We start from the raw sequence: 139,690 nt of genomic DNA, 5'->3' as shown, positions 1-139,690 counted from the left end.
CATTTCTAACCCAGTTGGAAGAAGGGGAGGAGACGAAACCTGAGGGACCACAGGCACCTGACACATAAACGAGGAAAAGACTGAGTGGCATTTAATAATATATGTTGTTCAAATTACGTATCCAAGCCATGATCTAAAACCCTTGGTGTGTACTTGCATTTCATAACACTTGCAGTTGAAAAAGATATAGGAGCATGCAAAAGTTGTCTCAAACACACACATAGTTTTCCTGCTAATGCAATTATCTAAAGTTTAAAATTCATTAAACCAATCAGCTTTTTCAAAATCATTGTGTCCTTGCTATTTTCACCAGTGACATACAAAAGTTGCCACTGCTCCAAATTCACCAACACTTGGCATTACTAAATTGTATGTATAAAAGCAAATATTCTGTTTCCCCAATTGTTGGCAATAAACAGTCCTTTCTGAAATATCCAGGAAAGTCGTGGCTAGGAATAATAGTTTAATGATGTAGTGTTTTATTATAAAAGGTCAAATTAACATGTAAGCTGCAGGCATGAAAGTTAACACTAGAGGCAGATGCTTAGCTTAACAGCTGAGGCACCAGAGTCCCATATTGTAGTGTCTGGGTTTGGTATCCAGCTCCGGCTCCTAACTCCAGTTTCCAGCTATTACACACCTTGGGAGACCCCAGGTGATGACATAAGTAATGGGCTTCTGCCACCCACATGAGAGACCTGGATGGAACATTGGCCTCTTGGATTCAGCCTTAGCCCAACTCTACCTGTTATAAAAATAATGAATACCCAAATGATTCCAATTCTTTCATTATTTTCAATATTTATTTATGTATTTGAAAGGCAGAGTTAGAGAGAGAGACAGAGAGACAGAGAAAGATGTCTTCCATGCAATGGTTCGCTCTCTAGCTGTCCGCAACAGCTGGAGCTGGGATGGCTCAAAGCGAGGAGTCAGGAGCCTCCTCCAGCTTTCCCATGTGAGTGCTGGAGCAAAAGCACTAGGGCTATCATCCATTGACTTCCCAGGCACTCTAACAGGACGTCGGATCAGAAGCGGAGCAGCTGGGGCACAGACTGATGCCTATATGGAGTGCCAGTGCTGCCAGCAATGGCTTTACCTGCTACATTCAGTGCTGGCCATTCATTCCTAAGGTTTAGATGGCCTCCGTTTTTCGCTACAGACTTCAGTAATATGAGTTATACCTTATAAACTACACAGACTCTTGTACCTAATGTGGATCTCAGGAGTAGGTGCCCCATTTCTGTCTTGGGCTTTGTATCACAATATGAGATTCACATGCATTAACTTGGGTAAAAGGAGTACTACTGCCCCACTACATGGTTCTTCTTACATGTATACCTGGTTCTTTGACATACTGCTTGGGTGGAAATCTTACTTTTTAAAAAACTATTTTTTTATTTTTATTGAAAAGGCGGATATACAGAGAGAAGGTGAGACAGAGAGGAAGATCTTCCGTCTGATGATTCACTGGAGCTGAGCCGATCCGAAGCCAGGAGCCTCTTCCAGGTCTCCCACGTGGGTGCAGGGTTCCAAAGTTTTGAGTCATCCTCAGTTGCTTTCCTAGGCCACAGGCAGGAAGCTGGATGGGAAGTGGAGCAGCCGGGATTAGAACCGGTACCCATATGGGATCCCGGCGCATTCAAGGTAAATACTTTAACCACTATGCTATCATGCCAGACCCAATCATACTTTACTTTTAAGTCTTTGACCACTTTGTGGGAAAAGCACTTAGTTGAGGAATTAAGCCGCCACTTGGAATGCCCAAATCACATATCAAAGTGCCTGGATTCAAGTCCTGATTCTAGCTCCTGCTAGTTTAACCATCTTCTGCTGCTCTCCCAGATGCATTAGCAGGGAGGTAGATTGGAAGTGGAGCTGCCAGTACTCAAACTGCTCCCCATAAGGTTGCCAGTGTTGCAAGTGGCAGTTTAATCCACCATACCACCGCAACAATACAAGTTCCAGTTGCTCCACTTCTGATCCAAATCCCTGCCAATGTGCTTGAGAAGGCAGAGGATGATGGTCCAAGTGCTTGGACCGCCACCGCCTTCATGAGAGATTCAGCAAATCTCTACCACCTCCCATCCCTCTCACTAATGCTCTGCTTTTCAAATAAATAAATCCTGTGAAGAACAAAAAGATCATGCATTTTCATGTTCCAATATTTTTAGCACAGTATTTTCTATTTGAATTGTATTCATCAAGAATCAACAAAGACAATGCTACAGTTAATGGTCCCTCTCACAATTCTTTATTCAGGAACCATTTGTGCCTAGACTATCATTTCCTGTAATTTGCTGCTGAGATCCCAACCTACAAGGCCCAAGTCTTCCTAAATAAATTGTAAGCAATGGTCTCCAGCTTGACACCCTGGCAACTTTGCATTTGTCCCCCTTGGCCCTGTAACTCGAGCACAGTCACCAGAGTCCTGGCAGCGTGCCCTGTCATCTGTCCCTGAAAGGCATCAGGCTTGTGAAGAGCTATCACGAGCCCATTTCTCATCAGCCTCCCTTAATCTGATGATGCTCTGACCGCTCCTTCCCCTTAGGGTACGGCTGCAGGCCTCAGCTGAGGCTATTAAAAGGCTTGGTTGTTGTTTAGAAGATCCCCCAGAGCAATCTCCGTGGCCACAAGGCCAGTCGTCATGTTTGAAGCATGTAAGAAGGAATGCGGTACCACTCTTACAGACTGTGTACATAGCAAACGCTTGGAAGTTCATTGTCTCGCTTTGCGGCAAGTGTCTGGCTCTGTTGTTGCACTAACATGGACTTGGTCAGTCTATAGACTTGGAAAGATTTGTCAACTCTGATGCAGTGAATCTGACGACATCTCAGAACTATCAAAATCACTCAAGTAACACCCTTGGAACACTCTTTCCCACATTGGGGTCTCTAAGATGTCATCAAATGACCATCCCCATCCCTGGGTGCTGTTCCACCCTCCTTCCTCAATGCCTCAGTCTTACCCTAGTTGGAGGCCACGTGGACATGCATCACAATTAACTTGTGAACAGTATCAAAACTAAAATTAAAACTTTTAGAAATCATAAGAATTAAAATTTTAAAAATTCAGGGCCCGGTGGCGTGGTCTAGCGGCTAAAGTCCTCAGCTTAAATGTGGCAGGATCCCATATGGGCACTGGTTTGAGTCCCGGCAGCTCCACTTCCCATCCAGCTCCCTGCTTGTGGCCTGGAAAAGCAGTCGAGGACGGCCCAATGCTTTGGGATCCTGCACCCATGTGGGAGACCTGGAGGAAGTTCCTGGCTCCTGGCTCCAGATGGGCACAGCACTGGCCGTTGCGGTCACTTGGAGAGTGAATCATTGGATGGAGGATCTTCCTCTCTGTGTCTCCTCCTCTCTGTATATCTGACTTTGTAATAAAAATAAATAAATCTTTAGATTTTTTTTAATTCATTGTTCTCACTCACTGAATCCAGTAACATGTGATCCTCCAACTTAACTATGCTGCTGTTTGGGGGCTACCTGACAGTGTGACAAATTGACACCCAATGTGGGGTCATGCAAGGTCTCAATGCTTTGGGGAGTGACTGTTCCTACCAAGGTAGGGGCTGCTAAGAAGACCTTCTATTTTCAAATAACTGCCATATGTAAAAAGCACTCACCGGGCAAACACTACTGCCATCCCTCACTAACAGGTGAGTTAATATTCGGTCAACAGATCATAACTTATTGGTTGGCAAATCAGAAGCCTTGGCCTTGGTTGCTGCGACAATGTTACGGCCAGCTGATCGACCCCAACAAAATGCAAAACCCTGCTTGGCAAGTAAAGTTTCTTATTACCTATGTGGGTTTGTTCACAGCATTCAGTCCCTTTGGAAAACAAGAAAAAGAAAGTACTGTTTTGTAAAAAGTAGAAGGCTGTAGTTTTGGTACAGAACCCAGTATTGCAATTCCTACTAAAAGTTGATTCGTGGGTCTTGTGGTCAAACAGTCCCCATCACAATGGGCATTAGCCCTACCTGCTCCTAAGAGATCAACTCCACTAGACCTATGGTACCCTTTCAGGTTATCCGTGGCGTCTCACCATGTTTAACACTTGTTAAAACTAAGGTGTGTTTTACTTGCTGGGCATATATCCAAGTGATCTGAACTGATGCTGCTAAAAATACTGTTCTAATAGATGTTTTTGCAATGTGTGACACTTCTCTTATATTGGCTGTCCCCAATGGACAAATGGCACAATTAAAATACTGGCAGTGCGGGACAAAGCATTTGGCCTAACAATGAGGACGCCAGCTGGGGATTCCCAAATCTCAAAGCAGAGTGCATGGGCTCAGGTCCTGGTTCTTTCAACCCCAGGTTCCTGCTCACGTGCACCCTGGGAGGGAGCAGGTGATGACTCAAAAACTTGGGTTCTGGTCACCCACATGGGAGGACTGGCTTGTATTCCTGGCTCCTGGCAACTGGGGAGTAGATCAATGGCTGGGTGTCCTTTCTGTGTATTATCTCCCCATCCCCCTCTCTATACAAATAAATACATAGTATCAGAGAGGTGAGGCACAATTGTGAATCCCCTGGCTTACTCAGCCCAGCCATGCAGTATCAGCAAAACAGGTGGAGGAGAAATAAGGGTCTTGCATTCAACAAAAACACAGGGCAGCTGAAAGGTAGAGATGGCAGCAGGCGCAGCTCAGGAGGCTGTAGTCGCAAGTCCTGCCTGCGGGAATGGCTGGTACTGCTCCTGGCTGCTTTGCTGGCCTCAGACTAATTCATCAGCACTAATGGGCGTGCTGAGGAGCGCTTCTTCAAGCATCGCGAGCACCAAGATGGGGCTCATCTTTGAGGTGGCCGAGAACAGCTTCCTAAACATCAAAGTGGAGATTATAGGAGCTGAGGTTAGAGGGATTTATAAAGGAAACCAAAGAATCCATTGTGGTGGGAGGGGAGGCAATGTGATGGCTCAATTGGGTAATCCTCCACATGCAAGTGCCAGCATCCCATGTGGGCTTTGGCTCATGCCGGGAAATTGGCATGAACTGATATATTTTTTTTGTTTGTTTTTTTTAATTGCAAAGTCAGATATACAGAGAGGAGAGACAGAGAGAAAGATCTTCCATCTGATGATTCACTCCCCAAGTGAGCGCAACGGCAGATGCTATGCAGATCTGAAGCCAGGAGCCTCTTCCGGGTCTCTCACGCAGGGTCCCAAAGCTTTGGGCCGTCCTTGACTGCTTTCCTGGGCCACAGGCAGGGAGCTGGAAGGGAGGCGGGGCTGCCGGGATTAGAACCGGCGCCCATATGGGATCCCGACTGACCTGAAGTACTTAGCCTTCAGGGGCAGTCATATCTCCAATGACCTCCTTGGTAGCTGGGACTTGTGCCACTCCCTCCGGTGAGTTCCAGGTCTGGGTTCTTATGTTAGATTTCCACTATGGTCTCTGTAGCCCCACTCCTTGCTCGCTAGTCTCCACCTCCTGTGATCCCATGCTGAGGCTGCACCGCTGTCTGGATAATTTCTCCCACTTCTGGTTCAAGTAGCTCCCAGGATTAGGGAGAGACCAAGTGTCTTACATAATTAGGTTGTTATTGGTACTGATCTTGCAGTATGTATTCTTATAATTGGAAAAATATGGATTTCTTTTTTCTTTTCCTTTAAAGATTTACCTATTTTTATTGGAAAGGCAGATTTAGAGAGGAGGAAAGACAGAGAGAAAGATCTTCCCTCTGATGGGTCACTCACCAAATGACCATAGCTGTTGGAAGTGATCCAATCCAAAGCCAAAAGTCGGGAGCTTCTTCTGGGTCTCTCACATGGGTGCAGGGTTCCAAGGTCTTGGGCTGTCCTCTACTGCCTTCCCAGGTCACAAGCAGAGAGCTGGATGGCCAGTGGAGCAGCCAGGACTCAGACCAGCACCCATATGGGATCCCAGCACATGCATGGTGAGGATCCAGCCATTAGGCCATCACACCAGGCCCCAAATTGAGATTTCTGACCCCAAAAGGTTAAAGCCTATTGGATTTCATTGCAGAGACTTACAATGCCTACTTTAACTAGGGCACCAGACATTGGGTTCAACACTAGGGATTTGTGTTCATTTGCTTCTCCTAGAGCTTTTTTTTTTTTTTTTTGGCACATGTGAGGTTTGCTTTATATAAAACAGAATGACTTTCTCTTGGTCTCAGATGATGGCTTTAAGATTAAAGGAACATCTGTTGGTGTTGTGAGAATGATCCAGGATTATATTGGGATTGATACATATTAGTTACTTGTACATTTCCCACGGACCTCCCCACACACACTTTCCCAAGTCTGAAAACTATAATAAGTTTTGAATAATCCATTTAAACTTGTTGCAGATTTTCACACGTTAGCACAGATACTTTTGTAATACTTGGATGGGAATAACTTGGAATAGTTCATTGCTAAAGTAGCTGTGTTTCATGATAGGACAACTATTGCATGCCAATTTGTGTCTTTATGTGAGAGAAAGATTTCAAAGTTGAATTAAAATGCATAAATTTAAAATTGGTTGTATATGAAACAATCTGCAGGTTTAGTAAATGAACACTTCTTTAAAAAATTACAAAGGGGTGAGCGATGTGGCCTAGTAAGTTAAGCTACCACTTGCAACACCAATATCTTATCTGGGTACCAGTTTGTGTCCAGCTGTCTGATTATGGCCTGGGAAAGCAGTGAAGGATGGCCCAAAGCCTTGGGACACTGCATCCATGTGGGAGACCTGGAAGAAGCTCCTGGCTTCAGATCAGCTCCAACTATTGCCAGTCAAATTTCAAAATTTGAACCAGTATGCAGAAAATCTCTCTCACTTTCCCCAACCCTTGTAACTCTATCTTTCAAATAAATTCTAAAAATTAACACAAGACCTGGCGTGGTGGCCTAGTGGCTAGAGTCCTCTCCTTGAACACACCGGGATCCCATATGGGCACTGGTTCTAATCCTGTATGGGAGTTCCGGAAGAGGATCTGGGCTCCTGGCTTTGGATCAGCACAGCTCCAGCTATTGTGACCACTTGGGGAGTGAATTATTGGATGGAAGATCTTCCTCTCCGTCTCTCCTCCTCTGTATATCTGCTTTTCCAATAAAAATAAATAAATCTTTTTAAAAAATTAACACAGAGCACAATCCATAATAGGGATGGAGATGCTTTATGAAAAACCACACTCACAGCCGGCTGTAGAGCGTGCCATTCCCCTCATACCACCCAGGCTAATGAGCCTTTTCTGTTGCAAATGTCAGTGGTTGCCAATTAAACACTTGGAACCCTGTGGGAAGAAAACATTACCACCAGGCCATGCTCCCCTGGGGTTTGGCACCCGGCACTTGCCTTGAGTCATGGAGATTCATACAGAGAATAGGGCCTCCCTGATGGGTCAGCCAAGTTAAAGTCTGACAGCATGTCCCAGGTCACGTGCAGCAGTCAGCCATTCATACCACAAACCCAATTGCCAACTCTGTACTGTGGGGCATTTGGGCCCAGGTTTACATGCCTAAGGATAGCACCAGCATAGATGGAGCAGCTGGTCCACCAGTACCAGGAAGCTAACAAAAGTACTCCTGCCTCCCAAGCCCCCAACACCCACTCCCTACTCCCACAACAGCAGCCATGATTGCTAATACCTACCCTGTCACCAACAAAGACTGGGACAGGCAAATGCAACAGACCAGAAGAACATCGCAAGGTCTCTGGAACCAGAATTGTCATTGGAGTCACAGTTCCAAAAATCAATACCCATGTATTCAACCTAAACAGGATGACTGCTGGCTAAAATGGAAGAGATAAATAGGATCCTGAATGTCCTAACATAATAAATAAAATGCCCAGCTCCAGTTCTAATCTCGGCAGCTCCACTTCCCATCCAGCTCCCTGCTACTCGCCTGGAAAAGCAGTCAAGGGTAGCCCAAGGTTTTGGGATGCTGCACCCACGTGGGAGACCCAGAAAGAAGTTCCTGGTTCCTGGCTTCGGATTGGTGCAGCACTGGCCATTACAGCCACTTGGGGAGTGAATCATTGGATGGAAGATCTTCCTCTCTATCTCTCCTCCTCTCTGTATTTTCTGCCTTTACAATGAAAATAAATAAATCTTTAGAAAGAAAGAAAGACAGAAAGAAACAAAGAAAAAAAGAAACAATTTTTTAAAATAAATAAATAAAATGTCCAGGTTACAATAAGCCAACCAGATGTCATACTAAGTTCAGGTAACGTCATACCAACAATTCAATAAGGAATTGTAAATAAACTTGAAAACAAATGAAGAAATGGAAAAGATCTCACTATATAGAAGATATTAAAAGGAGCCAAGGACAGACATTTGGCCTAGAAGTTGAAGCCAAGATGCATGCATTCCATATGGAAATATGTGGGTTCAAATTCCTAGATCTGATTCCCAATTCTAGCTTTCGGCCCGTGTAGACCTTCAGAGGAAGGCAATGATGACTCAGGTAAGTGGGTTGCTAAGACCCACAGGGGAGACCTGGACTGAGTTCCCAGCTCCTGGCTTCAGCCTGGCCCAGTCCTACATGGGTGAGGGAATTTGAGGAGTGAATTAGTATATATAAGATTGCTCTAACTACATGTGTGTGTGTGGGGGGGGGGGGTCTCTATCAAGTATATACTTTTCCTTAGAGCCAATGAGAGAAAATGATGAACACATTAACAGTAGAAAATGCCCAATCTGAGCAACAGAGAATACACTGGGAAAAAAAAAGCTTAAGAGAGCCTTAGGAAGGTATGGGAGAATGGCAAAGATTTAATATATCATTAGAGTACCAGAAATAGAGAATGAAGAAGAGTACTAAGAAAGAAGTTAAAGAAATGTTTATTGGGCCTGGCACGGTGGGATCCCATATGGGCACCGGTTCTATCCCAGCAGCCCCACTTCCCATCCAGCTCCCTGCCTGTGGCCCGGGAAAGCAGTCGAGGACGGCCCAAAGCTTTGGGACCCTGCACCCGCATGGGAGACCCGGAAGAGGCTCCTGGCTTCGGATCGGCATAGCATCGGCCGTTGTGCTCACTTAGGGAGTGAATCATCGGACGGAAGATTTTCCTCTCTGTCTCTCCTCTCTGTATATCCGCCTTTCCAATAAAAAAAATAATAAAAATAAATCTTTAAAAAAATAATTATTTAAAGCTTCCAAAATTTTTTTAAAGATTCATTTATTTTTATTTGAAAAGCAGATTTTTACAGAGAGAGAAGGAGAGATACAGAGAGGTCTTCTATCTGCTGGTTCACTCTACAAACGGCTAGGAACCAGGAGTCTATCACGTGAATGCAGGGGCCAAAGGACCTGAGCCATCCTATGCTGCTTTCGCCGGCCATAAGCAGGGAGCAGGGTTGGAAATGGAGCAGCCAGGACACAAACTAGCACCCATATGGGATGCTGGCACTTACAGGAAATGACTGAGGTTCCTGCCTCCTGGCTTCAACTTGACCATTGTGGCCATGTGGGGAGTGAACCAGTGGATGGAAGATCTCTCCCTTCCTCTCTGTCCCTCTCTGTAACTCTAACTTTCAAATGGAATAAATAAAATTTAAACAGCATGTAAGTCTGTTGTGGTGCAAAAATCTATAAACCTGCATGTAGTTTTCTTCATGGCATGAATTTTCCCCAAATCAAGGGGGGGAAAAGTGTCAAAACCATCTGTATCTTCCATTTCATTTTCCCATCAAGTTTTGACATACCCTCACCCTAATAATCAACATTTGAAACCCCAAACCAAAACAATTGTTCCAAAGAAGATGAGATACTTAAGTATATAGCTGACAAAATGTGTGTGTGTGGGGGGGGGTGAAGGCAGCACCTTGGTGCAGCGAGCTAATCCTCTGCCCTGTGGCATCAGCATCCCACACAGTCACACGTTCTTGTTCTGGCTGCTCCACTTCCCTTCCATCTTCCTGCTTGTGGTCTGGGAAAACATTAGCAGACGACCCAAAGCCTTGGGACCCTGCACCCGCGTGGGAGACCTGGAAGATGCTCCTGGCTCCTGGCTTCAGATTGGCTCAGCTCCAGCTGTTGCAGCCATTTGGGGAGTGAACCATCGGATGGAAGATCTTCCTCTCTTTCTTTCCTTTCTCTCTGAGTAAAATCTGACTTTCTAATAAAAATGAATCTTTTTTTTCTAAAAAAATGTGTATAGGATCTATACACTAAAATTTATAAAATACTGATGAAAGACATCAGAGATTAATAAAAGAAGAACATTGGGTAGAATCCCATTCGCACCATGGAGTCTTCTTAGTGTGTTCGGTAGTGGGGAGAGAGACCCCATCAACACACCCACCTCCCCTTGGTTCTTGAGTGAGATTTGGGACTGAACCTAGGAAACCAATTGATGTAAGGCCAATTAATAAGTAAAACCATCAAGGTTTTATTGCATTTGCAAGTACATGAGGATCTTTACAAGAATGTGAAGTTGAAAGGAATGACCTTCTAGCCCCCCTTAGAAAACATTGGCCGAACAAGTGAGTGTGTGAATAGAGATAGTGAATTCTAGACATGCCTCCAAGAGGTAGATGGGGGATGAAAAGGAGGCAGAGTAGAAACCCGTGGAAGATAAGGGTTGGTCCAATGAGCTGGTGCATGCTAGGGCTCTGCAGCATTGGCTACAAGTCTCTGGTGATCAAGGCTAGTTTCTAACTGTGACATGTGGACCCTCCCCAAAGAGCCTTTCTGGCATGTGGCCTGGAGGAAAACAGGCCAAAGGTCCTTCTTTCAAGCTACAGTTCCTCTAGTTTCCAGCTTTCAGTTGAAAATAATCAATATAATCAATATACCAACTGGGGTGGATGAAGAGATTTTGTGCATGATAGCAAAAAACGCTCAAAATTTTTTTGATTAGTTCACCAATATCACATTGTTCTGCCCTAAAAAAGACTCTTTGTTTTGTTTTGTTTGTTTGTTATTAAACAATAAAAACTTCCAATGTTTATTGGAAAGTCAGATATACAGAGAGGAGGAGAGACAGAGAGGAAGATCTTCCGTCTGCTGAATCACTCCCCAAGTGACTGTGACGGCTGGAGCTGAGCCAATCCAAAGCCAGGAGTCGGGAGCCTCTTCCAGGTCTCCCACGTGGGTGCAGGGTCCCAAGGCTTTGGGCCGTCCTCTACTGCTTTCCCAGACCACAAGCAGGGAGCTGGATGGGAAGTGGAGCCACCAGGACCAGAACCAGTGCCCATATGAGATCATGCCACTTTCAAGGGGAGTACTTTAGCCACTAGGCTACCGTGCCAGGTCCAAAAGAGAAACTCTTTGAAGATAATGAAATCCCATGTTGGGCCGACACTGTGGCACAGTGGTCTAAGCCACTGTCTGCCTCACCAGTAGCCCATACTACAGTGCTCATTCAAGTACTAGCAACTCCCCTCCCAGCTCCCTGCTAATGCCCCAGGGAAAGCAGTGTAGGATGGTCCAGGTGGTTGGGCCACTGCCACCTCCATGGAAATTCCAGGATGGAGTTTCTGGCTCATGGCTTCGGCTTGGCTCAGCCCTGGCCGTTGCAGGCATTTTGGGGAGTGAACCAGGGAATGAAAGATCTCACTGGCTCCATCATGCACTTAACTCTGCTTCCCAAATAAACAAACAAGTAACTCTTTTTTCTAATTTCAAAAAAAAAAAAAAGTAAGCTACAGATTGGGTGGAAATATTTTGGCAGTTTCTTATAAAACTAAGCATGCAACTACCATATGATCCAGCAGTACACCCCTCAGGCATTTATCCCAGAGAAGCGAAAACATGTGTTCACAAAGAAACCTATACACAAATGGTTTTAGCAGCTCTACTCATGCTAGCCGCAAGCTGGAATTAACAAGTCATCATTCAGTGAGCAAAGGGTTAAACAAACAGTGGTACTTCCTGTTGGAGGAGATTGTCAGCAATACGCACTCAGTTGGATCGCCAAGACTTTGGCTGAGTGGAAAAAGCCAACCTCGAAGATTTCCTACCGAGTGATTCCATTTCTGTGACTCTGGAAATAATACAATTACAGAGTCGGAGAAGCGAACAGTGGTTGCCAAGGGGACAGGGATGGAGGCTGGGGCAGTGCAAGAGGTTAGCCTGAAGTTCTTTGTACTGAAGGAGTTGTTCTGAATGTTGATTGTAGTGGTTGTTTACATGACCTATGCATGCAATAAAGTTCATAAACATGCTTACACACACACACAAATGTTAGACTCGGGGAGAGTCCAACTCCGTGGAGGGGAGCCGCACCGTCATTGGCAAAACAAGTCAAACGCAGAGGCTGCAATAAGCATGAGGATTTTATTGAGCATTCGCGAATGGGCAACAGAGTAATCTGGAAGCACCCAGGACTCTGCGCGCATCAGAAACATTTTGGAACAGTTTTTATAGGGCAAAATCATAAACTCTGCATAACAGTCAGCATTTCTCACTTTCAGATTAGATAGCCTGGGAGTCCCTTAACTTTGTATATTTTCTCAATTGTTGACAGTCTGTATTCCTTGTCACTTTCTTATCCATTACATTCTTGCGTTGGCCTTGCTTCTTTATCTTCTTTATTCCTGTAATTGACTCATTTCTGGGAAACTAAAACTTTACTTGTTTCATGAAATGACTTCTTTACAGTTATTCTAATATGGCTCTACTCTTGCTCAGCAGAAAGCAATATACAGAAGCAGAATCAAGCCGTTATTCTAAACTCTTACACCCACACACACACACAGATGAGTGCATGTAAAACTGGGGATGGCTGAACGAAACCGGTGGCCTATGCCAGTGTTAATTTCCTCCGTTCAACATTGTGCTATAGTCATGCAGACTAGTTGTCAATCTACCTGGAACCCCGTGTACTAGTCTTTGCTTTTGTTTTTGCAACTTCATATGAATTCATTATGATTTCAAAATTAAAGGTTAAAGTGACAACAAAAATTTAGTGAGTCCAGTGAGTACAACCACTAACTGCAGGGCCAGCATTCTGTATGGGAAGAAACTCCATCCCTGTGTGCCATGGAGGTGGCAGTGACCCAACCACCTGGGCCATCCCACACTGCTTTCCCTGATGCTTCAGCAGGGAGCTGGGAGGGCAGCTGCTAGTACTTTAATGGGCACTGTGGTATGGGCTGCTGGTGAGGCGGGCAGTGGCTTAGACCACTGTGCCACAAAGTCAGGATGAAGTTTCCTGTTCAAGCCCCAGCTGCACAATTTTCCATCCATCTCCCTGCTAATGTGCCTGGGAAAGCAGTGAAGGATGGCCCAAGATCTTGGGACCCTGCATCCATATGGGAGACCCAGAAGAGGCTCCTGGCTTCAGACGGGCTCAGTACTGGTCACTGAGGCTGTTTAAGGAGTGAACCAGCTCTCTCTCTTTCCCCTCTGTAAATCTGCCTTTCAAATAAATAAATCTTAAAACATGCACAGATCACAACACTTTACGTGGAAAAGGCACCTTTATGGGCACAGCTGCAGGGCTTATGCTGGCCCCGTGGGCAGTAGCCTAGTCACAAAACAAGTAAGCGATGGAGCCTCAGTCTCCAGGAAGAGACACAATCTGCACAAACCCCAAAGCACAGGATCCTCTGCAGAAAGGCCTGAGCAAGCTGCACCGCCTGGACACAGCCTTACGCACGGTATAGTCACCCACCGATCACAAGGCCCTGAGACAAAGTCCAAGGATTCCAGCCTAGAAAGTCAAGGGCACTGACAACTACGCTAGGACTGCCCACTCCATAACCCAGTGGCAAAGAGAACTTCAGGGAGACATTGTGTCTACCCCCTTAACTGCAGGGAGCTGGATGGGAAGCAGGGCCGCTGGGATTAGAACCAGCACCCATATGGGATCCAGGCACGTTCAAGGTGAGGACTTTTAGCCACTATGCTATCGCATCGGGCCCTCATCCTCTTTTTGTCATTCTTTCTCTGTAAAAATCTGCCTTTCAAAAAAAACTCAAAAAATTATTTTAACAAGGAAAGGAAATTGCTTTGGACAGTGGTGACACTGATTATACTGGTCAGCGAATTGTGAAAGGAAAATACTACTTTGGCCTTCTTGGTGAGGACCACCTTGGACTTGTAGAAGTTGGTGCAGGGGGAGGCCCCATGACTCTCTCTTGGCTCTGGCCTGCAGGCCACCTGGCCTCGCTTGTCATCTCAGAAAGCTTAGGTTGCCTTGTCCTAGAGCCCAAGCCGACCAAATGCTGTTGTTGAGGTGGCTGCACACCTGTCAGCCATCAATTCTCCCGGCGTAAGCCATAGCAGAGGGAGGCTCCCTCGAGGGTCTTGGTCCATTTGGGTTGCTCTAACAACTTGCCACAACCCGAGCAGCTCCTGAACAACAGACTCTTATTTCGCACAGCTCGGGAACCTGAAAAATGCAAGATCAGGGCTGCAGTAGATTCAACTGCTGACAAGAGCTGTCTCCCTGGTTCATACATGGTGCCTTCTCACAGTATCCACTATCGTAGAAAAGGCCAAAGAATTCCACTGGGGCTGTTCTAGAAGGACCCAGATCCCTAATCAGCTAATCATCTCTTGAAGGGCTAGACCTCCTAATTCCATCACCTTGCTGGCTAGAATTGCAGTACATGGATATTTTTAAGGGATGCAAAGATTCAGATTGCAGCAAAAATCTGTTCTCTTTAGAAGCACTTCAGCGTACCTCACAGGAGCTGTTACCTCTGGTCAAATAATTAGTCTACCACAAGGGACACAGAATTGGTTTATTCGTGTTGTAGCCAATGGTACACTCAGGACATGAGCATGAGGCTTATACTTACCAGCGTCACACAAAACAGTCTAAGCTCCCCAATGTGAATGGTGCTGGGTAATCTCAATGCTCAGATTTATAGCTGCCTGACCAGAGCAGGCTGGGTGTGCCAGCCAGCACGTCTTACTGTCCCCCCGGAATCCATGACATCTTCAGCTGCTTTGGCTCTAGACTGGGAGCATAACTGTGATGCGTGCTCCAAGAGGTTCTGATGCTGGCCTCAGACAGATGGGATTTCATCCAAGCGCTGTTCAGCACAATTCACTAAGACATCTGATAGGGTGGGGGAGGGGCTGTGCTTCGGAAAAGAATTCACAGCTGAAGACATGAAAGCCTGGGCGGCACAGCTGCAGGGGCACAGCTCTGCATGACGCCGGCGTGACCTGGCACATCACCACGTAGGCCACAGGGCCAGGGCTGGACACTTGGCAGAACATCCTGAGATTTCTCTGATCCACAGCAAGACAGGCAGGCACAAGCCACCTTTGCTTCAGCCTCCCTGCCTCTGGGGTGACACAGAGATTTCCATCTCAGTCATATGCATGGACCAGAAATGTAAATATATCAGAAAACTCCTTGGCTGTCATGTGGGACTGGCTCTTCAATGCCAGAGTGACCTCCTGCCTGTCCTGCCTATCATGAAGTACCTTGCCCAGTTCAGTGCAGCACTGGGGAGATGGCAGCTAGCAAATACCAGGTTGCTCTGAGTTTTTGCTCTCTCTCTCTCTCTCTCTCTCTCTCTTTCCGTCTCTTTAACGAAGAATCTGGTAGCGTTTGGGCTCACTGACTCTTGAGGGCATAGTGACAAGGCAGCCTAGCAACCACCTCCACACTGTTGCTTAGGAACCACTTGACCACTTGACATCAATGTGCGCAAATGCAAGGGAGGAGGAAAGTTTTCCCTGTGGCATCGCCATGTCATCTTATCTTAGCATCTCACGCGTCAGTCAGCCTGCCATATCACTCTGCTTAAAGCATCCTCACCTCTGAGGACTGTGGGACCGTCCCTGCTGTGAGCCTCAGAACTCTAAAGGAGGCTCCAAGCAAAGTGCCTTCTGATGATCCTCAAGGGAAGACAAAAAACTGGAGCTAAATTTCCTGGACAAGATTCCCAGGAGAAGGAATGAGTGTACCTGCACAATCTGCGAATGCAGGTCACAGACCTTTTACAGCTGAAAAGGGTTTTAGGAAATCAGCTAGGCCAATCATGATCTAAGTCAAAAGGAAACATACAGCCTTGTCCTGTTCCCCCAGGGTAGAACATGGAGACCACAAATTGCAAGGTGGCATGTTCAATATCCCAGTCACTGGCTTGGGACTGACAATTTCCCCTTGCATCCCCCAAGCCTGGAATTCATTACCCAAGCCGTGGTAGGAGCAGCGAACAGCCATACCCCAACTCTTCTCATTCTTGGCTGGGCACTCATTTTTTCCTCTCAAAAGCTAAAACACGCCGTGGGATAGGCATGTGCCTGTGCCTTGTCGCGTGGAACACCCACACCCCACAGTGGAGTGCCTGATTCGAGTCTCAGCTACTCCATTTCTGATCCTGCGCCCTGCTCACTTGCCTCTGGGGAGAGAGCAGGTGATGGCCCAAATATCAGGGCCTCTGGCACCCACATGGGAGATGTGGCTGGAGCGCCTGACTGCCAGCCTCTGCTCAGCCCTGCCCCAGCTGTTGCGCGCATTTAGGGAGTGGAACAGTGAGCAGATGATCTCTCTTTTTTCTCTCTGAATTTCAAACAAAAAGAAAATTAGGTTTTTTTTTTTTAATGTTAAAGCATATGCTTTCACTAAGAAAATCTTGAAAGCTCCACTCTTATGGAAAATATCTGCCCTAAAACTGTATGTGGAACGCTCCCATGGTGTTACCCATATTATTTTTTTTTCTAGACTCTATTCCATTTATTTTTATTTGAAAGGCAGAATAACAGAGAGAGGGAGAGGTGGAGAGGGAGCTCTCCCATCTGCTGATTCACTCACCAGTGGACCACCATGGCCACAGCTGAGACAATCTAAAGCCAGGAGCCAGGAGCTTCCTCCAGGTCTCCCATGTGGACATAGCGGCCCAAGGATTTGGGCCAACTCTCACTGTTTTCCTAGGTCATAAGCAAGAAGCTGGATCAGAAGTGGAACAGCTAGAATTGAAATCGGCATTCATATTGGAAGGTACTGACAGAGGATTAGCTTCCTGCACCACCACACTAGCCCCTACCCACACTATTCCATAGCACAAGTATTTGTGGAGGCTCAGTGAGTGGGGTGCCCTTACCCACGTGTGAAAAGCAACCTTGCACACCACTGTGCCAGTGTTTGCAATGACTCTTTTTATGACGGGCTACCCTCTGACTCCCAATCTGTGACCCAATACCCTGAGGCCACCACCCCTCCCTTGCCCACTGCTTGGGTGTGTGGAGGCAGAATAGTAACAGAATCAAAACTTATTGTAGCTGTAAATTTTTTAAACAGAAATTTATTTTTATTGGAAAATCAAATATACAGAGAGGAGAGACACAGAGGAAGATCTCTGTCCACGGATTTACTTCCCAAATAGGCACAATAGTCAGAGCTAAGCCGATCTGAAGCCAGGAGCTTCTTCCAGGTCTCCCAAGTGGGTGCAGGGTCCCAAGGCTTTGGGCTGTCCTCTACTGCTTCCCCAGGCCATAAGCAGAGAGCTGGATAGGAAGCGGAGCAGCTGGGACATGAACTGGTGCCCATATGGGATTTCGGCACGTGCAAAGTGAGGACTCTAGCTGTTAGTCTACCGCGCCAGGCCCTGAGTTGCAGGGTTTGATTATGGGTGTTGATCATACTTATAATTGCTCCACTGTTATATAGTGACTTATGATTGTTCTATAACAAACAGTCTCAGTATTAGAGTAAGAAGTAAAATGTTAGAAACACCAGGTATCCCTATTTCTTTGCTGAGTTCTGTGTGGCTACTGGGGGAAAACAATCCCTACGGTAGCTGTGACTTGCAAGGATGGATTTAAAATACAAGGGCACTTCAACAAGTTCCTGGAGGGGCTGATGTGGAACAGCCACTGCCTGAGTCATTGCCATGTCCTACTAAGCAGTGGTTCAAGTCCCCACTTCCCCGATTTTGATGCAGCTCCCTGCTAATGCGCCTCGGAAAGCAGCAGAAGATGGCCCAAGTGCTTGGGCTCTAACACTGATGTGGAAGACCCAAATGGAGTTCCTGGCTCCTTGCTTCAACCAGCTGCTGCCGTCTTTTTGGAAGTGAGTCAGCAGAAGAAAGATTCTCTCGTTCTTGCTTTCACTCTATCTGCCTTTCGAATAAATAATTTTTAAAAAATGAAAATACTAAAGCAGCCAGAAAACAGGCAATCACCACATTCTCAGAACCCTTCTCCTGGAAAACTACTCCAAGTCCCCACCCCTGAGCTTCCAGAACACAGGAAGGGACACTTGTGAACCTTAGGGGTTGTAGTTCATCCATGGTCACGCCCTCATTCCCTCCAAAGCGTGTGTGGACTTTGTTTCTGCCAAAAAGTCTTCCTCCACATCCAATCATGAGGAATTCACGTGCCAGAGACGAAAATCTGCATCTCTCAGCCCTCCAATATCTCTCCCTTTCAAATCAAATTTTCAAATACATACATTTTTTTTTTTTTTAATTACAAGCTTAGAGGGAGGCAGTGTGACACATCGGGTTGCCAGCCTCCCATGTCAGAGCACCAGTTTGAGTCCTGGCTGGTCCACTTCCTACCCAGCTTCTTGCAAATGCAAACTGGGACGCAGTAAGAGATGGCTCAAGTGCTTGGGTTCCAATCACCCATGTGGGAGACTTGGACAGAGTGCAGGGATCCCAGCGTCAGCCTGGACCAGCCCAGCTTGTTAAGGTTACAGAGATTTCAGGAGTGGAAGCTATCTGTCTTTCACTCTCTCTCTCTCCTACCTCTCTCTCCTATTTCTCTGTCTCTCCTTCTCCTCCCCCTCCTCAGAGGGGGAGGAGAACATTTTAAATAAATAAATAAACATTTTAAAAATGGCAAACATAGGTTTCTCATAATACACATGCTCCATGAACCTTTTGAAAACTCCTTGCATATATTAGTTCAAAACTTTCTGCACCAACATGTTTTAGTTGCATTTCCAAGAGCTTTTGAAATACTCTCAGAAAACCTGAGATACAAAAATATTTTAAGATGTATACTTATGTTAAAACTTTATTACAAAGAAAATATTATAATCTCTATATTCCTTTCCTTTTTTTTTTTTCCCTTCCTAGGATGGCAGCTACACCTATAACCCTGGTGACCACACACCAACTGCAGAGGATGGACCTACACAGCACTTTGCTTGCCCCTGCGTTTCGAGTAGCATGAGGTTAGCAAGCCGGGACTCCAGCCAGTTCCTCAACTACAGTGCTAGAGTGGTTCACACTCAGCTAACTGGAAGAAATGATGAGAAGAACATATGGTGATGGCAACAGAAACGCATTCATTCCCTGGTGTTTGTACAATATAAAAGTGTCAGAGGAAGGACTCATTCTGAACACGTGTCTGTTGGCACTTAATACTGCAACCTTAATTTAGTGCTTGCACAGTCACAGGCAAGTAAATAGCAAGGCCATCAAGGAACAGTTCAATTTAAAATACTGCACTGTAGTGTCAGAAATGGGGTGGGAGGAAACACCTACTTCCTAGAATTTAAAAATGAATCAGATCATTTAAGTAGATTACTCAATGAAATCACAGTGTGCAAAAAGAAAAAAAAAGCAACTTGAACATTTACAAGAATGTTGAACGGGCCAGTATGGTGGCATATCATATTCAGTTGCTGCCTACAATACTGGCATTCCATATGGATGCTGGTTTATCCTGTATGGGCACAAGTTTAAGTCTTGGCTGCTCCCCCTTGCGATCCAACTCTGTTTACGGCCTGGGAAAGCAGCAGATGATGGCCCAAGCCCAAGGCCCCTGCACCCATGTGAGACACCAGGAGAAGTTCCTGACCCCTGACATCAATGTGGCTCAGCTCTGGCCATTGCAGCAATTAGCAGAGTAAACCAGAAGATCGAAGATCTCTCACTCGCTCACTCTCTGTCGTTTTTCTCTCTATAAAATCTACCTTTCAGGGATTGGCACGGTAGTCTAGTGGCTGAAGTACTCACCTTGCATATGCCAGGATCCCATATGGGTACTGGTTCTAATCCCGGCAGCCCTGCTTCCCATCCAGCTCCCTGCTTGTGGCCTGGGAAAGCAGTCAAGGACAGCCCAAAACCTTGGGACCCTGTACTCACATGGGAGACCTGGAGGAGGCTCCTGGCTCCTGGCTTCAGATCGACTCAGCTCCGGCTGTTGCAGCCACTTGTGGAGTGAATCAATGGACAGAAGATCTTCCTCTCTGTTTCTCCTCCTCTCTGTTTATCTGACTTTCCAATAAAAAAAGAAAATAAATCTTTTAAAAAAAAATCTACCTTTCAAATAAAACCATGTAGTTTAAAAAAAGAAAGCAAATTCACATATTTTAATTACTTTTGTCCCAAGGTTGTTTTACTTCTTCATTGTATTATTTTCACTCTACATACTTATGAAGTACTGGGTGACAGTTTGATATACATAATACCTATTTAATCAAATGAGGTTGGCATTTTCATCTCTTTTTTAAAGGTTTGTTTGTTTTTACTTGACAGAGTTACAGAGAAGGCGAGATAAGAAAAGAAGATCTTCCACCCACATTCACTCCCCAAATAGCTACAATGGCCAGAGCCATCAGTGCCTGGTATCCAGCTCCCCCGCAGAACTTTCCTCATCTTTCTCAACAGTCACCAGTATGCCACACATTTAGCAACATCATCATGTTGGTCAGAAGAAAGGCCTGTGTTAGTGTAGCCCCACTCAACAGGAAGCTCTTTAACCTGGTAAAGTAAGGAACATGGGGATTGGGTTAACCAGTCATCTTTATAAAATGGTGCCACTCATCCTGTGTTTGGATGATGAGGTTTTTTTTTTTTCAAATGTTTTGAAAGCAAGAAGTCCCTGAACTCTAGAACTGAATACAAGGTCGTGTAAACTTCACTTCACCATGGAAGTGAGTCAGAATCCTGTGCTGTTTCAGGTGTCTGCATTCCAGCAAGTTACTCATAAACGAAGATATCTTTGCAGTATTACAAACTGTTCTCTGGCCATCTCACCATCTCGTTGCATTATGAGAGCTTTGTGGGCAGCACAAAGAGGTTTTATTATTATTTTGGCCTTTAAAAGATTAGATTTAGCCTAATGGCTAAAGCCCTAGCCTTGCATGCGCCGGAACCCCAGCGGCCCTGCTTCCCATCCAGTTCCTTCCCTGCCTGTGACCTGGGAAAGCAGTGAAGGATGGCCGAAGGCCCTGGAACCCTGCACCTGCGTGCGAGACTAGGACAACTCTCCTGGCTTCAGATTGACTCAGCGCCAGTGGTTGCAGCCACTTGGAGAGTGAACCAGGGAACAGAAGATTTTCCCGTCTGTCTCTCCTCCTCTCTGTATATCTGCCTTTCCAATAAAAATAAATATTTTTTAAAAAGATCACTCTGCTTTATAAATAATAAATCTTTAAAAAATTGTTTTTGTCGTTCTTCAAAAAAATGCTAGGAATAAAAGAGCTGATTGTAAAAGATGAAGGGATGGAGGTGACCTTCTTGTCTCACACAAAAGAATTTTCATGTGGACAGATCTGTGAGCAAAAAGCAGGATTTATTAAGTCAGAAAAAGCTCTCACTACAGTGGTCAAGAAGTGGGTTGTCAAGAGAAAAAAAAAAACTTGAAAATTTGGTTGAACTAGAATGTTTTAAGCATATTTTTTGAGTGGAGAAAAACTTAGACCAGAAGCTAATTATCAGAAAGTTGGGACAAAACTTATCAGAGGGCAAAAATGACAATCTTGTGCAACTTGCTTTAAAAATTAGAAAGTTGTCAGGCGGGTGTGATTTGTAACTTCCTTCCAAACTCAAGATAAACTCACAAACTGTCTGCATATTTTCTCACGATAAAATCAGAACTCCAAAGGAATGGAAATTGACTCTGATCTGGCCCAATGCAGTTTTCAAGGAGAAAAGCAATTTGCTCTCCGTGAGACTTTCTTGATCCCTTGCTACAAAAGTGGAATTCACATTCCCAAAACTGCCTTTCATCTGTCGTTCTCACAGTAAAACTAGAGACTCAGACTAACCTCTGTTTTGATATTTCTAATTACAGCTTTGGCGAGAGACAAGCATCTTGTACACTTTGGACCTGGCCTTATCTCCTTGTTAGTCTAATCCTTACACAAGGGCTAAGGAAAGGGTCTGTGTGCTACAGGCCACAAGTTGATCTGTGAGAGTTGCGGTTCATTGGGTTAAGCCACCACTGATTTGAGAGAAAAATGCTGACTTGGGGACCCAGAATACCCTAGCTGCCTACAACCCAGTCTAATTGCTCTCTCAGCACCAGTTCCAGTCTTGATTGTTCTTCTTCCACTGCAACATCCTGCTGGGAAAGCAGAAGCAACTGAGCCCCTGCTCCCACTTGGGAGAACCTGATGGAGTTCTGGACTCCAGCTATGGGTTTGTTCAGCCCCAGTTGTTATAGCCATTTGAGGAACGAACCAGTGGATGGAAGATATATTTCCCTCTCATTGTGTGTGCATCCCTCTCTCTGTCACTCTGCCTTTCAAATAAATTGCTGGCATGATGGTGCAACAGGCTAATCCTCCACCCTACAGTATTGGCATCCCATATGCGTGCAGGTTCATGTCCTGGCTGCTCTACTTCCGATCCAGCTCCTTGCTTATGGCTTGGGAAAGCAACAGAGGACGGCTCAAATCCTTGGGCCCCTGCACCCACATCACAGAAACGAAAGAAACTCCTGGCTCCTAGCTTTGGACCAGCCCAGCGCCACCTGAATAGTGAACCAGTGGATGGAAAACGTTCCTTTCTATCTCTCTTCTCTCTGTAACATCTGACTAAAGTCCTTGCCCTGCACGCACCAGGATCCCATATGGGCACCGGTTCGTGTTCCAGCAGCCCTGCTTCCCATCCAGCTCCTTGCTTGTGGCCTGGGAATACAGTGGAGGACAGCCAAAGCCTTGGGACCCTGCACTCACATGGCAGACCTGGAAGAGGCTCCTGGCTCCTGGCTTCGGATTGGCTCAGCTCTGGCTGTTGCAGCCACTTGGGAAGTGAATCAACAGACAGAAGATCTTCCTCTTTGTCTCTCCTCCTCTCTGTATATCTGACTTTCCAATAAAAATAAATGAATCTTAAAAAAAAAAAAAGAATTATAGAGAAAGGGAGGGGACGAAAGAGACAGAAATTCTCCAGTTGCTAGTGTGCTCCACAGATAGTCTCATGGCTGAGGGTTGGGCCGAGCAGGAGCCAGCAGCAACATCTGGATCTCCCCTAGGGTTGGGCTCGGCAGAAGTCAGCAGCCAGGAATTTTATCCCACAAGGGTGGCAGGAGCTGAGGCTCTTGGGCCATCTTCCACTGCTTTCTCAGGTTCATTAGTAAGAAGCTGATTCAAAAGCGGAGCTGCCGGGACATGAACTGGCACCCATATGGGATGCCAGCGCCATAGGTGGTGACTTTATGTTCACAACCAGCCCCTAGAAAACAGTAAAATGAATCTCTCTCATGTGTCTCTTCCACAGTTTTTATGGTTAGAGAGCAGAAACAATAGCAGCGGCAGCACTCTGATCACAGATAACTGCTGGGCACAAATGCATGATAATGAACATAGACTCCCTTGCCGTTTAAAATACGGTTTACTAAAATGAGTAAAATACACTCACACAGAATCAAGACAGGTTGCTATAGAGACAGTCAGGCATACTGTGCCTCACTTTCCTGTTTATCATTGCTGGGGAACACATTCATTAAAATTATATTCTTCCTGGAATGCTTAGACACACACACATACTCAGGCTGCACACAGTCCAATGACACACTCCTAGGAAGTCTGGGTTCCGCTGTTCATGAATGTGATGATGCATAAACCTGCAGCTCCAAGAAGCTCAAAGAACCCCAGGCACAAGAAACACCAAGACAAGTACACCAAACCTTAGCAGAATCAAATTGCTCAAAAGCAGTGCTGACGGGAGCCAGGGCAGAAAGGGACATGTAACAAACACAGAAAACAGATAAGGATGGCATCATATTTCTCACTGGGAACAGTGCAATAAGAACACAAGAGACCACATCAATGCTATATCAATTAATAGCTTAAAAAAAAAAAAAAACAGGGCCCAGCATGATAGCGTAGTGGTTAAAGTCCTCGCCTTGCATGCTCCGGGATCCCATACAGGTGCCGGTTCTAGTCCCGGCGGCCCCACTTCCCATCCTGCTCCCTGCTTGTGACCTGAGAAAGCAGTCGAGGATGGCCCAAAGCCTCGGGACCCTGAATTCGCTTATGAGACCAGGAAGAGCTCCTGGCTCCTGGCTTCAGATTGGCTCAGCTCCAGCCACTGCAGCCGCTTGGGAAGTGAACCATCGGACGGAAGATCTTCCTCTCTGTCTCTCCTCCTCTCTGTATATCTGCCTTTCCAATAAAAACAAATATTTATTTAAAAAAAAATAGCAGTGATAGGCACAATGGCGTAGTGTGCTCAGACTGTTCCAGTCTGTTCTATACTCTTTTCACAGTGTATTTAGGCTGTATGTGCTAATCATCTTTGTCACCAGACTGTTCTCTGTGGATAGACTCGGTGCATGGAGCCAATAATTACACATGGACTACTGACTGGTGGTCAATAGCCAAAGTTTATTAGTGGCATCAGGCTTTTATAGACTGAGGGTCACATAGGATAAGGGAGGAGGTATTGAGGAGCTTACATAGTTCCCATAAGCCTTAGAACCCATCAATTGTTTCCACACCCTTGTCTGAAAGTATCTCTTTTTGTTTTGTATACCCAAATGTCCTCATTCAAATGATACCCAGTTGTTCTCAAATGATATCTAAATTGTTCTCATACAAATGATATCCAATCAATTGTCCTACACCAGACCAACTGTTGCAGTATTGCAGTGCCTGTGTTTAAGTAACCCTTCTTTCACTTACAACAATAGTTGCTCATCTGTTATTGAGCCTAATTTACCAATTAAATGTTATCTTAGGTGTGTACATATAGAGTAAACATAGGGTTCCACCCTAATGCAGTTTCGGGCATCCACTGAGAATCTTGTATCATCCATGGATAAGCTGAAGGGTGGAGCATGATGGGATACTATTTATAATCATCTCCAAAGCAATCAGAAAATAAAATCAAAGAATTGTACCTAATAAGCGAAGTAAGAAATAAGTAAAGTGGAACTATCTTTAAAAAAATAACTTAATTCATCTAAAAGCCAAAAAAAAGGGGGGGGAAAGGCAAGAGAATGGGACACAGAAAACAAGTAGGTTCTGGCATTGCGGCATTAGTGGGGATACCATATGGACACCGGTTCAAATCCTAGCTGCTCTGCTTCCAGCCTCTAGTTAATGGCCTGGGAAAATCAGTGGAAAATGGCCCAAGTACCTGGGACCCTGCTATTCATTTGGGAGATCTAGAGGAAGCTCCTGGTTCCAGGCTTTGGCCTGGCTCTGCACTGACCTTCCGGAGAATGAACCAGCAGGTGGAAGATATCTCTCTCTCTCGCTCTCTGTGTGTCTCGTTCCTCTTCTCTATAACATTTTCAAATAATTATTTGAAAAATATTTTTAAAAAAATAGCTGAATGAATGCCTGAAAGCAAGTATTTCCTTTAAAAAAAAAAGATTTATTTTTATTATTTTTTTATTGGAAAGGCGGATATACAGAAAGGAGAGACAGAGAGGAAGATCTTCCGTCCGATAATTCACTCCCCAAGTGAGCGCAACAGCCGATACTATGCCAATCAGAAGCCAGGAGCCTCTTCCGGGTCTCCCACGTGGGTGCAGGGTCCCAAAGCTTTGGGCTTTGGGCCGTCCTCGACTGCTTTTCCCGGGCCACAGGCAGGGAGCTGGAAGGGAAGCGGGGCTGCTGGGCTAGAACCAGCACCCATATGGGATCCAAGGCGTGCAAGGCAAGGACCCTAACCACTTGCGCCACCGCGCCGGGCCCCTGAAAGCAAGTATTTCAATAATCATATTAAAGGTAATGAGCTAAGCACCTCTTTTTTTTTTTTTTAATTTTCGATGGTGTTTACATAGTTGATCAAGGTGAGAAGGATTGAGGGTTAGGGCAAAGTAGATGAGACCATTGTTTCCAAATTTTCTTTTTCTTCCTCCTATATCTGGGGGAACAAGTGGAGAAGCCGCGCACGCAGCCTCCCAACTGCCCCAGCACCCAGAGATGGGTAAGGGCTACCAGACATCAACCCAGGGTTTCCAGTGTGGAGCTCATTCCAAGGGGTCTGCTTCAGTAGTTTTGATGGTTCTGAAATGCTGTCGATCTCAATGATCCAAGGATGAGGAAATCTTTCCAAGGCCTACTGGCTGACTTAATCCACCCTAGAGTCTCCATTCGCCCAGATATTTGCTGTCATTAGTTGGTTGGGGTAGTTGTCCAGTTTGTTCTGTCCTCCTTCCTCTGCTTTGGTACCAGATGTCTTCTGCAGGTCCCAATGCTTTGCCATCTCCTCCATGTGCATCTGGGCATGCCATCCACTGCTTTGTCTTTTCCACTGAGGAGGCCCAGTTCTGACACATGTACTCCACAGTCAGTCCACTGATCCTGCAGTTCTCCCCATGGTTGGAGTTCTGAAAAAACCCTCATCTGAGGTAATCCTAGACCTGAATCTTGTGTGTGCTCACCAGTATGGGGTCTGGCTCAGTCCGTCACCCACATCAGCCTACACACATATTGGTAGTTGGAATTGCTGGGTCAGTTCTGCCTCCAGCCCCGTCTCTTACAAAAAAGTGGACACCGCCACCCAGCCCAACCCAGCTCACTACACCCTGAGCCCTCATGTACACCAGTGGGAACTGCAGCCTAGTCAGAATGACCCCCCAACAACTCCCACCAGGCCCACTCCCAGCCCTGGTTCCTGTGCTTGCCAATATGTGCAACAGACTGGACCAGTCTGTCCCATATCCCATTCAGCTCTTAAACACATCAATGGGTGTTGGAGCCTAATTCAACCCAACTGACCCCACTATTCAGCTCACACTCATGTTGGCAGGTAAGCACTTCATCTTACAAGATATTGTCAGAGTACATAAAGTACATCATATTACTACATGAAACACACTTATCACTACAAGTTACATTATGGTAAAGAAAACACAGGTGCTACTGCTTTACACTTGAGAAATTTCACAGCAATTTTTTTTTTTAAATTCAGGTAATAAAAGTGTCAATGGGGACTTAGTCCACACGGGACTTCTGCTTTGGCTTCTGAATTTTGCAAACTGACATCAAGTCAGCTTGAGAGAACACACACGGCTTACTCCAAGTGTTCAAATTGATTCCCTTTCAAGATAAATGGCATCAGCAAAATGGCCAGAGCATCGAAAAAAGCAAGGAGAACTGTTAGAGTCAAGGCACCAGAGCTCTGGAACCAACGGCCCAAGAACCCGCGGGCGCGCTGTCAAGCAGCAGCCACCTTCACGGCGCGCTAAGTGTCCCAGGCATTTTCACCCTTCTCTCCTGCCGGGGTGTGGTCCTGGCACAGCTGTCCAATTCCCAGTCCCCTCCCTCAAACCAGACGGGGAAGGCTTTTTTACAAGTGAGTGTAGGATTTCTAGGCCCATTCGGCCACCTGTTCTGTTTCCTTTTCCTTTTCTTCTTCTATATTGGTCACTCATCATTCTACTTCCCTGGGCTTACTTGAAATTCACGGCTTTTCTCTTTAGTTTGATAGGTATGCTTTACCAAAATCAGTCTAGTGTAAAAATCTCTTAAGATGCATACATTAATGTACTGCAACCCTTATTTCCTAGTCACACAGATTCCGTCTTGAGCCATGTGTTGTTAAAGACATTCACTGACTTAGTAACTTTTATCCACTCAGTCACTCCTGCTTGGCTTTTTCAACTACATTTTTGTGAAGATGTAACTCCATATTCACGTTGATTCATTTTTGTCTCCTTGGCCAAAGTTGGCGCAAGCATCTCATACTGGTGTCTGGTTACTCTAATGTCAGGAGTCTGTGTGACTACCATCCTTTTCTGTCTCCCTGGATTTGGTTAGAGCTGCAGGGTTCTCTTGAGTGGGCTCACTTTAGGGGTGGGAACTGGGCACAGCACCTTTAAGATACTGCACGGGATGCTCACATCCCACACTGGAATGCTGAGGTTCGGGTCTCGGTCCAGCTTCCTCCTAACGCACATCCTGGGAGGTAGCAGGTGACGATGGTCAGGACTCGGCTTCCTGCTGTCCACGTGGGAAATCCGCTCTCTGCCTTCTGCCTAACTCGGATTATTGGAGGCATCTCGGGCGCAAACGAGCAGAAAGCAGCTCAGTGTGTCCCTGTCTTTCTGCCTTTCAAATAAAGTCAAAGTTCACAGAAACAGACTTGGTTTTTGCTAGACTTTGTCTGGGACTGATTACTCATTATTATCAGGGCTGCCGGTATTTAACGGCTCCATTCTGAAACAGTTCTTCACAGCTGTTTCCTCACCTGCAAGATGGGCGTAAAAAAAAAAAAGGACCTAAGCCATATGCTCTTGGTAAGAGCTCGGTGATAGCCTGTGGTCTTCCCAGAGCCAATCACAAAAAATCAGCATTGCTGTTTCTTTTTGCTGAACCCAGTTTGAGCCTCAACGACCACTTGTGTCAATGAAATGACTGTGCGCTTGTGGGGGGCAGGCGATGTTGGGAGCAGAGACCTACCCACCTCGTGCAGAAGTGGCAGGCTTCGGGAAATCCTGAGGCCCTGGCGGTGGGTGATGGTGGCAGCGGATGCTCAGGAGGCCGTCCCTGTGTGTGAAGGGCTAGATGATCTCCTCGGGTTCAGAGGCCACACATTTGTCTGCTCCACTCGGCCCTACAGCTGTTCCCTGTCTCTCTGAGGTGCCAGCCGGGGAGGAGGGGTCCAGTGGGAGACATTCAGTGCTGAGACACTGTACATGTGTGCTCAGTAGCAGTGGTGGAGCAGGTGCTCCTTCTTGCTCTTTTTCTTTTTTTGCAGGGGAAGGGGAGGTGCAGGAGAGGGGAGCTGAGGTCACAGTGGGAGAAGAGTCAGGGGTAACACAGGCTGGCCAGGTCTACGATGCTTCTGTGCAGGAGTTGCTGTGAGGAGGCCAGGAGGTTGTCTGGTATAGAATCCTGACTGCTGGCCAGCACTGGCACACAGGGATACCCTCTGCACACATCAGCTGTGCCATACAGCTCATGTTCACACCAAGATCTGCAGTCCCAGATCTAGACAGGCCAAGGGCCCCATCCATCTGAGAACTGCCATTATTGTGTTTGATGAAATAATACTGATCTCACAAAATCAGCAATTCCTGGCCTTCTGTACATCAGTTTCCCCATCTGAAACTGGGACAATAACTCCCAGACAAGACTCTGTGAAAGGACTGTGAGTCAGTATTTGTAAAATGCTTTTGGAAGAAATTGTGCCTGCAGCTGGTTCTTTAAAAGTACTCAGAACAGGGCCCAGTGCAGCAGTCTAGTGGCTAAAGTCCTCGCCTTGCACTTGCCAGGATCCCATATGGGTGCTAGTTCCTGTCCCAGCTGCTCCGCTTCCCATCCAGCTCCCTGCTTGTGGCCTAGGAAAGCAGTCCAGGACGGCCCAAAGCCTTGGGACCCTGCACCTGCATGGGAGACCTGGAAGAGGTTCCTGGCTCCTGGCTTTCAGTTGGCACAGCACCAGCCATTGTGGCCACTTGGGGAGTGTTTCAGTGGATCTTCCTCTCTGTCTCTCATTTCTGTATTATCTGTCTTTCCAATAAATAAATAAATCTTAAAAAAAAAAAAAAAAGCACGCAGAACAGAGGATGGTGTTGGGGCACAGTGAGTTAAGTTGCTGCTTAGGGGCCCAGAGGTGTGGCCTAGTGGCTAAAGTCCTCACCTTGATCCCATACGGGCGCCGATTCTAATCCCAGCAGCTCCACTTCCCATCCAGCTCCTCTGCTTGTAGCCTGGGAAAGCAGTTGAGGAGAGTCCAAAGCATTGGGACTCTGCACCCGAGTGGGAGACCCAGAAGAAGTTCCTGGTTCCTGGCTTTGGATTGGAGCAGCACCGGACGCTATGCTCACTTGGGGAGTGAATCATTGGATGGAAGATCTTCCTTTCTGTCTTTCCTCCTCTCTGCATATCTGACTTTCCAGTAAAAATAAATCTTTAAAAAAAAAAAAAAAAGCTGCTGCTCCAGCTGCCTGCACCCCATATTGCAGTGCCAGTTCAAATCCCAGCTGCTCTGTTTCCATTCCAGCTTCCTGCCAATATGCCTGATAGGGCAGCAGCTAACAACCCAGCTACTTTGGCCACTACCATCCACGTGGGAGACGGATTGAGTTCTGGACTCCTGGCTTCAGCTTGGCCCAAGTCTAGCTGTTACAGGCATTTAAGGAGTAAACAAGTGGATAGAAGAGCTACCCCACTCTTGCTCACTCATTTGGAGGGGCAAGAGGGATAAAAGGAGTCTTATTTAAAAACAAACAAAAAAAAATAGGCAAAGCTAGGTATGATTTGCTAATTATGACCAAGATATGGATAGGAGATGTTAACAGGGGAAAAGGGCTAAGGGGTATATGGCAATTATTTATGTTATAATTTTTGCTTTGTAAATCTAAACTTGCTCTGAAATAAAACATTAAAAAAAAGATCTGTCACTCTGCCTTTCAAGCAGAAGGAAAAAAAAATCCCATAAAAATAAAATAAAGCACTCCAAACAGTAGCATGTGGCACACGCACAGTACGCAATGACCACTTGGAAGAGCACACATCACACGCACCCAGCAGTCAGGTGGAACCCAGCACTTCTCCGAAACGCTTTGGGGAGGGGAAAAAAACACACCACAGAACAAGGAACACAATGCGCTTTATATATAACACACCAGCAGAGGATACATGTTTCAATAAGAAAATACACTCTGTGTTCAAGTGAACCCCCACAGCAGCCATTCAAGAACACTCTGGGGTGAGAAAGAAGGAAGGGGACAACCATAAATAAAGACTGGGAGAGGAGGGTGCTGCTCTAAGGGGGGACACACAGGTAGGGAGCGCACTGCAGGGTGGGGTGGGATGGGGTGGGGGCATGATCTCCTCCTCCCAGGAGACAGCAATGGAGCGGCACAGGAAACAGTAGCCACGATTAAGCCGTTAACACTGGTGGGGGCACGGAACACAGAGAAGAGAGCGGGGGTGGACACAAAAAGCAAGGTGGCAGGAGGACTTCCTTCCCTGTGGCAGGCCCCAGGGCCGCTCAGTTCACATCCATAAATTCAGAGCTGGCAGAGGCCTGGGGATGGGATGCGCCACGCTGGGACTGCAGGCGTTGAGACTGCAGGCGGCGACGCACCACATCCTGGCGCTGGTAGAAGAGGACGTAGGCCGCCTTGGACTGCCGGGAGAGGACAGGACTCAGCACCACCTTCAGGGGGCGGGGGCAGGTGGGAGGAGGGAGAAAGGAGGGCTGACGTCGTACCTCAATCTGGTTCTCATTCACAGGGGAGACGCTGTTATCATCAAAGTAGTGCCACTGGCCGCTGTCCTTGTTGCAGGCAAATGTAGTGTCTGGAAGGAGCAGGAGCTATCCTCATCTGCCCGCCCTCCTGCCCCAAGAGCTGTTGGCATCCACGCCCATACCCATCCCAGCAACCTTGCCTCACCCACCATCTAGTCATCCACTGGGAGTATCCTTATATTTCCCCCCCCTCCGAGTCCAGAACCCTCCCAGGGTACACCCCTGCCCATGGCCTGGCACATACAGTGTCCATCGCGCAGGCCCCCATAGTGGTTGGAAACCGCGATCAGATCATATTTGTACAGCTCTGGAGCCGACTCGTTCTGTGGCTTGATGACAAATTCAGAGAAATCCAGGTCCCTGCAGATCAAGACAAGGCCATGAACACTGCCTGCCAGCACCCTCTCCCCCTCGCCCCTGCCTCACCCCAAGCCTGTCCTCGCCCTGCTGCCTCACCGGATAGGAAACTGCACCAGGGTGTCGAGCTTCTCACGGGAGAACTTGGAGTAGGAGAAGCGCTTCAGGTGAATGATGAGAATCTCGGGCAGCAGCCACAGGTCCAGCTTCTTGGTGGCCAGCTGGTGCTGCTTGCAGGAGGGGCAGTACCTACACACACCCAGCCCGTGTCAGGGACGAGACCCAGTCTGAGTACACACTGCCTGCTGGGGCCATGGGCCACACAGAGACTCCCAGAGATGTGCTTCCAGTCTGAACCTGCCTGGGGCTGCAGTCTGCTGACCCCTGGCTAAGAGCCTCTCAGACGCTCAGTGAGCCATCCCCTGACTGCCTCCTGCACGTGCTCCTCCTCAATAATGTGGTAGAATGTGGTATTTCAGTGTGACTTTTGCTCCAGGAAATGCTAGTCTTAATGAAGAATCTGTCTGTATCCCTCACATTTTCCTCCATATTTCAAACAGCCCTCACCTGGTACGTGCTGATTGCCTACTGACCCAGCCTTGGGAACTACTTCATGTCTCAGTTCTACTTCACCTCTGTTTGGGTGCCAGCCTTGTTTGCCTGCTGGTTCTCTATGCTTACCCTACCCAAACACCCGCCCCAACTACTCTAAGGCCAAGCCAGCAGTCTTTCCCCTCCTTATCTGATGGAGAAGGCAAAGATTGCCTGAAGAGATCCAGGACAAATGGCGTTAGTGAGCTAGAAAGCAAGGCAAACTAGGCTGGGGGAGGGGTGGGGCCAAACAGGGTAGTAAGAGGTCTTCCCAGGGCATCATAACTGTTCAAAGACCCCAGCCCGGAGCTAACATCCACGGGTGAAGAAACAGCCCAGCTCAAGATTTGGGGGTGAGGATGCACTTGAGGTGTTAGTGCCTGTGTGGCAAGCAGGGCCCAAGTGAGGGGGCAGGTAGAAGGAGACATATTTCCGGAGGCAGCAGGCTTGGGCAGGTAACACCCCCCACACACCCTCCCCCAGGGCCTCACCAGGGGTTCTCTTTCTCTAGGGTCTCCACCGTGGTGAAGAGCTCGATGCATTCCTGCAGCTGCACAGGCGCTTTTTTCAGCATGTAGCTGACACAGTCATGTTTTACGTAGCCCTAGAGTGGAGCAAACAGGCGGTTGCAAGGCTGGGTATGAGGGCAGAGGCAGTGGTGGAAGGGAGACACCTAAGGGGGCCAGAGCACAGGACTGGTGTTAGCAACCTATGGCCCCTGGAATGCTCAATGCACGTTCAGGTTCCAAGGTCAGGCGAGACCTGGACTGGGCCTTGCTGGCCTTGCTTCCAGCTGGTGAAGTCCGGGGGCAGGAATGGGGGGTATAAGGACATGTAAAGAGTTGAGGGGTATGAGCTCAGAATGTCACCCCCCTTCATTCCTGGGATCCCATTTACCTCAGCCTCTACTTCATCATAGTAACGACGCTTCATCTCTGGCTCCCAGTCAATGGCAATGTATGGCTGGGCTGTGGGGCAACAGGGAGGTGTCATGGGCCCTACTGCTAGGAAGTCCCAACCCCCTCCTATTCCAAGTCCAGCTCCCTGCCACAGGAAATACCTTGGACATCCTCAGAGGAGTTTGTGCGGTCGCTGGTCCCATTGGAGTTCACAGTCTGAAGAGTGAACAGTTGCTTGCGTCGTCGCCGCGGGGGCCACTGGGATGAGCGAAGGCAGTTATCCAAGAGTAAGGGGCACCTCCTTGCGATCCCAGAGCTGGGCCCAGCCTGCTCTAGCTCAGGTTCTCGGAGGCTGCTCCGAGTGGAGGGCCCAGGCATAGCATCTTTGTCCTCGTCATCGGTGTCCTCGTCCTCATCGTCGTCTTCATCTCCTAGGACGGGGTGGGGGGGGGTGGTGGTGTCGGAAGAGGGGAAGGTGAGAGTCCTGGGGATAACGTGCAATCCACATCTACAGTCCTGCCCCAGAGCCCCCACCCACTGACCACTGGCTCCTCACCCCCAACTCAGGTCACAGGACCTCTCGTACAGATACTCATCCTTGTGGACCCGCTTTCCCACTTCTCCCTCACCTTTCTCATCCCCTTCGTCTTCATCATCTGAGCTCGGTTTGGTCACGTAGCGCCTGCAACGGAGCAGAGGAAATTCCCAAGGGAGGGCACAAGGAGGGCAGGGGAGGGGCAAAGCCTGGGACTTGACTGATGATCATGGGAAGTCACTCCTGCACCTAGCAGGTCTGATGAGGTGACATGTGACACATGAAGAGGCTTGCGTGTGAGCAGGGGTCGGAGGGCATAGTGTGCTGTGGGGCCACAGTCAGGAGCCTCTCAAGAGGGAACGTCTATGTGTAAAATGAAGATGACGCATGGCCTTGGTGCAGGTAGTACTCTGGGATTTAGGTACAGTGACAACCTTTCAGTAAAGAGACAAGGTCCTTCCATGGAGGAGACAATGCCATGTCAGGTGAGGTTTTATTTCTGCACTCTGCCTGGCCTGTTCACCTCTCTGTCTCTAGAACCTAAGACAGGCTAGCATTGAAGCCAGAGGTCTCAAGAAGGCAAAAGCCCTCCAAATTCTGTGGCTGAGAGATAATAAGAAGTGCTTGTGGGAGGTATTGGGAAGCAGCTAAGTGCCCAGGTTCAGGTCCCACCCTACCCCCCATCCCCCCCGGAAGGGGACACTTACGAGAGCCGGTACATCAGGATGTTATACAGGCCTTCCCAGGAGAACCGGTCCCGGGGCACTGACACCAGGAGTGGGTGGCCAAAAAGCATCAGACCATAGTAGGAGTTGTTGTAGTCTCGGGCCGGGGTGCGCTCCCGCATATAGACAGGAACCACAATGTCCTCTCTTGAGCCCTCGGCTGCCTCAATCCGACCTGTCACCTCGTATCTGTGGAGGGTCATGCCCAATCACAGCAGCCCAAAGAGCCCCGATTCTGTTGAGGTTGCTCTACCCACCTCCCCTATCACAGTCTGAAAAAAAACAAATCCCTGTTTTGTGCTTCACCAACTATAAAGACAACTTAACCATAACACATGATTTATATGCTGTTTTACAATGTATTCTGGTATAGCACTGTAAGGGGTTAACAAACATTTTTCTGTGACAAAAGGTTTGTGGTGTACCCAGTTAAGCAAGTGTAACATTGCTAATTTGAAATGTTAACATCTTGTATTGGGGTGCTGGTCTGAGTTGCAGCTGCTCTACTTGGGAAACAGCTCCCTACTACTGTGCCTAGCAGAGCACCAGAACAAGCTCAGGCCCCTACCGCCCATGTGAGAAGACCTGGATGGAGCCTCAGGCTCCTGGCCATCGTGACCATTTCCGGACTGGACCAACAGATGGAAACTTCTCCTTCTCTCTGCTGCTTACCTTTCAAATCTTAAATGTGCATACACACACACACACACACACACACACTTTTCTGCTCATATTTTCCTATGTTTTTAGTTACCCAAAGACTTGCAAATTGTTCTGAATGTTCCCATGTTCAGAAAGCATCTTAGTGTTCTATATTTCAAACCCCCCTGTTGTGAAGCCTTTGACAGATTAAGGAGTTTAGCTCAGGGTCTGGAACACAGAAGGGGCCTACTGGGTGCTGAGTGACTAAAGAACAAAATAGCAGCTTCTCTCCTGTAATGAGGAAGAACTCCCAGGGACAGCTCATATTAAGGTATTCAGCACTCAAGTTGCTGATAGCCCAAGACCCCTGGCCCAGCCAAAAACCTGTGCATGGGGCCAGGTGAACGAGGCAGAAGAAAGAAGAAGGCCGTTTAGCTAGTGTGCACCGTTAAAAATGAAGTAGATCTAGTCCGAGAAAGCACCATCTCCCTGGGGCCCCTTGACTCACACGAAGATATCATCACGGTCCAAGATGGTACTTAGAGGGTCCTCCAGCTGGTACAGCTTATAGAAGCGGTGGCTGAAGACATCAGCCACCATCATCTGGGAATGGGATGAGAGGATACTGGTCAGCCTGCAAGGTGTTCCCCGGACCCTTGTGCCTCCTTGCCCCTGAATCTCACCCCCCTCAGGGCTTCCTGTTAAGAGTCTCACCCTGTCTGGTGCAATACCGGTGTGTTTAGATAAAGCCACACACAGATCCGAGATATTGCCTTTTTTGGGGACCACAATGCGGTGCTGAAGGGAGAAAGAGTATCATGAAAGATCAGAAGGGTTTGAGATAAACGGATCCAGGGAGCCCGAGGCTGGGCAGAGTACCAAAGTCCAACTCACTGTCCTTTATCACACCACCCATACCTGTTCAGGCTTGCGGCGGGGATCCATGGGGATAAAGAAGACCTCCATGACCCTCTTGTGGCTGACAGGAAGTGGGACGCTGAGGTAGCAGAACGGGTCAAAGGTCACAGACACGTGGCCACAATCAGGGCACACCAGCGTGGACTTGAAGAGTCCGTGGAAAGTATCCACAATCACAGAATCATTCCGACGTTTGTGGTTGTACCAGGCCTCCTGAGCGACCTCCTGTTGGAAGTGTCATGATGGGTTGGGGGAGGGGAGTTGCCCAGGACAGGTGGAAACTACAGTTTGGGATTCGCCCAAGATGAAAGAGGAGGCCACTGCCAAAGTACAGAAGAAGCATCCCAACCAGAGGCTATATGAACACTTGGTTTGCTCTAAGAGCTGGGGTTTGGTTTATCTAGGGTAAGACCTTGGGTTAGGGTTGACTGTGGGTGGGTAAAAGGGCTGAGACTGAGGCAGGAGGAGTCACAGGAATCGGTTGGGCACTAGAAATCCCAGGGGAGGCCACCAAACGAGGCAGAAGCCACGCTGACTGCAAGGGACCTTTCCAGAGCACCCCACCTGATCTGGCCGCCCAGCAGCATCGCGCAGCTCCACATACTCCTTCTTCTTGACCCGGTTCAGGTCCTCGTGCAGCCCATCCAAGAGGAATGACAGCAGCTCCTGGGAGTCGTGCTGTTGGTAGCCCAGAAACTGGGAGGCAAAGTGACCCACTTTGTTCTATGGTAGGCAGAGCAGAAGAGGGTGAGAAGAGAGGCCGTTAGTTGGCAGAGGCAAGAGAAGTACAGGGTGGGGGTGAGGGCACCCTGGGGTGACATCACACCTTGAACACGTGGGGCACAATGGAGCGGTGGTGGCCGGACCATGCCTGCTTCACCAGGTCTGCGTAGGCCTCTGCGAGTTCACCCTTCATGCCTAGCGGGTTGCGGAAGTTGAGCTCGTGTACATAGCGGTTGTTGAGGAAGTACTCCGTGAGCTGTGGCACGTTGCTGAGGCACTGTAGGGAGCAGGGCCAGGGCAAAGGGGCAGTGGAGAGAGAGAAGGCAGCCACAGAGAGGACAGAGGAAAGGAAGAGGGGAGGGAAAGGGAAATCAGGGTAAAGAAGATGTTAGCATTTGCCGAGAAGAGAGAGGGGCAGCAAAGAGGAGCCCAGGGAAGGGGTGGAGGGAAAGCAGAGGGAGTTCCTATCTCAGGAATACATATGAGCATGCTGCCCTGTGAGGCCCTGGCTTCCAAACCAATCCCGTGTCCTGTGTTCCCCCAGTCTCTTCTCTGTCCCCAGCTCCTGGAGCCCACCCCTGTGGCTGTGACAGATCCTGCTCTCATGGTCCAACCTGCAGGGCTGAGTTCATGAAGCATGTGTTGCCCAGATTGGTGAGACCACAGATTCCCGGTTGGCCCTGGAAGTCCTCATCTTCTTCCGACATGTTCCTGAGTTGAAGGAGAAACTTGTTTTCTGAAGGCCTACCGCATGAGGGCACAATCATTTGGCTTACCACAGGGTACCCCTACTCTGGACCATACTCCCCCTGCCAGGAGGCTTACATGACATGCAGCTGTGCGCTGGGCCAAGTGCCATCTTTGTTTCGGGTCTCCATGATGATTAACTGGATGAGAAAAGCAGCAAGGAGGGGGAAAAAAAAGCATTGATGGAGGGCCTGAGGGGCACCTTGCTCTCACTTCCCGCAACTGGACACCACCAGCCTTCCTGAGCAGCAAAGTCCTCCCGACTCTCACCTGCCCAGACTCGAGGGCAGCGTCAAACACTGTGATGTGTGGGTCGCACAGGCGATCAAGAGTGCCATCCGAGTTCTTGGCCCACAGCCGTGTGTCTCTCTGCGGTTCCACCAGGAATTGTTCCCGAGCCGTGAGCAGGACATGGTCTGGGCAGGCAGAGGGAACACATTCAAGATCTTCTCTGGACTCAGAGTGATTGACCCATTTTAGCATCCCTGACCCATCCTTACAAACCTTGTACCTGTGTCCCCATCAATCTTCCAGTGACTGAGCCACAGCCAGCACTCACAATGTACCCCGAGCAGAACTTCTCCCCCAACACCAAATCACTCTACCTGACCTAGCCAATGCTTCTCAGTCCTCTGAAATCTGATCAGTGTATGTTCCAGTGTGCCATGGTCTCCTTCCACGCACACTCATGCCACTGAGCTGCAATTCTCAGGAACACCAACTCATTCCATGACCCCTGGACTCACCGACAGAGTCCATGTGGCTGAATTTAACAGTGCGAGTTGTGCTCATATCATTGTGTCGGACGAGCAGCAGCTCTACCGGGTACACCTCCACCTTCCTCATGTTGGATAGCTCTACAACCTGTGAAGGCAGCGGTCCACACACGGGCATGTTCACACAGGATGCACACAGACACGGGCGCAAGGATGTGGGATTGAAGGAGCAAACTCGCTGGTTTTCAACAGTACCATACCAAGACACATGCTATCTGTGAAAGGATCTCAACCAGCTCACACACACAGACACCTGTGCCGTGAGTTGTGAGCATACACTGGTAGAACTACACAGAAAATACGGACATGCATACACACAGGTCTGGAGCCATCCTATATCTGGCAAGTCCATCCTTGCACCCAACCTCCCAGGGACTCTACCCCTCAGCAGTATCCGCCCCCCTCCAACCACTATACCTTTCGCTCAATGGGTGGCTGGCCATGCTCTAGGCCATACCAGCTGACCATGTTATTCCAAGCAGCTGCTGGCAGCAGCACATAATCCTTGCCTTCTACCAAGCCTTTCTTCAGACGCCAGCTTATCTGATCTGATGAAGAAGAAGCAGAAAGAGAACCAAGAAAAGAAACCAATGAATCTCTTTTGGTCATTTGATTCATAACCTAGCTTGCAGAATGAGCTTCTCTGGTCATTTGTAGGGACAGAGGGGACAAGAACTCCTGGGCTAAGTTGGTGAGGGCACGGGGGAGAGACCTCATACCTTCAAAGAGAATGGCATTGTTGATACTGCCAGGAAAGGTACACGAGTTCTGATCGCCTCCCTGCACATACAGCTCCCACTGTTTATACCAGCGCTGCTCCACAAGGAACCTGGGCCAGACAGGGAACAGGGTGTTACACGATTAGCAAGGACAGGAGGGAGGATTCCTTATACCACTCACAGCCATCACACTACAAATAGTAGCATGGGCCAGCACAGTAGCCTAGCGGCTAAAGTCCTTGCCTTGAATACACCAGGATCCCATATGGGTGCCTGTTCTAATCCCAGCAGCCCCACTTCCCATCCAGCTCCCTGCTTGTGGCCTGGGAAAGCAGTCAAGGACAGTCCAAAGCCTTGGGACCCTGCACTCACATAGGAGACCTGGAGGAAACTCCTGGCTTCAAATCAGCTGTTTTGGCTGTTACAGCCATTTGGGCAGTGCACCAGTGGTCAGAGGATCAATCCTTCTGTCTCTCCTCCTCTCCATAAATCTGACCTTTCCAATAAAAATAAATAAATCTTATGCTCACATGTGGAAAACAACCCTGGCTCAACCTGCCATCAACCCTATCCTTCACACAATTTCACCCTCTCCCTTATCATTGGTTTTGCCTCCACAATAATTCATTCCATAATGCTAATCTATGGTTTATATTACCTTCAAAGCACAGGGAGGCACTGCTTTATTTGTTTTTTAGCCTTTTAGCAAGAATTAACATCAATGCAAAGACACTTAAAAACTGAACAAATCACAAACCTGGAGACACAGTAGCTTTGAGATCAGGATGTCTCACAGTCAGGCCAGGTGGCAATCCTGACAAAGGTGCTACTGTTGGTTTCAGGATCATTCACAGGGCATGAGCCAGCAGATAAAAGATCTCTCTTGCCTTGCCGCGCCCCCCACCAAATACCCACACTATTACATACACTCCTAAAACTGTGCCTTTACCCATGAAAGAAAGGCAGTAAAAATGATCACATTTCTTTGACAGGTTCTAAGCTTCAATCAGTTCAAAATGTATATAAAAGCTTTCATTTCTCAAACTTAAAAAAAAAAAAAAGAAGAAGCCTATCTTGCTAGGCCAATTACAATGAGATCCGCTAACATAAATATCTGACAACATTTCCAGGGTTCACTTCCTAAACCACAATGTTGCTTTCCCTTCCACCACCACTACCCATTCATCCATTGCTGCAAGGCTCTGAACCCAACCACGCTGCCTGCCTTTACCTGCTCAAGGGCCCCAGGACCGCTTACCTCTGCTGGCCAAGTCTGCACCCACCCTGCAAAGACCTGCTAGACACTCCCTAGCTCCTCCTGACTGCACAGTGTTCACCCTCAGATAGACTCAAAACTCAGAATAACTTCTCAGGTTATTCTGTTACAGATTTGAGCTGATTCTTAAAATGTAACTCTTCCTAGAAACTGAATCAATTCAAACAAGCAAATTTAATTCACCATCCTCACCCAGCCCTGCCAGCTGACAAGATGGAGAATGCAACTATCACTACTCATACAAGGTCCCATTACTTGGGGGTTGTCTGTGACTCCAAAATGCTTTTTAAACACGAAGTTCCTGAGCACTGTAGCAAATGCCTGTAAAATGTGCAGCAAATTAGCCTCAAGATACTTCACTCTCATCTAAGCAGATCAGCCTTTAACCAATTAAAGAGTGTTTAGCAACAACAACAAAAAAGTCATGATGCCCACAAGAGCTGAACTAGCATTGGGGTGATGACTTTCTTTAATGAGGTGAGATTTACATAACATAAATTTAGCCAGTTGGAGCTGAACAATTTAGGGGCATTTAGAACACTCACAATTTTGCTTCTCGGTGTTTTCGGTAAAATCAAGTTGTAGAACATTCACAATGGTGTGTGACCACAACCTCTACCTAGCTCCAAAACACTGTCATCACTACAAAAGGAAATCTGGTACTGGTGGGGTAACTCTACAGGCTGCTGCCAAGAATGGCAGGATCGCATGTCTTATCTGCCAGTGACACAGTCCTGACAAGGCTCTGATGACAGGAAGGGTACAAGAAACAAAGCCCCGAGGCCCTTGTAAACTTTTCCAGGTGGCCTACACACATCCTGCTTATCACTTGTTTTCAGAATGGACTGAGGCTTTTCCTTGCTGGACAGTGATGACGTAATGGTGGAGAAACATTGAGCTTGGTTTTAAATTCCTGACTGGGGAATTTCAATTTATCTCCCCAGCAACAGGAATGCACACTTCACTGCTTCCGTAACTAAAGAACAGAAAAAGCAGGGCAGAGCAGAGCAGGAAAAGGGCATTAGGAAAGCATCTAAGGTTTCAAGTGGTGAAGGAACAGCAGGGGTCCAATATGGCCGACCCTGATGGAGAAAGAGGAAAGGAGTGCGTCACCGGAGAGATGGCAGAGGCGACAGAAGGCAAGCAGTGTCCCAGCCTCTTAAAGCTCTGGAAGTGATTATAAGCATTTAGTATTTACACTGGGCAGGTGGCAGAACACTGTAAGAAATGAACATGCTACACATCTCAAAACGACTTAAGACCCATGGTAAAGAGACAGATATAGTCAGCCACCACCCTGAAAAAGCAGCCACGGCAAACACCCTGAGTGCTGCACATGCTTGACACAAGGGCTCACGGCCATGTCATATGTGTTACATACAAAGTATAACTTCATACACATGCACATTCCATAGGTGTAAAGGAAAAGCTTGAACAATAACCATTATTTAGGAATGCACACACAGGTGGTAAAAGACTGGAGCAAAAGATGCAGCTGACCCGGAGCACTTTCCAGGGATGGGGAGAGGAGTGTTCCTCCCTCTGGGCGGTGGCCAGGAGGATTTCTTAAGGTACGGTTTGGAATCTTAGTTAGCCTGGTGGTGAAGTTATTTATTTATATATTTTTAAACTTTGTAATACTCACAAAATGGAATATATATACACAAAGAATTCCTTGTAAGCCCTGCATCCAGATTTTCCAAATCTAACGTTTTACCCATTTTATCAAGTATTGCTTCTTTATATGCCCTTGGGGATAATTTATTTTTTTTTAAAGTGGTCTCCTGCTCTCTTTGCCAACAAAACGGATTTTGGTTTTAAAATACGAAAACATCCTGCATATTTGTGATATACAAGGTGTTTTGACACCTGTGGGATGACTAAAGCCAGTTAACATATCCATTGCATGATATACTAATTAATACCCTCTCCCCTGGGGTGAGGACATTTAAAATGGGCCAGCAGTTTTGAAAAACACAATACATCATTATTAACATGAATCACCGCATTTTACAACAGGTCTCCTGAACCTGATTCTTATTTGATTTTATATGCTTCATCAAAGTCTTTGATAACCCTTTCATGTGCATTTTTGCATATTCCATGGAAATAAGCTGCTTGCACGAGGCTTGTTGTTTACCTGTACATTTTTTCAGTATGCATTTGCTAAAAACAAGGAACTTCAATGAGAAACACAATTACCACAAAGTAACAACACTAAAGTGTAACCCATGAACTTCAGCTACATTTCATCTTGTTGCTTTTCTTCTTTTATAGTAAAACATGAAAAATCATTTTATAAGGGAATAAATACTCAAGGAGCCAACTGAGGAGCACATGTTGCATTTAATTATACTGGAACTTGTTAAACAAAAGCAATTCTTTCAATCTGTAACTTTCCTTGCATCTTCTTTACAATCATATTTCTGAAGAATACAGGTAGTTTATTTTGGTAGGATCCTGGACAAGTAATATGTCCTAAATACTTTATGCTATAATCTTTTACGTTTTACAGATTTCAAAATTTGAAAGGCGAGACGCAATTCAGTTGGAAAAAAAAAAACCCAAACCAGTAAATTTCAGAAAGGAACTGATTAACAAAGTAATCGATAAAACCGGATTTACCAAGATATGCAGTGATTTCAATAACTATCCTGGGTGTAAAAGCACTAAAATAGAAAACTTAACTGCATATCAAGGCCCCTCCCAGGCTAATCACCTGCACCTCCTCCCTTCCTAGGAGAAAGAGCTCCTCCTCCTGAGTCAAAAAGCTCGACGCGTCACAAACTTTACTCATTTGCAGTCGCCATTTTCTGCCTGATTGGCACCCCCTCCTCTCCAGTCTGTCCCAGGACTCAGGCCACGCCCCCCGAACCCTCCGTCACGAGCTCCGGTTCGTTCCCAACGGTCGGCAGCCGTTCCCAACGGTCGGCAGCCGTGGGCACCGATCCTGCTGACGTCCCCAAAACTTCCCGCCCCCATAGACAGGGCAGACCACGCCCCCAGCATGATGTTGCCAGGTCCACCTTCTTCCCAAGCTCCTAACGGGACACGCTGGTGCGGTCCCACCTCCCAGGACTGCTCCTTTCAGGTCCCGCCCCCACAAGCAGTCCTATTTTGTTCTCAGTCGTTAGGCTAAGTCGTTAGGCCCCTCCCCTTTCCCAGCCAGAGCCATTCACCTCCAGTACGGCCCCGCCCCTCTCTCCAGCGGGCCCAGCAGCCCTTCCCCCGCCCCCTCCAGCACTTCTCCGCGGACCTGGGCTTAGCAAATCCTCCGCGGTCCTTAACGCCCCCGCCGTCCCCCTCTAACACGGGCTCCGCGGCCGCCAATCTCACCAGCTTTCGCCAGTTCGCAGAGGACGCCGTCGCCCATTCTCGCCGTTTTCTATCTGCTGTCGTTGGCTGTCGAGGCCTGGCAGTGCCTCGGACTGAGGCTGTCTGTCCTCGGCCGCCTTTGCGGCCGCAGCTCGGCCCGCTGCGACCGCCGCCATCGCCGTTCGTCCTCTCACTGCCGACGCAACTGAAGATAGGAAGACCCTCGATTGCCACTTCCGGATTCGGAGACCGGAAACGGAAGCAGAGCCCCCCTAGTAACCAGGGGGCTACTGCCATCTTGGAAGTGGACCCCCACTCTCGGACGAGCTGGGGGGCTGGGCGGGCATTAGGCAGAGGACGACCAATAGGCAGGGTAAAGCATCGAGTTGGGAACCAAGACAACTAATGGGTCGTGGGACTCTAACGCCATGTTGAGTTAGGGTAAAAGGTTGTTTGGAAGACCGAAGTCAAGGTTCCAGGGGTAGGTGAGGACAAGGTGGGGTGCTGCAAACAAAGGTCCCCAGTCTTCCCAGCTGTGTACTTTGCTGAAGACTACGGACCTTTGCCCTCGGAGCAATGTTTCTGTTATCTCTACACTACAATGCCCTTCCTTCATTAAACTGCTGTTCTCATCTGTGAAAACTTTGTGCTAGAGTTCTGCATGTCCAAACAGCAGCTCAAGCCTGTGGGTCATTGCATCTCTTCCTGAAAGAAACGTATGCACTAGACTAACAGACTGTAGCATGTTCCAGACACATTAGCCCCAGGCCCTGACTGTTCCATTGGAGTCACAGCAATGATCAGTAATAATCTAACCAGTTGAAGTGCTTTATTGCACTTAAATAGTAACCTCGGGGAGTACATAGTATCCTTGTTGCCCAGGGCCAACTATGCGGGAAGCTGAGGACCAGAAATGCTACCTCACTGCTTCCAGGATAGTAAGTGGTAGTGCAGTGCGCGGTGGATAGTAAGTGGTAGTGTTGTGTGCTGTTCCAGCAGTTGAACCCTGCTTCCAGTGACTTTAAACACCAGGCCAGGGATTCTCTGTGGTGCCAGGTTGTCTATTGGTCCAGGAAACATTCACTGGGGATTCAAAAAGTCCAAACTATTTTCACAATACTTTGTTAATTTCATTCTCTGGTGTGTTTATTGTAGAATTATCTAGAGGCTACCTGATACAGGTAGAAGAAAATTCTTTGGGCCTCTTCCACTTTTTAGAGTGTAAGAGGATCATGACAGCAAAAGTTTGAGAATTGACAAGTTTTTAACCTCCACACTGTTATTTATTTGTTGTGGGGGAACTGAGATGTTTAGTCTTACCCCTGAATTCTACCACCAGTTGTCTCCCAGGGGAGAGAGTGCAGGTGTGGGGGAGAACTGTCCCCAATTGAGAACCATTGTTTGGGTTGCAGTACCTTTGATATCTTCCTCGGTAGCTCCTAGCACCTCCGTGCCTATTGGCTGTCTCCATCTAGATGTGCTGTAATCTCCCCAAGGCAGCCTCATGATTGTGGGGCTGTTTATGACTTCCCTCACTGTCACCACTCATTCCCCACAAGCAGAAACAAACCTTGCCTATCCCCTAGGCCCATGCACACTCACACCTCTCAGCATGACCCACCTCCACTTCCCCACAGGATCTTATTTACCCCTTATTTTCAGCTAGCCTTTGTGACACAGTATGTCTACTGCTGTGATTCCAGCCCCTAGCCAGATCTGACCCAGATGGAGGAAGGGGGTATCACAACTCAGGTGTGTAAGCTTTAAGGAAGAGCTTTCACTTGGGTGTCACCAAAGTGGCATGACTTGGGTCTGGCACATAATAGCTGCTTTTTTGAAATTTAAACGAGCCTCATTAATTTATTATGACAAGTTTGTTTGCTTTCGCCCTATAATAGCTGCTCTTGAAGCCCTGCTGAATCTTGTCAATCTGAATTGATGCTTCTCATTGCCCTTCAGCAGGCTCCCCAGTCTTCATTTACCTGGGCAGCCAGGTAAATCCAATAAATAGTTTTTTGCCCTAGACTTGACTTGTTTCATCTCACAGATGATAGCTTCTTTCAACTTAGAGCAATTGGATGATTTCCAGTCAGTTTTTCAAAAAGATCTAGTTTTATTGGAAAGACAGACTTACACAGAGGGAGAGACAGAAAAATCTTCTGTCCACTGGTTCACTCCCCAAGTAGCCACAATGGCCAGAGCTGAGTCAATCCGAAGCCAGGAGCCAGGAGCTTCTTCAGGGTCTCCCACATGGGTGCAGGGTCCCAAGGCTTTGGGCCGTCCTCCACTGCTTTCCCAGGCCACAAGCAGGGAGCAGGATGGGAAGCGGAGCAGTTGGGACATGAACCAGCTCCCATATGGGATCTCAGCATGTGCAAGATGAGGATTTAGCCACTGAGTCCTTTTAAGGGCAACCTCGTGATGTCCCCTTTTGCAAGGTCTTTGTTTTTCCTAGCTACCCTTCCTGCCAGATATGGCTGTGCTGATTCTACCCAAGGGAAGTCGGCCAAGGAGCTTGTGGAAGTTCAGGCCCATTACAAGAAAATAAGTGGGAAGGATGTCCTGTTTCCCCAGTTTGCTTTCACATTTCTTGGGACATGGAAGCCATAGCACTTTGGAGTCAGAAGCTATCATGAAACTGCTTACAAGAACATAACAGAGGGACCAGTGTTGAGGTATAGCAAATTAAGCCTCCTCCTGTGAAGGTGGCATCCCATATGGCCACCAGTTTAAGTCCAAGCTGCTCCACTTCTGAGCTAGCTTCCAGCTAAAATGCCTGGGAAAGCACTGGAAGATGGCCTAAGAACCTGTGTCCCTGCACCCATTGTGGGAGACCAAAGAGCAGCTTCAAATTCCTGGTTTCAGCCTTGCCCACTGTGACCATCTGGGAAGTGAACCAGTAGATGGAAGAATCTGTAAGTCTGCCCTTCAAATAAACAAAAATATATTAAAACAGAACAAAAACAGGGCAGAGTAATATAAGCACAAACCACCACTGCTGGATTTCAGTACACAATCACTTAGGCTTGCCTCTGTGAATTTGCCTGGTACCACCCAGCACACCTTTAGTCTATCCTCGGCTTTGCTCAATTCAGAAGACAAAGAAAATCAAAGCCTCAACTGTCCCCACTGCCTTTCAAACCACCACATCCTTCCCAGGGTCACCTCATCCTTGCCTTTCACAAAAAAACCTTCCAGCTCTATCAATCTAGTCCTATGTATTAAAGGACTGACCGCTCAATCGACTCAGGTATCCAGAACCTACTCTCATATATTCCCTCTCCAGTGCCCAGTTGGACATGTGACCACAGTGGACCTCTTGATCACATCCCCCAACCCCTGCTTCCATCAGCCTTCCAATGTCTCCCAAGCTGCCCCATGTTTCTGGGTTCACCTCCCGTTCTGCCTGTCAGCTCCTCTAGCATGCCCTGTCTGCCTCGGCTCTGTGTGCCAATACATGTGCAGTCATCAGATGCCTTTTTCAGCCATGTCATATCCCCGGCCCAATTCCAGTGCACTCCTATCCACTGAGTGCCAATGTGAAGTCCTCCAAGGTCTCCTCAATCACTTCAGCTTTGCCCCCACCCCCACAAGACTTGCAGTCAGGCTTTACACTTTAGACTTTTTAATAGTTCATACAGCGATTATGGTGCATTCAGGAACCCAACCCCCCAAACCCCATGAGGAGGGCTCCCACCCCCGACCCCCCACCCCATTTGAGGGCCCCAGGGCTTAGGGTGGAACAAAGGGAGGTAACCACCCAAGGGGACTGACCCCAAAGACTGTCCCTGCCCTGCCTCACCCCCAATCAGGAGTTATGGGGCACCAAGTGGGCACACACTTCTACATGCCCCCTCTGTCCCTGCTTGTGCACATACATACATTATGGCTCCTTGCTGAGTTGGTCAGTTCCTGGCAGGGCCCCTACTCAACAGCACCAAGTGGGAAGGGGGAAGAAGGGCTGGGTGGGGGAGACCCTGAGAAGGAAGGAGGCCCCAGCTACAGGACTGGAGAAGAGTGGGTCCCTCCACCTTGTCCATCTTGCAGAGTCTCCAGTACTCCCCATCCCCCTGCAGCTGGGGATGGCAGGCAGGGGTAGGAAGGCGTTTTGCCGAGGCATGCTTTCCTATAGCCAATCCCAGGGTCTGATGAAGGTCAGGGTTGTGAATAGGGGCTATGTCCCTGCCTGAGAGGCTGGGAGCGGGGCTTCATTGCACAAAATACTGTGGGAGGGCCACACACAGGGGGTGGGGCCCAGCCAGTCTGTATACAGAGATATTGCATTTAAAAAAATGAAAACCTCATTTAAAATAATAAAAAAAAAAATAACAATGAATGAAACAAACCAAAAAAAGGCCCACATAACATGAGGCAGGTGTGGTAGCAGGAAAGCAGGCAGGGGACACTCAGACCCAAGGCATTGCCACCATCTTGTCTGAATCGAGATCCCCAGCCTGGGCTAGTTCCGGACCCCTGGCTGGCCGTGGGGTAGTGGTCCTGGGGGAGGGTACGACGAGGAGAGAGAGGCCTGGCCTCAGTGTGGGAGGCTGGCACGGCCATGCTGTCCGCCGGTAACTACCAAGACAAAGAAAAAGACAGACAGACAGACCAGGCATAGGAGTGATGAGAGCTTTGTTAGCACCCAGGAGACAGGCCAATGGGTGGATTGACAGGCCAATGGTCGGATGTTCGCACAGGCAGCAAGGGACAAGTGGGCAGGTAGGCATGGCTCAGGCAGGTAGGGCAGGCAGCAAGCAGGGAGGATGCGGTTGGGGGCTGCCCTGTGAGGGGTGTGGCATCCCTCCAGCTGCTGCCTGCTGGGGCCTCAGTCTGTGGCTTAGAATCGGCTTAGAACTCGGTGTCCACCACGTGGAAAGCTGGCCTGCCTGCAGGGGGAAGCAGAGCGGATGGCTGTTGGTAGGCAAGCAGGTAGATAGGTAAGACAGGGAAGAGAGGGCATCATACCTACCCGAGTCAGGCATTGACGAAGACCGAAGATTGGCTTCTTTTTGTAGCTGGATCTCCTTTAGTGCAAATATGGAAGTAGCTATGGGTGAAGGAGACACAGAAATGGTGGATGAGCCAAGCACCATCTAGAACCAGCACCCCTGCAGCCTCACTTATGGCAAACTTTGTTTCTTTTTTTCCATTATGGATTGAGTAGGATTTAGCTCCCCAAACTCATGCCTGTGCTTCAACTGCAAAGTGTCTTTTGCTGAGGGTTGATGGATTAAAGGTAGAGACTTGATCTTACTATGGTGTCTGAGAGGTGGGCATGCTGGGAAGTATTTAGGTTACTGGAGGCCTGCCTAATGTGAGATGGTGGGTTATTTAAGCTGAGTTCATCCAGTTTTCTGTTTCTTGATTATCCTGTGACCGTGTACTCACACTCCCTTAATTAGGCCAGATTATTGGAGGTGCCAGATTTTGAGCCGTGAAATCTCGAAAATGTAAGCTAAAATAAACCTCTGCCTTCTCACGAAACTCCTCTTAGGTATTTCAGTTAAGGTAACAACAAGCTCATACATGAGCTTTCTGAAGGAGCCTCAAGTCTACTTCACAAAGGACATGTCTGCTTCAGGATGTTCAATCTATCTGCATGTATCATTTGAAAACTTTCATGAGAGGAAAAAAACTGAAAATCAAGGAATGGTATGCTCATCATAAACACAACCTGTCACCCAGAGTGAGTCTGCCCTTCCCATAGAAGTGGCAGACAGAACCCTACACAGTGCACCTAACTGTCCCTAGCAGCCCTATACCCCATGGTCCCTGCACCAGCTAGTCCATCCCGATGCTACTCACTGTCAGGAAGTTTGTGGATCCGCTCCCCTAGACTGAGGAATAATGGATGTTTCATGGCATCATCTGCGGAGATCCGATTTCGACCCTCAAACTGAATTGCAGAGGGGAAATATTAGCATTTTCAACCAGCAGGCCCCTCTTCCTGCTGGCCTCAGATCCTGACCTTGGGAGTCCAATTTCTCACCTCAGGAATCTCCTACCCACCATGTCTGGCCCAGGAAGGTTGTCTCACCTGCAGCAGCTTGTTGAGGAGGTCAGCCCCATCACTGTCAAGTCTGCAACAAGGACAAGGGGACCTGCTTTATACTGACTGAGTATTCTGGCCCCAGCACCCACCCAGCCAGCCACCAGCCTCACCGGGGTGCATGGCTCAAAAGGGCCTCAGCACGGTACTTGGGGTAGTTGTATGTCTTGAATTCCTCATTGGACAGGATGCCTGGCCATGTCTCCTCAGTTGGGGTTCCTGGCAGGGAAAAAGTGTCACCCAAAACATCTTGCAGGTCCTTCCTGAATGCCCTCACAACTCCTAGGGTTCATGTCTCCTCACCCAAGATGCGAAAGATGAAGTGCAGCTGTTCCTCTACTGTGGAGCCCGGAAAGAGGGGCCGGCCTGTGGCCATTTCATAGAAGATGCAGCCCACACCCCTGAGCGTGGAAGACAGTGAATGGGAGAGGTAATAAGCTGGGTGGCTGTTGTGACCAAGACAACTCCTCCAATGCATGGCCCCAGCCACACTTCCACCTGTCCTCACCACATGTCAATCTGAGTAGAGTAGTCTGTAGACCCGAGCAGGATGTCAGGGGGCCGGTACCACAGTGTGACAACTTCATTTGAGTAGGTCTTTGTGGGAATTGACTTGGCTCGGGCCAGGCCTAGGAGGCAGAGAGAAGCGGCATCCGAAATGAGAAGGTTGCTGGCAAACTCTGGGGAAGAGTATAGTTGGGAACAAGGGCAGCTTAGGCAAAGTATGGTGAGGCTCAAGAGAAATGAGACTAGGCAGTCATGGGGAATGAAGAGGCTAACAGAGTAAGGCTAGGAATCAAAGGGAAGAAGCAAGAGGCTGGCAGTACCGAAGTCAGCTAGCTTGAGCTCTCCCCTCTCATTGATGAGCAGATTCTGAGGCTTGAGGTCTCGGTGTAGCACCTTCTGCCGGTGGCAGTAGGCCAGGCCACGGAGCAGCTGGAACAGGAACAGCTGAGGACCCAGCAATAGCAGGCAAAGGTCAAAGAGTTATCTACCAGCCTGACCCCCAGCAAGCATCGCTCCCATCCCAGAACTTTGTCACACAAAAAGGGATAGGGTCCCAAGTACCCTCCAAGGGCTCCCAATAACAACAATTAAAAAAAGCCAAATGGGGAAAGTCCATTTCTTGAAGATTTGTGGGGTGCAATGGGGGGGCCCTGGTGCCCCTGCTTCTAGCCCCACACCCACTTTCACGTTGTGCATGTTGATGATGTTCCCACAGTCATCCAGGTACTGCTTCAGGTCCTTGTCCTGAGGACATAAAAGGTAGGACAGGAACAAGGGTCACATTCTGTCACTCTTAGCTGTCTCTCTACTCCCCTGCAAGTCCCACTGCCACCCAACCTTACCAGATACTCAAAGACAAGCGTGAGGGACTTATCCGTGTGGATGATGTCATGAAGTGTGACGATATTGGCATGTTTGAGATCCTTGAGCAGGGACACTGCAGAGAGCAGAGGAGTGGGATGGAGGAGTCAGGGGCCCACCCCCAGGAGAGGTGAGGACAAGGACTGGACACAGAGGATGAGCCCAGGCTTTCCTTCTTTTCCTGAGCACTCCAGGGTAATGGCTCTCAGCCATCAATTGACCCACCCTAAGGCAGAAACATGTGTCTTCACGTTCCAGATGGGAAATAAGGTTCAGGGATTTTCACAACCAATTTTTGGTTTCTGGGAAGGGGTCCTGCTCTAGTGTTCAGTACATAGGCCTGCAGCACTGTGTGAAACTGAGTTTGCATACTCAATTTGCAATGCAAATTCATTTCATGTGACACTGTGACTATCAACTTTTGGAGCAAGTGAATTGGTGAGGAGTATCGAGGGTGCTGTTAGAACCAAAGCCAGCACCCTGGTTTGCAATTCATTCACCTTTCCTGCAAGCACAAATGGATTCCTGGGGACCCTGATTATTACTCAGCTATATGGTTGATGGGCATTCTCATAAAGGCCTGTGTGTTGGAAGGGGAAGTCCCAGAACTCCATCTCTGTTTACGTCATGGAATAAGGAAGATGTATCATGAGAGCCTGGGAAGCCTGGGGCAGGTGGCCCAGAACTCCAAACCTTCCCGGATGGCCGTGCAGGGTGCTCCCTCTTCATGTTCCAGCCTGATCTCCTTCAGTGCCACAAGGTTGTCCGTGAGTTTGCTTTTGCCTTTGTAGACGGTGGCATAGGTACCCTGGGGTACGAACAAGTGTACCAGGAAAAGCGTGGTGAGGATATTGGGAGCTCCTGCTGACCCTCATCCTCTCCAAGGATCTCCTGGCTGTCTCTCACCTCACCCAGCTTGTCCAGCTTGATGTAGGTCTCCAATTTCCCAAAGCCAATCTCGGACTGTGGGATAAAGTAGGCAGACTAAAGCAGGCTCAGGGGAGGGGACAGGAAGAACAGAAGGGAAGAGATCAGGAACAGAAGGCGCTCACCAGACTGACACGGCGGAGACGGCGGCTGAGGGGCTTGTCAAAGATGGGGCTATTGAGGGTCAGTTTCTCAAGGTAGCCCTCAGGCAGCCGGATATCGGCTGGTAGCGATAGGCGCTTGTTGATATCCTGAAAGCAAGATGGGAGAGAAAGGGACCATGGTCTCCACTTTCCTACTTCCATTCCTCTTTTCCAGTTCCCCCATCACCTGGACAGTGAGCTAAGCACCTCTGTGGAGATCTTGCGTGGAGGGTGGTTGCGCAAGCGCACACGCACTGGAGACTGCACCTCATCCGAGGACGTGGCTGAAGCCTGGTCACTTTCCCCATCAGACCCCATCTTCAAGTCCTCATGCACGATCTCTGGTGGATTGGAAGGGGGGGGTACACCAGAGAGGGTGAGGAATCAGGATGTCCAGGAATGCCCTCTCCCATGCAATACTTTCTCTCATCATATGTGAGCACACATGGTCCCTGGTGCAGCCTGCAGTCCCTCAGGAAGAAAGTGGCAGGGCCAAAGGGATCTTCAGTAGGTCCAGGACACACTGAATGGGGAATGGCACAGGCAGAGGGACAAGAGTCACACAGTGCAATGCCCCATTCTAGGGTGAGTTGAAAATGCAGCCAGCCCAGGGCTAGTGGGCAGGTAGTAGCAGAGGTGGTCAAACTCTCTGGAAGGCAAGTGCCCTGCATAGGGAGGTGCTAGGAGGCCTGAGGAGGCCGCTCAGGGTGCAGAATAACAGACTAAGCCCCTAGCGCAGCTGCAACAGGCCACAGACTTCCTCCCTTGGGGCCTGGCACAAAGCCAAGGACAGGAACATAGATGGACAGACAGAATGCTGAGAGAGAATGGGAAGAGAAATAGAAAGGACAGCTCAAGGGGAGGTCAGGGAAAGGGAAGAAAGCAGGAATGATACAAGATTAAGAGGAACTGGGCTGGAAGGCAGCTGCTGGTAACCAGCCTGGGGTGCAGGAGACAAGGGCTAGTTTGCAGACACACCTGGTGCAGAGCTGAGTGGGCCCCGTCCAGAGCGAGGTTCTCCAGGGGCAGTACGTGTGGGGGCCTCCCCAAGGTCACTGCCACCACCACCACCACTTTCATCTAGGCCTATCTGTTCTGGGGCACCATTGGTCTTGTCTATGCCTCGGCCCCCTCGGAGTGTCATTGACAGCTGCCGTTTGATCTTCTTCATCCGATCCATGGCGACCTGAGCAGGGTGCAAGGCTTCTCCATTAGTATTTGCTTGCCCACTGGGAGGCCCCTGAACCCACAAAAACCTATTGGGGAACACCAACATGAACTTAAGTCAGTGACCACCCAACCACCAAAGACCCATGGCACCACTCAGCAGTCCTGGGAAACCGGTATGGCCAGGGACCCTTGTCAGTGCCCATCATCCCACAGGCAAGTCCTGGTCCCTGCTCCTGAAGGGCTCACCTGAGTACTTAGACTTGGGTGGCTAGCTGAAGGCAGGGGCCCACCAGATTGACTGATGTTATCTGGGGTGGCAGCCTCATTGTCAGAGCAGGGGGCTCCACAGTTGGTATTGTCGGGTGCAGCGGCAGTAGTGGACTCAGGTCTGGCTGGTAAATGGGGCTGGCCAAGAACCATGGACCCATGGCCCTGGGCAGGCCCATAAAGCACCATATTCCGCTGGCACCAGCCCCACATCACCCCAGCTGCCAAGGCAGACTGCTCTCTTGTGGCCAGAAGGACCTCCTGGCTCCCCCAGCAACCACTGTCAATGAAGCCTAATGGGCCCAACCACTGTCTGCCCATGTAGGGGGAGCAGGGAGGCATTTACTCAGATCCAACCACTGGACTTAGACTACCCACTTCCATTTCAATGTAGCCCAGCTGTCCTCAGGGCCGTTAGAAATGTTTGGCCTAGTAGGCACCTGTAGACCCAATCCAGATTTTCATAAACCATATAAACTGTACTAGAGTCCCCTTATCACTCAAAGCAAATGGCTCAGTCCTCAATGTGACCACTTGTCCTGCTACCTCACTACTCCCTGACCATTTCTGATTGTTCTGTAACCAAACCCAGTAGTCTCATTTCAGGGCCACTGCACTGGCTGTTCCTGGTACCTGGAAAACTTTCCCTCAGATTTTAAAATAATTCACTCCTGAACCTTTCAGATGTATTGATCTAATCACAAGTTTCTTACACAGTTTCCATGAATAACTATGTACAATCTCCACCATCTTGGGGCCAGCACCATGACAAAGTAGGTTGTACCTTTGTTTGTGGTGCTGGCATTCCATGTGGGCGCCGGTTCGAGTCCCAGCTGCTCCACTTCCAATCCCCTTCCTTACCAACGTGCCTGTGGAAGTAGCAAAAGATGGTCTAAGCCCTTGGGCTCCTAAACCCACATGGGAGATTGAGAGAATGCTCTCGGTTCCTGACTTCGGACTGGCCCAGCTCCAACTGTTGCAGCCATTTGGGGATTTAGCCAGCAAATGGAGGATCTCTCTTTTCTCTCTCTCTTCCTCCTTTTCTGTAAATCTGCCTTTCAAATAAAAATGAAATAAATCTTTAAAAAAGTGTTTTTATTTGAAAGGCAGATTTAAAAGGAGAGAAAGAGATAAATTCTATCTACTGATTAACTTCCCAAATGGCCACCACAGCTGAAGTTGAGCCAATCCAAAGCCAGGAGCCAGGAGCTTCTTCGGGGTCTCCCACACCGGTGCAGGGTCCCAAGACTTTGGGCCTTCCTCTACTGTTTTTCCAGGTCACAAGCAGGGAGCTGGATGGAAAGTGGAATGGCCAAGACTGGAACCAGCGCCCTTATGGGATGCCAGTGCTAGCAGGCAGAGGATTAACCTGTTGAGCCACTACAGTGGTACAAAATAAATATTAAAAAAAAAATTCTCAACCACCTTGAGTTTGCTTATCCTACCAAGTATCTCCTCAGAACTGACTTTCTCCTTAGAAGCAGTACATTTCCTGGTGGGTTTCTTTATTCTTAACTGCTTGTCTCTTCACTGGTACGACTAGATGGCCAGCTCTGCCAGGATCGAGATGTCTTTGTGTTTAGGTCACAGTTATGTCCTGAGGACCTAGAATAGTGACTGACGCAGCAGAGGCTCCAAAGCGTGCCTGGCAGAAATGGTTCAAGCAGGCAGCTGAGGGCCCAGGGGCCATCTCTGCTGAGGTCATGTCTACTACTCCTGAACAAGGCCAAACAAGGGTGGTACAAAACCTCAGCCATCCATGGGAAGATGACCTAAATGGGTTGCGAAAGGACTTAGGGCCACCCCCAGGGCTTGGGCTGGCTCTCTGCTACTTCCTCTGAGGCACTGGGCCAGCAAGGAGGGGGAAAGACCTGGCCCAGGAACCATCTGCACTCACAGTAGGACTTAAGATGGCCCTGGTCCAAGGGAAGTAGAGCTAGATAGGAGGTAGCTGGGACTGGATTTGAGCAGAGAAACGGGTCAGCTGTTACCCTGAAACCAGGTGCTTAGCTAAACAGTTCCCACCACTTCTCCAGCCTGGTTGAATTCAACACCCTCCCTTCTGCCTCAAGGCACAGAAGGACTTACCCGGAGGGTGAGGAGGGGGCCCATCTACACAGAGTCCAAGATAACAAACCAATTCTGGGCCTAAGGCAGAGGAGCACCCAGCAACCCTGCTGCTTTTCCCTGTGTGGTAGGGACTGGAAGAAGGGCTGGGGAAACTGAGTAGGGCTGAGAGGACCACGGGGAGAGAGCTAGGACCAAGGATTCCAAGCAGAAACGCCAAGGTTTGCTAAACGTGTTGCAAAGTTCAGTTGGGGGGGGGTGGATTTTAGGATGACTGGGATACACAATATCTACCAAGCAACACTCCCAATAAGGGGCGTGCACCCTGGACAGCTTCGAGGCACAGAGATAACCTAAACAAAAGCTTTCAGATATTTTCTTTTCAGTTGTCTGAGTTTTTTGTATTTCAGAATAAGAAGGGAGAAAGAAAGCAGACATACAATTTCAACCCCCCCAAAAAGGCTACATGTCTTTCTTGGTCCCTTCTCACCACCTCTCACCGCACAGACCATTGAGAACACACTCCACCACCTGCACTTCTCACTGCACACTTCTCTCCTTCTGTCCTGACCTCGTCGGCACACAGCAGACCCTCCAAAAGGCCTCGCCATACCCTAACTGCTTGTAGCATCCATGAGCTTCCAGCTTACTTCCTGTTCCCGTAGGCATGCAAAGCTCTACGGTAGCATACTCTAAGCCCCTTCCAAGAACTGCTTGCCACAGCATGGTTGGGTACTTTTCTGGCCTGCCCGCTGATGCCCCCCAATGAACAAAGCGCTCCTCCCACATGATTCTGCTCCTTAATATCATCACACCTGGGGTGCTCCACAACTGACCTGCAGGAGTACTCACTGCGCCTTCAGACTGCTCTGCATCCCATTAGCACGAAATGAGCTGGTTGTGTCCGGTTAGCCCTAGTCACTGCCACACATTCCGTTCCTCCCAGGACCCTATCACAGGCAGAACCTTTACCTTGACCCCTATTATCACATGCTGGGCCTCACACAGTGCTGCTCTGTAGTTACTCAGCCCTATTCCTCAGGGACGCACAAACATACCATTCTGTAACAGCTTGACCCTGATTAGTGCACAAAGTTCTTCTTTCAACCTTGACCTTCATTAGCACATTCTTTAGCTCTCCCGGGCTCTAATCTGCTTTAGCACATCCAGACCACCACACAGTCCCATCCTCTATTTTTGCCTCTGCTCATTCATACTCATTAACCCCTGTTGGTTCACACTTGGGTCCCTTCATAACCCTGCTCCTCATTTTTACACACTAGGGGCCCCTCCAAAGCTCTATCTCGTATCAGCAATCCCTTGAGCCTCCACACATTATAGTTCTCCACGGACACAAATACAGTCTTCAAGATGTTATGATGCTTACAACACATTCCAGAACTCATACTGTTCTGGCTCTCCCTCTGCTGACATAACATATTAAGTGCCTCTAAGAAGGGCCAGAGCTGTGACACAGCAGGGTGAAGCGGCCACCTGGGACACCCATATCCCACATGGGTACTGGTTCAATTTCTGGCTGCTCCGTTTCTCACCCAGCTCCCTGTGACTGTGCCTGGGAGAGGTGCAGAGGGTGTTCCACATGACACCCCTGGGAGAAGTTCTTGACTTCAGCCTGACCTGGCCAGGCCGCTGCAGCCATTTGGAGAATGAACCAGCAGATGGAAGATCTCTCCATCTCTCCCTCTGTAAATGCCTTTCAAGTAAGTCTTTTTTTTTAAGAGCCTCTAAGCTCTAAACTGACACTAGCAGTCACTAGAACTTCATTAATTCCTTGCATCTTTTTAGCTAAATCCTGCATTCTCTACTCTTCACAGACACTCTCAAGGACCCTGATCCGCAGTGCACTAAGCCCCTCACAGTGCTAACACAGTTCCTTCTCCACTGCTCCCACCCCCACATCTACCTGGGCCTGCAAAAGTTCATGAAAAGATAAGCCTTCCATGAACTTCTGGAAACACACACAATTCTGATATCTGATGGTACAGGGTCAGGTCTTCATGACCCACTCAGTAGATCCATCTGCCACTCTGCCCCCATTAGCACAGATTGTACCTTATGCTATCCACACCTTTCAATACCACAGGTACGCACCCTCCGCAGCTGTGACCACCCAGTCCCCCATCAGCTACTCTGCACTTGGGTCTCTCCAAGGCCTGTCCTTTATGAGTACACCCCAGGGAGAAGCAAACATTACCACATACTGACAGAAGACTGGCGGAAGGGGGGCATCAGTGCCCGAGTTCCACTAGCACACTTTTGGGGACTTCCACCATTCCTACTCATCATGACACACTGCAGCTTTCTACGAATGTGGCCTCCACTAGCAAGTCTCACAACTGTCCCCTGATACCCTAGCCCTGTTATCAGAGACCCCGTGGGCGCTTGCCATCCTGCATCCCTCTTCCAGGAACACACAGCAGGCTTCAGACCTTACCCAGCCCTAAGGCATTTTTAGCACATGCTTGCACCCCTGCAGAGGTCAAGTCCCCATTAGCAAAGCTCCAGCCTTTCACCACTCTGCCACCATTTCCAAACTCTCTGGTCCTTAGACCACCCCTATAGTTCTCACAGCACTCCACATCCCTAGCTGCCAGGGCGGCCCCAGGGCGGGGCCAAGGTCAGGGAGGCCCCAGATGACCCCCTGTCTTAGTGCATTCTGGGAAATTCGTTGAGGGGAGGGAACCCCTGCCAACGCTACAGGCCAAACCCTTGGGCACAGCCCGGGGTCGCATTGGTTCCATGAGGCGCAGCCCCCACCCCACGTCTCGTTTCGGGGACGCGCTCACCGGCGGGGGCGCGCGAGAAACCTCAGAGCCGCGGGGCCGGCGCGGCGGCGCCTGGGGCGGCGGCCTGGCCACAGGCCGCACGACCTCCTTCTCCTCCTGTTCGCCGCAGGCGCCCGTCCCAGTAGTCTTCGGCCATGGCTGCTGGGCCCGGGCCGCCGCCGGCTGAGGAGGAGGAGGCGGCGGCGGCGGCGGCGGTGGCTGAGGCGGAGGCGGCGTCCCGCTCAGCCGGCCATGAGCTTGGCCGCTGTGGGCAATGCCCCCGGGCTCCTCGGCACCGACTCGAATCCGAGTGCTCACGGCGACTCCCGGGTCAGAGCCGACTGCTCACAGAGACGCGGATCCCAGGGCCGAACAGGCAACGGCCCAACCGCCGCGCGCGCCGCGCTCCACGCATGCGCACGCACGCGCTGCACAGGGCGAAGCGGAGAGGAGGGGACTCACCTCGGACTGCATGTACCAAAAGGCTCGTCTGTAGCGGGAGGAGGTGCGGCCATCGCGCACCCACAGAGGAATGTGGCGTGAGCCCGGGAACGGCGCCAGCGCCAGAGGGACAAGTGTAGAGATTGCTTAGTACTAGGTTCGGATCTTGCCAGAAGTCGGCTCGCGCCGAGGTCAGCAACAGCCAGTAACCAGGCGTGCCAGTCACCACTCGTTCCCCCTATTCGGTCTCATTTGGTACACCCCATGGTGGTAAACGGGGAGTTTTGCTAGATGAAAGACAAATGAGGTTGTCAGTTTTGGTCCCTTGAGGTGCTCCGGGAGGCTAGAATTTTAAAGGTTCCTGAGAAGATGACTTTTCTAGGACAGGCGGCCTGGATAATGATTGCCTAGCACCTTAGGCAGGACAGGCTAGCCCCGCCCTGCTGCTGCCTCCACCGCTAGCTCCCTCTCCACTGTGAACGCTGGCAGCCCCGCCCTTTGAGGCTGTCCCTCACCCAATGGCGTTGACTGCCTGTAGTGAGGCAGAGCAAGAATGAAGGGCGTGACTGAGCTTTTTGGCCCCAGTGCCCACTGCCTGCAAGTTTCTGATTGGTTTTCACCCTCAGGGCAGGGCAGGGGGCGTCCTTTTTGTTCTACGCCCTTCTCTCACTACCGATCACAGAGTCCCCCAGATGATTAGTCAAAAGCGTTCAGTGGACTTTGTTCCGCCTCTATTCGCTCCCTCAGCTCTTTAACAGGTCTCTCAGAGCAAAGTCCAAGTTCAAATGACAGGAAAGAGGCAGCCCCCTTACAGAGGTGGGCTCCGTTACTGCGCAGGCTTGAAACTTTGAATGGGGCGGGGCCTCTCCTTCGCCCCTCCCCTCAGTATTTGCATTGACGCTGATGACTTTTCTGGCGCGGCTCTTCTACCCCTTCTGGTCCGCAACAGCCCTGCCCCCACGGTTCTCCTCTGCGGTTTTTTATTTGTTGGGCGCCGGCTGTGTGCCAGGCACTTCCAGACGCACCTAGTCCATCTCTCCTCTCCTCGCTAGGAAACTCCCACCACGTGCCCAACTTCAGCTGACACGGTGGCAGCCTTCTGAGACAATCCTTAGGCTCCAGAATAGTCATCTCCCTGCCTCTTCTGGGCTTCCCTTTCTGACAGCCTTGCTCTAACCACTAAGACTTTTCAGTAAGCTGCATAGTATGGAAACATTTGACGAAGTCCTTCCCACGGGTTGTGCTATCAGGTGCATGTATGACTTGCCTCCTACCTTTCTTTCACTCCAGCCATCCTAACTTCCTCCTAACTCTTCCTAAGTCAAACAGAATCCAGACGCGGAGACCTCAGCACTTGCCTGGAATGCCCCTGCCCTATACCCACATGCCATGTTTCCTCACCTCTTTCAGTTCCCCCACATCAATGCCACCTGCTGCTTCAGGAAGTCTTCCCTAAACACCCCATGTAAAGTTCCTACCTGTGGGCCCAGCGGCTGAAGTCCTCACCTTGAATGCGCCAGGATCCCATGTGGGCACCGGTTCTTGTCCTGGCAGCTCCACTTCCCTTCCAGCTCCCTGCCTGTGGCCTGGGAAAGCAGTCGAGGACGGCTCAAAGCCTTGGGAGCCTGCACCCGCGTGGGAGACCCGGAAGAGGTTCCTGGCTCCTGGCTTTGGATCGGCACGGCACTGGCCGTTGCGGTCACTTAGGGAGTGAATCATCAGACAGATCTTTGTCTCTTCTCCTCTCTGTATATCTGACTTTACAATAAAAATAAAAAATAAATCTTAAAAAAAAGTTCCTACCTGTATGGCCATTAGATAGACCAGGTCCCTTAGACCTGGTTCTCTTCTTCGCCCTCTGAACTGATGCACTCCTAATGCACAATTTACCATGTTGATTGCCTACTCTGGATCTTAGCCTACATAAACAGATAGGACAAGATTTTTTTCTCCCCATGCTGTGTCTCAGGTGTCTCTAACAATGCCTAGTATCTAACTCTCGCTGAATGTTGGTTGGAATACACAGTTCAAGAGACAAGAGACCTCATGCCACCTTGTGCTCTGCACCTGCTGGATGCAGAGGGCTCAGTCTTGTAACCAGCCACTGCCTGCTGAGCCCTGGGCTATTTGGCCAGTGCTGCAATTGTAGACAAACACAGAACACTGTCCCTGGGAAAGGTTATGAGGAGGCAGATACTGAGACACAACCAGGACATGGATGACTCAGAAGCTGGCTTTCATGGAAGTGGCTATCAGGCTACAAATACAGTGAAATGGAGGAGTGTGGGGGGAAGAGAAGGGCAGCATGGTGGTGTAGCAGAAAAATCCTCTGATGGTACATGTATCCCACATGGGAACTGGTTCTGGCCTTAGTCGCCCAACTTCTTGGTCCAGCTCCCTGCTGCTGGCCTTGAAAGGGAGCAACAGGTGGGGGGTCAAAGCATCAGGACCCTGCACTCACATGGGAGACCCATAGGAAGTTCCTGGCTGTTGGGTTCGGACTGGCCGAGCTCTGGTCATAGTGGCCATATGGGGAGTGAACCAGCTATATAGATCTCTCTCATCTGTAGCTCCTTCAAGTTAGGTAAGTAAATCTCTACAATTTATTCTTTTATTGGAAAGGCAAATTTATACAGAGAGACAAAGATCTTCCATCCGCTGGTTCACTCCCCAAATGACAGCAATGGTTGGAACGAAGCTGATCCGAACCCAGGAGCTTCTTCCACGTCTCCCACATGGGTGCAGGGTCCCAAGGCTTTGGGCTGTCCTCTACTGCTTTTCCAGGCCACAAGCAGGGAGCTGGATGGGAAGTGGAGCAGCCAGGACAAGAACAGGGGATGCTGGCACTTGCAGGAGGACTGACCAATTGAGTCATTGCAGTAGGCCCCATTAAATCTTTTTGTTTTTTTGTTTTAAGTGAAAGGTGCCGTCTGAGTGCTGTGGTGGTGAAACAAAAAGAGAACACAGTGAGGAAAAAGAGGACCCAGTGAGGAAGTTATCTAGAGTATCTGTGAGTGTTGGAATAGAGGAGAAAGGGGGCACAGAAAAGTCTGGGCAAGCCTCGGTGGCTGTAATGGTGGAGTCAGTGGGCAGAGCTATGGAACAACAATAATGGAAAAGTGCTGTGGAGGTACAATGTCTACACCTAAGACAGCTGGTATCATTACTAAACAGGAACCAGAGGGGGCTTTCGTCCTCCATGTCCTGGTATGGAATATGTTGGAACTATGGTAGGATGACGTTACCCAAGCAGAACAGGCCAAGGAAGTAATAAATCCTGAATAATCCTGAATCTCAGGAGTGAGTGGAGTAAGGGGCACTGAGGGGTAGGACCAGAAACTGCTGTCTTGCTAGGTTAAGAAGCAGAGGTACACCTAACATCCTTGGGTGCTAGAAGCCAGGGAGGAAGGAAAAGATATCGAAGTGGCCAGCCAGATCGGTACTGTGAACTGCCTCGGGTGCTGAGCCTAAGCCAAGGCTGGGCAAGGGCAGCTCTCCAGTTCTCATGGGTGATGGGGTATGTCTCCCACTATAGCTGATGCACATCCCCACAACCCCCTTAACCAGCTCTCTTATTCATGGCAAAAAGCCTGAGGATCCAGTCGCAAATGCAGTAAGTACACACAGTCCAGGAGCCAAGAGGCCCAATTGAGGCAGCAAAGGGCCTTTCCTCTAACAATGTGCTCAGCTGAATACTGTTAAGAAAAACTGCCGGGGATGCCTCAAGGCACTGGGAGTTAGCAGAAGCCTCCCCTCCACCTCACCCCCACCAAGAAGGGACACTAAACAGCATCACAGGCATATCCAATGCCGGCAACCAGGACCTGCTACGAATGGATATCCACAAGGACATAAGGTCTCAGTCCACCTGGCAGCCTTGTCCCCACAGCTCTCCTCCCTGAGGAGGAAGTCAGAGTATAGAGGAGGCAGGACAGGTGCCCAACTGAAGAATCAGCGTCATGTGGGCCCAGGGACCTGCTCACTCCAGCCTCCCCAGTGCCTTCACCTCCTCCTAAGCAGAAAGGGCTGGCAGAAGTAGCAATCCCCAGGAAATTGGCACCGGGAGAAGGAGAGCTCAGTGTTTTGGATGACCCTCTGAATCACTCAGCGCCATGAAACCTCTGTCCTCCCTGGAACCAGCAGGGCAGGCCACGTATGGGTTAATTTTTTTTTTTATTAGGATTCAGGTTCCAAACAAGGTAAAAAGCAGTGGCAAGAAGGGTTCGGGATAGGTAGGGGATGACAAAGGAACACCAGGCCTGGCTAGGTGGGCCACTGCCGGAGGCCAACTGGGAACCCGGGGTTGAAAGGGATCGGGAACAGGTTGTCGGGCCGGCCTAAAAGAGCAGACGAAGGTTAGCGGATGGTGTATCGGACATAGGGGACTTCGACGTCCTCGCCGCTCTCGTCGTTACAGCACAGCTCAAGCACCAGCGCTCTCACATGGCGGCCCAGCTTTCGCTTTGACACGCGGCTTACAATCTCTGTCATCCTGAGGAGGGGTAGGGAGTGGGGTCAGAGAGGCAGATGGCAGGACAGGAAGCAGGGGTGGGTGGGTGGGTGGGCAGGCAGTGAGGGGCACAGGAGGTGAGAGACAAAACACAGATAGCCGCAAGTTGAAATGTCCCAACCCACACACACAAAGCCTCCCTAGCATTCCCTGCAACCAACTCACGGCTGGTCCAACCGTTCCTTGAGCTTCGCCGCTGGCATGAAGAAGGAATAGAGCATGGATACACCCTGCGACAGCATGGTGATCTCCAATTTGTGCTCTGTCTGGAAGAGTTATAAGACAGGTGACAGCAGGGTTATGGGAATGAAGAGGCCAGCCAGTCACCTGCAGACCTAGCTCACCAGATGCGGATGAGTGAGGAAGGGGGCCTTACCTTAAAATAGTCAAGGAATTGTTTGAGAGTCATCTCCTCACCATTGGGTTGCAGTCCCTGAACCTCGAAGCGATCCCACAGTGTCCATTCTTGGTTATAGTACTGTGGGACAAGGTTACAGTAGGAATGGGGCTGAGATGGCCCAGCCGCCTGTGTGGCTCCCACTCCCCACTTCGGCATGCATGTTACAGCAGATCCCAACTCTTGTTCTAATCCTCCTGGTCTCCTTCACACTCTGAGCACCGAAGCCCTTAGGTCTAAGAGGCTCTCAAGCCACTGCGATCTTGTTTTCTTCTCATCTCCCACCTGCCTGATGCTCTCACTCACTCACTCTGCTCTATCAACTTTTTATTACCCATCTGCACAGAGAAGGTGCGGCACAAATATTTGATAGAATAAAGGAAGCAAGCCAAGTGAACAACATACAAAGCATCCAATAGATATTGACTACTATTACTGTACAGTTATAAATATTCTCCCAGGGCACATTCAAGCATCTCATTTTTAATGAGTTCCTTACGGGCAGAATCACACTGGTGCTTAGTACAGGTCAAATACTCAAACAACCTGATCAGTAAATGAATGACAAGGCACATACAAAAGGAGTACGTATGCATCAACAGAAACTGTCACCTGGTGACAGCATATGATGTGAACCAGAGCCAGCCCTACAGACACACCCCACCCAGAAACTCGGCTGCTGCCGTAAGCCCATACCTGGTGACGTGGTGCAGCCAGCGGTTCAGAAAAACCGAAAAAGGGCAGGGCCAAGTTAAGGAAACCATTCTTGTAGGATTCGAGGTGTCGGTGCCCCTGTACTACCTTGTACAGCTCCAGACACACAAGGCCAACGACAGCTGCTGTGGTCGTGGCAATGGCTGGGATGATCTTCCCTGCAATCAGTTTGCTCTGTGGGATGGGAGGGGACCAGGAAAGTGGGAGGTAATGTAGCTGCAGGAGGCTCAGGGTCAACACGAGGCCCTGAATGAGGGCATGTCAAGCCTGAGCAGGGCGTGGGGGACACCAGATCTAGATTCCCCTCACCTTGTGCCTGTCTGCAGGGGGAATATCATAGTTTTCGGCTCGGAGGTTGGAAGCAGCCACAATGAAATCCATATGAAAGTTTCTATCATCATCCTGGTGTGAATGGGAAGACAGAAAATGAGAAAAAGGTTTCCTAGTTTCCCCCTGGGAACATGGGTATTTTCTAGCACAATATCCTGCTTAGATTCCCCTAGCTTACAAAGTCATAGCTCGGAACACCTACTCATTGAGAGCCATGAGGCAGGTCCTGTGGCCTGATCTCCACCAAGGCTTGGGGGCTGGCTCCAGACCCTCAGACACTTGTTTTCTCCCACCTGTCCGTGCTCAGCTCACCCATTTGCCCTTCCCAGGGTCCCCCACCCAGCACCTTCTCAAAATCAATGGGGTACATCTTGAATCCACGGAGCTTGTCGGGACTGGGCAACGTTGCCTTAAGTTCCTCTAGACGACTATCATCTGCATGAAGAGAGGGGACACCATCAGCCTGTCGGCTCCGGGACAGGGTCTCAGGTGGAAACTGGAGCCCAGGGTGGGGCACAAGGCAAAAAGGCAATACAGGATTTGCAAAGGAGTGACAGGGTGTCGATGGGGCAAAGGGGAAAAGTGGAGCGGGAAAAAGAGTGCAAATTAGGGCAAGTCAGAAAGAAGCAGAGGGCATTAAGAGGAATCTCTAAAGACAATGAAGAGGGAAATGTAAACATCAGGGGGCACAGAGATCTGGGAAGACACGGCAGACTAACCATAGGAAAGCAGGGGATGGAAAAGATCCATGGAAAGTAAGTTGTAAGAAAACATAGATGTGCACACACAGGAGGGATACAGAGAGGGAGGCAGAGAAGGTACAAAAAGGGGAAGGGGATGAGAGTATACATGAGCATGAGAGGTGAGAGAAAATACACAAAGAGAAAAACCAGAAGACACACACAGAGGAACATGAAGGACTCGCCATTTCCATAGGAAGATGGGAGCATGGAAATGGATGGGGGACGAAAAGGGCAAGGTAGGGGAGTTAAAGGGCTACAGGTGTGAAAACGCTTAATGTGAAAAAGTAGGATTTCACAACTTTTTACACCAAAATATGCTTCTCTTTTCATTTTACTTTCCAGGGTACTTTTGAAGGTACCCTTGTGTGTAGATCAGCAACCAGTAAACTACCATAACAGGCTGAAGGCACACACCGGGAAACCCAAGGACAGGAGGAGTGGGAAACCCAAGGGCAGGAGGCGTGGAAAGGGAGGTAAGGCAGATAAGGAGGGAGGAGAGGACCTGAGGGTGGATCACACCCCCTAGATGAAAAGATCAGGAAAGAAAAGCAGAACTAAACCAAGGCTGGTCCACCCAGAGTAAACAAACAGCTCTTTCTCCTGAGGGCAGCCAGGGTAGGAGAAGGTGGGAGGTTCATTTGCACTCAATTGACCTTCTTCCTGTAAAACAGGAGGGCAGGCTGGAAGGAAGCAAGGTGTGGGTCAGCCGGCAGGTGGAGGGGTGGTCACAGAGCCAGGAGCAGAGGACTGGTGGGGGAAGATGGGCTAGGACGGAACACACATGGGCGGCGACTCCTGGCCAAGTAGCCAGGCACCCTCACCAACAGAGGCATTGGCACTCTGCAGCTCTTGGTCAGAAACGTGGATCTTGACTCCAGACTTGGGAGTAAATTCGGGGACCTGTACAGACTGCAGCAGTACGGCCACGGCAGCTCGGTCCTGAGAGCCTGCCAGCCCATAGGTTTGGGCAAACAGGTTGGCAGCAGCCATCACATAATCCAGGTGCAGGGGCTGGGAAGGAGGAGGACAGGGGAGTGGGGGAGGGACTGTGAGTGGTGCAGATCCACAGTGTGCAACCACCTCCACCTTCCCAGACATCCACCCTCCACCTGAACCCAGGGGACCCCCAGGGAGTAGACTTACGTTGCTAACATCGAAGGTGAGTGGGTGAGGACAACGTTTAGGCCCAGACCAGAAGGGCGCTCCCGAACTTGTGAGCTAAGCAACAGAGACACTTTTGAGGAACAAGACCAGAGAGTGGAGGCCTCTCTATCAAACCAGACTCCTTGCCTTGGCCCTGGATGTGCCCCACCACACTATCCCTGGCAGGGCACTAGAAAGAGGCATCAGTCACCAAAGCCCTAAATTGCAGGGATCCATCGATGAAGTTCCCAAGCTAGGCAAAACCAGGGACCACTATCAGGTCCTGGCCCCTCCCCCCACTTTATCACAGTCAATTTAATGGACTCTTGAGATTGACCAGGCATTGTACTAACCCAACAGCTAATCATTACAGCCAACCCCTATTCTTTCTACTTCAGAGATGAGCAAGCAGAAGTGTAGGCATAAGTTGTGCAACTTGTCCAAGCTCAGGTGAAGCTAGGATTCGAACCCACAATGATTTCTGTGCTCTTGACTCTATTAATTCTTACCCATAAACCCTACAGGGCTGACTGGGAGTTGGACACATATGACCCAAACCATTCCATAGGGAAGGGAAACAGACATGGAGTCTCTGGCTCCAAGGAGCAGGAATGAGAAAAAAATAGGCCAGGTTTAAAGGCTCTTCTGAGATTCCCACGCCTCAGGCAGACCCATGAGTCTGCAGGGGGGATACAGTCTGCTAAAGGGAGCCAGCAAGCAGGCAATACCTGGTCGGGAGGGAAGTTGTGCAACAGCTGCCGGATATTGTTAGAGTACTGGGTGTGCCAATGGTGGCAGGCCCAGGTCACACAGTCTGCCCAGTTCTGTGGTCGTTGCAGCACCAGGCTCCGCTGCACAGCCTCCAGCACCTCCAATGGCTGAGTACCCGCCAGCCGCAATGTCCGATCCACAAACTTGGGGTCTCTATCAGGAAGCAAAGGGAGGGCAAAAGGTGTGAGGGGGGGAATGAAGTACACTCTGGGACAAACCCAACCTTCCCCATAGAAAGCTAGCTGTGACCACTGAACAGCAGGAAGCCCAAGCATTTGCTGCCTTGATGGAAAAGCATGGTTGGTACTGAAGGCAGAGGTGGCAGGCCCCGGAAGACAGCGAGAACGCATCTGATTGACTCACGTGAGGTACTGGTTGACATTTTCTGCTGGCTGCTTGAAGAGGCCTTCAAATTCATCCCGAGCCCACTGCAGACAGAGCATAGATTAAAATGGGATGAAAAAAAAAAAAAAAAGGAAAAAGAAAGCTAACAAGTAACAACCTGGGGTTTCAGACGCAATCAGTGCAGTAACAAAGTAACCAACTGCACAAGAGCCCCTAAACCACTGCTCCAAAAATGTTGAACCCTTTTAAAGATGTATTTATTTGGGGGTGTGTGGGGGGGAAGATGTAGTTACTTGAAAGGAACAGTTACAGAGACTGACAAGAAAGGAAGAGCGAGACCCTTCATCTGCTGGTTGATTCCCCAGACGGCTGCCAGGGGTGAGTTGGGTTAGGCTGAAGCCAGGAGCCTCATCCAAGTCTCCCACGTGGGTACAAGCACCCAAGCACTTGGGCCATCTTCATCTGCTTTCCCAGGTATATTAGCAGAGAAATGGATTGAAAACAGAGCAGACTGAAACAACATCCACATGGGATTGTGGCATTGTAACTGGCAGCATACTTTATTATGTTGCAATGTTGGCCCCCAAATTTTCTCTTAATTTCTGTGTACCTCACTCTAGGTACATTATGCCTTGATAACACACATTGGAAGAGAGGTATTACAAAATAAATTAAAAAAAAAAAAATTCAGGGCCAGCACGATGGTACAGCAAGTTAATCCTCTCCCTGCAAGTGCCAGCATCCCACATGTGTGCTGGTTTGTGTCTTGGCTGCTCCACTTCCCATCCAGCTTTCTGTTGGTAGCCTGGAAAGGCAGCAGAGGATGGCCCAAGTCCCTGCACCCCTGTTCCCCTGTGGGAGACCCAGAAGAAGCTCCTGGCTTTGGAGTGACCTAGCTCTGGGCACTGCGGCTTTTTGAAGAGTGAACTAGTGATGCAAGATCTTTCTCTCTGCCAATAAATAAATAATAAATGTTTTCCAATAAGCAAATCTTTTTAAAAAATGAAAAAAAAATTCAAACATAAACCACAAATGATCCCTATCCAGGCCCTGCAGTTTCAACAGAACACATGCCAGAGCCTCTGTCCTTGAGAATTTCCAAGAGGGTCAATGCCGTCATCAGCGAGCTGGTCTGGAGTATACAGGTCTGGACAGTAGAGATCCAGGTGCAAATTCCAGCTCTGCCATACAGGACTTCATTTTGTGACTTTAGGACATCTAACACCCCCAGCTCTGTTTCCATCTTTGACAGTACATATGTAACAGTGAGTTACAACAATGCCAGCCTAAACAGTAAATGCAACCTTTACAATAACCCTGTGAGGTAAATGTTATTGTTAGCTCCAGATCTAATTTGACAGAGGAGGAATAGGAGGTACAAAGAATTTCAAGTCCCATACAGCCTAGTGAGACTGTGGTGGCTGCACACACACACAGCCACCCTAGAACCACAGGGTCACAAAGGAAGCTTCCAGATAGAATAGGTTCTTCCTTCCCCTCCCCAACTGCTTCCCACTCTCATACTATACTACTACCTAAACATTCTTAATAAACTGGCCTCAAACATTGCACTACGAATCATTCTGTCAGTAGCTAATAATTCTTGGGTTCTATTTCTTTTTAATTAAAATGATATTTAAAAGGAACAGACAAATATCTCATACGTTGGCATAGTCCCTAAGTCCCAATGATAACTGGGCCAGGCCAAATCAAGAAAACCCATCTGGGTAACCGTGTAGGTGGCAGGAACCATCATCAGATGCCTCCCAGGCACATCAACAGGAAGCTGGATTGGAAGTGGAGGAGGGATTCACTCTCGGGCACTTCCTTAGGGTATGCAGGTACTCAAGCTATGGCTTAACCTATTTACTGCCTCAATATGCCAAGCCGGCTTGGTTAGGTTCTGTTTTGTGGATCAGGTCTTGGTCGCCTAAGACCTTACTTTGTAAAGCTTTAGCTAAATGATATGTACACTGTCCAGCACATATGCACATTTTACACACACACACACACACACACACACAGTCACCCTAAGAGGCCAACTGTTAACTCATTTTGACCAAATGCAGCGGAATATGGACTGAGTCTTAAGACAAATTGCTAGAAAAGATGGTAATAAAAGTGGAGGCACTGGCACAGTGACTTTTTAGGCTAATCCTCCACCTGCCGATGGCTTGGGAAAATAACAGAGGATGGCCCAAGGCCTTGGGACTCTGCACCCATGGGGGCAGCCAGAAGAAGCTCCTAGATCCCAGTTTTGGACTGGCTCAGTTCTGGCCATTGTAGCCATTTAGGGAGTAAACCAGTGGATGTTAGAGCTTTCTGTATCTCCTCTCTCTCTGTGACTCTGGACTGCATCCTATATGTGTACCAATTGTGTCCTGGCTGCCCCACTTCCCTTCCAGCTCCCTGCTTGTGGCCTGGGAAAGCAGTCGAGGACGGCCCAAAGCCTTGGGCCTCTGCAAGACCCAGAGGAAGTTCCTGGCTTTGGATTGGTCCAGCTCTGGCCACTGCAGCCATTTGCGGAATGAACCAGTACATGGACAATTCTGGGTAATTCTGTCTTTCCAATAGAAATAAATAAATTTTTTAAAAAGAGAAATGACTGGTACATTTTGTTCAGCATGAATGTATGGTTGTTTTGGTTACACACCAGTTCTCTATTGGGAATGATTTGTACCACCTCCCTCCCAATAGATGTTTGGCACCTGCCTGGGGACATTTTCAGTTGTTTCAAACAAGAGACTATGGCATTGCTGCATGCATCTAGTGGGCAGAAGCCAGGAATGCTGTGGGACCTCCTTGATATAACAATGAGCTGGCCCCAGAGGTCACAGTGCCAAGCTGCTCCATAGGAACAAATCTTCCTTTTGCAGAGGCACACAAAGGCAGCAGGGAGTCAAGTGTTGAGATGGCCATGACACACCCCAATGGAAAGGAGAGACAACATCAACAAAAGTACGAATATAAGCCAACAATATGGCAAATCCCTGACCACAGCTAAACTTGGGTATTCATTGTTGTACTCCTCACACTTGTCTGCAACCAGAGGGGGGAAAAAAAAAATCACAAATGAAAGTGAATAATGAATCATCCCCAAAAGTGGTGCATGCAGCTGGGTGGAGGCGAGGTGGCGGCGGTCTGAAGAAAAGCACCGCTTAAACTCGGGCATGCACCACGCGGGTGCTCCAGGCACTGTGGCAGGGAGGCAATCCGGGTGCTGCCCCTAGTCCCCTTCCTCTCGCAGCTGCGCACCTGCAGAGTGTGCTCAATGGCATTAGGGAAGTTCTTCAGGGTACAGATGGGGATGGACTTCTCAGGTGGGTCTTGGCTGGAGCTGTAGGACTCTGTCAGGAAGGGGATCACCACCTGGACATTGCCCTTGGTGCCCAGGGTGCCTGATTCAAGCAGCGGCTTCCGGTAGTACACACAGCGGCGGTCCATGTACATGCCTGTGGGAGAGGTAGGGAATGACAACAACATGAGAGCCAGGTAAAGCAGTATCAGGAAAGAAAGGTAAGATAGGTAGAGATAATAAGAATTCCCTAGCACACACACGCACACAGACACACACCCCAGTTTTGTCCTCAACCTCCTCACCCACCGCCCAACTCACGGGCATCCACGTTGTCCAGGGCATTGGCCACACCATCCAGAGTTTGGAAGAAATCGTCGTCATAGATGCGTTCAGTGTCAGGACCCACACGGTTCTGGTGGCTTATCACCCGGATGTGTGGGTTCATCTGATGCACAGCTGCAGCAGCCGTGTCAGACTTTAATTTCTAGTGGGGGGCCCGGGTAGAGATAGGGGAACAGAACTCAGTTATTGGTTCCTTCACCCTACAAACGTCTATAGAGAGCTGGCCTCCTGAGGACTGGTTTCCTCATGCTAGGGAAGATCAGACCGAGTTCAGGAAGCTCCCTGGTTTAGCCAGAGACAGCTCCGTGACAGGGCCATGTACCTGGGGCTGTGGCACATGGGGCTGCGATTCAGCAAAGAGGGAAAACAGATGTGTACACTGCTTCTTTTTCTACTCAACAGCTATTGTTCTTTCCACTAACCGCACCCAGGGTTGGAGTAGAAATCCTATCACAAAAACTAGAATGACGGCGCACAGACAAGCAGGATCTTTGCAAAGCCCCTCTTTGTTCAGAACCCTTTCCTGGCTCCCATGCCGAACGCCTAACACCACTTCCTGGAAAAAATTAAGCATGTCCTCCTGTGCAACTCTGCTGGCAGAGGACTCTTTCTTAGGAGAGTGAACCTGACTTCACTCCATGAACCCCTTCCCATAGCGGACTGGTATGTATCCATTCACTATAAATAGCCTTGGGACTGCTATCATGGTATAGCAAGTTAAGCCACTATATGTGACACTGGCATCCCATAGGAGCACTGGTTCAAGCCCTGGCCATTCTACTTCCGATCCAGCTCTCTGCTAATGCACCTGGGAAAGCAGCAGAAGACAACAATCCAAGTGCTTGGGCACCTCTCATCCACATGGGAGATCTAGGGTGGATGGAGTTGGAGTTGCAGGCTCTTGGCTTCAGTCTGGCCCTGCCCCAAGCCATTGCAGCCATCTGGAGAGCGAACCAGTGTATGTAAGACCTCTCTCTAACTCCACCTTCCAAATAAGTAATCTTTTTCTAAAACAAATTACAGTCTGTATACAATTACATGCTGAGTTCTGTGAATTTTAGTGACTCAAACTTAGAGCTGTCTTGGAGGGCCTGAACACATTGCCACAACCAGCACTGAGAAAAGGTCAAGGAGAACAGAAGGGCAGAAGTTTCTTGAATGAATGGCAAGAGAAACTGAGGGGAAGTAGAGCCAAAAGAAAGAAATGACAAAACCCCACCCTGGTTCATATGGTGCTCACCGTGACGTCCCAGGGCCGAAACAGAAACTGTCGATTCAGATTCGATTTCTCAATGGTGTCCATGTCTGTGACAATTATTTCTCCATTCTCCCCACAGCCCAGGCCAATCATGGCAAAGTTCTTGAGCAGCTCACAGCCAATGGCCCCTGCACCCACCTGAGAAAGAGCCAAGAAGAGACAGCCAAGCCAGTCAGCGTGATAGAAGGTTGGAGCAAAACCACCCATCACTCCTCACTGCCCCTGGAGCCAGCGGGAAGGGGAAAGAGGTTCTAGTGCCACATCTTTAAGTCCCAAGACCCACAGTCATTTGAGGAAGGAGGCAGCAGATAGGCGAACAGAGACACATGAGCCTCTCCTTTAAAGTGATGTGAGGTGGGTCTAAGAACAAAAAGGCCCTCCTTGCTGAGATACAGGAGGTGGCTCCAGCAGGGCTGGCCTGAGGCCAGGGGACGCATAAGCAGCAAGTGTCCAAGGGGCTCACTCACCAGGAAGTACTTCTGCCTGCCCAGCTTCTCTTGCAGGTCTGACCCAAATACAGCCACCTGTCCATCATAGCGGTTTTGGCGCTGCAGAATATGAAGGGTGGTGGTTCAGAGAGGGACCACCTCCCGTTGAGCTGACCCCAGTGACGCTTTCCCCACAGGCCCTCCTCACTTACCGGGAGGCACATATCCTCTGTGAGGGCCTCTTTGTCCTCAGGGAGACACTCAAGGGCATCAAAGTACAGCCACTGCATGATGGGTGTAAACTTCCCTGAGCAGGCCTGGGGATGGGGAAGGAGAGGGGAGGTGACCAGACATTAGCTAGGGCCTCACTCAGGTGGACAGGTGGTGGTGCCAGGGAAAACACCTGGTCCACACTCAACCCTCTCCCTCCCCACGCAGGCTCACCTTCATGACTTCCTGGGCAGCCAGGCCCCCAATGAAGGCATTGATGGGTGCCAGATCCCCAGCTGCCACATATGCCAGATTCCGGATAAGGTCTGTATCCAGGTTATCCTGCTGCACGGCCGACGAAGCTTTAGCGTTCACAGCCTGTGCCAGGGACACCAGCTGTGCTGCATCCTCCTGCAAAAATTAATTAATTAATTTAAAAAAATTCACAGAGAGGTCATAGTCAGACCACCAGGAGAAGAGGAGAGAGCTAAAAGGCTAAAGCCATGGTTCCACCCCAACCTGTACCCACCTCGTTGCGGGGCCGGGGTGGTCGGCCATGCTGAGCACAAAACTTGTGCAGGGCTTGGAAGCCAATGTGGAGCTGGGCAGGGCGAGCGAACTTGGCGAAATCCGTCACCACAAAGTCAGGCTCTGCCAGCGAAGCCGCCAGGGATTTCTGGGGTGGGATTGGAGACAGACAGGGCATCAGACCCAGAAGAGAGGGACACAAGAGGGGAAACTGCAGCGAGCCAGCACCCTGCAACACACTCACAAAGCCAATCTTCTTGGGTACTTTGACTTGACTGACGATGCCTCCACGTATATAATCAGAAAAGTTGGAGGTGTCGCAGATACTAAAGGTATAAGGACCTGGGGTAGATGGGGAAGCCGTCAGTCTTACCCATCCTCCCTAAAAGCCTACCACAACTGCAAGCTAAGAAATACAACTTGTTTTTCCCCAGCTCAGACCCCAAGAACCATCTCTGCCATCCAGGGTTCCACAGGGGAATCAGAAAGTATCTCATCTGTCCCGTATGCAACTCACATCCCACGTCAGCCTGCATCTCTGCTTCCTAACCCAATCAGCTCAAATGCAGACGGCTCCTAATCTGCCCTGGTCATATGCCAGAGACCTTGTCCCCCATTGCTCAGCTTCCCAGGAACCCAGCACCCCTAAGAAAGGCTTTGAGGCTAACAGTAGCCCTCCCACCCCACATCAGCTCTGCCCACACTGGGTAATTTTGTCTGTGGGTGGTCCCACACACCCAGGATGTGTGTGTGTGTGTCCCCCTTCCCTGGAAACCCAGGCACACACCTCCCCACTCTTTGACCCACTGGCCAGTGCCCAGGAGCCTAGCTGCTCACTCCCCCATGGCTCCCCCATGGCCTCAGCTCACCCAGGACTTTGATCTCTATGAGTTGATTTCCATTGAGCTCAGTCATGCCCTGTACTTCCGAAAAGGAGACAAAGTCACCACTTTCAAACCCGTGTCGGGCCTCATCCAGGCAGGTAACCACACCAGGGTTGTCCTAGTTAAAGGAGAAGTAGGCCTCAGAGGTGGGCTCGGGGTACCAGGAGCAGAGAAGTGGAGCAGCCACTGCCCAGCTGCCCTGCCAGGAACCCCAGAGCCTGATTTCCTCACCTTGGTGATCATAGAGACCATGGCACTAAGCGGCTGTTCCCCATTGGAATCCGTGAGGATCATCTCTTCTCCGAAGTCACAGAAGAGTTGCCTATAGAGCAAAACGGGGGCTCAGGCCCACAGCTCCCCCGCCCATAGGACCCACGTATCCCTCCACATGCAGTGAGTACTTGCTGAGCAAACTCAGTCCGTCACCGCTGTAGTTACTGCAGGAATCGGTTGGCACTCAGGCCACGTGGGGGACACAGCAGTGCAAAGAATCCAAAACCCAGGTGGCTAGGGGAGGGACAAGGGCACAGAGAGCCAGGGTGGGGGGAATCTTGGCCTAGGCCTGGAAAAGGTGAAGGACAAAGGCGGCAGGCGGGTGTGGCACTCACCCAAACAGGCCTCTTGTGTCTGCTACTACCAGCTTGATGCCACGACTGTGACAGAACTCGCCCACACGCAACTGGTCCTCCAGGGGGCTGTTAGTGAGGACAACCACCTGCCAAGATGGGGAGGTTCAGACTAAAGCTTGGGGCCTGGGATGGGGGAAAGCCTAGGGGGTGGAAAGGGGACAATGGAGGGCTAAGGGCCAGCCTCAAGGTCAAGCTGTCCAGACTTTCCGCTGCTTCAGTCCTCTTACAAACACAACATGCTGACTATACTGTGTGTCAGACTCCCCAAGGATGAGCCCTGGCAATGAGAAACCCAAATCCCGAGACAAGGCTGGGGAAGGTGAAGAGGCAGCCAGGAGGATGGAGTGTGGAGAACAGCTGACTCATTTTGTTTGACAAACACCTACTGCTGCCTGCCCACAACCTTGCCTTGCTGGTGCCCCATGAGAGGCGGGCGGGGTAAAACTGGCTCCAGCCGGAGTCTGAGCTCACTCCTACCACACCCACCTGCTCCGGATTCCCAGGACAAGGCCTGCTCAGTCCCATTCTTTCAGACTTTGCTCTCTGCCTCAATATGCCCATCCTGAGGCAGCAGGGTCAGAACCAACTGCTCCATCAGGATTCAGCTGCCCTGCCCTGGCTCCCTGGGTCACCCCGAAGCATCATGGGACTTTTTCAGCAACACCTCTATACTTCATAGCACGTGTCAGCTATTCAACCTTCCCCAGAACTCAGCGAGGTGAGGACGGCTTCCATGCTCAGTCCACAAACAAGAAAATGAATAGCCACACACTAAGGCTCTTACCATATTAGTAAGAGCCCAGGGTCCATGCAGGGCAGAGTGGCCCTGGGGTCCCCCAATACCAGCTACATGCACATTTCCTCTTTCCACCAAGGCCGGGTCCGATTGATATCTGACCCTGCCCACATCCTTTGGGTTCCTACAGCATGCAGCCTGGCATGCAGGGTCAGGCCACTAAGCAAGTGGTGATGACGTACGGCAGCCCAAAGACAGGCTCCAAGAAAAGGGCAGAGAAGGCTGTACCTGGAAGCCACTGAGGAAATCCTCAACAAGGGGTCCAGTGTAGGCACTGACGGGCACGTAGCTGTTGAGCTCGGCAAGGCGGGGCTGTGACACCTCAGCACGGTTTTTCCCAATGTCCTCCTCCCGCAGGTAGAACTGCAAAGGGATCAAGTTGGGAGGCAGGTGTGAGCGGCTGGGGCAGCCTGTGGCACTGCTATTGCAGCAGGAGGGAAATGGGCTGGGAAGAGGTACCTGCGAGGAGAGGTCAGCCCACTGGGCAGTGCCCTGGTCATGGAGGGTCACAGCCTTGACTCCACCAAGGATGATGTTCTTTGCAATCTCCACACCCAGGCCTCGCAGGCCTGAAACTAGTACACTGGATGTCTGGAGCCGCTTCATTGCATCATGGCCCAACACATACCTGCCAGGTGAAGGGGCACTCCAGGTCAGCGGCGGGCCCACCAAGCCTCCCGCCCACCCTGCTGGGCCCAGCCCTGGCCCCACTCACAGTTGCCGGGAGTAAAGGCCCTCATCGATATCTGCTTCGTTGCCGTTCCTCGCCATTCCCTGGGGGGGAGGGAGAGGAAACAGGGGGTCAGGAAGGGCTGCAGCAGCCAGGCACAAACAGTGGCGCCATCCTGCCAGTCTTTCCCCCAGGAGAGGGCAGACACTCACGTTGGTTGGCACCGAGGGCACTTGGGACAACACGGATTGGGAAGGGGAGCAGTTAGAACCCGGCTTTGGATCAGGCCCGGACACGCGACGTTTCTTGGACAGCGGCGAGCTGGACATCTGGAGGGAAAGAGGGCAGATGTGAGCACATGGGCACACCGTTTGGTCTGATGATGCCAATGGCGAGCAGGGGTGGGGCGGGGAAGACTTCAAAACACCTGTACCCCCATTTTACACAAGAGGAGACAGGCAGATGGGTGAGGTGACTTGCCCAAGGTCACTCAGCCGTCAGAGGTGACGTCTGAACCCAGGTGGCGTGGCTGGCAGATCCACGCAGCTCACCACTGAGCCAGCTGCCTCTCCCCAGCTCAGCGTAATGACGCAGAGACTCCTCCGATCCTGCGGGATGACGGGAGTAACGAGAACGGATTGGGGGAGAAGTCAGGAAAGGGGTGTGGGTTCAGGGGACAGAGATCCTGCTGCAAATCTTGAGCCGGCTATTCCTTGGAAGCTATGGGCCTCAGTTTCTTCATCTGTAAAATGGGATGTGTGCATGTGTGTGTGTCAGAAAGAATACCACTTACCTTTCCCATGGGATTGAGAAAAAAAACACAGACTATGGAGCCTGGCCCAGGGGGGTAGGCAAACAGTAATAAGCAGCCATTCTCCTCTCTCTCAATCCCATGGATGGCAGGGGAAGAGAGAGGAGCAGGGTGCAAGAGGAAAATGAGGCCTGGGCATCCACCAGGCTGGCATGATGTCAAGAGACACCGTGCATAGGGAAAATCCACTCCCCAGAGGGGCTTGGGGAGTTTTACAAGGCCCAATCCCAACTTTGAGAGGAAAACCAGGGCTCAGATTAAAAAACAAAAAACAAGAAAACACAAAGTTTCAACCTCTTGTGTACACTTGCAGCCCGTGAAACAGACTAAGGCCACTGGTGAGTGCTTGAACAGTCTCACTCTGTCCCAAGGTCCTCCCTGCGGGGTTGGGAATACCATGAATAGCTCCCAGCTCACAAGGCAGGGGGAAAACCAGAATGCATCCAGACACGCTGGGTGACCTGACCAAAATTCCCAGAGTGTGGCTAAGCTGGGACATCAGACCAGGATCTGCCGACTGAGAGGCTCAGGCAGGCTACCTCCTGCTGTTAACAGCGTTTAATGGCAACAGTTTTCACTCTGGTGAGCCAGGGGTCAGAGCCCTCACCCCTCACCGCACTAAGCCTCATCCTCTCAGGTAACCTGCTGAAGGTCCCTTGCCAGCTCCCGGATACAGAACAACAATCTGGCAGTGGTAGTGATGGGTATGGGTGTGTGTGTGTGTGACTCAATCCAGATGTCAGAGAGCAGGACCAGGACCCCTTTGCCTCGGAGCATGGGGCCTTTGCCTGCTTATACCTGAGCCTCCAGGTCATACACGTCCTCATACACTGAGTCCCTGCTGACACCTGCCATCAAGTGGACCTCAGATTCCACCTGCCTTTCCCTTGCACTCATCCCAGGGACAAGAGCTTCCTACCATCTAGCAGGAGCATCCTGCCTGGCAAGCCTTCACAGGGACAAGGCTTTGGTCTGATCCTGATGGTAAATGTGAACTCCATGACCTCACGCACACACCACAAACGGGCCAACCAAGGCTCAGGGCACGCTATGCGCTCACACAGTCATGCAGCTAACTGGTAGGGAGTTTGTCGAATGCCTCCTGGGTGAATGGAGTCGGGACTCAGCACAGAGCCCACCCTAAGAGCTAAGGGACACGAGGGGAGGGCGAAGGCTGGCTAGAGCCTCTAAGCCTGCCGGGTGGCCCACTGGCAATGCTAAAGAACCCACCTGGGCAGGAAGAGTCTTGGTGAGTTAGCAGAGAAACAAAAGCAACGCATACACCACTTACTGGCATTCTCATCTGGCGAAGGGGCTCACTGTCTCTGAGCCCCACTGTGTCTAACAGCTGGGACAAACGCACTGTCCTTTAAGGGGTTGCCGGGAGGCTTCAAGAAGCCACGATCTGTGGTCAGAACTCAGTGACCTGGGGACACGAGCTCTCGCGGAGGCACCTGCAACAGTCTGCGTTACTCATTTTGTGATCTCGCTTCATCACTGCTACGACACATCATCTCCTCACTCCCTGAGACAGGAGGAGGGGCCAGGGAACTCTGAGGCGGCTGCAACTTTTTACCTTGGGCTGCCACGAGTGGCAGCTTTGAGGTAAATGGTTCCAAAGTAGATCCCAATGCTAAATGTCTGGACCAGCCCTGTCTGAAGCAAGGCAGGTAGAAGGGCTCTGGGAGCAAGCAAAACAACCCCCCCTTCCCTGAAAAAAAAAAACCTGCCAAAGATCCCCCCCCACATGCAAAGAGGAAACAAAGCCCTAAATCAATCCTTTACCCCATTTGCTCAGCCTTCTCCTGTAATGACACATATCCTGGGAATTGCTTGCTAAAGCTTTCAACTGGGACTGAAAGTAACCTGCAAAACTTCTCCACGGGGGCGGGGGTGGGGGGACGGTATCAAACTAATCTTCAAGCCCCACTTACTGCATCCCCAAAGCAGCAGTGCTTGGGGGCGGGGGTGGGGAAGAGTCCCATGAGTAGGTCTGAAGGAGGTCTCCGGGGCCACAGGACCAGGAGAGGTGCTAAGGTAGAGGGGCCTGTCAAATTTCCCGGGGAAGTCCTTGGGAATACGAGAGAGGGGGAATCGGGCAAGCCAGGCTCCAACTGGGTCTCTGGAAAAAGGATCTTGAGGGGAGAGGGGCTGCAGAAGGTGTGGTGGAGGCTTCCAGAGGCTGCGACAAGGAGGGAGGAGGGAAGCAGGTGGACCTCACAGAAGCCATCACAGAGACTGGGTGGGCGATTGCTGCACCTGGAGCAGCTGCTGGGGCCTGCAGGGAGAGGTTATTCCCCAGCAGAAATCCTTGAGCAGTGGAAGAAGTACCCGTGACGTGGAGCGCCAGGAGGCAGCGCAGGTGGCTGCTGGGAGAGATCCCGGAGGACAGGTCTCAAAGGCAGGAGCCCCAAGGGGGCACAAGGACCTGCCCGTGTTGTCTCTGAGAGCACACACTGGGCTAGGTACCGCGGCTTGCACTGGGGAGAAGCTGAGTGCAGAGCGCCAACCTGAAGAAAGCCACACGAGTCAGCGTGGCGTTGCGTGGCTCCACGGGGACTCTGCACAAGCTGACAGCAGAAGCCAAGAATGGTTTTGGTTTTTTTTTTTTTTTTGCTACTCAAGGGGAGCCTAGCAGGGTCGGGGCGGGGGAGAGGGGTAGAAAGCAGACCTCTGCCAGCTGACATTTAGGGTCCTACGAAGCCAAACGGCCAAGCCTTGCAAAGCCTCTAACAGAAGAAGCTGCAGCCTTCGGCTGGAGAAAGAACAGCTGAAAGTAATGCACAGTTCGGGGCTGAGCTAGCAAGCTGAGTCCTCGGGGAAGGGGAGGGAGGAGGGAGAGCCAGGAGCCCACTCCCGGCTATTCAAGAGCAGATGGCCACGGGACATCTTTGCTGGAGGATTAGGTATCTCCCTCGGTCTGTCACTCCTCCTCCCCCCCCCCCATGTCTAGCCCCTGGGAATACCTGCTGGGGGTGGAGGGAGGGGAGAGAGACTACTGGGGAAGGTGCTGAGACCTGGGGAGGTGGGGACTTGAGGGGGAGGAAGACCCCCTACAATCGGAGAAAGCCTCTAAGGGTTTACTCTAGGAATGGAAGGAGTCTAAAGATGGATGCAGACAGGAGCTTGCAAACAGGAACGCTGGGGAAGCGGCGGGGGAAACGGCAGGGGTGGGGGGAGGGGCACGGACACGGACCCAATGGAGGATGCTAACACTGGGAGACGTGGGAGAGGGTCTCTGACAGGAAGGCTGGGAGCAAACAGCCTTTCAGAGGATGCAAGCCCGGAGTCTGAGGCTGGGGGGGTAGAGGTGCAGAAAGAACATGCTTAAGAGAAGGTTCTCAAAAATGCAGACCGTATGGTCTTGATCGCTAAGTTTGCCCCTCCCAAGCCAAGGCGGCAACACTGAAGCGCTAGCAGGCACGGCAAGGGAGATTTGGGGGGAAAAGATCCTTAATGCATGCCACAGCATGGGGCTCGGAACAGCAAGGCTGAGCACAGCGTTTCCCTTGGGAATGAGGGAGGTACAGCAATTGTGATCTGAAATGCAGGGATCGAGACAGGGATGGGTCCCTGACTACCGATCTTGGACGCTAGTCTCTAAATGCAGATCCCGGAGTTGATTAGATCTGGAAGCCCAAGGGAGTAAGGTGGTCCTAGCCCGAAAATTAACTCCCCACCGCATAATCGGCACCTCCCTCACACATCCCACCACATCCAGCCCGACCCTCAGTGCCCAAAGTCATCATGGCTCGCGCCGACGTCAGCCTAGCCCAGTGCTGGTTCATGCCGCTCTAATGCCTTCCCAAACCCTTGCCCCTGCACTGAGATAGGCTGTTTTTTACCAATGCCGGTTCCCCGGGTCGCGCCGCCGCCAACTCCTCAAGGAGCCGAAGCCAAGCCCGGCCGCCACCCTCCTCCTTCTCCCCACCGCCTCGGCCGCCTAGAATCGCCGCCGCCGCCGCCTCCTCCCCTGGCCGTAGTGGTTCTGTTCTTCACTGCTACCTCCTTCACCTCAGTCGCCGACACAAGATGGCGGCTGCTGAGCCCAAGGCCGGAACAAAACCTTGGGTTCCTCCCCCAGAAACCCGGATGCAAGAGGGCCGCGCCCATTCATGAATCATGTATAGTGCTCCGAAGCAGGTTATTACCCATTCTGTAAGAAAGTAAATGGCTCCCCCTGGTGGCTACTGTAGCGATCGTTAGGGAAACAGGTAAGTAGGCCACGCCCTACAGAACACGAAGGATGATTTAAGTGCTGCCATCAAGCTGCAACAGAAACCCAGACAGGACCTCAAGGCCATGCTTTCGATCATGAGTGCAATATGAAGCCGAGTGACTGGCCGACTAACACCCAGAAGCCAGAAAGCCGTTAAAACAAGGAAGTCACAGCCCCACTGCTCATGAATAATGCACGATCCTGCAGCAGCCCGGAAGCCAAGGAGACCAAGGCTACTTCTTAGTCATGCATAATGCATGAAAGGCCAGTGGGCTGGAACAAAAGGGGCGGGCCTGCCAATTGCCGCATCTAAATTGGGCTACCGCAGGGAGCACTAACTCCCTGTGCTCCTGAATAATGAATACTGCCGCAGTAGCTCAAGCTAGAGATTCAGAGAGGTCAAGAAAGGTTCCACCCACTTCATGACTTATGCATGACGCTGGCTGAGCAGAAACACTCGAGACGGCGCCGCCTAGCAAATAGGGATCACGGTAGTCTATGGAAAGTGACAGAACCACGCCTTCCCGTTCGTGAGCCCCCAGGGGGAGTGTAGACCCTTCCTCCATCCCCCATGTCTCCGCAGCACCTCCCAACTAAGTGCTTAGGAGCTAGTGCTGCTTTAATGCATCCGAATGCAAACACATATGCCTTTGGCAGGTTCCTCAGTTTCCAGAACCGTTAAGATCGGAATAATAATCCACCTCATACAGATGAAATGTGAGCTTATGAAAACCAACGAGTAGGAACAGTGGTGACTCGACGCTCTGTTGAATTTCTTAAGAAACAGAAACACAACAGGCCAAAAGTTTAAATAAGCACAAAATCGGTTATGCGTAACTATATATACCCAGCTACTAGAGGAATCGTCAGTGGGGGCTGCTGTTCCCCCGGCTAGAAGAGGGGATGATAGCGGTAACTTACCTTGTCACAGATTTTTCAATCAGTAACTATGTAGAAAGTTCAAAATGGTGCTTGATACATACTTGAGCGGTATGGGGCTAGCACTGGGAGAAGCGCTCTTATATAGGGTGGGGGACCCATTATGACGGTTCCGTTGCTAAGATCACGGACGCCGGAAGTAGAATCATTGGAGTTTTAATCCTGACTTAGCCACTCACAGACCATGTAACATTAGACAAATGTTGGGCCCGGCGGCGTGGCCTAGCGGCTAAAGTCCTCGCCTAGAACGCGCCGGGATTCCATATGGGTGCCGGTTCTAATCCCGGCCACTCCACTTCCCATCCAGCTCCCTGCCTGTGACCTGGGAAAGCAGTCGAGGACGGCCCAAAGCCTTGGGACCCGGCACCCGCGTGGGAGACCCGGAAGAGCTCCTGGTTCCTGGCTCCGGATCGGCGCAGCACCGGCCGTTGCGGTTACTTGGGGAGTGAATCATCGGACAGAAGATCTTTCTCTCTGTCTCGCCTCTCTGTATATCTGACTTTCCAATAAAAATAAATACATCTTTAAAAAAAAAAAAACATTAGACAAATGTGTCTTCCCGTGCCCTAGTTTTCTCATCTGTGAAGTGGGATAATAATAACCTAGCTGCGAGGCTTGTTGTGGAGATTAACTAGGCTAATAAAGTGGCTCCACGAGTGTAAGCTAGTCATTATTCTGAGGCCTTTTTTTTTTAAGGCTCACAGATTTACCAAACATCACACCACGGGCGAGGACGGATTTGAGTTCCTAGCCTCCGTCAGCAACCTGGTATGACAGAGCCTTCTAGACTGTTCAATGCACACGGCGTCGTGCAGCCTCCAGATGCACCACTGAAACCCTGCAGCCTGCAAGCTACGCACCGACGGAGCAGGGATGGAGCCGGGGCGGGAGGGGGAGCACGGAGCCACTCCCCTCATGAATTATGCACCAATCCATAGGGAACTTGAGGCGCTGCTCACCTCACGAACAATCAGTACACGACAGCTTCCCGTGCAAAATCAAAACACCCCTTCAAGCACGCGGACCCAGCCCCTTTTCAATGATTTCCAGCCCCGGCGTCCGGGGCATCAGTCTCGAGGGAAGCCCTGGCTTTCCGAGCGCAGCTCCGCCTCCTCATGAATAACAGAGCCAGCCGCGGCCGGAGGAGGCCCGCCGCTGTGACGTCCCCTCACCGAGAGCCTGACAGGCTGTTCGTTTCGCAGCGCCAACGGGAGGGGTCCTCCTCCCGGGCCGTGAGCCCCGGCGTGTCCAGACTCCCAATCTCGAGTGGCCCGGCACGAGGACTCCTCCAGAGAGTCACAAAGCCCTGAGGCGCCCACCCTCGGCACCACAACGCCGCCTTAGTCCCGTCCATCTCTCGCTGTCACCACAGCCCGTCCCGAAAAGCCAGCAAACCCGGCCCACATCCCACCTCGAACTCTAGGAACCTCGAGCCTGCCGTCTGCCCTTGGGCGACGGTCCCAAGGCTGCGCGGACCGAGGGAGCCAGCCGCGGACCCCGAGGGGCTCCCCAACCGCCGCCCTCCCCCAACTACCTGCATAAAGCACCGACCGCACGCAGACTCGCTCCCACTCCCACCCGGGACTTTCCCGAACGCTATTTCAGAAACGTCCCCTCAAAAGCAGACACCTTGAAATGCCACCCCGGGCCCACAGGCTCCACAGACACCCCTTAGGAGAGCCCCGAAGTTGAGGGTTAGGGGAGCACCCGCCTTCAAATGCTGTCCAGGAACTTGGGGGCACGGGGCTCCAGCTCACCCCCTGTGCCGGGCGGAAGCCTCCTTTTTCCTGTTGGAGATGAGCTGAAGCCACGGGGCAACGGAAGAAAAAACCACCTCCGGTTGTACTAGAGAAGCCAGAGTTTGCGCGGAGCTCGGAAGCGCGGGGCCTTAGAGGGCCCCGGGGCCTGGGACATACCACACGTGCCTTGCAAGAGGGGAGAGCGCCGCTACTCCCGCCTGGCTGGCACTGCTTTCGCTTCCAAATACCCCCACAGACTGTGGTACGTCCCCGATGCGCGAGGCATGCTGGGGTTGGTAGTCCTCCCTGACTAGTTCTTGGTGCACGTGGTGGGCATCAGCGCCCGGCGAATGAAAAAAATGTAGCCCAGGATAGGGGACGTCCTAGAGCCCTGCTCTGAGGAGATGGGAAGACAGAATGGAACGTTGACGTGCCCCGGTTGGTCAGACACATCCATCCTACAGATGGCAACATTGAGGCTCAGGTAACCAAGGAAGCTTGGCCATTTAACATTTTAAATGTGACCCAGGAGCCAGCTAGGCTGCTGACATTCCAGCGTCAGCCGTAGACTGTAAACGTAGTAAATAAGTAAAAATTAGCGTCTCACATTTACACATGTGTTACAATAGATATCTGCGACTATATATATAAATCATATAAACAAGCATATGAAATAAAGACTACAACTCCTATGTGATAACAAATGTGTGCATGATGTCAATAAATATCGATATGCTCATAGGTGCATATTTATATTGTGTAATTAAGGATAGGGAAGGTGTTTAGTTGTACATGACTTAAGGATGGGAATCCTTGCTTTTTTTTTCTTTACTTTTAAAAATATGGATGCATTGAGGGCCCAGCGGCGTGGCCTAGTGGCTAAGGTCCTCGCCTTGAATGCGCCAGGATCCTATATGGGCGCCGGTTCTAATCCCGGCAGCTCCACTTCCCATCCAGCTCCCTGCTTGTGGCCTGGGAAAGCAGTCAAGGACGGCCCAAAGCTTTGGGACCCTGCACCCGCGTGGGAGACCCGGAAGAGGTTCCTGGTTCCCGGCTTTGGATTGGCGCAGCACCAGCCGTTGCGGCCACTTGGGGAGTGAATCATCGGATGGAAGATCTTCCTCTCTGTCTCTCCTCCTCTCTGTATATATGACTTTGTAATAAAAATAAATCTTTAAAAAAATAAATAAAAATATGGATACATTGGGCCCGGCGCGATAGCGTAGTGGTTAAAGTCCTTGCCTTGCACGCCCAGGATCCCACATGGGCGCCGGTTCTAATCCCGGAAGCCCCACTTCCCATCCAGCTCCCTGCTTGTAACCTGGGAAAACAGTAGAGGGCAGCCCAACGCTTTGGGACCCTGCACCCACGTGGGAGACGTGGAAGAAGTTCCTGGCTCTGGCTTCGGATTGGCTCAGCTCCAGCAGTTGCAGCCGCTTGGGGAGTGAATCATCAGACAGATGATCTTCCTCTGTCTCTTCTCTCTGTGTATCTGACTTCGCAATACAAATAAGTAAATCTTTAAAAATATGTATGAATGCATTGGGGAGTGGTGCGGTGGTATAGCAAGCTAATCCTGTAGCTCGCAGTGCCAGTATCCCATATGGGTGTCAGTTCTTGTCTCAGCAGCTCGAATTCTGATGCAGCAGAGGATGGCCCAAGCCCTTGGGACTCTGCACACATGTGGAATACCTGGAGGTAACTCCTAGCTCTGAGCTGTAGCGGTAACAGCCATTTGAAGAAATGAACTAGCGAATGGAAGACCTTCTGTCTCTCCTTCTCTCTGTAAAATCTACTTTTCAAATAAAAATAAACTTTTCAAAAATATATGTAGGCATGTATTTATGTACATATCTGAAATGCATAGTAACTGAGACAAGGAAAAACAGAAAAAGATCTTGTACCTGCTGCTGCTTCACTCTTTTAAATGGCTGCAGCCGGGGCCTGGCACGGTGACCTAGTGGCTAAAGTCCTTGCCTTGAATGTGCCAGGATCCCATATGGTCACCGGTTCTAATCTAGGCAGCTCCACTTTCCATCCAGCTTCCTGCTTGTGGCCTTGGGAGGACAGCCCAAAGCCTTGGGACCCTGCACCTGCATGGGAGACCTGGAGGAAGTTCCTGGCTCCTGGCTTCAGATTGGCTCAGCACTGGCTGTTGCAGCCACTTGGGAAGTGAATCATCGGATGGAAGATCTTCCTCTCTGTCTCTCCTCCTCTCTGTGTATGTGACTTTCCAATAAAAATAAATAAATCTTTAAAAAGAAATAAATGCCTGCACCTGGAACTCATTCTGGTCTCCCACGTGAGTGGTGGAGACCCAAACACTTGAGTCATTATCCGCTGCCCTCCCACGTGCGTCAGTAGGGAGGGAACTGGCTCAGAAGCCAAGACACTGAAATATGGATTGTCACTACATAATATCATAATAATGTCTATAAATCTATAGGACATGTCCTAAATCTTCACGCCATAGTAAACAATTGTAGGAGCTGGTACCACGGCTCCTTCAAGTGCCCACATCCTGTATGGGAGCTGGTTCAAGTCCTGGCTGTTTTGCTTCAATTCCAGCTCCCTACTTATTGCCTAAGAAGGCATTGGAGGATGACCCAAACTCTTCGGACTCTGCGTATACATGGAAAACTCAGAAGAGGTTCCAGACTGTTGGCTTCGGATTGGCTCAGCTCTGGCCATTTGGGGAGTGAGCCAGTGAGTGGAAGATCTCTCCTTCTCTGTAAATCTGCCTTTCCAATAAAAGTAATTCTTTTACCCTGCCCAATAAATACACTTTGAAAATTGTTAACACCGTGGTAGTCTAAATATGGATGAGCCTTGTGGAGTAGCCAGGAGGTTGAGAAGCTTACCTTTAATACTGAAGATTCTGGTGAGTTCAGAGGAAAAGGGTGAAGACAGACAACCCAGCAGAGAGGCTTGCCCAGTCCGAGTGATGATGGGAATTCTGACCAAGGTGATGAAAGCCGTTAGAGGGATTCAATTCCAGATTGATTTTGAAGATGAGAGATCAGGCCGGGGGCATGGGAAGCACTGGGGAGTCACGACTGATCCCTGGGGCTTCCAGCCTGAGCAGTTGCAAGGATGGCTTCCCTACCTATGGACAACATTAAGAGCAGGTGGGGGTCAAGCGCAGGAGTCGGGTTTTAATGCTGTTACAGGTGAGATGCTTGTCGGAGAATTCCAATCAGAGAGGAAATAGTGGATGGCTGGGTCTGACATTTAGAGGCGCTAGGGAGGTCAGCCTTGGAGAGCGGGTTTGGGGTTGCTTGAGAGGTGATAACCAAAGCCATGGCTGGGGCTGAGTTCTTTTGGGACAACCTGATTGTCTTCAATTGAGAGTAACTGAGGCAGGATCTGGACTCTCACAGGGAAGGCGAAGGGCATTTGGGTTGACAAGGAAGTGTGTATATAGCCTAGTGGTTAAATGCTCACCTTGTATACGCCGGGGTCCCTTACGGGCGCCGGTTCTGGTCCTGGATGCTCCACTTCCCGTCTGGTTTTCTGCTCTTGGCCTAGGAAAGCAGCAGAGGACGGCCCAAAGCCTTAGGACTCTGCACCTATGTAGGAGACCCAGAAGAGGTTCCTGGCTCCTTGGCTTTGGATCAGCTCTGCTCTGACTGTTGTGGACATTTGGGGAGTGAGCCAACAGATGGAAGACCTGCCTTTCCAATAAAAAATATTTTATTCTTTTTTTATAAAGATTTATTGTATTCATATTGGAAAGTCAGACATACAGAGAGGAGGAGAGACAGAAAGGAAGATCTTTCATCCATTGATTCACTCCCCAAGCAGCCACAACGGCTGGAGCTGAGCCTATCTGAAGCCAGGAGCCCCTTCCAGGTCTCCCATGTGGGTGCAGGGTCTCAAGACTTTGGGCCGTCCTCAACTGCTTTCCCAGGCCCCAAGCAGGGAGCTTGATGGAAAGCAGGGCTGCCAGGATTAGAACCGGCACACATGTGGGATCCTGGCGCGTGCAAAGCATGGTCCCTAGCTGCCAGGCTACCACTCTGGGCCCTTTTTTCTTTCTGTTTTTTTTCAAGTAATTTTTTAAAAAAGATTTATTTTCCTTACAAAGTCAGATATACAGAGAGGAGGAGAGACAGAAAGAAAGACCCCCACTCCCCAAATAGCCTCAATGGTTGGGCTTGGACCAGGCTGAAGCCAAAAGCCAGGAAATCCTGGGTGGCAGGGGCCCAAACACTTGAACCATCTTCCACTGTTTTTCCAGTTGCGTTAACAGGAAGCTGGATCAGAAGTGGAATAGCTGGTATTCAACCTGGTGCTCATAGGGGGAGGCCAGCATTGGAAGCAGTGGCTTAACTTGCTGTGCCACAACACTGGCCTTTTATTTTCAAAAGCTCTGTTGCTGGGTAGGCATTTGGCTCAGTGGTCAAATGTCACTTGGGATGCCTGCATCCCATATCGTAGTGCTTGGATATCAATCTTGGCTCTGCTCGAAATTCCAGATTCCTGCTAATGCAGGCTCTGGCAGGCAGCAGGAGACAGCCAAAGTGATCGGGTTCCTGCCACACACACTTGCAACACCTGAATTGCATCCCAGCTCTTCCTCCGTCTCCTGCCCCAGATCGGCCCCAGCCATTTTAGGCAATTTGGAGAAGGAACCAGTGGACAGGACCTCTCTCTTTTCTCTGTCTCTCTTGCTATCTTAAAAAGCACACATTAAGGGCCCAGCACAGTAGCCTAGCAGCTGAAAGTCCTCGCCTTGCATGTGCCAGGATCCCGTATGGACACTGGTTTGTGTCCTGTTGGTCCTGCTTTCCATCCAGTTCTCTGCTGGTAGCTTGGGAAAGCAGTTGAGGATGGCTCAAAGCTCTGGGACCCTGCACCCACGTGGGAGACTTGGAAAAAGTTCCTGGCTCCTGGATTCAGATCGGCACAGCTCCGGCTGTTGTGGCTGCTTGGGGAGTGAATCATCAGACAGAAGATATTCCTCTCTGCCTCCTCCTCTCTGTATATCTGAGTTTCCAATAAAAAAAAAAGTGAATCTTTAAAAACATATTTTTAAAAGCCCACAGTAAAGTACCTGGGTTCAATACACAGCACTACAGCTTCTGATTCCAGGTTAAGCTACCATAGACCCTGGGAGACAGCATGACAGTTCAAGTAACCTGTATTCCTGGCACACATGTGGAAGACCTGGGCTGAGTTCTGAAAACCTGGCCTTGGGCTGTTCCAGCCAGGTCCGCCACTCCAGCCGAACCCAAAGCATTTCAGGCATCTAAAGAATGAGTCAGCGGACGGGGGCATTGGTGTCTGTATTTCCACCTCTCAAAACAAAATAAAAGATTTTTAAAAATTATTTTCTTTGGGACGCAGCGCTGTAGTGTAGTGGCTAAAGTCCTAAACCTTGTACTTGCCAGGATCCCATATGGGTGTCAGTTTGTACTCTGGCAGCCCCACTTCCCATCCAGCTCCCTGCTTGTGGCCTGGGAAAGCAGTCGGGGACAGCCCAAAGCCTTGGGACCCTGCACCTGCATGGGAGACTTGGAAGAGGCTCCTGGCTTCAGATAGGTTCAGCTCTGGCCGTGGGGTGTGAACCAGTAGACGGAAGAGCTCTCTCTCTCTCTCTCTCTCTCCTCTCTGTAAAATCTGCCTTTACAATAAAAATCATTGATTCTTACTGGAAAGGCAGATCAGATTTAGAGAGAGGAAAGACAGAAAGACAGAAAGTTCACTCCCTCAAAAGGTTGCAACGGGCAGAGCTGAACCAGTCTAGCGCCAGGAGCCAGGAACTTCTTCCAGGTCTCCCACGCCAGTGCAGGGTCCCAAGACCTTAAGCCATCTTCTACTGCTTTCTCAGGCCACGAGAAGGGAGCTGGATGGGAAGTGGAGCTGCCTGGTTTAGAACTGGCGCCCATATGGGATCCCGGCATGTTCAGCTTGAGGACTTCAGCCACTAGGCCACTGCACTGGGCCCAAAATAAATATTTTAAAAAGGACTTGTGCATGTATAGTCATAGCAGCTGTATTCATAATAGCCAAAATCTGGTACCAATCCAAATGTCCAAGGGCATGAATAAATTATGGTACATTCATAAAATAAAATACAATTCAGGCATGAGGAGTAATAACCGACACAAAGATCAACATGGGAAAGTGGCATTGTGATATACCAGGCAATGCTGCCAGCCATGATATGGACCTCCCATATCAGCTGTGGTTTTTTGTCCCAGCTGCTCCTCTTCTGATCCAGCTTCTGATAATGGATCAGGAAAAGCAGTGGAAATTGAATCAAATCCTTGGGTCTCCGGCACCAATATACAGAGACCCAAAAGAAGCTACTGGCTCGGGGCTCCTATCTGGCCCAATCCTGTCCATTTTGGCCATTTAGGGTGTGGACCAGCAGATGGAAGCTCTCTCATTCTCTCGGTCTCTCTGTTTCAGACAAGTGTCTTTAAAAAACGAAAGATCAACATGGATGACACGAATCTTACAAACACGGTGAATAAGAGAAACCAGCACAAAAATAAAAAAATGGTGGTGTTTGCATGGAACCTACACGTCCAGCTACTGTACGATGGCATGCGTATCAAGTTGCACATCAGACAGAACACACTGATGTGACAGAGCAAGTTTAAGTTAGGAGGGTGTTATCCACTGGAAAGGGTTGCAAGGTAGTTTTCTGGAATGATGAAAGGATTGTTTTAAAGATTTATTTTTAATTTTTATTGAAAAGTCAGATATGCAGAGAGGAGGAGAAACAGAGAGGAAGATCTTCTGTTCATTCATTCACTCCCCAAGTGGCCACAAGGGCTGGAGCTGCCCCAATCCAAAGCCAGGAGCCCAGATCCTCTTCCGGGTCTCCCACGCGGGTGCAGGGTCCCAAGGCTCTGGGCCGTCCTCCACTGCTTTCCCGGGCCACAAGCAGGGAGCTGGAAGGGAAGTGGAGCTGCTGGGATTAGAACATAAGGACTTTAGTCTCTAGGCTACCGTACTGAGCCCAAAGACAGGATTCTTGATTGAGTGCTGGTCAAAAAGGTTTTAAGGTGAAAAAGGAGAGGGGATCGGAGAATCCAACAAGCTGTATATATAACTAAAACTTATCCTGTGGCGCTGGCACCTAGGTATAGCAGGTAAGTTTCTGTCAATGGCGCCAGCATCCGATATGGGCTCTGGTTCATGTCCTTGTGTCTTATCTTTGATCTAGCTCCCTGCTTGTGGCCTGGGAAAGCAGTCAAGGACGGCCCAAAGCTTTGGGACCCTGCACCCGCGTGGGAGACCCGGAAGAGTTCCTTGCTTCAGATAGGCCCAGCTTCAGCCGTTGTGGCTGCTTGGGGAGTGAATCCATGAATGGAAGATCTTCCCCTCTGTCTCTCCTCCTCTCTGTATATCTGCCTTTCCAATAAAAATAAACAAATATATTTTTAAAAAATCTACCTTTCTAGGGCCCAGCACAATGGCTCAACTGGCTAATCCTCCTTCTGTAATCACCACCATCCCATACGGGTACTAGTTCGTGTCCTGGCTACTTCAGTGCCCATTCAGCTCTCTGGTAATGGCCTGGGAAAGCAGCAAAGGATGGCTCAAGTCCTTGGGACCCTGCACTCACATGGGAGACCCAGAAGCTCCTGGCTTCAGACCAGTTCAGTTGTGGGCATTGCGGCCATTTGTGGAGTGAACTATCGATGGGAGATCACTCTCTTATCTGTTATTTCTCAAATAAAAATAAGAAATACATTTTTATACTCAAAAAACTGTCTTTTATCACATGTTGGGGAAAGACCACCAAAACAATTTTCAAGAAGAAATGGTCATCTCTCATATCCAAATGGTGTTAGTTCCATAGCTCCCCATGAATACCAAAATTCGCATATGTTCAAGTCCCCTATCTAAAATGGGGAGTATTTGCACAGAACGTAAGCACATCCTCCACTGTATTTTACTCTAAAAATTTATTTGAAAGGCAGAGTGATGGTGGATGGAAGGGAGACAGATATTCCTACACCACAGCACCTACCAGTCCCACAGCTGTTTCTTTTTTTAAGATTTATTTTATTATTTTTATTAGAAAGGCGGATATACAGAGAAGAGAGATAGAGAGGAAGATCTTCCGTCCAATGATTCACTCCCCAAGTGACCGCAACGGCCAATGCTATGCCGATCCAAAGCCAGGAACCTCTTCCGGGTCTCCCACGCGGGTGCAGGGTCCCAAAGCTTTGGGCCGTCCTCGACTGCTTTCCCGGGCCACAGGCAGGGAGCTGGAAGGGAAGTGGGGCCGCCAGGATTAGAACCGGCGCCCATATGGGATCCAGGGCGTACAAGGCGAGGACCTTAACCACTGCGCCGGGCCCGAGTCCTACAACTGTTGAAAGACACCTTTTCATTTATTTTGGGCTAAATGTTTAGGAGTAGAATTTCTGGGTCATGGGTGTGTGTGTGTGTGTGTGTGTGTGTGTTGAACTCCATAGGAAACAGACAGTTTTTCAGGGGTGGTACCATTTTCTACTACCATCAGTAAGATATGAAGGTTCCGAAGGCTCCTTGTTGTAAGATTATGGGAGTGGCATGTGGGGCAGTGTCTTGCAGGTTGTCTCTTTTGTTGTCTATTTCCTCTCGTTTCTCTTCACTGGGCAACACTCCCACACAGATCAGCACCATCCCACTCTAGGACTCCCCAGCTTAACTCCACTTCCCACAACTGTCGCAAGGTCATGTCACAACATATAATTAACAGGGTGGGGTGGATGCTCCTAACCCTCATCCTATAAGCATGGATATGTGGGTTCCTGGTCCCATCTCACAGGCCAGCCCACTGAGTTCTGGAAAAGGGCAGCCAGAACAACACTTGCTTGGGGAATCACAGCCTGCAGAGCAGAGGATGTGGCATGGGATTGTGGCAATCTCTGTGGGTGATGGGCATGTGAAGTGATGGAAATGATCCCCCAACCGACCCCGGGGGGCATATTCCTGGGACCTGGGGTTTGCAGCTGGTCCTTTCCTCTCTCCCCTTCCAGTCATCAGCCTGTCCTTGGAATGACTGGCACCTGAATACTTGTTTTCTTTATGGAAATGCTGAGGATGCCATCCCCGGACCCGGGCATAGTCTCCCACATGGGTGGCAGGGCCCAAGTACTTGGGCCATCTGCAGCCTCGCAGCAGACACCTGAGCAGGAAGCTTGACAGAAAGCAGAGGAGGGCTTCCTCTTAGGTGTTCTGATATGGAAAGCTGACTCCCAAAGTGGCAGATGAACCCACAGTGCCAAACGTCCTCCCTGTCCATCTGTCTGTGCCCATGGTTCTGTAGAAACTACAGTGACGTGAGTGAGGGTATGAGAAAGAAGAGCCACAGGATGCAGACTTTTCAAGTTTTATTACAAAAAGGACATGATCCCAGCCCACTTTTCCAACAAAAGTCACCAACTCCAAGTTTGATTTGGTCAGGGCTGCTCTGGCTGGGGGATAGGCTGGTATATGGAAGCAGGGTCTCCCTCTGACCATTCAACATTTCGTTACCCCCCAGCCAAGGATGGAAATTCAATAACATGATAAGTTGCTCTTGCAGTGGCTCACTGGGCCTCATTGAAGCGGGTCACCATTGTCTTGTGCAGTGTCTCCTTATAGGACTCTGTGGAAGTGACTCCGTAGGAGCTGCCCCGGGCACCCAAGCCAGAGCCCCGCACCCGTGTTTGGGCCTGCGGGAGGGAGGGAGATAGACTGTCAGGCTGATGAGGGGATGCAATGGGAGGGTCTGAGGGACAGCGATGGATGGGAGCACTGGAAACTCACCTCAATGGGTGTTACGATGCCCTGCTTCTTGCGGCCCAGGCCGCTGCCCTCTTTCCAGCCCATGGCCTGCAGCATTCGGCTGCCAATATTGTCACTGCCCAGGCCATCTCGAGTGGGCTGCTCAAAGTCCCTGAGGGGCAGAGGGCAGAGCTTGAGCAGCTGGTGGATCAGCCACAGGCCCCCTCCCCCTGGCCCTGGCACTCACACGGAGGCTGCTGCTATGCCACCATACTTCCTCCTCTTGGGCTCCGGAGGCTCAGGGATGCCATACTTCTCTCTACGTTCGGCTGCGCGGTCCCGGTACTTCATTTGCTGAAAGTGTGTGGGTGTGAGAGTGCTGTGCAGCTGCACACTGTTTCTTAGGAAACATAGGCATGGTGGAGGGGAACTCTCATGGGTATCTGAGCAATAGGTCCCACAGATCAAGACACCATGGATGCCAGTGGTGGGGCTGGGCAGGAAAGGAGCTTCCCAGGGACAGATGAGATGGCTGATGCAGTCAAGCCATCCCACCTGGCTAAGGAATTTGGAATATTAGCCGCCCAAAGACTCGGGAATTGGAAAAGGACAGAGGAGATGGGAGCCCAGGAGTGGGTCATGCCTCACCTCCATGTCCGTCTTCTCTAGTGCTTCCAGCTCATTTTCTGACAAATGGGCCCGTCGATGAATCTCAAGGTTTTGCTGTGAAGGGGACAAGGACGAGGGATGAAGCAGCCGGGCCGGGCAGGGCCATTTGCCAGGTGCCAGGTGCCCTGTCCAGCCTTCCCTCAGTCACCTTGTGGAGTCCAGAGAGCTGCTGGTGCCGGATAAGTGCCTCTTTGCTGGGGAACTGGCGCCGGCAGAGCAGACAGGCCAGCTTCTGCCAGTCTGTGAGCTTCTCCTCCCGCTCAGGGCCTGCACCACGCTCCTGTTCCTCTTCACTGTCACTTTCCCCGCTGTAGGCTGCCACTAGCCCTCGTGGTGGGCTCTGTGGAAGGAAGGTGAGGGTGGGCGGTACAGCCTGGGCAAGGCACAATTCCCTGCCCCTAGCTACCCAGGGAACTCACTGGGCGGTCGTCACTGGCCAGCTTTGGGAGATCCATGCTCGTGTGCTGTCTCTCGGCAAGTGCTCCCTGAGGGTGGGGAACAGACAAGGAGGGTCTTCGCAAGGGGCCCGGGGGAAAGGCAGTACCACAGGGCAGTACCACAGGGCAGTACCACAGGGCAGGGCTGCGGCTCACCTTCTTCTCCAGGATGGCGTAGCCAGCATCTGCAGTAGCTGATTCCCGCCTTTCGTCATCTCGCAGGGAGCTGATGGGCTGGAAGCTGTTTTTGAAGTTTTCCTTTTGCTTGTTCAGACTGCGAGCCCAACGTTCCATGTCCTTGGCAATCTGGGTGTGAAGGGAGGGGTTAGGCTGGTATATGGAAGGAGGGCCTCTGACCACCCAGCAGTGGTCCACAGTTCTTGCGGAAGCCTCACAGCCTGGGCCCAGCTAGCAGCAAGCCTTCCTGCTCTAAATCAGCACAAGGGGTTGCCCCTAGCTCTGAGCTCCTGATCAGGCTCCTCTCACACAGCATGGCAGTTTCATCAACTATCAGCGCTTCCCCCCCCCCCGAATTTCTTCACTTTCCTGTCATCAGCTGCCAACTGTCAGGTCCCTATTGGTGCCTCAAGGTGCTGACACTGTCCTGTGTGCTGACACTGCGTGACACAGTGGCACCTTCTGCATTGTCCTAGGTGCTCCCCATAACATTTGGACACTACCAGGTTAGCGAGGGAGCACTCAGTGCTTGCTCCTAAATGCTGTCCCCTTCGCCCCTCATCAGCCCCTTCCTCTAAGCCAGACCCTGCAGCTGCCCATCCAAAGACACAGCAAGTCCTCTTTGTCGGTGCTCACCTGCTGTGCTGTCTTGGTCTTGTGCTTTTCCTTCTTCTCTTTGCCCTCCTTTGAGGGCGCCCCCGTCTCCTTATGCCCATCGGCGGACTGCTCCAGGGCAGGAACGTAGGTCCGCCTCTCCCCATCCCAGTACAGGTACTGCTGGCTCTGAGCATTGTAGTAATACTGTGGAGGCAGATGGGGCGAGACAGAAGTCCTCAGCAAGGAGGGACCTGAGGTGCCAGGTGCCCACCCCGTCCCCTCCCCAGGCTGCTGCATCACCTGGGAGTTGGGGTCATAGTAGAGGCCGGTCTGGGGGTCATAGTAGTAGCCAGATGTCTCATCGTACTGGTAGGTGGAGACGTCAGGCACAGCTTGGGGAAAGGGGAGAGGAGAGAGGGGAAGATAAGAGAGAGGATGGTCACACTCTCTTCAGGTTTGCTGATAACTCCCAGCCCTGCCCACACGCTGCAGCTACTCACGGTACTGGCTGTAGGACTCCTGGGTAGTGGGGCTGGTGGCTGGCGGGAGGGTAGAGCTGGGATGGTTAGGGCTCTGGAGCTCGGTCTTGAGTACAGCGGGTGACATGATGGTGTAGGACTGCTCGGGGGGGAGGGGAGGGCAGACAGGGGAAACACAGCTCAATCCCTGCCAACACCTCTCCTACCCAACTGCTTTCCTGGCATATCCCGCAGCCCACTCACTTGGCTGTTGGCAACGGCCCCCTGGCTGCTGCTGGCATCGGCTGATTGTGGGTAGAGGCCAGGGGTGGCACCAGCCTGGGCACGGGAGAAAGCCTGCAGTGACATGGAGTCTGCCCCAGGTTCCAGGGAGGCCTCAGGACCTGGAAGAGCACAGGGAGACAGGACACCCAAGAATGGGTGTGTGTGTGTGTGTGTGTCCAGATCTCATGCCCACTGGCACCTACCATGATGAGCTCAGAGGGAGATCCTGGGGCTTACCTGCTCCAGATGGGTCTCCTTTGGTTCCACTGATGCCAGGGCCCTTGGTGCCCTTGAGATAGCCATGGGCATAGAGGTTGGACTCTGTGCCCTGGCTGCCGCCATAGCCCTCATCCTGTTGATAGTAGCTGTAGTCGACCGGTGGTTCCTCAGGGGTGGCCCAGGCACCCTCCCCACCCTGGGAGGCCTGAGGGGCAGGTGGGAGGGGCTCATTAGAACAGGAAGGGCACAGGAGGTGGGGGTGGGGAGCCTGCAAGAAGCCAGCTGTCCCACACATAGAGCCAGTGTTTCTACCCGATCTTACAACAGGCAGCCTTAAGATAACTGGCTGCAAGAGAATAGGGCAGCAGCCCAAAGAAGAAAAAAAACCTTCAACTCCAAGCATGCCCAAGTGTTTCCAAGGGCTGCTACTGCTGTGAGCAGTACAAGTGTTGAGTGTCACAACAAGGAAGATACCATTCTCCAGTGTATTCTTTTTCTCCTAATTTCTTCACCTACTTACAAATTACTTTTTATTCAGAAACACTGATACACACACACACACATACATACATATACATGTATCAATATAAAATATGCAATCCATTGTATGAACACAGGACAAAAAGAATATATACACATACGAAAAACCCCACCCAGTAGAACACAGCAGCACCCAGGGCTGTGCTAGAAGTGAAAGCCTGGGAGAGGACTGGGAAGGAATTGCGGTGAGGAAAGAGGAGAAGGAAGCAGGGTCTAGAGAGCTGGGAGCAAGGTAAAAGGAACCCACACCAGCCAGTTTGAGTGTTTTGCATCCGCCGACAGCAAGCCAGCCTTTCAGTTGGAACAGGGGGTACAGTAAAGTTGAGAACACCTAAGTGGTAGGATGCTGAGGGACCAGGGATCTGAGTACCTGTGAGATGGCCCACTGGGCCGCAGCAATGGCAGTGCTGGCCACAGAGGCGGCATTGATGCGACTGCCTTCGTTAGAGGCCATGTCCCTGGGGAGGACAGTGGAGACTGGAAGTTAAGATGGGCGGCTCCACTTAGCTGGGGCAAGCTGGGACAGGGCACAGGTGGGGCCCTGACCTCTTAGAACCCTTGGCAAATTCCACATTGATGGTCTTGCCGTCGATGGTGAGTGGTGGGTGCAGGGCCTGCAGGATCTGCAGCAGCTGAGCAGCCTCCTGTGTGGGTGGAGAGGAGGCAGGGACAGAAGGGTCAGGCCCGGGGAGGCCCCCGGCTCCATTGCCCCATTTCCAGGCTTGGGGCCACGGTGGGGGGTGGGGGAGGGATCCCTCCTCCCCACCCCCGGGGGCCGGGACCCTGGCTGCCCGGCCCCCCACTGTGCCGCCCTCACCACGATGGTGGAGAGCTGGATAAAAGCGAAGCCTCGGTTCAGCTGGGTTTGCTTGTCCTTGATGACACGCACGTTGGAGGAAGACAGCACCGCATAAGGTGCTAGGGCTCCCAGGATGGAGTCCATAGTGCTATGTGGGTTCAGGTTACGCAAAATGATGGCTGTGGGAAGAGGTTCAGCATTAGAGGGCATCCCTGGCACTCTGCTTCAGCCCCCTATCAGCACCTCGCCTGCTGTGCCTTGTCCTCTGGTCTCAGTGCTTGCTGCATCCCCCGGGGTAAACACTGTCCATCAAGGTCCCCACTTGGTCCGAGGTCAGCTGCTGAAGATCCTCCCAAAACCTTCCCAAGGCCATGTAGGACCATCAACCCCCACCCTGCTCATCTGATATCACAGGCCTGTTGTCACTCCTTCCCTACCACGTAAAGGCCAGCAGAGGACCCACGTTCTGCTCACTACCGTTTCTCTGGTCTTGATGGGTCCAACCCTGACAGCCTGGGACATGGAGAAAGAAGGGCAGAACAACTGACTCACTGTCATTGGCATTCTCTGAGCTTGGCTCGGAGCCTTGGGACAGGGCTTGGGAGGCCAGCACTCCCTGGGCCTGGTAGGGTTGCGGCAGGGGGAGCAGGCCTTGGCTCAGCTCTCGTCCGCCCAGTGGTAGCGTCTGCTGATCCAGCCTGGTGCCAAGGGGTAACTTCTGCTCTGCCTCTGTTGGGGGAGGGAAGACATGGGCTGGTGACAAATGGGGAGGCTGCATGGCTCCCCTTCCTCCTCATACCAACCCCCAATCACTGGTCCCTCACCCTTCTACTCACCCCACGTCCTGGGGAGTGGGGAAGGTAGACGGACCTCACCTGACTTGGGCACACCACATTTGAAGCACTTTTCTCGGCGTTTGAAGTTCTGCACACCACACTGTGAGGCACAGGCCAGGCTGTCAGAGGGGGGCTGGGCTTCCCAAACTGCACCCTCCAACCTTGAATCCAGAGATTTCCCGCAGGGACCCCAATAGCATCCCAAGATGGGCCTAGAGCTAAGGGCACCAGGAGCCTTTTGGAGCATGCTCAAACCTGTGACTGTCCTTGCCATGTCTCAAAATTGCCCTCAATGCCATTCAGCAGCAATCGCTGTCTCCTCAGGGTTAGCACTCAGTCCCTTGGACAAGTTTCTCCTGCTGCAACTCCTTTCTCTGCTCAGAAACCTTCAATGTTTCCTAAGGCTTGTCACCCTCACTTCTCTTCTATATCCAAGACTAGCTTCCACCACTTTTGACAAACTTGCCTGGGCTATTTCAGCACCCAGAGGCTCCCCAGCATCTATCCCAGTCTACCCCTGTGCCACAGTCAGGCATTAAGTGCCGTTTTTGTGCCAGTCTCTACCCCATGTGGACAGAGCACGCTCTCTCCATCATGACCAAAGAGTAGCAATAAAGAGGGGGCAGATTAGTCTTCACGGACTGCCAGAGAACAGGGTGACAAGGGGTACAGGTGGTTCACCCAGGGACAGTCAGGGAAGGTTGCACAGAGCAGGAATGTGTAATCTAGATGCCCACAAGTTCTAGTTTGCCTGGGAAGAGATTCCTGCCAGAAGGAACAATGCATTTGGCAAAGGTGGTGTAGCGGGGGAAGAGAAAAACAAAAGCCAATGCAGGGGAGGCAGGATAATACAGGGTCAGGGCAGATCTTTGACTTTGATTCCAAGTGGAGGTTTTTGAGCAAGAGAGTCAATGGCGTGGCTGGAGCTGCAGCTGGTTTTTAGGAGTGGTACAGGAGAGAGAGAGAGTGAAGGTGAGCAATGGCAGTTGGAAGTGGCATGGGGGGGGGGGGGCAAGGGGCATTTCTGTGACAGATGCAACAGGCTCTGATGCCCAAAGGGACAAAGGAGGGAGGAGTCCATGAGACCTCTCTGGCTCAAGGAACATCTGAAAACACAGGAGGGATGGCGCTGGACACTCGCCCTCTGCTAGACCTTCAACAACAGAAAGAGATGCCATGCCCCTAACTAGGCAGTGTGCTTCTTGAGAAGAGGGCAGGAGTCCCCGCTTGCTCTTGGTCTCCCCACTGGGTCTCGGCACTGACAGCTGTGCAGTCACAAAGCTGGCCTCAGGGCGGATCTACTGCCACAGTAGCACCTATGGTCCCTGTGAACAGGAGCAAGGCACAGCCAAAGGCTTCCTCTTAGGGCACAGGGGAGTAACTGCAAACTCCCACTTTCTACTGTGCAGTCCCCAGGCTTGAAGTGGTTTTGTCAGTGGCCTTCAAGCTTGAGTTACCAGATAGCAGTCCTTGACAGTACTCCGTGCTTTTTTTTCACAGTAACAGTTAAGGTGTACACTGTTCGCTGTGGGTCACTTTGTGTTGTTTCAAGTGTTATCCCTTTATCACCATGGCTGAACCCTCCCAGCAGCCTTCTGGGAAAGCTATCGTCGGCCTTGAGGAAAGTCAGGCCAAGAGCCTGAGCACCTGGATCAGAATGAACACAGAGCTGGGATGGTCTAATTTTAGCCAGAATGACACTCAAGTCTGTGTTCCAAACTATGCTGTGCAACTCATTAGTTATCCCACTTCCCCAGGGGCCCCAGACAAGGGCTGCCACAGACACTGCCACTGCTGGCAGCCGCTGCCCACTGCCCCTGTACCTTATTACACAGCCAGTCCTCATTGATCTTGGGTTTGGGGTCGCTGTAGTGCATGGACACCTTCTGGCCCAGGATGTTGAGGGAGTGCTGTAGGAAAAAGCAGAGTACAGTGAGGCCTGGGCAGCAGTGCCCCACGCACCGTTTCAGCACAGGAGAAGAGAGTGAGCGAGCCCTTCAGCTGGATGGATGAGGGACAGGGAACGGAGGGAGGGCGGAGAACGGACGGAGGGAAGAAGGAAGGGAGGCCGGGAGGGAAAGCGCCACAGCTCTTGGGCGCAGCTGCTTGCTGCTTGCTGCTCTGCTGGGCACACGCACGCACACACGTGAGCACACACCACCAGGCACACGGTGCTCAGCTGACCGACGCCTGCCGGACGGAGGGGCAAAACCCCCACTCGGCCCTGACACTGCCAGGCCACACCCAGGGCCAGCACTACACAGTCTATACTTGGGGATGAGGGCAGTTGGGGAGGGGAGGGAGAAAATCGGGGGGAAGGAGAGAGAGAGAGAGTGAGAGAGAGAAAGCGCACGCGCGCTAGTGCTGCAGAAGGGGAAAGAGAAAGAGCCATACTGAACAGACTAAACAGAAATCCCCGCCATGAGGCCGCCTTCCCCTGGATGACTGGGTCCTGGGCCCATCGCACTAGCCTATCGGCTCCACAGAGCCAGCCCCAGGGTTGCCTCTGCCAGGAGCCCTCTCTTCACCAGCGCTGCCCCTCCCTCTCTGGAAGCTGTTCCTCCAAACCCTACACCAGGGATATGGGTTGGCATTAGGGATGGCCAGGGCAGACCCCCCTTGGGTCTCAGAAGGTCCTAAAGCAGTAGGGTTGGGATCCCGTGTCAGGCTGGGGGAGTGGGCTCCCTCTGCAGTTGACCGCACATGGCTGTGTGTGGAGAAGATGAAGCTACCCAGGGTGGTGCCTCCTGCAGGTGGGGAAGTGCAGTGGGGAAAGTAGGACTGAGTGAAGTGACTGCAGGATGTCAATGAAACTATCACATTTGACTGCAACTTTAGATCAACAAAGCAGCGCTGTCCCCTTGTGGAAACCAAAGGGCTAAATTCACATACCAGCCAAGACTGACAAAATGGGTCTTGCTGCTTATGGTGCCAACAGCTATAGTCCCCAAGTGGTGGCACTCTTAGTGCTCCTGAGAATGTAATGCAAGTCCTGGCTTTGGCTAAACCCAGAGTTGAGTGGTCCCCCAGGGACTCACCCTTTTCCCTGGGAACTGGAAAGCTAAGGGAAAGAACCCTCCCTCTCCCCACCCCACCCCAACAGCTCTTTATCTGAAAGCTAGTGTCTGGTGGTAGGCAGGGGCCAGTGGTGAGTGGGCCCTGGATGGTAAGCCCAGTGGGTAGCGAGAGATGGGAAGAGGAGATGAGGGTCAGGAAGGGGGATAGAGAGGGTGGGGGGAATGGGACACAGGGCCAGAGGGCAGGGAACTGTGTCCATAAGAATCAGGCGATGGGGAGCGCTCGATTACAAAGTAGTATTTGTTTGGGGGGGGGTTCAAGTGCGGCAAAGCAACCTGATTGGCTTCCATCCATCGTGTAGCGTCCTGCAAGTGACTAAATTCGACGAAGGCGAAGCCCCGGCTCTGACCTGGAGACAGCATTCAGATACAGACGCAGTGGGTTAGTCAACAGCTTTGGACACATGGCGTTCCCGGGGGTGGGACCCGAGGGGAGAGGATTGGGGGCAGAGAGGGAAAGGGGAGGAGGAGAAAGGAAGGAAGAAAAGGAAGTACTCAAAGAGAAAGGCCAGGAGGCAAGGGAGGTAAGGCCAGTGGACAGGAGGGGCAGAAAAAAGGGAGAGGAGAAGGGAGGAAATCAGAGCAGGAGAATTGGGGCAGGGGAGAGAGACACAGCACCAAGTGAGAAGAGAGGTAGAGACAGGCCCCGGGTCAACCAGGGTGACAGAGGAGAGAGGCGGCTGGGAGGGAAAGGAGACAAATAAGAGACCTGTCTTTAGAAAAGGAAGATAGGTAGGCTACTGCCTCCACAGGAGGTAAAGAACTCACAAAGCCAGGAGCAGCTAAGAGGGGTTTTACAATAAACGGTTTACCAAAAGAGCAAAAGAGAAGCCAGGCCTGGCTACTCCATGAGGCTAGGAGGGTTCCCCCTCCCCTCCAGCAGGAAATGGGGTAGGGAATGGAGAGGACTTAGAGACACAGTCACATTTTAGCCTCACCACGGTGCAGCAGCAGGAGGCCTTGTACAGAGCTAGCATAGGGTCATCATGGGGGAGACTACAGCCACAAACACTCCAGGCCCTCCTAGATCAGGGCTGGGGAACATCCCTCCCATGGGCCACATAAGGCCTAGGAAATCATTTGGTCTGGTCTTGCCAAGGGAACCACAGGTGGGACCTGAAATTCAATGAATCTATGGCAGGCTAATTTTTAAGCTAATTGTGTATGGCCTATGAATGATGTTATAGAGATCCAATGGCCCTTGGCAGAAAAAAGTTTCCCCACCCCTGTCCTAGACAGAGAGAGAACAGTGGGACTGGCCAGGAGGATCTTAGAGATAAGAATTAGTAGAGCCTGGGGGAAAAGTGCCCAGAGCCATAGAGAGGGATGCACTAGGGATGCCTCCTTGGCAGGGAGAAAGACCAGAATCTGTCAGCATGGGGTGAAATGTCAAGATCTACATGCAGCCAACAAGACTCAAGGCCTTGTCAGTGTTGGGGAAAGGGTTCAGGACTTAAGGCCTCGGGAAAGCATCCCCTTTATAGGCAGATACATGGGGAGGGCTTTGAATGTGGCAGGGCTTGTAGGCACATGCTTGATCTCAAGAACAATCATTAAGATGCATAGGACAATGCAATGGGACAGAGAATAAGAGAGCACGAGAAAAGAGGAGAGGAGGACAGAGGAGACAGGGAGAGAGGAAGGGACTGGGAAAGGGGAAAGACAGGGGAGGGAAGGAGGGAGGGAGGGGAAAAAAGAGAGAGGAAGGAGACTATAGAGATGGGGAGGGGGAGGTATGGAGGTATGGGGAAGAGAGAGACTGAGAGATGGAAAGAGAAGCCCAGGCACAGTGAGGCCCCACTGTGCCTGCCTTGGGGAGCCTGGGCAGAGGCCCCGCAGAGACAACTCCCCTCCTCCCCCACTAGCCTCAGGCCAGCTCCAAGCAGCCTGTGACGGAGGGAGGGAGGGAACAGGCGAGGCCAGAAAGTCCTGGCTTGTTCCTTGGGCTATGCCCTTGGCCAAGAGCTAGCCCCTGCCTCCCCTCTTGGGATGTATAACTTTGGGGCTGTGTCAGACCTACTTTCGTGTCAGAGGTGGTTCTCAGAAAAAAATGGGGTTGGGGGAGAGCAAGGGGCAGGGGAGGGGAAGGAAGGAGCGGGCAGGGAGTGTACTGGGAAGGTTGGCCATCTCAGATACGCAGAATCCCAAGGAGGAGGCTCCCCAGGGCCTGGCCCTGGCTCTGGCCTTGGCCCCAGGGAGCACTCAACTCCCAGCTGTACTCTTCCCCCCACCCCCAACAGCCTTCAGCAAGGCTGGAGCTGAGAGCTGGGAGGAGAGCGGGAGGGGGAAGGGGAAGAAAGGGCACCCCAAGCTGCCCATCCCCAGCTGTGGCAGAAAGGAGGGGTCGGGAAGGTGAAGGGAAAGGCAGAGGCAGAGGGAGACTCGGAGGCACAGGCTGGCCGGTAGCAAGGCAACTGCACTGGGAACGAGAGCTCACCTGAGGATTTGTTCCGCATCAGCCGGACCTCCCGTGCCTGGACGCCGTGGGACTGCAGCTGGCCACGGATCTGTACGGGGAGATACAGAGCAGGGCAGGCTCAGCACAGGGAGGCTGCCGAGCATCTGAGGCCGGCCCAGGCCTCTGGACCCTAAGGGGTCATCAACACCATGCACACACCATCTCCTCTACCACTTTTGGAACTGTCTGCCCGCTCCCCCAACCCTGCCCAGTGACAGCCCCAGACCCGCACCAGCACCCAGTCTTGGCTTTCAGCACCAGATCGGCAGAAAGGGAGTCAGATGAAGCGAGGGGCCTTCAGACAAGGGAAAAAATGGCAGCAAGATGACCCCAGGGGCACAGAGAGCAACAACAGAGCAAGCGAGCCAACTAGTCAAGGATGGCGAGCAGGGTGATCTAACAACAGGCTCAGTGGCAGCCACAAAGCAAGGAAAGTCAAAGTGCAATCCATGCCCTTTAGAAGGGGATTAGCCCCCTCCCTGGCTTGCATGGAAAGAGACCCGTGACACACACAGTAGAGTGAGGAGAACGGCAGAGTGCACATCCCAGCCAAGAGCTCTAGAAGACTGTGAGCTTAGCAATAAGTTAGGGCAGAGAGAAAAAAAGCACATGGGCTCCTGGATGACGAAGGAAGGCCATGGGAAGCTGCAGAGGTGATTTAGGACCGGCTGAAGCAGGGTCTCCAGGTCAGTGAGGCTGCTGAGAGGGCAAGGCGCCTATGCTGGGCAGTCTCAGGAAGGAGTCTTCGTGCCTCTTCACTTCAGCTTCCTCCTCGAGTTGAATAACACACACACACCCGCACACACACACACACAAAGGATGGATACATGGCAGTTTATTAGGACTCCCAACACTTAGGGAGGGCTCAGGAAGCAGCAAGAACATGACCTTGGAGCCCAGTTGCCCAAGCTCAGGCTCCACCTCCCTTCTGTCACTCCCTCACTATGGGATCTAGGGCAAGCCAACTCACTGGCTTGAGCCTTGGCTTCCTTATTCATAGGAAGCATGGCAGAGAACACCTGCCCTGCAGGTCTGTGGTGAAGATTCAATCACACCCAGCACGTGGCCTTCTCTGCCACCAATCCTCAACAAATGTTCAGTGACCAGCCAGCATCTGACCCTGAACTCTGCAGGTGGGCCAGGCTGCAGAAGCCCTCACATACACAGCTGGGGATTCCTCCACTACAACACAGGCAGCTCACAGATTTGAGAGGAGAACCAAATAGAGAACTCAGGGCAGGGGAAAATGCACTAAGGAGGACCAGGATCTAGGAGTCTGGGCAGCAGGTGAACCTAGTAGCCCTCTCAAGGTTTTAAGGCAGCTCTTTTCAAGAAATCTATATGGGAAGGAAACAGGAGAAAAACCGAAAGGAGAGAATGTCACGGAGGAAAGCAGGTTCGGGAGCTGTCAGCAGCCACCCAAGGCTCTGTGATCAGGCCAGTGGCGAGAGTTGATGCTGCTGACAAAAAGGAAGAGTAAGAGAATGAGAATGAAAATTCAGAAAACCTCATGCCCCTCACCACTCCCACGGTTGCAGGACCCAGGCATCGTCTCTGTCCCCAGTGATACCCAGCACTGGGCCTGGTGAGCATTTGGCCCATGATCCACACATGCAGAATGGATGGAAACCAGTGGAATGCACAGGGACAATGTACTTCTTCCTCCCACAGGCATGATCAATGAAATAGTCCATGGCTGCTGCCCCTGGGCCAAACCGGCCTATCTGACACTCCTCCCTTCAAGACCAAAAACTGATGGGGCCTGCCCAGAGGATGGATCAGTGCTGAGGTCAGGAGCCGGTGGGGAGAAGGAATGAAAGGTGCTGAGGTTGGGGGTGAGGGAGGGATGGGGAGAAGTAAAGGGCCCTGGAGGAGACCCAGCATGGCCTCCTGCTTTGCCCCTGCCCGGGGCCACGGGGGGCACGTACGTCATCCTCAGTGGCTGCCTGTGGCAGCATCCTCAGCATGACGATGTTACTGGCCTTCTCCTCCTCCTCCTCCTCCTCATCCTCCTCCTCCTCCTCCCCTTGCTCGGTCCGATAGTCCTGGTCCCGATAGTCGCCGTCTCGGGGGAAGCCTGGCGGGCCGGTGGGGCTGTGCCTGTGCCGCCGCCGCCGCCTACGCTGAGTCTCGGAGCCCGGGGAGGCCTCGTAGGAATCCTGGCCGACAGAATAAGATGAGAGACACCAGACGGGCAGTCAGTCTGGACGGGCCTCGGGGCTGGCCACGGGCTCTCCGAGGCAGACAGGCTCTGAAAGCCAGGGGTGGGCGGGCTCCGGCTAAAGGCTCAGGCAGGCAAGGTGGGTGGGCCCTGCACTGCAGTGCTTCTGGGACCCAAATCTCCACAGGATACTTTGGGAGCGCTGTCTTTAGGGAATGAAAGGATTGGTGTGGTGGAGGAATTTCCCAAGGCAGGTAATGAGACACAGCTTAAACTTGCTTGGGGTGGATCAGCTGGGGTTGGCACACCAGACCCTGCCCTCAATTTCTCCCCCTCCTCCCTTGCAGACTCAGCGGGGATGTGCACAATGGTTCCCTGTGTCACTGAAGGCCACACGTCTCCTAGGGGTTCCAGCCTGGGCCCTGCAACCAAGCTGGAGGCAAAGCTTCAGATCCAAGTTAGAGCCAGCCAGCAGGAGCTGATGAAGGTATGAGGGCCACAGACAACACTTGCTTCTTATCCTTTAGCCAGCCCCGTCACTGTCAGTCTCCCTCAGATAAGGCGTGGTAACCAAGTTCCTCCGTGTGGCTCAGAGCACCTGCTCCAGGATGAATCAGGCCAGGCCCAGGGATAGGCCCCTCTGACTCACAAGGGGGCCAGAGCCAGAGAACTTGCTACTTTATTCCCGTACCTGCCAAGAGGTCTGCCCAGGGCCCACTCTGCCCCTGCAAATGAGCAGGCATAGCTCAATAGTAGGCACCGGGGAAGCCTGGCTACACTCACACCCTGTGCCCCACTGAAGCTGCTGGTCCACTCCGGGGGTCTTTGTTTCACGGACTCCAGGGGGCAATGGGTGGCTCATATCTGACCCTCTCAGGGTCAGGCTTGCAGGCATATCTTCCCCATCCCGCAGGACAGCAAAGCTGCCAGCTTCCTTAGACAACCCTGACGACTCCTCTACAAAACTAGGCTTTCCCTAACACAAGGCAGTATCTTCACTAGTGGCTGGGTACTTCCCAATGGTGAACCTCACCCCTCAGGCTAGTGTCAACTACCCAATAGGGAGCTGGCTCCTGCAAGGGTCCTTCCCTTCTGTGTGGGGGGCCCTGTCAGTACCGGGAGGGTCATAGCTGGTCTCCCAGAACTACTCGGTGACATCCAGTCTCCCAGTTGCCCTCCCAATCCCAGATGTCAGGTTGCATAGAGGAGGCTTGAAAAGTATTCCGAACTGGCTGGACTAAGCAGCACAGGCCTTGCAGTGTACCCTGACCCCAAACTGTACAAGGAAGAAGGGAAAGAGGTGGTGGCCAGGGGCCCTCAGAAGTACAGAGCCAAGCATGGGGAAGCCAGGGAGATCCTACTTGGGACAGGAGTCTTCAGAGAAGGGAGTGGGCAGAGGAGACCTTGGGCATGAGGCAAAGCCACTGAGCAGTCTGAAGGCATGGGAGCAGAGCGCTGCCCGCACAAGGTGCTGTAGCCAGATGCCAAGGCCCTGCAGCAGCCCTGCCCCAGGTGCCGCCGGCCCTCACCTCTGCACTCTGCTCTTCAGAGGAGTCGTCGTAGTCGTGCTTGCCTTCCTGGCCACCATACTCGCGAGGGTACGAGCGGTAGTCCATATCCCGGTAGTCGTGGTCTCGGCTCCGGTTCTCCCCACCATCATCCTGTGAGCGATCCGTGGCTCCATAGCGCCCGGTCCTGTCACCCCGACCACCTCTGGGGAGGAAGGATGGTGAGGGATTAGACGGCCACCCATGGTGAAAGGCACAAGAGGCAGGTATGACCCTGCCCCTGCAACCTAGTCCCTGAGGCTCTTGGTCCCACTCTCCTGAAGCCCTCTCCTGGTTTACTCATCTCCACTTAGGCCTCCCTTAGTTTAGGCTTTATATCCCAAATACCCAGCTCTTGTGTGTTCTCTAAGCCAAAGCTGATCAAACCCAACCACATAGCTCCCTTCAGGGACTCCCTCTTAGCTGCCACAGAACACCCAGAGGCTCATCAAGGATCCATAGGACCTGCTCTGTCTGCCTCTCTCCCCTCCCCGCAGTGTGCTGCACCATCCTGCTCCTTGGTTTCATGATCACCCAACAGCAATGACAGCTATTCTGTTAAAATTTCTCCTACTGAATTAATTGCAAAATAACTTTCTCATGGTTGGTTTAAGGACTGGTACTGTAGTGTAGCCGGCTAAGCTGCTGCTTGCAACACTGGCATCCCACATCAGAATGTTCAATTGACCTCCCTGCTGATGCACTGGGAAAGCAGTGGAGGATGGCTTCTGCCACCCACATGGGACCCAGATGTAGTTCCAGACTCCTGGCTTTAGCTTGGCCCAGAAGTGATTCTGAAAACCATTTGGGGAGTGAACCAGTGAATTCAAGCTTGCTCTCCAATGCTGCCTTTCAAACTAAAGTTGGCTTATTTTTCATTTCTTTAATGAGATCAAAAGTCTGTGAATTCTAGAAAATGTAGGGACCATGCATGCCTGACTTACCGCCATATTCCCCAAAGCGGACAATCTGGCACCCTGATATGACATGTGGGTGTTGGAACTATTACACCAAATGTTCATGTTCTTTCTAATGACTGCAACTAGTATTTTGTAAAATGTCCCTGAAATTGATTATAGGCTTCTGATTGTGTCACAGCATGGAATACATGGCATCAATATGATTTATCATTGCTATCATTGCTGAGGTCCACTTTGATCATATGGTTATGGTAGCTGACTGCCAGATTTCTCTCCCATAAAACTTCTATTTTTCCCTTTCCTTTGGAAGTGTGTCACTAAAACCAACCCATATTTAAGCAGGGGCAGGGGTGGGATTAAGCTCTATTTCCTGGATGAGGAGGGAATATCTGCACATACCATTTAGAACTCTTCTTTTGTGTTAGAGCATTTTTAACGTGAGAGATTTGCAAAAGCCCAAATGTTTGACAACAAACTCTTTGGCAAGGCTGATGGGCAGTAAGCACACTCATACTGTTGTCAGAGTGGAATAATCCCCATCAAGGGGAATTTGGCAATGGCTGACAAAACACAATCTATATGTTCTCCAATTCACAATTCTAGTTCTGGGAATTTGATGTGCAGATATGCTTGCCTGCTTATAAAAACATCATTCACTATCTGCTACCTGGCCTTTCACAGAAAGAAAACATGCTGACCAACAGAGAGTTGTTTATCTCACTTCATTTATTTTTCTTTTTACTTTATTTATTTTTTTGGAAAGGCAGATTTACAGAGAAGGAGAGATAGCGAGAGATATCTTCCATTAGCTGGTTCACTCTCCAAGTGACCGCAAGGGCTGGAGATGGGCCGATCTGAAGTCAGGAGTCAGGAGCTTCTTCCAGGTCTCCTATATAGGTACAAGGTTGTAAGGCTTTAGGCCATCCTTTTTTGCTTTCCCAGACCACAAGCAGGGAGCTGGATGGGAAGTGGAGTAGCCAGGACATGAATAAGCACCTATATAGGATGCTGGTGCTTATTTCTGGATTAGCCTGTTGAGCCATTGTACCGGTCTCTCCATGTACTTTTTTTTTTTTTAAAAGTACTCATATTTATTTGAAAAGAAGAGTTATACAAAAAGAGGGAAAAAACAGAAATCTTCCATCTGCTGGTCCAGTACCCAAATGTCTTCAATGGCCAGAGTTGAACTGATCTGGAGCCAGGAGCTAGGAGCTTCTTCTGGGTTTCCCACTTGGGTGCAGTGTCCCAAGGTTCTGGGCCATCCTCAACTGCTTTCCCAGGCCACAAGCAGGGAGCTGGATGGGAAGTGGAGCAGTCAGGACATGAACTGGCACCCATATGGGATCCCGGTGCTTGAAGTGAGAGGATTAGCTAGTTGAGTCATAGCGCAGGGCACTTATCTCAGTTTTTATATCACAAAAATTTCAGAAGGATAAAAAATTTTAATTCCCCAACAGAAATCATGAAAATCAAGAAAACTTAGGAACACGATGTATCATCTCAAGTACAGGTAAGGCATTCTTCAGTAAGATAAAAATCCAGAAGTCTTATAAAGGGAAAAGGGGGTAAATACGACTTAGTAGATAAAACAGAACAAAACAACAACAACAACAAACACTATCAACAGGGGCCAGTGCCGTTGCACAGCAGCCTAAGATACTGCTTACTGGCAGCACCAGCTCAAGTCCCAGCTGCTTCAATCCTTTTGTTTTTAAAGACTAACTTGTGCTGATCTAATCTGAAGCCAGGAGCCTCTTCAGGGTATCCCATGTGAGTGCGGGGTCCCAAGTCTTTGTTGGGGCTGTCCTCGACTGCTTTCTCAGGCCACAAGCAGGGAGCTGGATCAGAAGTGGAGCAGCCAGGCTTAGTGTGGTAGCCTAGTGGCTAAAGTTCTTGCCTTGAACTTACCAGGATCCCATATGGGCGCCGGTTCTAATATGGAAGCCAGCAGCCTGGCTTCCCATCCAGTTCCCTGCTTGTGGCCTGGGAAGGCAGTTGAGGAGGGCCCAAAGCCTTGGGATCCTGCACTCACGTGGGAAACTTAAAGCAGGTTCCTGGCTCCTGGCTACGGATTGGAGCAGTGTTGTGGGCTGAGGAGTTGATTAGCATTTGTTAAGCTTGGCTCCTGCAGGAAATGGGCTTGGAGGCTAGTGGCACCTTGTCTGTCAGACTCATTAGCATCCAATTGTTCTGCTAGAGGCTTGGGGGAAAGGTATATATGGCTGAATAAAGGGAGGCTGAGAGAGACCTCTTCCACCACTACTGGTCTCCTGTAGGTGTCTGATTCCCTGACCCTCGCCGTGTCCATGCCACCGGCCAGCCGGCCTGAACAGGTGGCGCCTAACGTGGGGCATGGCACGGCACAGCACGGCACGGCATGAACATCTGAGGGACCCCTGGACCTGCGAAGGTAAGTTTAGAATTTAAGAATTTTGCAGGGGCATTATTGATTTAATCCCCAGACCCTCTCCCTGCGCTAGGGCACGAGGGACAATCTGAGGGACCCCTGGAATTTTGGAGGGGCATTATTGGTTTAATCCCCAGACCTTCTCCCCGTTTAGGGGCACGAGGGACAATCTGAGGGACCCCGGAAATGCAGAGGCAAGTTTAGGATTTAACTTTGGAGGGGCATAATTGATTTAATCCCCAGACCTTCTCCCCGTTTTGGGGCACGAGGGACAATCTGAGGGACCCCGGAAATGCAGAGGCAAGTTTAGGATTTAACTTTGGAGGGGCATAATTGATTTAATCCCCAGACCTTCTCCCCGTTTTGGGGCACGAGGGACAATCTGAGGGACCCCGGAAATGTAGAGGCAGGTTTAAAAATTTTCGCAGGGACATAAGTAAATTTATCAGGGAGCAATAACTCGCTAAAATGCAGGTAATTAAGGGAGTCCGAGATCTGCTCCACTCACAAGGCACCGACAGTAAGCTTAAGGCCTCGCAGAAGTTCGTTGAAACTATCTGCGACGTATCCCCATGGTTTGCTCTCCCTGTAGCCACCTTTTTCCTCTGGCACTTGGTAAATATTGCTTTGTCATCCCATCAAGTGGTGGTGCATCCCTTCCTTCAAAAATTATCTGTAAGAAGGGGGAGGGAGCCGCAAACCAGAGTAAGTAGACAGAAGGAACTCCAAACCAGGGTAACAAAGAAGGAGCTGCAAGCCAGGAATAGTAGACAGAAGGAACATCGAACCAGAATAAGTAGACAGAAGGAATTCCAAACCAGGGCAAATAAGGAAAAGAAACCGCAGAACAGACAAAGTCTAGAGCAATTGTGCGAAGTAGATTCAGAGTCCTCTTCTGAGGACGAGGAAGGGGTAGAGGATGGAAGTGAGTCTTCCAAGGATCCCCCGCCCATTGGAAGTTTGGCTGAATGCTTTTGCTGTCTGCTTTTTGATTCATCCAGACCTCCAATACCTGACTCTAAGTTTTCTGTTGCCTGGTTGTCCACCTTTTAAATATCTTTATAATATGATCAGGAAAAAAAAGTCAAGAAAAATGATTTTACAGAACTTGTCTTCTAGGCTTGCAAATTGTACTTTGGAAGGTCTTTTGTTGTGATAAATGTTTGGCAAGCTAACTTCATCTGCATATCCATGGCCCATGGCAACTTTTGGGATTTTAGAATTCTAAGAAATACAAGTAATACAAGGCAAATCTCTTAAGTTTCATTTGTGATATTTTCAAAAATGTGAAATTTTATTGCAAATAATTTGTTTTAGAAGTAAACTCTAACGCATTGTTAAATTATTTCAAGGTATAAGTTAGATTAATGTGGTATTGTATACAAAGCATTTTTATAGTTTAAAATAAGTCTTGTGTTTTCGGCTGTTATCAGATTTCTCACTGCTTTACTTGGTTAAGATTTTGTATTTGTTTTAAAGGTATTTGAGTGATGATTCCATGTCAATATTGGAGTCTAATCTATAATGCGTTATACTAACAACAACAAAAACCTTCTTTTAGATATTTTTAGCCATCCTTAAAAAGGCATCCAAGAATTCAAGTTTCCAATTCTAGGGTTTCCCTTGGTATTCTATAAAGCCTCAGGAATGCCAACGGATTTATCTCCCGTTTTGTGGAGACAGTTAATCAGGCTGATTGGATTAAGATTATTGCTAAATGGAGTAAAATTTTGTCGTGTCATAATGTACACACCTATGGAATTGTGAAGGTTTAAATTTTAGTTTACACACTTTTAATGATTTAGCTCTGCAGTTGTATCTGGTTATTCACTATGTATTCTTAGCATAGCTATTTACCGAAAAGACTAAAATTCGTATTCTTATTATGATAAAAGAATTTCATAATGTGACTTTTCTCTCTCAAAGTCGTGGTTCAAAGCTATTTACTTCATGGTTTTTCAGCTACTGGTTTCTGATGAACACTACTACCACTAAGTTTAATTGAGAACAATTTTTTCAAGTCTCTAAAAGTGTGTGTCTCTGTGTGTGTGCGCGCACACATGTGTCTTAAGTTTGTCTTCTGTATAAGTTGTTTAAAATTGTAATAATATATTACTGTCTCCTTATTAGTCAGAAAATGTTCTAACTTTTTGTGAATTAAGTTTAAACTTCCTGTAGGAAACATTTTAAAAAGCAGGTAAATTTACACATCTGTCTCATCAGCTATCTGGATCCTTAGCTGCAAACCCAGGACACATAATTTGCATATCAATAGTAAATGCAGGTTGCCTTGAGCTCTGAATTCTGCAGACACTCCCAGAGCTTTCTGATAGGACTGTGAAAGTATCTAAATGATTTTTAAAACTTTGCTACAAACTCATTTACTTTGAATAAGATTATTATTTGACAGTTTTCACTCTATACTGTCCCCATTAGAGTAAGCATCCTGGTAGCTCAAATCTAAGCCTTCCTTGCTTAATATCCTCAAGGACAAGGTATTGTGCAAAGTGCCAACCGTACTATTTAGGATTATCTTACTAAAACTAAAAAGGGGGAGTATAGTACTCCCCGAGATCATTTGAACCTTGTATTATTTATCTTAAATTTCCTAACATTGGATGCTGAAGGACGGTCTGCTGCAGATTGTCATTGGAATCCATCCCATAAGGAGAAAAGGGTTATGTGATGTGGAAGGATCCCTTGACTGGTCAGTGGCAAGGCCCAGATCCCGTCCTCATATGGGGGCGAGGTTCAGTTTGTGTTTTCCCAGAAAACGAAAATGGTCCAAGGTGGATTCCTGAGAGGCTTGTCCGGCAAGCTCCTGCTGCTGAGTCTTGTGAAAGCTCAGGTACTAGCCAAGATGATGGCATTTGAATCGGAAGATCGACGGGACAAGCAAGTATATTAGACCTTTATATAAGTATATTAGTATTTGGTAAGCACCCCTCTCTTTATCTTTTCTTTGTCTTATTGAGAGAGGAGTTAGATTGGGTACCCAAGTCATTTTCTCAAAAAATATAAAATCCCCCACCGTGTCTTAGATTTACCAAGGGACAAGGATGCTATTAACATATCAATTCCCCACCTGAAGTATCGGCCACTACCTCTGGCCATTGTGGGAGGGCCTCAGGCCGATCTCTTTATCATTGAAAGGAGGGCAGGAAGAAGTAATACACATCTGCCCTAGGCCTGGAATGTCCTATGTCTGGCACCTTTGTGGCCTTTTGTCCCAAGGCAAAGTGCCATGGAAAGCAGGAATTTTCTTTGTTTATGGATTTCCTGCCAGTTTCTCCTTTAACCAGACTTCAGACTATCTGGTGTGCGACCCCAGCTGTTAGGGGTCTGGCCCAACCTTTATAAATAGCTCAATTTCTGCCTGTGCTTTTTCTTATCATTCCCCTGTTATTACCACGGGGAAAATACCCACCTTTTCTATGTGGCAGCTTTGTGGGGTATGGACATGCACTGGCATGCACCCCGTTTTTCCTTCTTTAGGAATGCAATTATTCCTATGGAATTTATCAGTTCCATCACTCCTCTGGACTTGAGGACTCGCTCACGTGGATGAACCTCAGCTCCTTGAATTTTGAACTTGTGTCTGCCTGTATTATCCCTATGTTTCTCTCTTACATACAGAAAAGGCCTCTAAAGTGAATGACACCGAGTTCCAGTGCACCCTGACAGCATGCTAGAATGGCTATTGTGATTCTGCTGTTATCCTGCAGCCGCCCTGAATCCTGCCTGTGCCTGTTGGGACTGACGGAGAGGCCTCTGTTGGCCTGATAAGCTCAAAAGAGACTTTGGCATAACGGCGACCATCGTAGCCAGTACATCAGCAGCTGCCGCCACCAGCAGTTATCGTGGTGACAGTGATCGAGGTCGCAGATCAGACTGCCAGAGTTATGGAACAACAGGACTTTACTATGAACATGAGTGGGTGGGCATGCTTACGCTGTAACTGTGGGTTGATTTGTTGGCATAGAACAGCAGATGCTGTGAGATTTGGTTGGGCCTCCTGTACTCCATCATATGCCTCTTTGTGTGTAACCCCTGTAGTGCAAAATGTTTCTCCAGGCCCGGGAATTGCTGTCTGCGCATTGCTACCGAACTAAGATGTTTCTATGGTCAGGGCCTCTTGTCTCCCATTATGCCTCTATGTATGTTTCACCTGTGTAGTGCTATGTTTTCCCAAGCCCAAGAATTGCTGCCTGCTCGTTGCTACCGAGGTCAATCACTCCTAGCCATGGAACAGGGTAACCGACCTCCCCAAGTATGGTTTGTGCAGCTGCAGCAGACAACGTGTTGGATGGCAGCCAGTGACAGGTAAGATGGACCGGGCACTGACCAACCTAAGACAGGGGCTCCGTCATGCTATGGAGATTCCCAATGACGGGTAAGGCTGGTAACCTAGAGTCCACAACCTAAGACAGGTGCAGACAAGTCTGCTTTAAAACAAGGAAGGGGGATCTGTTGTGGGCTGAGGAGTTGATTAGCATTTGTTAAGCTTGGCTCCTGCAGGAAATGGGCTTGGAGGCTAGTGGCACCTTGTCTGTCAGACTCATTAGCATCCAATTGTTCTGCTAGAGGCTTGGGGGAAAGGTATATATGGCTGAATAAAGGGAGGCTGAGAGAGACCTCTTCCACCACTACTGGTCTCCTGTCGGTGTCTGATTCCCTGACTCTCGCCGTGTCCGTGCCACCGGCCAGCCGGCCTGAACAGAGCAGCACTGGCCGTTGCAGTCACTTGGGGGAGTGAATCACTGGATGGAAGATCTTATTCTTTGTCTCTCCTCTTCTCTGTATATCTGACTTGGCAATAAATAAATACAAAAAATATTAAAAAAAAAAAAAGAGTGGAGCAGGTAAGATATGAACTGGCACCCAGATGAGATCCCAGCACTTGCAATGTGCGGACTTTAGCAACTAGGCTATCACATTGGACCCCCCAGCTGCTTCAATTCTAATCCAGCTCCATGTTAATGCTCCTGGGAAGGCAGCAGATGATGATGGCTCCTAAATACTTGGGTCCCTGCACTCACATAGGAGACTTGGATGGAGTGCTGGACTCCTGGTTTTGGCATGTCCCAGGCTTGGCTATTGTGACCATTTGAAAAGTAAACCAAATAATGGAGGCCCTCTGTCTCTCTTGCTCCCTGCCACTCTATCTTTTAAATAAATGAATAAATCTTTAGAAATAAATGCGATAAAGCAAGTATGATAAAATACTAATGGGAGACTCTAGTGGACAGGTAGTCAAATGTTCACTCTAATTCTATTTTATGGCTGAAATTTCATATTAAAATATTGGGAAAGCACTATACCAACAAAAGTAACAAATGAAGAAAATATCTTCTTTTAAAAAAGTATTATTTGAGAGGGAGAGAGAAAACACACAGGAGAGCATTCCATGTTGATGCATTCCTCAATTGCCCATTAAGGACGTGAGCCATCACTACTGCCTCCCCGGGAAGCTGGGGTTGGCAGCCAGAGTCCAGTACCCGAACCCAGGGATGCCAGGCATCCCAACTGGCTTCTTTTTTTTTTTTTAAATTTATTTTATTTGAAAGGCGGATACACAGAGAGGAAGATCTTCCGTCCGATGATTCACTCCGCAAGTGAGTGCAATGGCCGATGCCATGCCAGTCCGAAGCAAGGAGCCTCTTCCGGGTCTCCCACGCAGGTGCAGGGTCCCAAGGCTTTGGGCCGTCCTCGACTGCTTTCCCAGGCCACAGGCAGGGAATTGGATGGGAAGTGGGGCTGCCGGGATTAGAACCGGTGCCCATATGGGATCCCGGGCATTCAAGGCAAGGACCTTAACCACTGCACCATCGCGCCGGGCCCTCAACTGGCTTAACAACCAGGCCAAAGGTCTCTTTTAAAATGTTTCAGATACTTGGTTGGTTTCCAATATTTTTCATAATTTTCTCCCGTTCACTTATTCACTTAACAAGGCTTACCACACATTAGGAATTCTTCCGGGTGCTGGGGATACTGCTGTGAACAAAATGAAGTCCCTGTCCTTATGAGCTTGCTTTGGAATCCAATTTGTTTCTTTATGATAATAGCTTATTAGGTAAGAGGTCGGTCAGTGGCGTGAATACCTTTAAGGTTTCTGATAACCAGGTTTCTTTGACGCTTGTTTACTATAGTACCTCTCATTACTTGAACTCCAGTCATCAGGATTCAAAAGAACTGAATCCTGATATTAAATTACAGATGAAATACTGAGCTATCTTACACTCAGGACTCAAGCCAGTTGAATGTGATCGCCTGAATTTTTACTAAGACACAGAAAGGGAGCATGCTTGGATAGGGAGGGATAGTCTTCATTGGCCATTAGGCACTGTGAATATTCAAACATCTTCCGCAGACAGATTCCTTTTACAATACATTTCTAGGAATCTAGACTGAATTACCCAAACACACGAAGACTCTTAACACAATGAGTACATTTTTGGAAAACATAAAATGCCAAAACTGGCAGAAGAGATGAAATGATAATCAAAACCCCAGGCTTAAGGTCTATTAAAAGTTCCAAAGTTTTTAATATACATATATATATATATATTTTAATTATAGAAAACTTTATTACTTATTTTCAATAAATGGGAGAGGGATAAGGAGAGAGGGAAGGAGGAAGGGAGGGAGAGAGAGGGAGATTGACCTTCTGTCTGGTGGTTGATTCTCCAAATGTCCTCAACAGCCAGTGCTGGACCAGGCAGAAGCCAGGAGCCAGAAACTCTATCTGGGTATCCCACGTTGGCAGCAGTAACCCAATTAAGGGGCCTTCATTCATTGCTTCCCAGGATGCATTAGAAGGAAGCTGGATCAGAAGCAGAGGGGCTGGGACTCCAATTGGCGGTCCAATATTGAGTTGTAGGCATCCCAACTGGCAGCTTATCCCACTGAGCCATAGTACCTGCTCCAAGGTGCAGATAATTCTTACCCAAGGTTCTCCAATAAAGAAAAACATAGGGCCCGGCAGCATGGCCTAGCAGCTAAAGTTCTCGCCTTGAATGCGCCTGGGATCCCGTATGGGTGCCGGTTCTAATCCCGGCCAGCTCCACTTCCCATCCAGCTCCCTGCTTGTGGCCCGGGAAAGCAGTCTAGGATGGTTCAAAGCCTTGGGACCCTGCACCCATGAGGGAGACCTGGAAGAGGCTCCTTGGTTCGGATCGGTGCAGCACCGGCTGTTGCGGTCACTTGCGGAGTGAACCATTGGACGGAAGATCTTTCTCTCTGTCTCTCCTCTCTGTATATGACTTTGTAATAAAAATAAATAAATCTTAAAAAAAGAAAAATATAGAGCTCCTTTGATTTAAATGCAGAAAATAAAATTATAGGACCACTTAACTGATAAAGATACACAAATATTTTAGATACTATAATAACTAATCAGCCTGTTTTTAGAATTTACACAAATCATTTAAATCTGTCAAAAATTCACGAGTAAGCACTGTAAAAACCCAAATTGAGAACTAATCAACAAAACATACCTTAAAGCAAGACAAATAAGGCAGACTGAATAATTGTTCAATTGTTCATTAAATTAATACACTAAAAAAGATACAAAACAGCTCAGCATATCATGTGATGTTGACTGAATTCCTGCTTTGGGGAAGATCAGCTATGATATTACTGAGACAACTGATGACATCTTAATATGGGCTTTTTTGGGTTTTGTTTTTCTTTGTTTTACTTTTGAATGTTATTATACAATTCTGTATAGTCCAGGATTCCCCTCCCCCAGCTTCCAACCCCCCGACTGATTTTTCCCATATTGCCACAACAGCATATTTCTTTCTTTCTTTTTTGGAAGTACTTTATTTTTAAAATAATTTTACTTAGTTGCTTAGGGTACAAAGAGTCAAGGGCTACAGGAAAGTGGGTAATACCATTGTTTCCACACTAATATCATCATCATTTTTTTCCTGTACAACAGTAAATTTCTTCATAAGATGTTAATATGGGCTTCGAACATTAAACGGCATTATAGTCCCAGTGAGATGACTCATTTGGCTAACCCTCTCCCTGCAAGCTCTAGCATCCCATATGGGAGCTGGTTTGTGTCCCAGTTGTTCGTTCCACTTCCCATCCAGCTCCAAGCAGTGGATGGCCTAAAGCCTTGGGACCCTGCACCCATATGGGAGACCCAGAAGAAGTTCCAGGCTTCAGATAGGCTCAGCTCTGGCCACTGTGGCCACTTGGGGAGTGAACCAACAAATGGAAGATGTTTCTCCCTCTGTCTTTCCTTTTCTCTGTATATCTGTTTTTCAATTAAGTTTAAATAAATCTTTATTAAAAAGGTATCATGTGGAGGCGGGAGTTCAAGGCACAATTAAGTTGCTGCTTGTGGGGGGCAGGGGTGCTGCACCCATATTAGTGTGCTTTTGCATCCGTTATTTTGCTTCTGTTTCACTTTCCTGATAATGTGCACCCTGGGAGGCAGCAGCCGACCCCTGCCACCCACTCATACTGGGAGACCGAGAGGAAGTTCCAGGCTCCTGGTTTCACCCTAGCCCAGCCCTGGCTATTGGGAGCATCTGGGGAAGTGAATTAGCAGATATTTGTTTGCCCACTTTTCAGGTTAAAAGTAAACAAAATGATAATTAAGAAAGTAAAAATTCAGGGAAAAAATAATAATGTGGGGGGAAAAAAAAAGAAGGTAAAAATGAAAGCATCATATCAGAGTTGGCACTGACATCCATATAAGTGCCAGTTTAAGTCCTGGCTGCTCCACTTCTGATCCATCTCTCTGCTAATGTGCCTAGAAAAGCAGTGGGAAATTCTCGGGGTTTAAGTCCTACCAGTAGGGCCCAAGGTGACAGTGTTCTTTGGTCAGGGAACCACCGGAGACAGGCTGGTGAGGAATGTCCGTTTATTCAGCACAAGTTCCAGGTTTTTAAAGGTTTAAGGAAAGTGGGGGAGGGAGGTAAGAAGGCGTTTTCAGGTGATCCCTTCACCCAATAATGACATTGTGATTAGGCTAAAGGGCACGCCTAATCCTGCTGACTTCCAGTCATGTCAAGCCATACACAGGGCTGGAAGCTGTGCCTTAGGCCAGGACAAGTAAGCTCTAAGCCATGTCTACCAGGTAGCTGGGAGAGAACTGGGAGCGATGGCCCAAGGAGATAGCACAATTTTTTAGGCTTTTGCCACCCATGTTGACAATCTAGATGAAGCTCCTGGCTCCTGGCTTTGGCCAGCCCCAGCCCCAGTTCTTCTGGGGCCATCTGGAAAGTCAAATAGCAGATGGATGATATCTTTCTGTCTCTCCCTCTCTGTTGTAACTGCCTTTCAAACACACAACTAAATCTTTCTTAAACATCTATTTGTTTTTACTGGAAAGGCAGAGTTACAGAGAGAGAAGGAGAAACAAAGAGAGTGAGAGCTTCCATTTCCTGGTTCACTCCTCAAGTGGCCACAACCGTCAGAGACGGGCCAGTCCGAAGGCAGGAAGCAGGAACTTCTTCCAGGTCCCCACTGTGGGTGGAGAGGCTGCTTTTCCAGGCCATAAGAAGGGAGCTGGATCAGAAAGGGAACAGCCAGGACTCAAACTGATGCCAATGTGGGATGCTGGCACTGCAGCCTGAGGCTTAGCTCGTTACCCTACCATGCCAGCACCAGATAAATCTTTTAATGTTCACAGAGACACAGATTTAAACAAGTTGGGATGGGCCTTTGCCTAGCATTTATGACACCACATCCCACACTGGAGGACCTAGGTTCAACTCCTGGCCTTGGCTCCTAACTCCAGTTTGGTACCGCAGGCCCAGGGAAGAAGTGGTGACAACTCAGGCAATCCCGTCATCCTGGATTGATTTCTTGGCTCTTGGTTTCTGGCTCCCATCCTGGATCAGTCTCAGCTATCATGAGGCGTGAACCAGCAGATAGAAGCTGTCTTTCCGTATGTCTCAAATAAATAAAAATTTCAAAGACTAACTTTATTTTGAGGGGGAAAAAATCCATGCAGTTTTATCATAATATTAATTTTTTTGAATTGCTAAGACTTTGTAGATAATGTCATACTTAAAGGGTTATACTAACCAAGTCTGAAAAGTCGTACGTATATGTTTGCATGTGTACAGAAGAGTGACAAGTGCAACAGCAAAGATGGACAATCAGTAACTCTGGGCAGAACATACATGAGGGCTCATTGCACTTTTTCTTTCAACTGTTCTGGCAGCTGGAATGTGAATCAGTGCCCTTATGGGATCCTGGCACATGCAAAGCGAGGACTTTAGCAACTAGGCTACTGCACTGGACCCAAAGAATAAGCTTTACACATATACACATGCACCAAGTACAGTTTAATGCCAAGCATGTAATTTAATACCATTTATGTAATTAATGGACAAAAGGCAAAGCATGTGATTAAGTTCAAAATTCAAACATGACCAATATTAGCAAATTAAGATTAGAGAATTTTCCTGATTTATTAATGGATATATTAAAAAAAAAATTTACTGTATTATTCACATTTAATGGAGAAAATTTAGGCTCATTTATTTTAAGCTTAGGGACAACATAAAGCTACCTACTGAATCGGGTACTAGGCATTCTTTTTTAAACTTTCATTTATTCATTTTATTCATTTGGGAGACAGAGAGACAGACGGACAGATAGGCCTCCAATCTGCTGGTTCACTCCTCAAATGCCTGGGAAGTTGGAAACTCAATCGAGGTCTCCCACATGGCTGCTAAGGGCCCAGCAACTTGAGCCCTATCTGCTGCCTCTCAGGACTCATATTTGCAAAGCAGCAGGGACCTGACCCCATGCACTCCAATATGGGATGTGGGTACCCCAAGGGGCATCTAAACCATTAGACCAAAATCCTGCCTCAATCCTGGATATCTTTGTTTCTTTTGAAGATTTATTTACAGGCCCGGCACGATAGCCTAATTGCTAAAGTCCTCACCTTGCACATGCTGGGATCCCATATGGGTACCGGTCCGTATCTTGGTTGCCCCACTTCCCACCCAGCTCCCTGCTTGTGGCCTAGGAAAGCAGAGGAGGATTGCTCAAAGCCTTGGGACCCTGCACCCGTGTGAGAGACCCAGAAGAAGATCCTGGCTTCTGGCTTTGGACTGGCTCAGTTCTGGCCATTGCAGCCACTTGGGGAGTGAACCAGTGGACAGAAGATCTTTCTCTCTGTAAATCTGCCTTTCTGATATAAATCTATTTAAATATATATTTATCTTTAAAAGTAGGGACACATTTACATTAAAAAAAAAAGATTTATTTACTTATTATTTGAAAGGCAGAGTTAGAGAGAGAGAAGGAAGAAACAGTGAGAGAAAGATCGGATTTCAGCCACTAGTTAATTTCCCAAATGGACCCAACAGCTGGAGCTGGGCCGATCTGAAGCCAGGAGCGAGGAGCTTCTGGGTCTCCCATGTGGGTTCAGGGGCCCAACCTCCTCCTTGGCTGCGTTTCCAAGCCATTATTAGCAGAACACTGGACCAGAAATGGAGAAGCCAGGACTCCAACTGAAGTTCACATGGGATGCCTGTGGCACAGGTGAAAGCTTAACCTACTATGTCACGGCATCAGCCTCGACCCTGAATATTCTTAATCCCAGAATTCCCAGTGTTGAGCTGGGCATGTGGCTACCCAGAATAAAAATCACGTGGCTAAATTTTGGTGAATGGGAAGTAAAGAGGAATATTACATAAAACTTCCAAGAAGTGTTGTTTAAATGAGAAGGCACACCCTCTCACTCCTCTTCCGTCTCCCTGTTGCCACAAGTTCCTTTGTGCCGAGGGTAACTGCAGAAAAGGCCTTGGATTAACCACTTATCTGCCTTTAAGGAGAAGAAAAATTACACATTTTGTTTAAGCCATTGTTCTTCATATTTTCTGTAACTCCCAATCACAGTGACACTAGCTGACATGGCACTAAAGTCTTGAACAAGGTAACGGTTTTGGAAAAAAAAAAAAAAAGCGACAGGATAGATTTATATGCACAGCCAACTACTTAGGAAAGACCGTGAGAACTAACAGTGAATGGCTAGAAATAGCAAGAGGGGGGAAAAGGTGTTTAGTCTAGCAGTTCATGTGTCAGTTCTGATACCCTTGTCTCCCCCATCAGAGGGCCTGTGTCAGACACCTGCCTGTGGCTAACGGGTACCCTAGGCGGCAGTGTGAGTGGCTCAACTCTGGACTCCTGTCACCTGTGCAGGAGATCTAGCCCGAATTCCCAGCTCCTGCCTTTGGTCTTAGCCCAGTTCTGGCTAGCAGTTGTAGGCATTTGCAGAGTAAATCACAAAACAGGAGCATCGTGTCTTTCCAATAAATAAACAAGTAAATGTAAATAAGTAAATAAAAATGACAAAGTAGCATAGCACATTCTTGTGTTCCAACAAAGAGTACCAAAAGGGGAAATATATATATTTAATAATAAAAACAATATATTTAAAAGGAGATGTCAATGAAATGTACTTCAGGGCCTATGGATTACTTTGGCAAATACACAAGACCTGGGCTTCTCATTTATTCAGATTTTATGCCCCTTAAACAAATTTTAAAATATTTTCCATATGTGTCTTGGAAGAGATAACCATTTACAAAGCTGACCATTTTCTTTTTCCAAATTTGCACAGAAATCCAGTACAATCATGGTCAAAAATCTCGCTGAGGACTTCAGCACATTTTATGCATAAGAAAGCTGCACAAAAGGCTAAATTATCATTGATAAATAAGAGCAAAAAGGCAGTAATTAATAGACTGTATAAAGCTACCATAAGGAAAATAAGGCTCTTCAGTAGAGAAGAATGAACCATTGAGCAGGTATCACTAGGAAAATCGGAAAACAAAATCAGAACCTACCTTGCACAAGCTTCCAAAGTGGACCCTAGCTGGCTGACAGACCTGAATGCAAAAGGAAAAACTACAGGTGGAAGAATCATTGTGATCTGAGGTAGGAAAAGATTGTGAAAGTACAAGTCATAAGGCAAAAAGAGATGATTTTAACACAACAAAATTAATAACAGATGGGATGTTCTACCCGTGAATCTGTGCCAAGGATCATACATCTATCCAGATGAACGCAGCAGAAGTTGACAAGGCTTAACTGCCTTCACTCGCAGGTTTAACGGCCAGTTTAAAACAGTCCTGATCTAAATAAACAAAATAAACAAATAAACAAAAACCAAAAAAGCATTCCCGGATCTGTAGAGGCCATTTGCAGGATGGGTGTGTGTTGACTACATTCTCCCATTGATCAAGGCCAATGGCATGTTCTCAAAGAACTTCTGACTAGAGAGAATCATGATGTAGAATATTTGTCATCAATAAATGGTAAGTCTCCCCTTACCCCTTCCAAAAAATTAAGGACAGGACTTTTCCTTGGGGGAACTGTTATGTGAAATGCAGTTAGGTACACTCCATGGTGCCTTTGGCAGCAACTGGAAGCAAAGCACCAATATAAACACATGGCAATGTGGATAAATCTTACACAGCGCTGAGTAATACAGAGCTCAGGAAATAGACCGCAGACTGTAGCACTATGCTGTCGGTGTGAATTGAAAACACAGACACTCCAAACAACACTACCCTATTTTAGAAGGACACCTATCAAACACAACACAGCAGCTGCCCACAGAGGTGGGAATTGGAAATACAACCAAAAAAATAAACATAACAAGAGGAGGTCTTATGCTGACCTATAATAGAAACCTACCTTGAACTGGAAGTTGTGACTAACGCAATCCTCTGCACTTGAGGCTCTTTAAAAGTCAAGAGAAAGCAAGCACTTTCTTTGGTAACAACATCCGAAGAAGCAGGTCCCTCACTCAAACGCAGATGTGACCACACAGCACTTCTAATGAACATGGCCCCAAATCAAATGCCTTTCCAAAGCCATTGTAAAAGAAGGTCAAGACCAAACGATTCTTGATGATGATCATGTCTCAAATTTGGAAACATTTTTTTTTTGCAGAGCAGAAAACTTTTATTTTGTGATTTCCCTAAATGCTGTTATAGCAGAGAGAACATACTTGTCCTTCACGAACTGGCTTATTTCATTCTCACAGATGAAGGGTATAATGGAGATCAGCATACTGTAAAGTGAAGTTACAGTAGCCATCTCTACTCCAGAATAAAAGTAGGACTCCCATTTTGAAACATGTAAACATACCAGAATATCATCTGAAACATGTAAATGTAACCATACAGCAGATGCAGATACAGCTTTTGTACCTCTACCTATACCTACTATACCTTGGTTCATTTAAATAGCAGAAATTGTAATTGTTACTAACAGACCATGGTACTGTGTTCTTTTGGGGGTGGGAAGAGGAGGGAGAAGGAGGAAAGGGGGGGAGGGGAAAGGAAGAGCTCCTATACCCACAGAACTGTATCACGGTAAATAACAAATATATGAAGATTTAAACAAGAGGGTAGTGATATAAGGAAATTGTAAACTATATCTTGCAACTCCAGCCTTTTATAAATTTGTTGACTCTTAATACAGGCTTTTTGAGAGAGTTAGGTTTGGTCTCTTAGACACTCTTAAAATGTCAGGGATGGAACAACTATCTCACAATTATCTGGGGTGATCCACCAGGCTAGCAAGGGCCTGGGGAATTCTATCCAGGATTTCTGGATTTAACCTAATGTCCCAACTGGTTTCTGTACATACCAGAATTGAAAAAAAAAAAAGTGTGAAGGTAAGTATCATGCCAAGTGCAGTCCCTCTGCCCCTGGAGTCGCCTGCTATCTGACCCGTCTTGCCCCACACTTGGCCTGATTCTTAAAGCATCATTCCCAACCATTCCTCAAGCCCCAGACTACAGTCCCGACCTCTACCTCCTCTTTTTTTCCTCCTGCTCCTGCAGTGGCAGCCTTCACCTTGGTGGACAACATCACATGCCTATAATAGCGTCAACCCCGATTCTTCCCTTTCTTTTGATCGCTTCCCACCCTCACACATGGCTACCGTATCCATCAAGCTGTGTTTGTAATCACTTATAAACTGTGCTGTGTCCCTTGTGAGATCCTGCGTACAGGGAATGCTTTCCTCCTTGTCTCATTCATCAAGGCACTCCCAGGACCTAGCACCAGTCCAGGCTGACAAGTGCAGAATCCATACCCGCTGGGAAAAAAAAACAAAAACAAAAACAGCCAGCACATTGCCTGTTGTGCTGATTTCCCTGCCCCAAAGCCTTTGTGGACACACCTTCCTGGACCGGTTCTCACACAGGCACAAGCCTAGGCTGCTTGGAAGGGTTAGGAGCCAAGAACTCACCGTCTTTCATACTCCATGTCCTGATAGGACCTGCGGGGGCTGCTGGGTCCCCTCCTCTGCCGCTGGCTCCGTTTCACTTCCCAGCCACCCCCGCTGCTGCCACCATGATCTGCCAGCCTGGGTGATGCTTCCTGCAGGGATTCTGGGGAGAGCAGAAGGAAGAAAGAGGTCAAGGCAGCTGGGGCAGGGTGAACCTCCTCAAGAAACACATTCTCAAGACTGTCTGCTATCCCTTAGTCCATGGATGTTGTTTGCCAGTTCGTAGCACTCCCATGGATCTGGCTGCAACAAGGCTGCTCCAACCGGGTCTGCTCCTTCCTTTCCCTAACAATACAGAAAGTAGAGCACACCACCTTGGGGCACAGTAAGCTCGTCATCAGACAGGGGCATCTTGCAGAGAGAACTGGTGGAGCTGCTCATTATGTGGCCACAGTTTTACCATCTGAGACTGATAGACAAGTTCAAGTCTGGGGCCACCTGCCTTGCACAGGATGGGATGGGAGGGTGGGGGAGTGCTTCTCAGTGCTGAAGGAGTTGCCTGAGTTTAGGCACAGACACAAAAGTTCACAACAATGGGAGATCCAGGCGGGCACTCCACCAGTCAAGGGACCATTTCATCTGCCCAGCCAGACTCTGACTACTCCCTTCAAGGCAGCCAGAGATCGTGCAAGGCTCTGGGCGCGGGGCACATGAAAAGGAGACTACTTCAGGGACAAGACGACTGCTACCTCCCTTAGGGTTGCTGGTCAATAGCAGAGCCTAGGCTCCCACCTGGCCCAGCCCTATCTCTGAGATGCAGCCAGGTCCCAAGGTAGCTCGCTCTCCAGGGCTCTAAGCCCAAGTTTTTCCAGAAGCTCTTTCTGAGGTTGTGACCGGAGGAGCAAGCATTTCATTCAACCTTCAGGATTGCTTGAGACCTAAGAGGGCTGGCTCATCATTTTATTACAATCCTGGTAGGGGTTGGAATGCAATCCCCCTCGGAACAGCTTTCAGGTAAAGTGAGGTGGTAGCAGCAGCTACCCAACACTAGGTCACCACCACACCTACCCTCCAAGCACACACACCGAGTTGCTTTCTCTTCCTCCTCGAGCCACAGGGAACCAGAGTTACTGGCTCCCAGACCCCTAAGTTAGAACCACTAGCAGGGGCTCCAGCGGCAGGGACCTAGCTCCAAAATCCAACAGACTCTGGCATGCACAAGATACGGGCCAAAATCACACGGTGCCCTCTTTCAACGGTACGGAGAACTCAGAAGAATGGGCAGTCTCTGTCTTCACGCAGACAGACACACACACATTCCATACATCCCTCCTCCCATCCAACAAGTGAGTTACGGCCATCATTGGGGAGCCTCCCCCAAGGATAAGGACCGCCGTCGCCCACCCCACCCCCGCCCCGCTGAGGATAAAGACCAGTCTCACATTTCTTCCCCCCAGTGCCCGCCCCAATAAGGACCCGAGCCGCCGAGCACTTCCCGTGCACTAGGCAGTGCCAAAGACACAGTGGCCAGCACATCCCTTTCCTTTAGGGATCCACACTCAAGTCGTAGACGTCTGGGCAAACTTCTGTGTAGCAAACAGGGTTAGCTACAGTAACCCACTCCCATCTTTCCTTCCCTTCCCCCAGCCCGCGTGCACCCATCCCATGTCCCAATCGCGCACGCGCCCTTGATTTCACAAGGGGGGGGAAGACACCCCCTCTCTCGGGTCCAGAGCGAGCATGCATCCCTCGGAACCGTGCATGTCCCAATCCCACAGTCCGCCCTCAGCGCCTCATCTCTGCATCCCTCCCCCCGCCCGGGATCCCTTACCTCCGCCCCCACGACCAGCGTCGACGCTCACCTTCTCGGCCCGGGCTGTCAAGGGAGGGCTCCCAGACATCACCTCGGCCCGCCGCCACCTTCTCCAAGTCTCCTAGCTCAGTCGGAGCTGGAGCATGCAACAATCAAGTCCAAAGCTGGAGGTAGAAAGGAGGGGCAGAGGGGGAGAGAGGCGCCAAGCCTGGTGCCCTCCCAGGGAAACTCACGGCCGCCTACTCGCAGCCGGCCGCAATCACCAGCACAAAATGGCGACGACAAGAAGGCAGCCGGCGCTCTGACCACCATCCACCTACTAAGGGAGCGCGCTCTGGCCGGCCTCGTCTATTGGTCGCCGCCCGCCGTCGGCCAGCCCTGGCCAACTCTGATTGGCAAGCGTAGGCCACTTCCCTACTCTCCGTGAGAACGCCCCAGAAGCCGAGAAAAAAGTCGCTATTGGCCAATCCAGCGAGGCCCGCTTTTTAGACGATTGGCTTCCTTTGAAGATGAAAGGCAAGCGGAAGCTCCGCCTCTTCATCCAAAGGGCGAGGGAACTCTCCGGGCGATTGGCTGGGACCCATAGCCATCCAAATGTCACCGTAGGCTTCCTATGAAGGCTATGTGACAACCTATCTATAAGAAATTTCTCAGGAGGCTGTGACAACGGGACGGAAAGAAGGCGCCCCCACGAAGCCCGCCTCTTCTGACAATAGGAACCTACACCCGGAACCTATTTAGTGTGGTAGGGCAGAGCGAGAATTATCGCGTTCGGACCAGCTGCAGCTGCGCACAGGTGCATTTCCGTTCCGCCCCTGAGACGCTGCAACATTCTGTCATGGCGGCCGGAAGGTTAGGGTTGTCTGCTCGCTGCTTTTTGGCGGCTGCGGCTACTCGAGGGCTCCCGGCTGTCCGCGCTCGCTGGGAATCCAGCTCCTCCAGGGCTGTGCTCGCTCCGTCTGCTGTTGCGGGAAGGCGACCTCCACCACCTGCCGTCCACTGGCAGGAAGACCCAGATCCCGAGGACGAAAACCTCTATGAGAAGGTGAGAGGGAGGGAAGACGGGATGCCAAAAGGGTCAATCGGGAACTGGCGGACGGGGCGCCGTAGAGGACGTTCTGAGGCAGCTGGCGAAATCCTTGAAAGCGTGGGAATTTTGCCTCGCTTAGTTTTCCTCCTTTGGCTTCTGGTATCTACAGTTCAGGGGCCAGAGGCAGGATTGAGTCTATTTTGAAACCTAGGGTGGTGGCTGTGGAAACACATCACGCTAGTACTTGGTGCTTGCTCGTTGCCTGTCAGGGTCCCGAGCAGTTTAAGGCCATTAACTCATTTAATCCTCAAAACCACCTGATTTTGAGGTAGGAACTTTTTATGAACACTCATTCCACAGATGAGGAAAGAAACTCAAATAACAGGATTAGCAGATCTGTGTTCTATTTGAGAGTGCAGTCCGGAGTCAGTAGGATTAGAATCCAAGCACTGACACTTACCTGTGTGACCTTGGGCAGATAACTTCATCCCTCAGCACCTCAGTTTCCTTGTCTGTGGAATGGGAAAATTAATAAGACATCTTCTGAAAATACAACACTGCATTTGCTGTGATTGAATGACTCCAGAAGCTCAGAATAGCAAGTGGCAGTCTGTCATCAGCATTAGGATTTTCACTATTGTCACTTTCTTTTGACCTTACTGGCCTTTGTGAGGTTTGTGTACGTGAAAGACTTGGCACAGGTCCACCCTTGTTGCCTAGCAGGTTAAAACATTGCCTGTGATGCCGGCATCCTATCTGAAGGCACTGGTTTGTGTCTCAGTTCCTCTACTTCTATCCAGCTCCCTGTTAATGTACCTGGGAAGGCAGTCGGGGATGGACCAAGTATTTTAGTCCCTGACACCTGAATGGAGTTCCAGGCTCCTGGCTTTAGCCTGGCCCAGGCCCAGTTGTGGCCTTTTGGGGAATGAACCAGCACAATGAAGGATCTTTCTCTCTCTCTTCCTCTTCTCTCTCCTCCTTTGTTAACTCTACTTTTCAAATATATAAATAAATCTTAGGGGTGGGAAGACTTGACACATAGTAGTAACCTCCGGCTTGCATATCTAGGATTCTCATTCATTCATTGGGTAAATAGGCTCCGCCACATATAGGCACCATTCAGGGACTAGAGGTTCCAAAAGTGTGGAAGTCAGGCAAAGTTTGTTTTCTGAGCATTTTTGTGATGAGGAAGAAGAGAGGAAGTTAATATGCAGTATATTAAAAATACAGAGAGTGATATGATGGGTAGTAACATAATGTGACCCAGAGGATCTAGTGCTGCTTTGGTAAATCAGTTGTGAAGATCGTTAAATGGAATACATGGATACAGGGTGACTGCGAGGGCAGGTAGTTGGCAGCTGTTTTGTTAGTTTGACCCATAGGAAATTGCAAGTATTCAACCTCTTTTGACCTGTAAAAATCGCAGTTCCCCATAGTTGAGCATAATAGGAAACATCTCTTGAAGCAAGTGATGATAAAGCCAGAACTTTGAATGAGGAACTAGATCTCTGGTCATGGCTAGTTTTGGGAGCAAGGCTGCCTTCCAGGCAGAGGGAACAGCAAGTACAAAGGTCCTGTGGTTAGAGTCAAATGGAAGAATTTGGTAAGGAAGGGGAGATTGATGCAGGCCAGCGGAATGCATTGTGGAGCAGCAGGAAGCCCTTGTTGACTTTTCCTTCTCCACAGAACCCAGACTGCCATGGATACGACAGGGACCCTGTTGTGGACCTCTGGAACATGCGAGCTGTCTTTTTCTTTGGCTTCTCCATTGTCCTGGTCTTTGGCACCACCTTTCTGATTTATCTGCCTGACTACAGGTACAGGATGGCCAAGAGAATGGGACAAGGTGGAGGTTGACTGGGTGTCTACCAGGAATCCTGTCCCTGCTACGTTGGGAAATGGGGAGGTGAGATGGGGGATTGACATCCAATGAGGCTCTCTCACCTCTCCCCCCACGGTTGCTTCCTCCAGGATGCAGGAATGGGCCCGCCGGGAAGCTGAGAGGCTGGTGAAATACCGAGAGGCCAATGGTCTCCCTCTTATGGAATCCAACTGCTTCGATCCCAGCAAGATCCAGCTGCCAGAGGATGAGGACTGAGCAGTTGCTGAGTGGGGCTCAAGAAACGGCACCCTGCCCTCCCCCTGCCTGCCATTCTGTCCTCTCAGACTTCCTGATTAAAGGGACTGAAAAATCTGATGGGCAGTGTTGTTTTTATGGTGAGGGGGACAGGAGGGTAAGGATGTGACAAACTTTAAAAGGGGTGTTGGCAACCTTTCCTAGGTGATTTTGTTATCCATTGCTATGCAGCAGGCACCCTAAAACTTGGTGCCTTGAAGTCACAAGTTAGTTTTAGCTTTCATGATCCTGTGGTTTGGCTGCGCTCAGCTTGATAGTTCTTCTTGGGTTGCTGGATGCTTGCAGTTAGGTGGTGGCTGTGGCTGGAGCCATCTAAAGGCTCACCTGGCCAGGACATCTAAGGTGGCTGCTTTCACCCAAAGGAGTGACTTCAGTCTTCCGTGTGACCTGTCTGCGGCAGGCTTATATGGCTCAGGGTGCCTCTGGAGGCTAGTGCAGCAAGCAGGAAGAAACTGCTGGCAGCATCTTTACCCACTGGGACTTCCTGTGGTTGAAGGCAGGTTAGAACCAGGTTTGTCTATTTTTGACCAGGGTTCGACTCCCTCCACCTTCTCTGCTTCTATCCAGGTTTTGGAGTTTCTGCGTCTGACTTAGGTCTTGACAAGCCTGGATACTTGTTCCCTTTTGCCCTAATCTGGGTGGTCCTGACTCAAGACACACTTGGTGTGTGTACACGTGTGTCTGTTTACCCCACTCCTCTTTTTTCTTCCCCCCTCTTGAAATGAGGCTGTTTGCATGCCTCTTGTGTGCCCTCTCACAAATGCAGTTGGGGACTGACTCTGTAGCTTTGTTTCTTTCCAAGAAATCTTACTCCTGGGCTTGCTTTTGTGGTCCCAGCATCTTCTCTCCTCAGTGGCCCTCCTACAGCTCACGCACACCGTATCCCGTTGTCACATACTCACTGCTGCCATTTGTGTGCCTGTTTCTGACTAGGGTCTGTAAGGGTCTCTAAGCCAGTTCCTGGCTTCGGTCAGAAGATGTGACCTGCTGGACCCGCCACCAGAGGTGCTGCCTGCCCAAGCCACCGAGTCTCAGGAGCCTTAGTCTGCCTGCCTCAGATAGGAGCCGTGTACGTGTGAGCCTCCCTGTACATGATGAGTGCCTCCCAAGGGCTGCCTTTGGGTCCACTCTCCCAACTCGGGAGTAGGCAGGGTTCAAAGCACACAATAGTAATGAGGAAGGGGAACATCTTTTTTTTTTTTTTAAGATTTATTTTTATTTTTTTTTTATTGGAAAGGCAGATATACAGAGAGGAGAGACAGAGAGGAAGATCTTCCATCCGATGATTCACTCCCCAAGTGAGTGCAACGGCCGATACTATGCCGATCCGAAGCCAGGAGCTCTTCCGGGTCTCCCACGCGGGTGCAGGGTCCCAAAGCTTTGGGCCGTCCTCCACTGCTTTCCCAGGCCACAGGCAGGGAGCTGGAAGGGAAGCGGGGCTGCCGGGATTAGAACTGACGCCCACATGGGATCCAGGGCGTGCAAGGCGAGGACCTTTAACCACTTGCACCACCGCGCCGGGCCCGAAGGGGAACATCTTTACCTTGTACCCCGCAGTCCCTGGACCACGGAAGTGAAAGGGCTCTGTATTCCAAGGGAGCCAGATCATGATGGGCCAGGAAAGCTGCAAGAGGCCTGAGTCAGTTTTGGACATTCAAGGTCTCAGTCATGGACATGTGTGATGGCCCAGGGCAAGGTCCCTCTGCTGGAGGCCAACTCCAGGTCCAATTTTGGAGCTTGAGAAGGGGGTGTGGAATCGGTGAGAAGAAGAGACACAGACACTGTCACTTGGTGCCCTCTGCTAACAGCTCAAGAAGCTGTCTTTTTTATTTATTCAGACACATCACAAGCTTCTGCACACACATTTGATTGTTCTATTTTTAACTTCATGACCAAGCCGGCATGCACAGATGTTTGATTAATTAATTTTTTACTTCATGGTCAACCAGGTGCTCTTAAAGATAATTCTGTAAGTTACTATAATCAGTTTCTTCAAAGCAAGCCATTATTCATTCTTCAGTAGTAGCCATTGGGTGACAGCCAGGACTCCAAGGCCAAGGCACATGTGGTTACCTACTAATCAGTAATACATTCCCACTACATTTCTACTACAACTTATCTATCACTTAATGGGAGAAATACATCAAAAGGGAAAAAACATAAAGATCCAAGACAAAAGTTTCAAATATTAAATCCCCCTACAACTGCAGGCTCTACAACCCCATAAACAGTCAAGCAATAATTAAAAGCATATCTCTATGATATTAATAAAAGCACCCTTTAATTCCTCTAGCCAAAAAATTATAAAAGCGGCTAAAACATACATTTTCTATGCTCCAAAGAGTTGCAAGGACAGGCTAACCTTTAAGGTCACAGTAACTATATTTATTGTCAGCAATATCAGCTCATACTCCCGTTACTTCCATTAGATTTTTTTTAAAAGATTTATTTTATTTTTATTGGAAAGGCAGATATACAGAGGAGAGACAGAGAGGAAGATCTTCTGTCCGATGATTCACTCCCCAAGTGACAGCAACGGCCGATGCTGTGCTGATCCGAAGCCAGGATCCAGGAACTTCTTCCGGGTCTCCCAAACGGGTGCAGAGTCTCAAGGCTTTGGGCCGTCCTCGACTGCTTTCCCAGGCCACAGGCAGGGAGCTGGATGGGAAGCAGAGCAGCCGGGACACAGATTGGTGCCAATATAAGATGTTGGAGTTTGCAGACAGAGGGTTAACCAGTTGAGCCATTGTATGGGTCCCTTTTGTCTGGTACCAGACTTCTTGTAAGTGCAAGCATACATTTCTCTGTCTAGCTTCTTTCACCTAGCTCAATGTGAGACCAATCCGTGCTGTTGCAGATCTAAGTGGTATTAGCTTGTTCATTCTCATTGCAGTATTTCTGTTTCATTGTGTGAATAGATCACACTTCAGCCTTTGGAATGTTCCTGAGTGCTTGGGTAGTTGTCCTTTGTGTGAACATTCTTGTGTACCTTTTTTTTTTTTTTAAAGATTTATATATCTTTATTGGAAAGTCAGATATACCGAGAGGAGGAGAGACAAGATATACAAAGTGGAAGATCTTACATCCACTGATTCACTCCGCAGGTGGCTGCAACGCCCAGAGCTGAGATGCGCTGATCTGAAGCCAGGAGCCCAGAGCCTTTCCTGGGTCTCCCACATGGGTGCAGGGTGCTGAGGCTTTGGGCTGTCCTCAACTGCTTTCCCAGGCCACAAGCAGGAATCTGGATGGAAAGCAGGTCCACAGGGATTATAACCACCACCCATATGGGATCCTGGAGCATGCAAGGCTAGGACTTTAGCCATTAGGCTAACACACCAGGCCCACTAATGTCCCTTTTGATGAGTATATGTGCTGGAATCCAGCTCCAGCCGAGTTCGGAGCTCGGGAAGGGTATGTGGAGTCGGCGATAAAGAAAGACACGGACACTGTCACTTCATGTGCTCTTGCTACAGCTCAAGAAGAAGCTGTCCTTTTTATTTACTCAGACACATTACAAGCCTCTACACAACTAATTGTTCTATTTTTTACTTCAAGACTAAGGGGGCATGTACAGACATTTGGTCACTCTGTCTGCACTTCAGGGCTAAGCAGGTGCCCCTAAAGATAATTCTGCAAAATACTGTATTCATATTCTTCAAAGCAAGCCATTATTCATTCTTCAACAGTAGCCATGGAGCGACAGCCAGGACTCCAAGGCCAAGGCACATGCGATTACCTGCTAATCAGTAGTACATTCCTACCACATTTCTATTTCTACAATTTACCCATCATTTAATGGGAAAATAGGTTACAAGGAAAAAAACGTAAAATCTAAAACAGAAGTTTCAAATGTTAAATCCCTCTACAACTATAGACTCTACAACCCCATAAACAATGAAACAATAATTAAAAGCATTTTTCTTTAATAAAAGCATCCTTAATTCCTCTAGCTAAAAATTATAAAAGCAGCTAAAACAGTTACATTTTCTATGCTCCAAAAATTGCAAAGACAGGCTGCACAGGATGTAGAGGCGTTTGGGAGGCTGGATGTGGCTTCTCTCCTTATCTTCCCCCTTCCTCCAGATACAGGAAGGAAAAAGAAGAGAGAGAATGTGGAAATGATGATCTCACCCACCTTTCTGTAGCCCTTGACCCTTACCACCCTAATCAACTATGTAAAAATCATCAAAAATAAAAATTAAAAAAAAAAAAAAGAGAGAGAAAATGAGTTGTCAAGCATGTGCCACACCCCAGCCACTCAAGTGGCCACAATGGCTGGTGCTGAACTGATCCGAAGCCAGGAGCCAGCAGCTTCTTCTGGGTCTCCCACACGGGTGCAGGGTCCTAAGGCTTTGAGTCATCCTCAACTGCTTTCCCAGGCCACAATTAGGGAGCTGGATGGGAAGTGGAGCAGCCAGGATATGAACCGGTACCCATATGGGATCCCAGCATGTGCAAGGCAAGGACTTTAGCCATTAGGCTACCACAATGGGCCCTTCTTATAGCTTCTTATCGTTTCTGCTTTCCCCAGGATCTGGTCTGCAAGTACACTGCCTCTTCTATGGAACTCTTTGGAACTTTCTCTGTTGGTTCCTCTTTTTTCCTTTTCCTCTGAATGTGAAATCTGATCATCAAAGTGCCCAGGCTGAAACTGGGTGGCTTCAATGACTGCCTGTGAAAGTTGGAAGTTAGGGATTGCATTGTGGCATAGTAAGTAAAACCTCTGACTGCGACACCAGCAAGTCTCAGCTGCTCCACTTCCCATCCAGCTCCCTGCCTGTGCACTTAGGAAAGCAGTAGAGGATGGCCCAAGTGCTTGGGACCCTGCACCCACATAGGAGACCTGGAAGAAGCTCCTGGTTCCTGGCTTTAACCTGGCTCAGTCCTGGGCAGTTGCAGCCATTTGGGGAGTATCTTACAAATGAATAAAGAAAAAAAAAGACATATGTATTTTAAACATTGGGACTTGGTCTTTGCACAGAAATAAGCGCCTTAGGGACAGGCATTGTGTACAGTGGTTAAAGGCACCTATTGGAGCACATGGTTTAAGCCTCAGCTGCTTCGCTTCCAGTCTAGCTTCCTGCTAAATTCACCCCCAAGGTGGAAACAGATGAGACTTTGTCCTACTTGCAAGATACCAAGCTGTGCTGTTTCACGGGTACGAGCCACAGATGCGAGCCGTCTCAGTGACAGGTGAGACAGCAAGGGTGTCGGCCTGCTGCTTGCGTTGGATCCCCGGGCCTGCTAGGTGTTAGGGGGCTCCTGCAGATGGGCCTGAATGCAACCCTGTACACAAGGTGGGTGGTGGCACACAAGGACAGGAAAACGGAGTGTGGAGGAGTCACAGCTTTTGTAGCAAGCAATAGCCAGTGAGTTTTTGGTCTGGAAGATGGTATCCTATCCTGAGGGAGCTTGCTGAAAATTGGGCTTTGGAAAGAGTGGTTCGTGTTGTTGGTGTGCCTGGGAAGAACATGTAGGGACCCTGGGAGATTATGGCAGATTGTCTTTTGGCAAGTCAGATTAATCAGATGGTCAGCTTTGTGGTTTAACAAATGTTCTGACCAGGACATTGACTTTAAGTCTGAATTTACAGGTTGACCAGATGTCTTGATTCACTGTCAACCAGTGAATCAAGTCCTTTGTAAAAGTTTGGTTGACTAGATGGTTATTCAAGAAACTGGACAGATAGAGCCAGCATGGTGACTCAATAAGTTAATCCTCCACCTTCAAGCACCATCTTCCCTTATGGGCACTGGTTCATATACTCACTGCTCCACTTCCCATCCAGCTCCCTGCTTCTGGCCTGGAGAAGCAGTTGAGGATGACTCAAAGCCTTGGGACTCTGCACCTGCATGGGAGATCTCAAAGAAGCTGCTGGCTCCTGGCTTTCAGCTCTGACCATTGCTTTATTTGGGGAGTGAGTGAACTAACAAATGAAAACTCTTTCTTTGCCTCTCCTTCTCCTGTAAATCTGACTTTCCAATAAAGCAAAAGAAATTGGGCAAAAACAACTTAGGACAGCGAGGTTTTATTTGTTCTGGGGGAAGCTTCTGCCACTGGGGAATGAGACTAGACTGAGTTCCCAGGTCCAGGGGTCCTAGCGAAGGCAAGAGAGATCATCTAGAGACTCAGGATCACCTCCAATTCTTGTAGAACCCCTCCTGGGAATTCTGAAAACACTCCACTAGGGAGTGGCTCAGCCATTTGTTACCCTCTGGTCCATCCTGACTGAGCAATGGGCCAGAAATGACTGGGCTAATCTGGGGGCACAGGTGCCCTATACTAGGCTTCAGGTCACCCTTGCTCTCCTGAAGGTCTACAATGAGGTCTCTAGATTCTCTTTGGAGCCTTGGGAACATCTGTGTGTCCAGTCCTATCTCTCTCTCTGAACTCCCTGGATTGAGACACAGGGATGGGAATGAACCAAGAAGAGAATGCACAGCTGGTAGACTGCAGTGAAGTTTAGCGGTGAGTGGCAGAAGGCCTGAGCCTTCATGTCTGCCTTGAGCTCCGGAGAGCCCCAGGGAAAAGGCCTTTGCAGGTTGGGTCAGAGCCTTAGGCATCCAACTGTACAGAGTTGCTTTTCTCAGCTTCCAACTTCCACATGCACAGATCATATCTCAATTAACATGTCAAATACTGAAAGCTGAGCTTTCTACCTGAGTCTCAGACTAACCACTGAGTGTTACGTGGACAGACCCAAACAACAGTGCAAAGCTTGTGAAAACTGAACTGACACTGAAATCACACCCACAGGACGCAGGACGGAACTCGTGATCTGAATCTAACTATCTAGGTTGTCCAGGATAAAATTCAGAATTACTCAGCAGAAAAAGAACAGTGGAATATTCAACTTTGATGGGGAAAGACAACGAAAGATGCCAAAAGTGAGGCCATGCCAATGCTGGAATTAGCTGATAAGCACTTTAAAAAAGCTATTCAAAAAATAGTTGAATGAGAAACCATAAAATTCTCAAAAGAAATCTTAAGATGTAAATTACTAGAACAGGAAAGAGAAGACATATGGGGTTAATCAAATGGAAATTTTAGGACTGAAAAGGCAAGAATTTTTAAAAACCAGATGGACTCAATAACAGAATAGGGTTGGTAAAAGAATAAGTGTGTGAACTTGAAGACACAGAGGAAGATGGGCTGAAACGTGTAGAAATAATGGTGCCAGATATATATATATATATAAATTAGGTATATATATATATATATATAAATTAGGTAAAACCCACAAACCTACAGATTCAAGAAGTTACCAAACCTCAGACGGAATAAAGCCAAAAAAATCCACATCCAGAAACGCCATAATTAAATTGCTGAAAACTAAGGACAAGATAAAAACATCTTGCAAGCAGTGGGAGAATCCATCCATTTCCTGTAGTACCTTAGAAGGACAAGCTTTTCAATGACTGGGGTTTTCTTATCAGAAACCATGAAGGCAAGAAGTCTTTCAAAAGAAATTTATGCATTTATTTGAAAGACAGAGTTACACAGAGAGGGAGAGGCAGAGAGATAAAGAAACCGTTCATCCACTGGTGTACTCTCTAGATGACCACAGCAGCCAGGGCTGGGCAGGACCAGACTGCAGCCAGGAGCTTGGGCCTCCATCCAGGTTTCCCACAGGGGTGGCAGGGACCCAAGCAGATGGGCCGTCTCTCACTGCTTTCTTAGGTAATTAGCCAGGGGCTAAACCGGAAGTGGAGTGGTCTAGACATGATCCGGTGCTCACTGTCTGCTTAACCTGCCGCATCACAATGCTGCC

General features: G+C 49.7%; 5 protein-coding genes across 15 annotated transcripts; 1 reads left to right on the top strand and 4 right to left on the bottom strand.

Annotated features, from left to right (window-relative positions):
• Positions 1-30,604: 30,604 nt before the first annotated feature.
• Positions 30,605-43,689, bottom strand: LOC121166728 (ubiquitin carboxyl-terminal hydrolase 11). 2 transcript variants are annotated; one of them, XM_040995989.1, is made up of 21 exons: positions 43,510-43,689; positions 38,898-39,007; positions 38,596-38,726; positions 38,149-38,266; positions 37,673-37,818; positions 37,481-37,542; positions 37,270-37,366; positions 36,759-36,932; positions 36,497-36,655; positions 35,933-36,157; positions 35,729-35,812; positions 35,523-35,617; positions 34,355-34,561; positions 33,742-33,794; positions 33,274-33,543; positions 33,111-33,181; positions 32,705-32,817; positions 31,722-31,871; positions 31,510-31,625; positions 31,227-31,315; positions 30,605-31,142 (listed from the first exon to the last, which is right to left on the bottom strand). In XM_040995989.1, exons 1-21 carry the CDS (start codon positions 43,662-43,664, stop codon positions 31,005-31,007), a joined length of 2,763 nt encoding a protein of 920 aa, XP_040851923.1. In that variant the 5' UTR covers positions 43,665-43,689; the 3' UTR covers positions 30,605-31,004. The 2 variants fall into 2 exon arrangements, with proteins under 2 accessions (XP_040851923.1, XP_040851922.1); XM_040995988.1 differs by having other exon boundaries at positions 33,274-33,534; positions 43,510-43,680.
• A 3,653-nt stretch (positions 43,690-47,342) lies between these two features.
• LOC121166727 (cyclin-dependent kinase 16-like) lies at positions 47,343-58,739 on the bottom strand. Of its 3 annotated transcripts, none has more exons than XM_040995986.1 (16): positions 58,287-58,668; positions 52,954-53,161; positions 52,183-52,316; positions 51,958-52,083; positions 51,812-51,868; positions 51,599-51,713; positions 50,887-50,981; positions 50,726-50,788; positions 50,365-50,488; positions 50,046-50,166; positions 49,841-49,938; positions 49,651-49,756; positions 49,526-49,568; positions 49,294-49,384; positions 48,458-48,535; positions 47,343-48,063 (listed from the first exon to the last, which is right to left on the bottom strand). In XM_040995986.1, exons 2-16 carry the CDS (start codon positions 53,153-53,155, stop codon positions 48,023-48,025), a joined length of 1,494 nt encoding a protein of 497 aa, XP_040851920.1. In that variant the 5' UTR covers positions 53,156-53,161; positions 58,287-58,668; the 3' UTR covers positions 47,343-48,022. The 3 variants fall into 3 exon arrangements, with proteins under 3 accessions (XP_040851920.1, XP_040851921.1, XP_040851919.1); XM_040995987.1 differs by lacking the exons at positions 47,343-48,063; positions 58,287-58,668 and adding exons at positions 48,104-48,374; positions 58,728-58,739; XM_040995985.1 differs by lacking the exons at positions 47,343-48,063; positions 58,287-58,668 and adding exons at positions 48,104-48,374; positions 53,392-54,323.
• A 4,121-nt stretch (positions 58,740-62,860) lies between these two features.
• LOC121166725 (ubiquitin-like modifier-activating enzyme 1) lies at positions 62,861-84,535 on the bottom strand. Of its 2 annotated transcripts, none has more exons than XM_040995983.1 (26): positions 84,429-84,535; positions 76,915-77,031; positions 76,748-76,806; positions 76,492-76,660; positions 76,261-76,395; positions 75,216-75,322; positions 74,839-74,929; positions 74,593-74,725; positions 73,968-74,065; positions 73,725-73,871; positions 73,430-73,606; positions 73,198-73,302; positions 73,025-73,105; positions 72,540-72,695; positions 71,276-71,441; positions 70,915-71,111; positions 67,678-67,742; positions 67,272-67,467; positions 66,544-66,618; positions 66,222-66,411; positions 65,004-65,092; positions 64,637-64,729; positions 64,310-64,501; positions 63,593-63,694; positions 63,382-63,482; positions 62,861-63,198 (listed from the first exon to the last, which is right to left on the bottom strand). In XM_040995983.1, the coding sequence occupies exons 2-26, from the start codon at positions 77,029-77,031 to the stop codon at positions 63,063-63,065; spliced, it is 3,177 nt and encodes a 1,058-aa protein (XP_040851917.1). In that variant the 5' UTR covers positions 84,429-84,535; the 3' UTR covers positions 62,861-63,062. The 2 variants fall into 2 exon arrangements, with proteins under 2 accessions (XP_040851917.1, XP_040851918.1); XM_040995984.1 differs by lacking the exon at positions 84,429-84,535 and adding an exon at positions 81,359-81,547.
• A 9,199-nt stretch (positions 84,536-93,734) lies between these two features.
• On the bottom strand, positions 93,735-129,302 carry LOC121166722 (RNA-binding protein 10). 7 transcript variants are annotated; one of them, XM_040995976.1, is made up of 24 exons: positions 128,771-129,302; positions 126,961-127,102; positions 108,370-108,553; positions 106,608-106,838; positions 104,659-104,728; positions 102,498-102,571; positions 100,968-101,054; positions 99,184-99,244; positions 98,861-99,037; positions 98,330-98,487; positions 98,056-98,153; positions 97,880-97,967; positions 96,988-97,174; positions 96,730-96,869; positions 96,508-96,625; positions 96,308-96,399; positions 96,047-96,211; positions 95,390-95,539; positions 95,216-95,281; positions 94,945-95,136; positions 94,776-94,850; positions 94,375-94,481; positions 94,170-94,299; positions 93,735-94,075 (listed from the first exon to the last, which is right to left on the bottom strand). In XM_040995976.1, exons 1-24 carry the CDS (start codon positions 128,838-128,840, stop codon positions 93,950-93,952), a joined length of 2,988 nt encoding a protein of 995 aa, XP_040851910.1. In that variant the 5' UTR covers positions 128,841-129,302; the 3' UTR covers positions 93,735-93,949. The 7 variants fall into 7 exon arrangements, with proteins under 7 accessions (XP_040851910.1, XP_040851909.1, XP_040851911.1 ...); XM_040995975.1 differs by having other exon boundaries at positions 98,327-98,487; positions 128,771-129,081; XM_040995977.1 differs by having other exon boundaries at positions 96,988-97,102; positions 98,327-98,487; positions 128,771-129,081.
• Positions 129,303-129,322: 20 nt separating this feature from the next.
• LOC121166724 (NADH dehydrogenase [ubiquinone] 1 beta subcomplex subunit 11, mitochondrial-like) lies at positions 129,323-131,979 on the top strand. Its single transcript, XM_040995982.1, has 3 exons — positions 129,323-129,797; positions 131,469-131,599; positions 131,754-131,979. Exons 1-3 carry the CDS (start codon positions 129,591-129,593, stop codon positions 131,878-131,880), a joined length of 465 nt encoding a protein of 154 aa, XP_040851916.1. The 5' UTR covers positions 129,323-129,590; the 3' UTR covers positions 131,881-131,979.
• The last annotated feature ends 7,711 nt before the right edge of the window (positions 131,980-139,690 follow it).

This window comes from Ochotona curzoniae, unplaced genomic scaffold (genome assembly GCF_017591425.1).
Source record: "Ochotona curzoniae isolate NIBS_2020 unplaced genomic scaffold, NIBS_Ocur_1.0 patch216, whole genome shotgun sequence".
NCBI classification, from domain to species: Eukaryota; Metazoa; Chordata; class Mammalia; order Lagomorpha; family Ochotonidae; genus Ochotona; species Ochotona curzoniae.
Note: the sequence above shows the minus strand (reverse complement) of the source record. Positions and strands in the feature narration are given on the sequence as shown.

What these genes read in the sequence shown, in the direction of transcription:
- LOC121166728 (XM_040995989.1), bottom strand. Translation starts at nt 43,664, where the DNA reads ATGGCGGCGGTCGCAGCGGGCCGAGCTGCGGCCGCAAAGGCGGCCGAG. An exon ending in CTGCCCTCGAGTCTGGGCAG is followed by an intron (nt 37,543 to 37,672) that starts GTGAGAGTCGGG and finishes TTTCTCATCCAG; the next exon opens with TTAATCATCATGGAGACCCG. An exon ending in CTAGAGAAAGAGAACCCCTG is followed by an intron (nt 31,872 to 32,704) that starts GTGAGGCCCTGG and finishes GGGTGTGTGTAG; the next exon opens with GTACTGCCCCTCCTGCAAGC.
- LOC121166725 (XM_040995983.1), bottom strand. Translation starts at nt 77,031, where the DNA reads ATGTCCAGCTCGCCGCTGTCCAAGAAACGTCGCGTGTCCGGGCCTGAT. An exon ending in CTGCCCAGGAAGTCATGAAG is followed by an intron (nt 73,303 to 73,429) that starts GTGAGCCTGCGT and finishes CCCCATCCCCAG; the next exon opens with GCCTGCTCAGGGAAGTTTAC. An exon ending in CCATTGAGCACACTCTGCAG is followed by an intron (nt 67,743 to 70,914) that starts GTGCGCAGCTGC and finishes CTCTGTCTGCAG; the next exon opens with TGGGCTCGGGATGAATTTGA.
- LOC121166722 (XM_040995975.1), bottom strand. Translation starts at nt 128,840, where the DNA reads ATGTCTGGGAGCCCTCCCTTGACAGCCCGGGCCGAGAAGGTGAGCGTC. An exon ending in GATGCGGAACAAATCCTCAG is followed by an intron (nt 102,572 to 104,658) that starts GTGAGCTCTCGT and finishes TGCTGTCTCCAG; the next exon opens with GTCAGAGCCGGGGCTTCGCC. An exon ending in ATGTGGTGTGCCCAAGTCAG is followed by an intron (nt 99,038 to 99,183) that starts GTGAGGTCCGTC and finishes CTCCCCCAACAG; the next exon opens with AGGCAGAGCAGAAGTTACCC.
- LOC121166724 (XM_040995982.1), top strand. Translation starts at nt 129,591, where the DNA reads ATGGCGGCCGGAAGGTTAGGGTTGTCTGCTCGCTGCTTTTTGGCGGCT. An exon ending in ACGAAAACCTCTATGAGAAG is followed by an intron (nt 129,798 to 131,468) that starts GTGAGAGGGAGG and finishes CCTTCTCCACAG; the next exon opens with AACCCAGACTGCCATGGATA. An exon ending in ATTTATCTGCCTGACTACAG is followed by an intron (nt 131,600 to 131,753) that starts GTACAGGATGGC and finishes TGCTTCCTCCAG; the next exon opens with GATGCAGGAATGGGCCCGCC.
- LOC121166727 (XM_040995985.1), bottom strand. Translation starts at nt 53,754, where the DNA reads ATGCCTCCCTGCTCCCCCTACATGGGCAGACAGTGGTTGGGCCCATTA. An exon ending in CGCTTGTCTTTGAGTATCTG is followed by an intron (nt 50,789 to 50,886) that starts GTAAGGTTGGGT and finishes TTATGTCCTCAG; the next exon opens with GACAAGGACCTGAAGCAGTA. An exon ending in TCAACATGCACAACGTGAAA is followed by an intron (nt 50,489 to 50,725) that starts GTGGGTGTGGGG and finishes CTGGGTCCTCAG; the next exon opens with CTGTTCCTGTTCCAGCTGCT.